The 144,179-nt window shown below is 34.4% G+C and overlaps 1 protein-coding gene across 8 annotated transcripts; it reads left to right on the forward strand.

Moving 5' to 3' along the window:
- The first annotated feature begins 1,651 nt into the window (after positions 1 to 1,651).
- LOC311432410 (cadherin-19-like) lies at positions 1,652 to 114,714 on the forward strand. 8 transcript variants are annotated; one of them, XM_084510847.1, is made up of 14 exons: positions 46,888 to 47,029; positions 55,993 to 56,160; positions 58,347 to 58,441; positions 75,060 to 75,286; positions 78,406 to 78,700; positions 85,185 to 85,304; positions 85,959 to 86,123; positions 87,062 to 87,246; positions 88,466 to 88,719; positions 91,334 to 91,470; positions 100,230 to 100,351; positions 105,724 to 105,841; positions 108,021 to 108,272; positions 113,568 to 114,714. In XM_084510847.1, exons 4-14 carry the CDS (start codon positions 75,089 to 75,091, stop codon positions 114,056 to 114,058), a joined length of 2,337 nt encoding a protein of 778 aa, XP_084366973.1. In that variant the 5' UTR covers positions 46,888 to 47,029; positions 55,993 to 56,160; positions 58,347 to 58,441; positions 75,060 to 75,088; the 3' UTR covers positions 114,059 to 114,714. The 8 variants fall into 8 exon arrangements, with proteins under 8 accessions (XP_084366976.1, XP_084366973.1, XP_084366975.1 ...); XM_084510849.1 differs by lacking the exon at positions 55,993 to 56,160 and adding an exon at positions 58,616 to 58,659; XM_084510848.1 differs by lacking the exon at positions 55,993 to 56,160 and adding an exon at positions 60,521 to 60,564.
- The last annotated feature ends 29,465 nt before the right edge of the window (positions 114,715 to 144,179 follow it).

Here is a 144,179-nt window from a genome sequence, read left to right on the forward strand (position 1 = left end):
TCTATTATCAAAGAACAAGAAGAAGTGTGGATAAACAAGTAGTTATCATGTCTCAAAAGACTTTTTCCTTGTTTTTATTAATGCTAATGTCAAAAGATTGGAATTACATAGTAAGTGCCCATCATAGTGCTGATCATGCTGATCTGAACCATGCACATTTTTTTTATTATTATTTATTTGCCACATACAGGTAATACAAAATTTCTTCAGCAGAGGTTTTCAAGGTATACACCCATTGTAATGAACCTAAAAGCCCATAAACCCATGAAAGAACTTCTGGATTTAAATGATCATTCTTCACTGAAGTGAAAAACAGAAGTTTCAACTTTATTAAAACTACCTTCTCTTTTTCCCATAGATAAGTCTTGTGGAATATCAATTGCATGTCTAAACTAAAACCAAGAAAGATGTCCTTTTTGTTTGGAAATAATGTAAAAGAATTCTGGTCACTATATTGGTAGACATTGAAACACTGAAAAGCATTTTTGTAAGAGAGCACACACACACCAAAAAGCATGTTTCTGTCTGCCATGAATAATAGAAATGCCTGAGAATGTACAAGAAACTTGATTCTCTCCTATTCTTTCTATTAATATCAAGATCCATAAAGTCAGAGAAGTTATTTTACTATGCAAAAATCAGTATATTATGGAGCAGTATTAGGTCCATGTAGTAAAGACGTTAGTGAATTACAACAAAACTAGAAATAATATATATGGGGGAAGTATATAACTATATTAAAATTGGATTTAAATTCTACTTGTTAATTGTATAAAAAGTCACCAAGTCTATTAGTGTTCTGTGGGTTTAGAATTATCATGATGGGTATCCATTCTTATTGCCTATGATGACAGTATGATTTTAAGAATCTAATTTTAGTAATAGTTCCTCACACCTCCATGACATTGTCTGCCAAAAGATGTTTCCTATCTATGGATAGCTCCAGAAACTCCCAATGTCAAGGACAGAACAGAAATTAAGGAATTACTGTGCTTTCTTAGCTTTGAATGCAAGTAACTCCCAAACACAAAACACCGAGATCCTGAGGCAGTCTCCTTTTTATAGATCTCAGCTGTTTTTCTTGCTATCACAGTAGCCACTGACAGCTTGTTTGGACAGCATGTTGAGAGATGAGTCAGACCTCTGCATGGATCAGGAAGTTTCCTCATACCCAACACTTCTTAAGATTGAATGATGTAGATAGAATAGTTTGTACCAAAGAAGTTATCATATTAGGACAGCCTCATATCATATTAGATAGCTTTTGAAGGAAAAAAAAATGTTTCTACCAAAGTACAGTGTGATAGAATTGATGTCAGTGATGTATCTAGAACAATAATATTGTGTACTTAGACACCATCTGTTAGTTAATAAAGTAGGCTTCTAGTTTAGACACTCAAAGTAAATAATATTAAGACTTCCTGGTATTACCCACAGTTTAAAATACTAATTCATGTAAAGATTATATATAGAACTATGTTTATTCTCTGCCTAATACTTATTCAAAACCCTTTCTCACTGCAGCTGGCAATGTTGTTTCTAACCACAGTCTGCAAGTGCAGAAGGCTGGGGACGTAGAACAATTGGCATTGTTAAAGGTAACAGGGAGAGCTTTCATCCAAAACATGCTATGTATCCCACAGATGCTGTTGTAGCTCTGTGCTGGCAATGATAAATGATGTACAAAATGAGTGAATACTGAGACACAGACATACATAGAAAAGGAATTTAAGAAGAATTCCTTGACAGCGGGACACATCTGATTTTACAAAGAGAACAGGTATGACATTCATTTTTAACTTGCTCATCTGATTTCCTACTCTCTAAACTTTAGGAGTTATTTTTTGCTCCCCTAGAATGCTCTGTTTCAAGAGAGAGCAGCACAACCCTAACTTCCTCATGTGTAGGACATGTGTAGGTCATACAGGTATAGATGGTGATCAAGAACGCGTTACATGTAAAGGTGTCCTGCACTTTTGAGAAAGTACTGTGCAGATTCAGAAGGTAGGGTCAATAAGTGGAAGCGAACAGTTTTTCACTGTACTTTACTGTTTCTTCATCATACTCCAAATTTTCCTCCTCTCACTTTTATTTGCTCATGTATTTTTCTCAGTTTCAAATAGTCCAGGTTATCCTAACAACTGTCTTCATTGTTTGAAAGGGTGTGTCGGTTTTCCAAACTAACCTGTCTAATATATTGAACAGTTTAAAGAACATTTACAACTAACTGAAAACACATACATGTCACAGATGAATGCTTCCATCATTATCTTTCAATTAGGAATTTTGGCTTCCTCTATTCTTCAATACCTGATTTTGAAACCTTCTCATCCTGACTGTGAGAAGTTCAAGAGCTTGTGTAAGAACTGCAAAGTTTCTTTTTCAACTCAGAGTTACATCAGAACCTAATTATGGAGAAATGTAAGTATTATAGTCCACACCGACAACAGAATGGTAGATATTAAATGAGAAAAGTCATGACTGTTTCAGAAGAGTATGAAAGTAGGAATCAAAAAAGGTTATAATATCTTCTACCAGGCTCTAATCTATCTCCTTTACCTTTATCTAGTAAAAAGTAATCTAATCTAGCTCCTAGACCTTTATCAATCCTATTCTTTGCTTCTGAACCAAAAAGTGCTGAGTAATAAAGTGTGACTCACTGAGATTGACCCAAGACTCATGGAGGACATTTTACACTAATTTCGACACAGATTGCAATTGATCCTCTTTATCAGAAGTGGCAGCCTTCAACCATAAGAATACACAGATTCCAAAGACTTATGAAAGTTTTTATTTAAACATTCTCACAGCTGGTACTATATATATAAGCTAAAAAAAAAAAAAAAAAAAAAAAAAAAAAAAAAAAAAAGTTCTTAGAAAAAGTTATTAAAAAGTTCTGAAAGTTTCTATTTATTCAATTGTTATTAATTGCTTTCAAATTCTGGTTTTGGGTCATTATATGGCAGAAAGTCTGGTCCAATTATCCTTCCTATCCTGAACTGCTGCAGAAAGGCTTGTGCTATTAAATATAAAAGATGGGAGTAAAAAATCCTGTTAGTTCTTTTCCCCAGGAGAAGATCATGAAGGCAGCTAGGAAGAATAATCAGTAACTATGTTCTTTCCTACTCCTACTGTGGAATCACATTTTTATCCACAGTTTACAGTTCTGAAGATTTTTATGGGTCTGGATTGCATTTAACTTGTTCCTCTCACAATGGCAGTGCAAAGTGCATCTCAACACAATAATTGCTTATGATGTCCTAAAGAGCATTATGACCATGGGAATTCAGCATCAATAACAGAGAAAACTTTATGGCCTCTGTAAAGTATTAAGTGTTCCTATACAAACAGCTGTGGGGTGGGGAGGACTGTTTGCATGTTTTCCTTTTGGACTCTGTTATGGAATTGCAAGTCTCACAAGATGAGCAACAAACATCGTTCAATTCACAGTCAAATAGCTGGTTTTCCATATGCTGAATCCAGTGTTATCCCTCTCATGGAAGCAAAGTGAGTTGCATTTTCCTTTACAAGTGACTTTCTTCACTTTTCTTGTGCTTATTCTTCAGTTAGATTGCTCTGTTTACTTGCTTATGAGGTGTATGCTAGCCACAACTAGGCATTCTTTGCTCTCCTTCAGGGATTTAATGAAAGTCCCACATTCCCTTTTATCAATTTGTTAAAGTACAGGATGGGTTGTTTGCACCTCTGTAAAGCTTATCTGTCTAGAAGCTTTAGTACTATATACAATACTATAGTACTGTATACAAAAATTGCACAACTGATCCTACAAGGACATTTATGAACAACGCATTCAGTAACTACACACAGCAGATATGAGATAATCCCACTCTTCTTCCAGAAGAAAAACACATCCATCAATAGAGTTCAGTCTGATGAAGTCTGAACCTTTCATCTATTTTCCTAGCAATAAATACGAGACACCAAAAGAGAAAGAAATCATTGCCTTTCCAATCTGTCAGGTCCATGATCCACAAATGAAGAGGCATTCATGCCAAGAATAGGAATAGATAGAAGGTCTGTGTCTTTCCTATTCGGTGTACTTTCAAAATAGAGCTCCTTATGGAAATTTGTGTATGGATTGGGATTATTGTTTTGGTTTGTTTTGCTTCTTCCTGGTAATAAAACCATCTTTTCAAAAATGCAAGCACATGGTTAACATACTAATACGTGTATAAAGGAGATATTGAAATATGTCAAATGCATGCAGTATTTTAAAATATTAAATGCATTTTTCCAACTTTATACTTGGGTACTTACGCTAAATTGTTTGAACGATTTACTACAAATCAAATCTTGTACAATGTATTCTACTTTAAAACCAAATATAACTGAACTAGATTAAACACATGGAAAACACTCAGTTAAGATCAGACTGAATTTAATCTCATTAAATTCAACTAATAACATGACGTAACGCAATAAATTTCAGGTTGGACCCTGACAGTTAGTTCCTAATAGGAGAAGTTAGTAAAGTGAAGCCTGGTATTTTATTAATATAATTTACTACATTTACAGAAGTGCACAAGTACATCTACTTCTGAGGTAGATAACAAGGAATACAATATATGTTCTTGCTGGCAATTTGATTAAAGTTTTAATTATAACTCCCCCAGAAGTAGAATTATATCCAAATTTACTCAGACAGACAACTTCAAATCTTTACTACAAGTCCACCCAAATATTAGAATATCCTGAGTTGGAAGGAACCCACAAAGATCAGTGAATATAACTCCTGGCTCCACATTGGACCACCCAAAAATAAGACCATGTGTCTTCAGTGTTGTCCAAACATTTATTGAACTCTGGCAGCTTGGTGAGCCTGTCCCAGTGCCCACCACCCTCTGGGTGCAGACCCTTTCCCTAACCCCCAGCCTGACCCTCCCCTGTCCCAGCTCCATGTCGTTCCCTCAGGTTCTGTCGCTGTCCCAAGAGAGCAGAGCTCAGCGCCTGCCCCCTCTGCTCCCCTCGTGAGGGAGCTGCAGGCCGCCATGAGGCCTCCCCTCAGCCTGCTCTGCTCTGGGCTGAACAAACCCAGGGACCTCAGCCACTCTGCATGCCCTCCAGATCTTTCACCATCTTCGTAGTCCTCCTGTGGACACTATCTAATAGTTTTATAACTTTCTTTTATTGTGGCACCCCAAACTGCACATAGTACTAAAGGTGAGGTTGCACCAGAGCAGAGCTGAGCTGTAACAATCCAGTATCTTCCTTCTTCCATTCATCCACAGCTATATTTGTATGCTGCAAAAAATAAATGACAAAATTGTTTATACAGTCTATAGACCTTGTGTGATATCTTCCCATATTTAAACAACATTGAAATAAAGTGATGTGATCATTGACCTTTCATATTACAAATAAATAAATAAATAAATAAATAAATAAATAATCCTAACTGATGCCTGATATCTTTTAGAACTCAATTTCAGTTGACCATAAAATCACATTTCTGTATTAGAAATGCTTTTCTTAGTGAAAGGAAAGTTTCCATATTCCGCTTTCCTGCTCTGTATCATAATCAAACTTTACCAATTCATTCTTTAATCACATAGATTCTGTGGAAGTAATATGACAGACTGCAAGAAGCACAGAAGACTTAAAAAATTTAGATTTAATAGAACTGAGTAACTTTTCCAAGGAAACTAGCAGGCCTAGCAACATACCAGATTGCTTTAAGCTAAAAGCTAAACAACTGTAATCAACATGGACGTTTTATTTTATTTTATTTTATTTTATTTTATTTTATTTTATTTTATTTTATTTATCATAAAACTCATGATGTTTCTGTCCAAAACTAGAAAAACAGTCACTACATCGGACTGACAAGTACGATGTCATGCTTTTGAATACCTAGGAAAGGTATAGACAAGATTATAATGAATAAAGTGTTTTGCAATGGGGACTATACAGGAAGAAATCTTTTAAGAAGTAATCTTTTAAGGAAGTTAAAGTTTAGTTTTCTGAAAACTATTAGAAATATTTTCTTCAGAGCTTAGTAGGCAAAAAATTGTATTATTCCACAGTATTATCAGGCTGAAGAGTACTTCTATTCTCTGAAAAGAGTGTAAATTCTATAGTTAAAATATTGGTCTTATCACTTCACGCATTGTTCCAATGCAATAATCAAAATGGATCTATACAAAACTGTTCTATGTAAGAACAATGAGAGAAGGCTCTGGGATGACCTCATTGCAACCTTTCAATGAGGGGCTTATCCTTTGAAGGGGGCTTATCAAAAAGATGGAGAGCAACTCTTTGCTCAATCAGATATGGACGGAAGGAGGGGGAGTGATTTTAAACTAAAGGAGGGGAGATTTACATTAGAGGATAGGAGGAAATTCTTCACTCAGAGGGTGGTGAGGCACTGGAACAGGTTGCCCAGAGAGGTTGTGGATGCCCCATCTCTGGAGATGTCAAGACCAGGTTTGATGAGGCCCTGAGCAACCTGATCACATCCATGCCTATGGCAGGGGGTTGGAAATAGATGACCAAGTCCATTCTATGATTCTATGATTAACAAGAAGGAATAAAATTCTAAAGCCATAAATGCTTGTATGTTTGGTGTTTAAGCTTATCCAGATTTACGAGACTGCTAACTGGAACTCTGCTAAGATTCTGGTTTTCTAAGATGTGTTGGATGATCTCTGCTACATTGGATAGATAAATGGTGTAATCATCATTTAATTTGGTATATACCACTTATTTGCCAAAAAATATGAAATAGAATAGTGTCTAAAATGAAATGAATAATCAAAAGATGTGACAGGCGGTGTCTCAACATTCTTGAAATTATTATTAAAGCTGTTGAAAATCGAATGATAGTTTCTTTTCTGTGTTTAAGGATTTATTTGAAATTATTATTATTATTATTATTTTTAATTTGGATATACTCATGTAACCTATATCACAATATGTGAAAAAAAAATAATATAGTCATTTTTACCAATACTATATTAACAACAGAATCATGGAATGGTTGATGTTGGAAAGGACCTCTGAAGACCATCTAGTCCAAACCCCTTGTCAAGCAGGATCACCTAGAGCACATTGTGCAGGATGGCCTCCAGGCAGGTTTTGAGTATCTCCAGAGAAGGAGACTCCACAACCTCTTTGGGCAACCTCTTCCAATGCTCTAATTCATAGCTTTTTGACACAGGTTTTTATTAAAGGTATAAAGATAAATAGGAAAAAACAGAACAACTATGAGCAGCTGTTGAATAAAGAAAAAAAAAAAAAAGATAAATAAAAGATATTGGCTTCATTTAAGTTTGCCTAAACTTTTAATAAAGGTATAGAAATCAGAACAAAATCACTGTGCTTTGGTTTTAAATACATGTATTTTTATTTACTCACTACACCTTTTTTTATTCTTTCTACTTAGAATACAAAATACTGAAATGTCAGTGTATAAAATGAGTGTGGATTTGTACACCTATGAAATTTAAGTGAAAGTTTCCATAGCCGATATTCTTAAACTTCCTCTACTTTCAGTTATGTAAAAGAAAGATTTTGTTTACTAAGTTTGCCTTGACATTTGAGTTCAGTTATTGCCATGGCAGAAGACAAGCCAATTATGTCATTTGCATCATCTAAATGGAATTCTGAGTAATGTCACCATTCAGTGAGTAATTGAGAACAGAAAAGTGATTGTATCCCATCAAACCAGGCTTTGTAATCAAGTAAATAATACTTGGAATGTATCATTAGTCTGTGCAGATAAAAAGTCTGATTGGCTGATATTTAGATAAAGAATATGGACTTTAAATTTGACAAGGATACTTAAGGGATATAAACACAGAAGAAGGAGGAGAAAAACATCTCTCAAATGAATCCACATTTACAAGTGAAGTTGCTCACAGTAGACTGATTTGAAATTATCTTTAAATACTCTGATAAAGCCAATTAAATATATATATATATATGCAGTAATAATTTCATTTCATTAACAGACGTTAGAGTTGTTTCTGTCTCATAGAGACAGTTCACTGGGTACTTTTGACATACATTTGAAAAATAGTAGGATAACACATTTTGTGCAAGCTTGTAACAGTTTTCTCCTTATCAATTAAATTCATAAATCTTACAGATATGAATGTTCCAGATGGTAAATAAATTACGAAGTCAATAACACAACAAACCGTAACCATTGTTTCTAAAGTATTTTCTGATGTGAAAATATTCAAGACATATCCATATTTCAAGAGGACTCACTATCCAAACCAGTTTTAAACAAACTTGTTCAGGTACAGAAGTATTTAATTTTGCTGCCTGAAGCACATGACATTCAGTCAGATTGAAATGGCTCGAGGTAGTCCAAACTGTAAAATGCATTTTCATTTAAAATGTACACTGGCTCTGGAGATGTGTTGAATGTGTTGCGTATTAAGGTAGACTTTGTCAGCAGAATATGGCAGGGATTTAAATGCGTGTTAACAAATTACCTTCATTCAGAACACCAGCTTGACCTGAATCTCTTGAGTTATAAAATTCATCATGATCAGAAAAAGAAAGAAGAGTGACAGGCTTAGTGAGATTCTTTTGGAATTGTAATGTCCTCACTTTCAGTACAACTGGCAAGAGTTTTAAGAAACAGGAGAATGTATTATTGAATGGAATATGAAGTAATCTTGAGAATAATACCGTATTTAACCTTCTCAATATAAGGAACATACATATATATCTTGCCTTAGGCCAGTGTCAAAGACAAGAGGGAGTTCAGTCCTATAAGGTATTGAGCTTGAGGTCACTGGCTGCAATCCAGCAAAGCACTCAAGTGTAAGTTTAAATTTAAGTATGTGGAACATGCCACTTACTCCGATGGGATTATGCTTAAAGATAAAACTAACCTTAAATGCTTTGCTGGATCACAGCCACAGTGCTCAATACTGGGTGAATGCAAGTCCAACATGAGAAGATCATTTTCCTCTCTGTTTTCAGATGGAGCTTGGAAATCATATATAAATTTCTTTCAGGAAACAGAGTTCATAGGATAGCCAGACTGAATAGGTTCAGAAGGCTGGGATGATTTACAAACCTTGACACACTTATGTTAAAACATAACAAACAAACAAAACAATAACAACAAAACAAAAATGCTCTTTGACTTTCCAAGGTTCAGATACTAATTTATGCATATAATACGAAGAATGAATCTGGGCATGGATATACAGTTAAAGCAGAAGAAATCAAGTGAAAAAGCAGACACAGTCAAACTATTTTTCTTTGCCAAGTTTCGGTCTTGATTTTAGCCGTGACCTCTATTACTTCTGTAATTGAAAAGTGTAAGAAGTCAACAAGCTTAGAAGTATATGTATATTCTTACAGAATACATGCCAATTGAAACCAGATAATGTAGTTTATAGAATCAGACATAAGTGGTGTTCTTATGGGTCTGCTGCTTCTCTAGTTGAAAACTACGGGAAAGTAACCTTAGGAAACAAATTATATTTCAAAAAGCAAAAGCAAAACTGTGCTTTTTAGCATTATATATTAAGATTACTAACTTCATAGCTTGATATAGAAATTCTGAACTCTCTTTGCTCCCACCAGAGTAGAAAACACTTACTTAGAGTGGACCCTATTGAATGAAGATGGAGGATCTACCTGTGCTTGTTGCCTTTCAGGAAGGGAAGGAAGTGAGAAGAAAAAGAGCAAATTGTGTACACTTGCACCATTCACCTATTCTCAGTGGGCAGCAAGAAGTGTTTTGCATCATTTTTTCTTATTTTGTTTAGTATTTTTAGGCCAAGTTGCCAACTCATTGAACTAATTGAAGAACAGATGTCACATCTACAAACAGATAGAGAATATTAGCTGAGAAACAGTTTTATCAGGGTGATGATATGACTTGAACAAACAGGTTGCAACATCATAGACAATTTGACTGCCCAAATGACAAGCCACATGAAGTGTCCTGTAAAAAGTAAAAGAGAAAATATCCCCTGAAATGGCATACAAAAACCTAGGACTGCCTCAGCTAAATTTGGTCACATGTGGCTTTCTCTAAGGCTCAAGAGTGTTATATAAAAATAATATACAATTCACACAATAGGTATCGTATTTAAAGGGAAATAATTAAAGACAGCATTGCACTTTCTAGCCAACAGCTCTCAGTGAAGCAATGGGCAGATCTGGCAAAAGTCTGTCACAGTGTACCCTGCAGTAAGATCAAATCAAACTGATATTCTATCAGAGGTTAGTGAACATGAGACACTTTTGAAATATAAAGTGCTCAAGCAGCTCAGCATGTGTATTTTTTTTCTAGGTTTATCTTATTCCCACATTTCAACTTCTCCCCTTTTCATCATATCCATCAATCTTTCCCTTGTTGAGAAACAATTGTATCCTAGCAATCTCTTGAACTCATTTATACTTTCCTTTATTCTCATTTCCTTGTATCTCATTCTATGGTTTTATTATCTTTTATATGAGTCATGCTCCAACTTTCAATTTACTCCTAGATCCTTAATGGTAGAAAATGTTCAGATTCAAAATCTGTCACCAACGTGTCTCAGTTCCTTTCAAAAGCCAGAAAGCTAGATTTTGATTCACCTCTTGAAATTGGAAGAACGGTCTGTAGACATGCAGGCACATTTTATATTTTTAACAAATATTCAAAACAATATTTCACAGCAGGAATGTGTTTTCTCAGCTAAGTAGTAGATCCCATAGACCTACTTTTCTAACTGCATAACTAAATCAGTTAAAACCATAAACAATGAACTGCCTGGTATCCACTTTCCATTGTATACAGATTTTATCCTTCAATTTATGCAACAGAAGGAAGTAATAGGAAAGAGATTACCGTCTGTATTAGTATTATGTCTGTATTATATATTAGTTTTTGAAAGGACTTTGCAGAATAAAACATGCTTTAAATATACTAGCAATTTAGTAAAAACTTAATTTTGTTTGACTAAAAATTCCACTTGTCTCCAACATTTTGAAACATTTTAATTTGCAGTTTATCGACCCATGTCTAACTTAGATCACAAGATACTTATAAAGTCTAGTATCTCATCCACAATACATGTAAAACTGCTGCAGTGGTTGTAACAGCTCATTTCAAAGGAAGCATTAGAAAAACTATAATTAGAACTAACATTGTTTAGGAACTTCATCAAAGTGACTTTGCATTTGCAAAGACAAGTTTCTTCTGGAATTAGACTTTGTTCAGGATTAAGGAACATTGTTGAAGGTATGTAGTGATTACTGGCTATTGCAATGTCCTGCTGATGCCCACAGCAGCTCTCACAATTGAGGACAGTTTCAACATTAGTCCTCTACCTACCTTAACTTTTGATTTCTTTTCACTGTGATGTTAACTAAAGCTTTCCATGCTTAAGCCAACTCCTTTCCAAAGTCACTGAATGATTGCAATAGCAGCACACAACTGAGTTCTTAATTTTGAACCCAGAACATTGCATGGTACAGCTAGCTCCACCTGAAGGATCTAATTGATGCTAATGGCTGTGATATCTCTGGCTGTAAATATGCTGAGATCAAAGCTTGGGTTTACAGTTTGGGGAAGGGGGAAGAAAAGCCCTCAATTTCTTTCCGGTTAGCTTTTAGAGTCACAGGGGAAATGAACAAAGCAAATATCATACAGGGAAGGGAAGTGTGTTTAGGAAGAAAAAAAAATATATATTTTTTTCCTTTTTTATTACTATTTTATTTAAATATGTTTGCAATAGGCTACCTGTGCTGGTCTCATAGGGTTAGGAGTGTATTTTAATTACACTCTGAGGTCTCTAACCCTGGTAACACAAATAAATTAAATCTTTTTTTTTTTTTTTTTTTTTTTTCAAGAAAACTAGCAAAGACAATTAATTTGTGGAGGCTTTGAAAATATTTAAGTGTTGCTATTTGGAGTTAGTAATTAAACATAAGCATCATTCAGACTTCCTTCTGTTGTTAAATAAGTGTTTTAAAAACTGGGAAATAGAACTTAAATATCAAATCTGATGTGGTAACTGTATTTAACCAAAATTACCTCACAAAAAAAAAAAAAAAGAAAAAAAAAAGAAAAAAAAAGAAAATGAGAGAAAACAGTCATTGGCTTTGACATCTAAAAAGAGTTAATCCCTTCTAGGGATGCAGCTTTATGAGACAACAGATACATTTTAACTGCTCTCTGCTGCTGCAAGGGTGCAGCGAGTCCAGAGAAGTGCGATGAAGCTGGTGAGGGGCCTGGAGAACAAGTCCTACGAGGAGCATCTGAGGGAGCTGGGTTTGTTCAGCCTGGAGAAAAGGAGGCTCAGGGATGACCTTATTGCTCTTTATAAGTACATTAAAGGAGGCTGTAGTGAGGTGGGGGTTGGTCTATTTTCCCATGTGCCTGGTGACAGGATGAGGGGGAATGGGCTAAAGTTGTGCCAGGGGAGTTTTAGGTTGGGAATTAGGAAGAACTTCTTTACCGAAAAGGTTGTTAGACATTGGAACATGTCTAACAACCGATGCCCAGGGAAGTGGTGGAGTCACCATCCCTGGAGGTCTTTAAAAGATGTTTAGATGTTGAACTTAGTGATCTGGTTTAGTGGAGGACTTGTTAGTGTTAGGTGAGAGGTTGAACTCGATGATCTTGAGGTCTCTTCCAACCTAGAAATTCTGTGATTCTGTGATTCTGTGATTCTGTGATGTGAGGCATATCCCTCTTATTCTTCCCTTGCTCTCCCCTTCAACTCCGTCATCCACAATTCATACTACTTTTCCTCTCTCTGCAGTCCCACCTCTTCTCCCATGTCCCCTCTGACATGTCTGTTCTTGCAGTTAAATGCCTGTCAGTCTGTGAAAGAAAGGGTAAGATAAACACATTCATTTTGCTGTAACAACAGAAAATGATTTGCTTTTCATAGAATCGTAGAACCACATAGAATCATTCAGGTTCTAAGCTCATCTAGTCCAACCTTTTTTTTTTTTTTTTTTTTTTTTTTTAATTAATTGAATTGGTCTATTGCACAGACAAGAATGGATTGTTCAAGGTTTGGATGAGCTGCACAGCTCATCCAAAATGTGGAAGCAGCTGAAGCTGGGGAGTAAGATATTGCCTTCTCCCTTTTGGAGGTAGCAAGCTATTAACTCATCTCAGTTTCTTGCATAGCTGCACAACAAGGAGTTGTGCTGCTGTAGCTATGATAGTCTGGGAAAGTAAACAGGGAAATTCGATGTGGCACTACCACATACAGACCTAACTCAAGGTCTAACTTATACGTCTTGCTTAAGCACCTGAAACAGGGCCTTGTCTCTAGGTATGTTCACCTGTCAGAAGATAATTCAACACTCAACAAGGAACCTAAGAGCCTGCCAACTCCTAAATCAGATGTTCAAAGTTAAATGGAATTAATACATGAATATTAATTCTACTACAGCCTTGAGGGCCCAATAGAGAATCTGGGATCTTGAAATTTCCCACAGAGTCCATATTTTGTAGTGTATGAAGAAGCAAAATAGATTATTCTTGACCTTGCAGAATAGAGAATTGCAGAGGTAAGAGTCTGGGAATGCTATGCCAGCAACCAACATGCTTTTGCTGAGAGAGGAACTCTTTTGCTGCAAACAAAACGTAATGCAGTAGGTTGGCTATCTGTACACTGTGATAGTACAGGATTTCAGTGGAGCATTGCTGACACAAACCTGGGATAATGCTGTGCAAATCAGCTCTGTACCGAAAATAAGGGTCAATTTATGCTAACACATTTCCTTATATCATTTTATACTCCCTTGTAATGTTGTAGAAAACACATTAGCTTTTTTTGACCACTTTGCTTTGAGAAGCCAAGTTCAACATGCTGCTTGTGCTGATACATGGATCTTTTTTCCTGCTGGGTGAAAACTAATTCTAAATGTATTATTTTGTATGGATTTTATATATATATGTATATATATATATATATATTTCCCCCGTGGTGGGTACATTACATTGCTCTAGACTACAGAATATCCTTTCCTGATGTGTTTATTATTTTTTGTTTTTAGGTAATCCCCTTCCCTTTCATTAACATCCACATGTGCTAAACATGTGATTTACTTTTTGATTTTAACTCACCTTCCCCAAAATTCCTAACTGCCTTTCTTTTCTAATTTAGTCATGAAGTTCCTTAAAAACACTTCTCTTTTCTTTCCCCTGCAGCCAAAACAGGTCCTAACCATTCTCTTCAGCCTTTTTGGTGCAATTGATGGGTAGAACTACTTGAGTTGCCTCTCAGTAAGACCCTTTGAATTTTGTTTTGTTCACACCTGGGTTGCCTTTGTTAGAGGTTTCCCACTGTGCATTATGTGTCAGAATACAGTCTTCATAATCTTACCACTTCCTTGCACTTGCTGTCTAAGGCCCTGTAGCATGGCTGTCATAAATGTTACATCTTGCAATTATAAAGACAAGCACAGATTCTGGTGTATATTTTGACACTGTATAATCTGCAGGTATGGATGTATTATCTAATTAGGAAACAGACTGGTGTTCAGACTATGTCTTAAAAAGTAAATTGCTGTATTTCTTTGTAAGTAAAAGCTCAGATATTTATGGTTTAAGGGTACACAGGAGTTGATCTCTAGCATGATCTAAAGCTTACTGAATCAATGAAAAGACTTCCACTGGCAGCAACTAGCTTTGTATCTGTTCCCTTATGCAGTATCTGTCCTCCACTAATAATAGATTCCTTGGCTTATGACTTTCTCAGCAATGAAAAAGAAAGATCATCTTTCTTAAAAGCTGGTATAGGATGCATTTCTGCTAATTCAAAGTTAAAAAATAACATTTCAGCACTAGATGTAAATGTATTTATAAAAGCAAAAGTAAAATTACAAACCTTTATAATTAATTTATCAGTTTCCCATCCATAGCAAAAGAAATAAAAATAAATACTGAACAAAAGAAAATAAATCTGCATTGAGAGCATTTTTATAAATATTTGAAAGAAAATCAACACAGATCTCTTGGCTCTGGTTAGCACTTCTGTATCTTCTATCCGTCTGTCTTTGATGAATGTTGTTCATGCTCTTCAGTTTACAGTAAAAAGCAGGTTTTTAATTTTTCTATCTTCCACCTCTCTAGTGACAGTCTGTGATGGATGATGTGACAAAAATACTTATCCATAAATTCTAAATCATGAATACAAAATAAATTAGTAATATAAGAAGCAGATTTGCATTCTCCTTCAACAGCACTGCATCTACTGCTCTCTGATTTTTCCCTTTTACTTGTTTAATCTTGATAATAATACTAACTCAGCATAGGTATATCTTGCAGTTTTAAAACTCATGAGAGTACGGTATTGTCCTAATATACTTTGTGTTATTACTAGAGTTCAGGGTTCGGAATTTCTGTTGAAGCACGAGCATCTGAGCAACAGGCAACAACCTCAGAATAAAGAATTAGACTTCAAACCATCTACATTCCACTTTCTAAATGGAATTTCTCCAAAATTTTGATACTGATTTGCCAGTTGCCATGTTGTTCCTAAGGATTAACCATTTGTATCATATAGATTAGGAACATCCCATCATTTCTTATTTGACTCACCTGAAGAGAAACATTCATTTTAACAATTGTTTTCCTTGTGTTTAGGGAGATTTGTGTTCCCAATATATTTTCTGAAGTTAAATGATTGTTTGGAGTCCTTCTCATGGGATCCTCTATCCCTTGTATAGAGAAAAGTCAGTTTACAAGTTCCCTCAACTTTGCCAAAATGACCAGGAAAACCAGTGATGGAGGACTTGAGTACATCTGAGTACAGTGATCTTTTCTTCTAATGTATTTTCTCTAGCATAAAATTTTTATTTTATAAAGGACAAGGAAAAAGCCCTTTGTAGTATTATCTGGAATTTCATTGCTAGTTTCTCTTGCATGAGACTTCTGTTAGGCACAAGCAGACACACACATACACACATCGGAGACTGTTATGTCTTCCTGAAGGAAGAAATAGCTATTCAGGAACTTAAAAAGTCAGTCAGGACTAAAATAGATTTATATAACTAAAAAAAAGGAACAAGCTTAAAATCAATAGTGGAAAGAAAGCTGGATGAATTTTAAAATGAATTTAAAATCCTTCTTACATATACCATATTTTCAGTAATGATATCTCAGCATTGAAGTTATTACTCTTGCTTCAATGCTACTTTAAGGTCAATCTCAGTAGCAGCTTGGATTCTATCCAAATAAAGCTTTTTTTTTTTTTTTTTTTTTTTTTTTTTTTTTTTTTTTAATATTGTGCATGGCCTTTTTTGCAGTCCCTTTTACAGTTTTCATCAAAGGTAGAACTGATCAGGTTAAAAAGAGATGGCAAGGCTTGTATTCTGTCATCAATTTCCAGCATTTGGAGAGCTATTTTGGTCACTTAATATAATCTTTTGAATTGCAGAGGTGACACATTTTATCCCATACTTTTTATATTTATCTTAAAGCTTTACATTGTCACCTACTATGGTTATATGTGAGCACAGATAGCATCTAGTGGATTTATAGGGTTTCTTGTAGAAAGTTTCTTAGACTTAATTTAGACTTGCAGAGACAGAGTTCAACAGAGCATTGATTATAGGATTTCTGTGTTTAATTATTGTCAGTGTAAAAAATTAGTCTGATTTCTAGCATAAAGTTTTCTCTTCCAGATGGTGGATTTTATGATACATCATTGAATGTTTCAGCAAATGTGGAAGCCCCTGTTGGCACAGAGGAGCTGAAACAAATCATTCTTGGACAAAGAACAAAAAGGTCAACATGCCTATGTTTTCCACAGGCAATGGTAATGCCCTTGGGGATCAGTTTGCTCTCAAAGAGATTATTCCAATATCTGTCTTAGAGGAAATATACTTTTTATAGGGCTACAACTTGAGAACTGAACATTTATAAGACACAGAATGGCAAAAATGCATATTACTGTAGGAACAAGATAAAAAGTGGAAAACTCACAAAAACACAAAGCAAGCTTTATGAAGGAAAGGAACATGATTGATTTTGTGCATTTGGGAAATTCTGGTATTGAGGCAGAGAGGAGGTAGAATGTTACTCTTCTTTAACTACTGGACCAGTCATAACAAGAGAGAGGGTACAAGTAAAACAAATATTTGATTTTAAAGAACCCTTGAAATGCAGAGGATACATCGGAATATGCTACCAGAAGTATCCCAGAGTACCTCAGAGCAATGAGATCACTAAGGCAGGAAAGTGTGTTTTGTTACTTATTGTTTTTGTCAGCTACTTCTCAAGTAGTCTGACAGCGATTTGCTTTTAAGTATGAGCAAAATGTCCGTATGTATAATATGTATAGTATCTGCCACATGCTCCTGAAGTAATGAAATATAAATCTGAAAAAAAATCATCTTCAGCCAGAGCTGCTGGATATGCCTGGGGAAGGTACTTTATTTCCAAGACATGGTGGACCTGGACACTTTGCTGTGACAGGACTATAAAAATTGCTGGTGGAAGCTCACATCTTATGCACCTGAGGCAGGTAAAGAACATATTCATATGCTGCACCAGAAAACTCTCATTTTATGGGGTTGAAAGTCTATAAAACCTCTCACGGCAGTTCTGCGGTGTTGAAGAAAGGGTGCCTAATTAGATCTATGGCATATTTTTCATTCTTTTGCCTAGTTTATCACATCTATAACTGAGAATCTAATCTATTTTAAACAAGACTTTCAGATAAAGTATATTCAAATCAAGTTTATATTATCTTTGTAAATAGAAATAAAACATAAGCATTCTCTATTTTTTTTCAACATATTTATGATACAGGTGTAAAAAGGAACATCCACATATCTCTCTTATTCTTTTCCTTTTCTTTCTCACCTTCCTTGGAATTTAATATTTTTCTCCAAATTATACCACAGGTCTGATTACACATCTTTCAGTGATGTCTCTCAGTCCATAAAGCTAGTTATCACAGCTGGAACCTTCCACTCTATATGTTCATCACAGATCCTTTCTGATTGTGTTCAATATGAGTGAGGATACTGGGACAGCGTATCTTAAGCTGCATTTAGGTGTTCCAAATTCAGTGGAAAATAGCCAGCAGACCAAGTAATTTCTGAAAAACAGAAACTTTTTGTTTCACAGTCATTCTTAACATGAACTGTTGCTATAAATAACATCTGAGGAGTATCTTATAAATGCTTATAAATTAGCTGTGTAAAAAGAAACGTGAATATGCAAAAACAATGATGGATAATTTAAAAAAGAAGAAAGCTTGTGGGATGAAAAGCAAGTTATATTCACCAGACCACCTATCCATTTCTTCTCCTTAAAATTAAGATCTCAGTGAGGTGAAGCTAAAGAGATACTATAAAAAAGAAGAGAGGAAAAAAAAAAAAAAAAAAAAAAAAAAAAAAAAAAGAGGAGAAGAGAGGAAAAACAAGAACACAAACAGATTTCATGAAAATGTTTATTAGGTTCCTCTTGGATTTTATAGCTAATCTTGAAAAACTATTTCATTGCCTGCTTTTTTTTGTTTGTTTGTTTGTTTGTTTGATGGGAAAAGGTTCTCCTTATACTTGAGAGATCTGAACACATCAGGCATAGTGAGTAGCTGGCTGTATCACAAAGAAATCAATGAGAATTTTCCCTTGAGGCCATGACTTTAGCTGGGCAGTACACAGTTCCCACAGTATTAGGGAGAGGTGAAAGAAGGTTCATGTGACACATGGAGACAGTTTCTATCAGGTATTGAATATACATTCAATACATACTCATTTGAACATAAAGTGCTGGTTTCCTTGACTAGTGCTTTAACAGCTGGGAAATTTTAATTTTCATATTATTTTTCTTGGAGGAAGGAAAGAAAGCCTCTTTCAGTAACACCCCACAGGTCAGGTCTGAGAAATAAATACTATCTGATCACTGCTTTCATCTTTTTGTGTTGTCAGGTGAGAACTAAAACTTTAGGGGAGTTCGTTATAGCACCAAGCACTTCCACTGTATTCACCTGAAATGCAAAGTCTAAATCTCATTAACATTTAGTATGCCTTTGAGCACATAAAATTAATTTGTCCGTTTTGAGGAAGTTAACATTTCTTTTTGGAAAATTTAGAAAATGCACAGTGTGTTGATTACATCAGGTCTCAAAATGCCAATTTTGATTGTGAGGTTCTGGATAAGTACTTAAAGACACTCAAAATCTGTCAGCTGCAGGCAAGTCATAGCTTCATATAAGCATCAGATTTTGTCTAGAAGATTTGTGTTCTGGATGTCAGTGAAGGGCACAAGGGGGAAAGGACCAAGTGGAAGAGAGAGCTTGCGTGAATGACTTCAAGCCTCTGGGTGAGCTCAGGGCAGACCCTGTGCCTGTGAAATCATTTTCTATTGTTAGCCTGCTCAAAATGTTTGGCTGTAAGCCTACTGCAAAACTAGGCTGTTTTTGTGCCAGACTACTGTTGTGAGGACAGTCTATGACTGCTACTTTACACATGCAGAACAAAGAACTACAGTTTAATATATTTTTTTCTTCTCTGTGAAAGTCAGCTTAGTAACCCTTATTGTAATTGTCTACATCAAATCTGTAGAAAAAAATATCCCATTCAGGCAGGTTCTAGAGACTTTGCTCTCCTAGTCCTGAGGATGAGAGTAGAGTTATTTCTAATCTGTAGAGCAGTGACCTGCCCCTGAGCAGACGAGCTGAGACTTTTCCACCTTGCCTTTCTGCAAGCCTTTGCCTTTACCTCTACATTAACCCTAGCTATCCACTCTAGTGAATAAGAAAAACATTTCCATATGTGAAGGCACATAGCTTTGGTTTTCAATGAGAGAACAAATGCACTCTGAGTAAGTAATGGCAACAAGAACTTGGAAAACACTTTTAGAAGTATATCTAGCTTATATCTAGCTATTATATCTAATAATGAAAGCACTTATATGTCTAAAAATGTATTTTGATCCAATGTCTCAGTAAAATCTACATTATACTATTGCAGTAAGAATGAGTAGAAGATTAATATAAAAGTTCATTCAAAATCATTTTATTTTATTAAATTAAATCATTCATTTCAATTCTTGCATTTGAATATCATCATTTCAGTGTGTTTCAGTTACTGAACTGCATGTCAGATTCACTGGTCGTAATAACTACTCAGGTTGCCAGTCTTGCATATGGTCAGGACATTTTGTTTTAGGTCCACATTATAGTTTCTGCTCACTGTCTTCATATCTGAAGGTGGAAAAAAAAAGAGAGAGTAGAAAGTACTCTTCATAGGTAATTTGATTCAGCTCCGTAGAAAAGAGGGTGATGATATCAATCATGTTACAATCTCTTTCTCTGCCGTAACCAGACCAGTTTCACATTAATTACAGAGCATTTAAAAGGCATCTGTTTAAAGGGGAATAGCTAGGAGGAGAGCTAAATAAAAATGCTATCTTGGTTGACATGCGTCTTTAACAGATAAGTGTGTTATCAACCTTGAATATGATTCACATTCTGTCAGCATGTTCAGGAAGTGGTAAGGTTCTTTGTAAAATCACTGTCTTTTGTAATGTGAAATAAATATGCAAAACAAGTATCCTAAAACATCTTTTCTCCAAATAAGTTGTTACTGTCAAAAGTCATGTAATGATTTATCGTGAAGAAAACCCTAGGTAGTTTTTCTCCTCTCTTCAGGACCCTCTGACATTAGTTATTTCCAGGAATCAAGTAGATGCCCCTAGGTAAAAATATGCTCTGTGAAACGCAACTCTCTTAAAACCCTGCTTATATTTCTGTTGACATTTATCCTAAACTGAGTTTACAAGTACTTTCAGTGAGGTAAGATATGTGTTAATAAATGCACTGTGTTAAGATGGCTTTTCTTAGACTGAGTTGACCATTAGAAGTCATAGCATTTACTTTTAAGTATCATATGAAATTAAGCCTTTTGGTTATTATAGACGTGTTATGGTAAATCTTGTACTAACTATAATGTAATCTCCTCAACATGGTAAAAGTTTTACCAAGCTGAAGCCATAGTGTCCTTTTAAAATACATTAAAAGGACACTTTTAATGTGCCTGCCAAATTCTGAAAATAAATAAATAAATAAATAAATAAATAAGTAAATAAATAAATATGATGATGACAATTGAGATGGGTCATCATACTAAACCCTTGTGTTGGCAATGGCTGAATGCAGCCGTATTTGGGCTTGTAAATTACTTCTGATGGTATGACTGTTTTCATTGGATGAATGGGTAAAAAGATCATACCTGGGTAAATTCAGATTTGACCTCTGGATTTGCAAGTGCATGCTTTGTGTGACTTATTCTGGCAAGATACTATCCTGACATGAATCCTGAAGCAGTGTTTAACTTTGCTCCTTTTTGCTTATTTGTTTGTTGTATTATTCTTTTTAAACAAATAACAAAACAGAAGCAATCTCTGTTAATTAGGTCTCAAATATCAGCTCTTGAAGTCTTATGGATCAGAACCTAGAATTCTGCTATAAAGTGAGTGAATTTACAATTAAATTCCACCAGGACAGGATTGCATTTATCTTTCTAGAAATTATGCCAGCCTCCATAAAAATAAATAAACAAAACAGAACAACAACAATTAGTTACAAATTATGGGTTATAGAAGCAATAATCTCTCCATAGTGAGGCCTCCATCGTAAAGGAGCATTTATGTCTTCTGGATAACCAATGCTGAAAGATTTTTTATTATTACAGAATCACAGAATCACAGAATTTTCTAGGTTGGAAGAGACCTCAAGATCATCGAGTCCAACCTCTGACCTAACGCTAACAGTCCCCACTAAACCATATCCCTAAGCTCTACATCTAAACGTCTTTTGAAGACTTCCAGGGATGGTGACTCCACCACTTCCCTGGGCAGCCTGTTCCAGTGCCTCACAACCCTTTCAGTGAAGAAGTTCTTCCTAACATCTAACCTAAAACTCCCCTGGCTCAACTTAAGCCCATTCCCCCTCATCCTGTCACCAGGCACGTGGGAGAACAGGCCAACCCCCACCTCGCTACAGCCTCCCTTGAGGTACCCATAGAGAGCGATAAGGTCGCCCCTGAGCCTCCTCTTCTCCAGGCTGAACAAGCCCAGTTCCCTCAGCCGCTCCTCGTAGGACTTGTTCTCCAGGCCCCTCACCAGCTTCGTCGCCCTTCTCTGCACCCGCTCGAGCACCTCCATGTCCTTCTTGTAGCGAGGGGCCCAAAACTGAACACAGTACTCAAGGTGCGGCCTCACCAGAGCTGAGTACAGGGGGAAAATTTTATATTATTAAAATATTATTATTATTATTTTATTTTTTGAACAATCTAGGTGATGGGGACACATTTACTAGTAACCCAAAAGATTTTGAAAATGCTATTGATCTCTTTGAAGATAGATGTCCTTGAGTATCAAGGGTCGTGTCGGCAAAACAATATCATGTCTGACTGTGGATGATGTAATTGAGTAAACACTAGCAGATAAGAGCTAGTACACAGAGGGTGGAAACTTTGCACCATGCCCCTATGAACTATGTTAGTAACATGTTATTTTCATGAGATCACAGTTCTGGAAAACTATAAATTGCAATGAGGATATAAAAAAAAATGCAAAAATTACAGAAGTTGCTATTTATTGGCAGAGTCAAGACAGTTACTCTTTTATTAGTTATGGATTAATTTTACAGTGTCACTGGAATTCAATGCTTAAATACTTCAATCCTTAGTACGTACTGAGTGCAGTTCTTCCATATAAAACCATGAATAAATGTCTTATCTCTGTCTAAAGGGTATTCTTAGGATCTATTGGTATTCTTGGTATTCTTAAAGATCATGGTATTCTTAAAGATCTATTTTCAATGACATATTTTTCTATCATAAATATATGCAAGTGTACATAAATCTATGCATATGTAAGTGTACAGCAGTGATACAGTCGGTTAAATGATCTGCGGTTTGAGGGAAAATGTGCAATGGATTCAAAGTCCATATAACAGTAGTACAAGTGAAAGTGGCCATCAGTACAAAAGCAAGGGGTCAGAGCCATGCCTCAGCATAAGGTCTCATGCTGAACATGAGTTTTATTCCTGATCAGGATATTTGTATAAGTGCTGAGTTAATAGTTAATTATGCATAATGTCTGAGATACTAAGACATTGATATTCCTTATTAATGGAGCAGAGATCCTGGTATTGCACATACACATTTTCTCAACCTCATCAAGACCCATTTTCCTGCTTGAATGATAGATCACAGCAAGGTATGTTTTGTAAAGCAAGCCTATATAATCAAAATGAAAATTGAATTCTTATAGAGGAAAGATTTTAACCATAAAAGCTGCAGAAGTCCCCTGAAAGTGAGATTCAGTCCAATTTGAAAAAATAAATTGTTTTGCTGTTGAACAGAGTCCCACTAACAAGTAGAGATTACACATTTAAGGCCCATTTTTGCCCACAGCTAATGTACCTAGAAGATGTGTTAACTGCGGAACTCTCCTGTCTGTAGGCAGTAGAAAGAATTTGGTATTAAAGTATAAGAGGAGATGAAGAAGAATATGAGCAATATAGATCAAAATGAACAGATATTCAAAAATATTTAATATCAGTAACAATTAATGTAGCAGATAGACTAAAGAGGCTACACATCTGTAAGCAACATAAGCATTATTATTTCTTGGAATACAGAATAAAAGATAATTCCATTAGACACAGATTTTAAAATGCCAGATGGGGGAAGGGGAGCCATGCTATGCATTCTGAAGGACACTCCTCTGAGATGGTAATGCTTTGTGCTTTAACAGTCTGAAAATGAAATGCAAGCTCATCAGTGTAATTATTTCTTTTTTCCTTTTGTGGAGGCTGTACTGAAGGATGGATGTCTTTAATTTAATCACTGATTACATTCGTTGCAGTCAGAATCTGTAAAAAAATTGTCCAAATCTCTTGCTATGCTGAGTCGGTGGGAGCCCCAGAGCCTGCCCTCAAATCTGTAGCTCTGCCACATGAAAAACAGAAAGCCTTCTTTCCCCTGCTGGTGGTTTGAATTGCTCTAATTTGTTCTGGTAATGGCACCAGATGTCATGGTATAAAAGGAAGCCTGACCCGGCAAAAGAGATTGCCGTTCTGACCTTCTATTGAATTCTGGAGCTCTTGCCCTTTTTTGTTTTCTGAACAAATCAAGCACTCACAAACATGCTGAATGGAGTGGAAAAAGCAGCTTGACTCTTGTGAAAGAAGTTACAAACAGCTGAGATGGCCACTTGCCACTTTCCCTGTCAGGGTGACATCTGCCGCTGTTTGCTGGGTATTTCTTGGGGGGTGGAGGAAAACAATGATAGTTAGGTGTGTGTGTGGAATGAACCTTCACCCTAGTATGCTGGCCTTATCCTCCTTCCTTGCACCATTTTTAGCCAAAAAGTCAAAAAGCGTTTTTTTTTTTGTTTTTTTTTTTTTTTTTGGTCTTTCAAGTCTAACTTTTAGGGGAGGTGAAAGCTGTGTCTTATGGGGTTTTTACTTCTTCAGCAAAATACTGAAACCATTTCATTTTTTCCTAAAATAAGTGCTTAGGTTTATTACATTTGTCACTTTGTTTGTCTTTTGTCTTGGAAAAATAGGTTTACATCTTTAAAAATGTCAATGAATCAAAGTGGATACAGCCATATGCCTGCTTGCACAACAGTTCACATTCATGATAAAAGCAGTCAAATTCCACATGATTCATGTGTCTTAGACTTTAAATCATGCTTTTGGCTAATAGATGTTTGGTCAAAATCTGAAATCTGCATGAAATTCATGTTTCCTGTTTTCTGGAAGGAGTAATAGGTTGGGAATAGGGTTGAATTATAGATGGGAATAGGTGTGCATATGTGTATGTACATGAGAATCTACATGTGTATGTATCCACATACATTTCCAAGGTCTCGACAGCTACTTTATTTCCATAACTCTTATTTATGTAAGTCTAAATATTGCTGTGCTACAACACTGAATGCAGTGGATACTGTTGTAAGTACTAGTACTCACAAGCAGAGTCATTTAAAGAAAAATAGGAAAAGCATTCAAAGTCCTTGTCTATTTGGTGTGAATTTGAGTACCCTTGGCAACCCAGTGAGAACATAGATTATGATCTTTACCCCCAGCTGCCCCAGATGCACTATTCAGCATCCTACAGGGGAGATGCAGCTCAGCAGAGGGCATAATCTCCCAGTGCTACATGGGGCTTCCTGTATCCACTGAGAACAGAAAAAGAAGGAATAACCTCTAGAGAGAAGAGCCAGTGACAGTCATAGATATAATGTACAAATCATCAATAAGAACATTTTAGAACTGAATTATAGTCCTTGTTCACACTGACTTGTATTTGCTTGTTTCATAGAAGCACAAGATCCTAGTATGGTTTGGGTTGGAAGAGACCTTAAAGACCATCTAATTCAAACTTCCCTGCCATGGGCACGGACACCTCTCACATGTATTGGAAAGCCACTATAAGATCTCTCCAGATCCTTCTCTGCTCGAGGCTAAACAACACCAACTCCTATGCCTGTCTGTATAGGAGAGGTGCTCCAGATCTCTGATCATCTTCATGGCTCTTCTCTGGACTTGTTCTAACACTTTCACATCCTTCTTGTGCTGGGGGCACCAGACCTGAAAGCATCATTCCAGATCTCTCCGGCATGATCTACCCTTAGTGAAACCGTGTTGGCTGTCCCAATCACCTCGTTATTTTCCATGTGCATTAGCAAAGTTTTCAGGAGGATCCACTCCATGATCTTGCCAGGCACATAGGTGAGACTGACAGGCAGTGAGACTGAGACGCCTGTAGTTTCCTGGGGTCTTCCTTTATTTCCCTTTTTAAAAATGGGCGTGATGTTTCCCCCAGTGTGAACTTCACAACACTGCCTCAGCTTCTCATATTATGATGGATAGTGACTTAGCAATCCCAAACAACAACAACAAAAAGAAACCCAACAAGGATATACAGTGTCTTATGATTATATCCAGTAAGCAGAAATACATATATAAGCATTATTTTCAATGTAAGGTGTTCAAGTAGGAATTTTTTCTTTATTTTCAAATAATATATACCATTCATCATTTTCAAGATACTGAAAAACAAGACAGACATTTGAAATTAAAGTTTAAGAGGACTGAAAATAAAGAGGAATTTGGAATCTTAACTTTAGAACCCATCTCTGTATAAACAGTTTTACAGAATCTGTTTTTTCAGTGACTATTCTACAGATTTGCACCATGAGACTTCATATAGGTAAACACAGGAGAAGTAAATTTTCCATTACAGAAAAAATGTGGAGTCTGTTTTTCACCTTTATGGCTTATCTTTTTATTTATCTTTATATTTTTATAACTAAATTTACATCTTTATATCTATATCTTTGTAACACTTTATCATCACAAAATGTTTCATTAAGTGAAATCACCCATTTTGTGTTTCCTTTCGATTTGCACAGAAGATGCAATAAAATATTCATGTCTTGAGATGTTTTTGGTTGCCATTTTGGCTTTAAAATGGGAAGAAGATAAATGTATGTCAATTACAAGGTTTCTGGTTTGGATCAAAACCTCAGCTGATAGATTGAACAATGAAGGAACTCAGGACAAAGTTAATAATTCACTCCTCTCCCTGAAATTTGGAGCTCAAAAGAAACATAACATCTCAACCACATAATACAATAGGTTGGCTTTTTCATCTTGTATATGATATGATATTTAGTCAATTAGCAAAGCAAGATTCCTTTTCTTTGCATATCATTGCTGTGCATTGCTCAGCTATTATTATTTTTTCTTTTTAATTTTATTTTTTTGCTTGACTTATGTGTTAGACACATAAGTGCTGAATTCAGCCATTCTTTCATCATAGTCATTCTTTTTATTACAATTCAGAAAACATGGGAATCCATACATAAGTGTAAAATACAGTTTTCAGCATGAGACCGTCATGAAATTACATATAAACACAAAGTAAACTCAGCAAATATACTGTTAACAAATAATAAATATACTCTTTGGAAACTTGTATCGAACTGTCCTCTGTTTTTTTCTCTCTTCCATTCCCTTCTATTTATTATCAGTCCAGCTCTTCTTTACAGCACTAACTGATACCCACCAGCAACTGCAAGTTGGGGTCACTCAGGCAATTGCCTGTGTCCTGCTAGAACTGATCATTGATCTGGGACTATGCCATACATATGACAGAGAAAGGTCACTCAACTTCTTTCCCCCCATTTTTTGTTTCTTACCACTTCAAGGTTCTTTCTCCTTGCCCGTCACATTTCTTATCGTACTACCACATGAAAAACAGAGTACTCCAACATCTGTAAAACATTCTTAAGTATTGCTCTGCTAAGAATTCAAAAACCCATCCTCCACTTCAAAATGTCACTGAGGTGCATTACTTCTTAAAATATGATTTTACGTAATATCAAGAGATAGTATGGGGTAAAATGGAAAGAAAGAAAGAAAGAAAGAAAGAAAGAAAGAAAGAAAGAAAGAAAGAAAGAAAGAAAGAAAGAAAGAAAGAAAGAAAGAAAGAAAGAAAGAGAAAGAAAGAAAAAGAAAGAAAGAAAGAAAGAAAGAAAGAAAGAAAGAAAGAAAGAAAGAAAGAAAGAAAGAAAGAAAAAGAAAGAAGAAAGAGAGAAAGAAAGAAAGAAAGAAAGAAAGAAAGAAAGAAAGAAAGAAAAAGAAAGAAAGAAAAAGAAAGAAAGAAAGAAAGAAAGAAAGAAAGAAAGAAAGAAAGAAAGAAAGAAAGAAAGAAAGAAAAAGAAAGAAGAAAGAAAGAAAGAAAGAAAGAAAAAGAAAGAAGAAAGAAAGAAAGAAAGAAAGAAAAAGAAAGAAAGAAAGAAAGAAAGAAAGAAAGAAAGAAAGAAAGAAAGAAAGAAAGAAAGAAAGAAAGAAAGAAGTTAGTGTAAATCAGTCTTCAAATGTCTAAGTGGTGGACAATAAGATAACAGGTAGATATATTGGCTGGAGACAAATATTATGTTTTTGAAAACTGATTTTTGAAATAAATGGTTAGGCAACCTTCTGATATTAAAAGATATGATGTTAAGATGACCTCATATCCCAGCGTCCTGTAATTATAGGAAATGAGACTGGGATGGACCTTAACATGTTATTAGATCACTGTTTTGCCCAAAGACAGAGTCAAATGAATTTAAAACATCACTGACAGATGTTTGAATAATCTGTTCTAAAAGCCATATGGTATAACACAGCTTCCATTTTACATCTAGACCTCTATCACTCTCAGACTTTTTCTTGTTGCATCAAATTGCAACCTACCTAAAACACTTATACTCCAATGCCTATTGTTTTAAAGAAATAGCACTTAACTATTCTCCATGATGGTAAAAAAACAAATGTATATTTTGTCTGATATCTAATCTCATATTTTCTTCCTTAGAGTGAGGCTAATTATTTTTTAGTACTACCCACAATGATCACTGTGAATAATTTTCCCTGTTATTTCTTGTGTATCTTTTATTTTCACCTTCATTATATATAGATTTTAAAACTATATGTGTATATAGTTTTGTCATATATTTTAATATACTGCCCTATCATGATTAACTGCTTCTTTATTAAATACCATAATAACTATGGAGGTCTGTCAAAATGTTTTGTATGATAAACTCTTCATCATTTCTTTTGAAAGATTGCCCTATTATAACACGTTCTTATTCCCTGGACAGTTTAACAACGTTCAGAAGTAAAGTTTGTTATCTATCTCTATTCATTTGCATGAAGTGTTTCCTTTATTGTAATATTTTAATTTCATTTAAAACAGATCACTTCTGCATTCTAAACCCTCAATTCAATGTTTGCTCTCAATCATACTTTACCACTCTGCCAACTCATATCTAAATCTTTGCACTGTTTATCCCTGAGATTGTGTGAATGACCAAACCTATTTTTTTTTATATGATTTAGGTGCATATAGCATCCAGAACAAACAGAGAAAGGTATCTTTGCTTTATATATGTAATTATTAAACTGTGACCAAAACAAGATAACACAATTAAACAGGTTATGATAGACTACAGCTGGAAAGTTTCAAGCCTGTGAATGTGTATAGATGGAAGAAAACAAATATACCTAAATGTCCTTTAGTATTCCCTCTGCAGAAAAAGGTACAGGGGAAAAAAATACAGGTATAAGTACAGATAGATGATATACCTATTGCTATAGCTATAGATATAGATACTACAACACATAGAAAGACTATGGGCAAATAAGTATGTTTCTGAAAGCTAATTTAATTTCTGCTTGTTCTTTTTCAATATAATACTATATCCAGGAGTACCAGCAGAGACTTATGTCTCTGAAGTTATAAACCTATTGTTGTGGAAGGATTGCACGATCATTTAAAAACAACAGCAATGCACATCGTAGCTAAATGATAGTGCTTACAAAGTGAAGGGAGATATCAGTGGTTGTTTTCATTGGAAGTTTATTGAAGGCTAGAGCCCACAGTTCTTCTCCATAGAGACTTCCTCTATCATTTGCTAAATAGTAAACTAAGGACCCTTTGGATCATAATTTTCAGTCTGAAGTTAGGGTATTTTACCTCATCTGATGTATTATTTTCTTTTACTGTCTCTCTTTAAAATATCAGTGCCTGACCATTTCAAAATTTAAAAAAGAATTCATGTGGGAAAAAAAGGTTGGAAACATCTGAAGACACAGAGAAACTACTCTGTAGGGCATTTTAGCAACCTTGAAAACAGTATTATAGTACATGACATATGAAATAATGATCAGAAAGTACCATGTATATGACAGTGGTCAAGAATGAAAGCATAAAAAACAAACAAGTAGAACTGTAGTACAGCAGAAAACAGATAAAATAAATAATAATACTTAAAAGGTTTGTTAAGTCTAAGGTGGTGCTAAAAGTCATAGGGCCTTGGATGAAGGTTTGGTTAGATTGCCTTAGAATAAATTAAAAATGTTGCAGCAAGAAAAAGTCTTTCTACTATTAGGTCAAAACCAACAAAGAGTTAAGTAAGTTATTATTTTGCTTTTACATACTTGTCTACACCAGAAACCATCTGCTTTTATGTGAGAAAATAAAAAGGTGGTTCGCTAATAAAGGATGAGATGGCAACTATAAAGTATAGTTTTCACACCATGTATAGAAGAAATATACTTTAGTTTGGGATGTTTCTGAGAAAGACAACATTCACACATAATATAAATAATCACAACACCTCATCAGTTTTTCCTCCGTGAGCATGAAATAAAATTATTGAAGGCAGAAGTGGACTATTTCACAAGACAGTAACATGCAGTTGCATTAATGGTTATAGAAAGGGAAATAAAGCCCTCAGCTAAACACACAGTTTTGTATATTGCTGCCTTTTGTCCATCCTTCTAGGCCCTAGGGAAGAAAACCAGTACTGGTGAATCATGAGAGAGACTTGCTCCTTTCCTTCCTGTTTCCCTCTCCCATGGCTGGGCTGTCTGCTTTGACTTCACTCATCCATTTGCAGAATCCATCCCTTCACCTTGAGGGTTCAAGAGTTTTTTGATAGATGCCTTGTTGTTGAAGAATAAACCATTTTATTATTTTATTTTATTTTATTTTATTTTATTTTATTTTATTTTATTTTATTTTATTTACTTATCTGCTGGCAATTTAAAAAGACAATTATCCTCATCAGAGTGTTCACCCATGCAACTTAAATAACTAAAATAAGTGGGAGTAAGCAAGTTTTTTGTTTGTTTGTTTGTTTTTCTGATTGATGTTGTGGTTAAGAGGACATGACAGTGAGCTACAAGAGTCATTATCTATTAATTTTGCTGGTTTATTTTAGTAAGCAATTTAAAGCTTTTCCGGTATGTCTTTTACATTTTCCGCTCATTAAGTGAGTCCCATTTATACTCTTTCTTTTGCATTAAAAGATGTATTACACTATTTAAAGTCTTAATTTAGCCCATATGTCAAAACTATATCTAAATGAGCCACTTACAGCACTTTTGTATGAATTACATTATGTAATCTTTCTCCTCCTGTCTTTTTTTATCCTTGAAAATTCAATTTTGTTATCAGAAAGTAAGAAAGGAACACATAAAATATAATAAGCAGTAATATTAAAAAACAAAGCTGGGACTGTCAAGACAAGTACAGGCTGCAGAAAATACTTTAAAACCCTGAGAAAAATGGGCTAAAACACAATGGTGCTATCAGGTGAAGTTGTTCATGTAAACTGGGAAAAGTTCAACTTTAGGTTTTATTCTGGTTTTGTTCTAAAGAGAAGCTTGTAGTTTTGCAATTTGTAATCCCAGGCCTTTTATCTGTCTTCCTAATCTGTGTATTTAAGTTATTGATATTAGCATCAACAAAAAGCATATACTACCTGAAGATATCATTAAAAAAAAAAAGTTAAAAAAACAACAACAACAAACAAACAAAAACAAAATTAAAAACCAGCAGCATGGTAAGAAAGAATCTATGCAGATCATTCTCCATTCTCAGAAGTTCTTTAGATGTTCTTTCTCAATGGTCATGGAGTATGACAACTTCTGATAGCTCTTAACTCTAGGAAAACCAAAACCAAAACTAACCAACCAACCAATCAAAAAACAAAACAAAACAAAACAAAACAACAACAACAAAAAAACACTTTGGACAAAAACCACCTTGGACTTACCCCAGTGTATTTGAGGGTGGTGTCTTTCAGCTTCTCCCCCTACCACCACAGACCCCACCCCACTTATTTATTTATTTATTTATTTATTTATTTATTTATTTATTTATTTATTTTTGAGGCTTCCTTTGTGTATTTGTTTTCTTGCACATAATTTCTTCCCGTTTCATTTAGTTAACTGTACTGTGAGCTGGACAGTCAGCTGGTTTACGTTTTCATATTGTTCCTTTGACATCTCAGTTGAATGGCCCATTGATTCTGAAACAATATGCTTAAAGTAGGGTATAGGAAATGAGGAAATGTAGTTCTTTTCCTTGGTTGGCTAGCAGCAGTCTGTGACATCTCCCTTTGGGGAGTAGTACCTTTGCATTGTTCAAATATGCGTATAACTTACATAGTAATAGTGATTTTCACAATAATGACGTTTGTTATTTGCTCCACTGCAGATATGAGAAGTTCATTTCCACCTAGCACTCAATAAGGCTTCACTCTCATTGGTCTTTTACGTTTCAGACTTAATTCAGGGTTTGGTGAACTTTCTTACTGATAGGAGCACATAGGCTCCTTTTCTGATGAAAGGGTGCAGATTTCTATTTTCTCAGTTAATGAGAAAACATACCTTTATTTGTAAGATGATTTAAGGTATATACTATATTTTAATTTCTCAGTTAACATTAATCAAGATAGCTTTTTTTGCTTTGAAAACTGAGTATTATCACCATAGGTTTCTTTTTCTCCCACACTATTTTGTGTTAATATATTGCTTATTATAAGATACAATATTGCCAGTGGTTACAATAATGATTTTTAACATCTGTTCTTTGCAAATACCAACTGTTCCTTAATTTGGTGCCATATTTAAAACTAATTACCTTCTTTCAGCTCTCCACTTTAATACCTAGTTATATTTCATATCATTCTGTTTTACTAGGTAGCTGATTTTGTTTTAGAGTGTACTTGACTTTTAGCTTATAACAAATTACTCTTTTTCTCATCCTGGATAAATCTGATGAAGTAAATTGTTCTTAAAATTAATGGCTTGTACAGTCAACTTTCTGTCAAGGCTTGCAAAAAGACAGAAACAAACATTAACAGGTCTCTGGATGGGACATAATTGGGAATATATCCCAATTGGGACATATCCATACTGTGTATGTAATATTGTTGCTCTTCCTAGTAACTACTCTTCTACTCAGAGCAAAATATCTCTGAGTGCTTCTTACAAGATCACCTTAAAGTATCTGACAGAGCAACGCTTCTGCTTAAGTTATTAGACTAAGCAAGTCTTACTTTTTTACTTGTATTTTGTGTGTGTGACAGGCCTATGTAAGTTCTATTTTTTTCTTTACAGACAAGTAAAGATGTTTGAATTTATAAAGAACTGAACACCATGTAAACACAGAAGCATAATTCTTGTCTTCAAAATACACAGGGAACTCTAAACATCTGGTTTTCTTTGCACTTATAGCTACAGTTCATGAATGGGAAGACACTAAAGCTGAGACTTCAGCACTGTTTTTATTTTTTGTTCTTTTGTTTTGTTTTGTTTTGTTTTGTTTTCCTGTTTCTAATCTAATTGTCACTGAGAAGAATATGCAAATCTTATACAAACATATTCTCTTTGAAAATCTCCAGCTTTTCAAACCCATTCAAACCCACAGATACAGGACAATTAACATGTGAAATCATTGCACTGGAAGTGTTCTAGTATGGACATACAAGCTTTCACAAGCTTTCTTATTACTGTTGATAGAAGAATACATTTTCTGGTATTTTCCTTATTATACTTAAAATAATCAGATCAAATAGAATAATGAATCTTTATACATATATACATGTATATATATATATTGAATATCAGACTCAACCAAAGGACAAAAAAAAAAATAAATCTAAATTTTCACTGAAATATTTAAGTTATATATTTTGTGGGATGAAAGAGCTTACTACTCTGTATGTTCAATTAATACAATGAAACTGCTATTAGAGTTTCCTAGTAATTACTGCACATAATATAAAAAAAATAATAATATTAACTTACTGGGTAACAGATTATAATTAATTTATTTCTTGAGCTATGCCCCTAATTTTAAGAGAATTACATCAGGACTTAATATGTTTTTCTAGTAGTTTGAAGGATTTATGAAATCAAACCAAGTGGTAAAGAAGCATCATTAAAGAGCGAGATAGTTTCTGTCAATGCATTGGCCTTAGAAGCACGAAGGGTAGAAAGTCAAATATGACTGAAAATGAAATGTCATATCATTGACCTGTAGAGAATAAATAATAGTCTTTGTAATTTAAAATGTTAATTTTAATATTCATAAATTACATTTTGAACAATTTTACATTCCCTTATACATGTATATTGCTTATCTTAAGGGCGGTTGTAAAGTTTTATGTTAAAAAGTGTATTAAGCTATAATACGCAAATTTTGTGTTATATAACATTCAATACAGAAATGGGGAAGCCTTATTACCTTGTTTGATGTATATTAGGATATTATTTTGTACATTTTTTTTCCAATTTCGCTGAAGATGACCTTTTTGAAATAGTCTGACCAATGTATACTTTGCATACCCACTGTAGATGTTTAATCAGATAAACCAATAGAGAAATGCTTAATGTTTAAATGATTTTTATTTTTTTTTAATATATATATAATAGAATCTTTGAGCAGTTAGGGATAAAGTCATCTAACTTCCACTGGAAATATCATTACCAGACTTAAAGCTGTATTTCTTTACTGAATTTATTTATTAAGAATGAATATTTGAATGTCGTTAATATTCCTACTGTGTAGGTACAGGAAAGTTTTATGGACCAAGGGAAAATAATTTTCATTTAAATCAGTTGACATATGCATTTTTTGAATTACATACTTTGGAAAACTTAGGGTTTTGTTCATAATCATCAGTTTAAGCTTTACTAAATTAATAAAGTTTATTTATTCTTCTGTATTGTGCTGTGTGGGGGGGGGGGGAGGAGGAGGAGGGAGGAGGGCTGAACTGTACGAAGCTTGCAGTTGACAATGACATGGTTGAGAGACTCTGGGTAAGGTTTAAAGGAGAAGCAAATAAAGCAGATGTCATTGTGAGAGTCTACTATAGGCCACCAAGTCAGGATGTTAACACTGATTAATTACTCTTTAAGAAATTAAGATATACCTCTAAATCAGCCACCTTTGTCCTTATGGGTGACTTCAACTTGCCAGATGTTAACTGGGAATGTCACACATTTGGTACAAACAGCTCCAGGAGATTCCTAAACCACTGTGACAATAACTCCTTGATACAGGTACTAAGGGAGCTGACTAGAAAAGATGCCCTGATAGATTTGTTGCTTGAAAACACAGAGGGTATCATGGGTAAAGTGATGATTGGTGGCAGTCTTTGTCATAGTGATCACGAAGTAGTCAAGTTTAAAATCTTTAGTGACAGGAAGAAAACTGCCAGCAAAACTTTGACCCTGGATATGGAGAGAACAAACTTGAAGTTTCACAGGAAACTAGTTAGACAGGTCACCTGGGAAACTGCTTTTGAATGTGTAGAGATCCACCATTGCTGGTCCCTTTCAAGTGACACCTTTTAAAAGCACCTGAACAGACAATCCTAAAATGTCAGAAGTCAAACAGGTGGGACAGAAGGTTGGCCTGGCCGAGCAAGGATCTTCTTCTAGAGGTTAGGTGGAAAAAAAAGTGTATGGCCACAGTAAGTAAGGTCAGGTGACAGGTGGGACAGAGTAGATGTTCACCTTCGTAAGGAGAAAATTTGTGCATCTAATGGTCATTTAGAGTTGAAGCTGGACTGTACTGTGGGAGACAATAAAAAGGACTTTCAAAAATATACAAACAGCAAAAGGAGGAGCACAGAAAATATTGGTCCATTACTTGAGGAGAATGATCACCTCACAAAGAGGGATGGACATAAAGCAGAAATATTTAATGTCTCCACCTCTGTGAAGCATTTAAAATAAGCATTTAAACTTTATCACTTGAAAATATCAAAAACTTCATGCCTGAAGGCAAAAATTAACTCATCTGATGAGCAAATAATTTTGAATTCTGAAACACTGTGGTACACGCATACATGTGCTACCAATTTGGTGTCTCCAATTTGCAGAGTAGGTTGCTTAGATTCTCAGGTCTTTGAGATCTAGTGGAAGGTGTTCCTGTGCATGGCAGGGGGGTGGAATTTGATGATCTTTATGGTCCCTTCCAATCCAAACCATTCTATGATTCAGTGATTCTATGAATTGGGGTCTCACAAAGGTGGACTAGAGGGGGAGAACAGCCTCCCTTGACCTATTGACCACACTTCTTTTTATGCAGAACAGAATATGATAGCTTTCTGGTCTGGAAGCAAGTACTACTGGCTCATGTCCAACTTTTCATCCACCAGTATCTCCAAGTCCTTCTCCATATGGCTTCTCTCAAACCATTCATATCCCATACCCTAGTCTATACTAATGCCTGGGATTGCCCTGACCTAGGGCATGTTGAATTTGGGGGGCCAAAGACAGACCCCTGAGACACACCTCTTGTTACTGATCTCCACGTGAATGTTGAACCATATCCTGGTTTCGGCTAGGATAGAGTTAATTTTCCTCCTAGTAGCTGGTAGGGTGCTATGTTTTGGATTAGGATGAGAAGAGTGTTGATAACACATTGATGTTTTAAGTGTTTCAGGGCAGTGCTTACATTAATCCAAGGACTTTTCAGCTTCTCACACTGTCCTACGAGAGGGCAGGCTGGGGGTGCAGCAGGAGCTGGGAGTGGACAGACCCAGGATGGCTGACCCAAACTGACCAAGAAGGTGTTCCATACCATATGGTATCATGCTGAACAATTAACATGGGGGGGCTGGCCTGGGTAGGGGGACCAGCTGCTTGGGGTTAGGCTGGGCATTGGTCAGTGGGTGGTGAGCAGTTACATCGTGCATCACATGTTTTATTTTCTCTGTGCTATTATTAGCAGTACTATTATCATTATTATTGTTTTCTTTTATTTTCTGTCCTAATAAACTGTCTTTATAACCCACAGCCTTTTTTTTTTTTTTTTTTTTTTTTTTTTTACTGATTCTTTTCCCTATCCCACGGAGGGAGGGGAGAGGGTGAATGAATGGCTGTGTGGTGCTTAGCTGCCGGCCAGGTTAAACTACAAGCCATTGACCACAACACTCAGTATGTGGCCAGATTGCAGATTGGCAATCCACTGAAAATCAATCCTTCAAATCCATCCTTCAAATCAATCTATCTCCAGTTTAGAGACAAGGATGCTGTGTGTGACTGTGTCAAAAGTGTTACATAAGTCCAAGTAGATGACATCAGTTCTTTTTCCCTTGTCCACTGACATAGTCACTCCATCATAGAAGGCCACCAGATTGGTCAGGCATGATTTTCCCTCAGTGAAACCATGTTGGCTGTCTTGAATCACCTCCCTGTCTTCCATATAACTTAACATAGCTTCAAGGAAGATCTGTTCCATGATCTTCCCAGGGACAGAGGTTATGTGATGTTCACCGGTCAGTAGTTCCCTGGATCCCTCTTTCAAAATTTTTTTTTTTTTTTTTAAATGGGAGTGACGTTTTCCTTTTTTCAGCCCCTGGGGACAGGACTCTTCAGATATGATGGAGAGAGGCTTGGAACCCACATCAGCCACATCCTTTAGGATCCTGGGATGCCTGTCATCGAGCCACATAGACTTGTAACTGTTCAATTTCATCATGTATTCTCAAAACTGCTCTTTTCTTGTAGTGAGAGGAACTATGTTCCCCCAGCACCTTCCTTGAGGTTCAGAGATTTGACAGACTTGAGAGTTGTGGGAAGAGTGACTGAAAGTGAAGACTGAGACAAAAATTTTTTGAGTATCTCAGCCTTCTCCACATCTGTTGTCCCCAGTTCTTCCATCTTGTTTATCAGAGTGGGTACACTCTGTTTAGTCTTCCTTTTCTTGCTTATGCACATGTAGAAACCTTTATTTTTATTCTTTTCATCCCTTGCCAAGTTCACCTCTGACTGTGCCTTGGCTTTCTTGATCTCATCCCTGCACATCCAGTTGACACCCTTATATTCTTCACAGGCCACTGGGAAAATCATCTAGTGTCATTTGATAAGTCCCAAGGAATGTGTGGCTATCTCAACACAAACCTTACAGCTTGTTACAAGCAATGACGTCACTCTACTGTGCTTGTTTGCTTTCAAAAGATGGTCCTAAAAGATGCTTTAATTTAATTTATGGGATCACAGACTGAGTCATTAATTTTTCCAAAGTCAAGCCAGTAGGTCATTGACAATAAACCACTGATTAATTGATTGTCTTGATAGACTCCAGCACAGGATTTATATACATATATATATATTTTTTTCAATGAATATAGAGCCATGCAGAGGACTATACTGAGATTACTGTCTTCAGATCCTGCCTGGAGCATATTTTTAAGGCAGAATTTAGAATATCATATGCCATCACATTTTGTTTTCTGTAATATAAACTAATGAGCTGTAAATCTTTAAATTGCTACTTTCTCCACAACAAATACAATCAATACAGATGGTATAAAAGATCCAAATCAATATTCGTCTTCATACTAGTTTCAGCGATCGTTTATACTGCAGCCATGTAAACTTTATCACTAGAGCAGCCTCCACAACATACAGGGGACCCTGCATACGAGGGAACATTTACGTTGTTACTACATACCGTGTTCATCACTAAAGATGACAGATAAGATAAAGAGATATAATTACCAGTATTCAAAAGCCTATTATTTTATTGCAAAGTGGATCAACCCTTCCAGAATGCATCTAATCACACAAAGTTAGTGTGACTATGTGTACCTAAAAATGTGTACATAAGCTTATAAGCCCTGCCTTTTTGTTACTTTTGATGCATTGGTACCAGTGAATGAAGCTACATATATACCACTTCTGCATCTCACTTTATAGACTTAATAACTCATGTTTCCACTAGCTCACTAAATAGTGCACTGATTTATGGTGTAAACATTCACATTGGTTTCAAATCTGCATTTGGACAAGCATGGCATTCCTATTGAAGAGAAAGGTTTAACCTTCACAACTTGTAAAATATTCATATATAAGCAAACAAAACACAGTGAGAAATTTTGTCTAATATTATTTCCCTTTATATATATTTATATATTTAATATTCATAATATTATATATATATTATATTTGTGAGCCACAATTTAAGCATTATTTCTGTTATACTGGTATTAAAAGAACAATAACACCAGTAAATTACAGCACTGTGCTAACAAAAGCTATGCTGGACTCTTTATCTTAAGTGAAAAATATTTCTTTTTGTGAAATAAAATAAATATTTAATTAGTCTGATAACAATAATAATATGAATACTACTTTGAAGTTCTCTAAACAACAGTCAGATTTGAGACTGGGCCTATGATAAATGCTACTGGTGATCCTGAAAATATTGGGCAACTGGAATAAATAACGTTATATTTCCTTTTCATTTTGGGAAGCAAGGTATGTAGTTCAGGTCAAAAAGATGAAAAGCTTCAGCATTTTGTACTGAAGAGAATTCACAGAATCACAGAATCACAGAATTTCTAGGTTAGAAGAGACCTCAAGATCATCGAGTCCAACCTCTGACCTAACGCTAGCAGTCCCCACTAAACCATATCCCTAAGCTCTACATCTAAATTCAAGAGCTTGTTTTGCATCCTTGCTGGATTTAGCTTCCTGAAATCCTAAACTCTTTCCAAAGAGCATAATCATCAAATGGCAACGATCTTTCTTTCTCTTATCAGTCTCCTGCTCTGTGCAAAACTTCACAGCCCTGCAGTTTGTATGGGAGGTGTAGTTGCTCCTGCAGACAGTGGCCTCACTGCTGTATGTGCTGTTCATCTGGCTGCGGGTGAGCTGGCCAGCACCCATGTCAGGACTGACCTTGCTCCTGGGCTTCCCATGTCTTTATCTGACTGGGACTCTGCCATGCTGCTCCAGCATTGCTCTCCTCTTCTCCTGATTGCCAGAAAAGCTGGTCTTCTGTTTGGCCAGTTTCCAAGATGAGCCAGTCACAGTTTCTCCATCTGGTTTATTCTTGGAAAGACAAATTAGCTGTTCTTAATTTATCACAGAAAATTTTTCCCTACCCTCTATGTCCAGCCTACTTATTGCATCTACAACATATTTAATTTTGGCTAGATTTCTGCATAATGTAGAGTCTGTCTGTTTCCTTCTATTGTTGTTGTTATTCCTTTCTTTCTTTTCTCTTCTCCTGTAGCTGGCAGAAAGTTTCCAAAATACTCAGTAATTTTTGCTTACAAGATCACTTTTCCATCTTTAGGCAGCTTTTCTGTGTACTTTACACACCCTTCTAAAAACAACCTTCCCCACAAAAAGAAAGGAACAGCTTAACTTTTATTTTTTACTGGAGTTTCATTATTATTTTGATAAACTATTACCAACTACACAAACATATTCTCTCTCTGCTGCAAAAAAAAAAAAAAACAAAAAAACAAAAAACACAACCCTCTAACAAAACATATTCATAAAAATTAATTTCAGATGAACATCTTATATCCTTGGTGCCCAATGGTAAAACACATAAGTAGCTGATGATTTCACGAGACTCTGTGGATACTTTTATATTATTATAATATACTTCAATGTAAGTAGGGTGATTTTTCTCCTTAGATTTTATCATGTAGGGATTTGTTTGTTGGTGAACTGTGCCTCTGCCTCTTAGAGGTCAACATATTTCTATGCTGTCACTCATGTAACATTCATGTCAGGGTCTTCAGCTGGTCTAATTGGTGTAGACTACACAGCAGTCAACAAAGCTCACATCTGCCCATACTGCTCACGGATCAAGCAGGAGCATTTTACAAACAGCAGTTAGTCAGTACTATCTGATCTGTCTGCCTTTTAAAGGTATGTTGAACTTATGTTATACTAGCTATAAATCTGTAGATAATGCCATGTTAACTTTTTAACAGTTATGATAGCATTTTTATTTAAATAAACAAACCAAAAAACAAACAACAACAACCACCACCACATAGAATTTGAAATTGTTTATAAACATATTCCACAATTCAGGGTTCTGAAGTTTACCCATATAAACTGATCTGCTGTTTGCTTTAGGGTTTTCATTGATTTTAGTGCAATGTCAAGCCGGCTTTTAGACAGAACATGCTGTTAATATTTACATATGTACACAGATGTTAAATAGGAGGCTGTCAGTGTGGATATTATAGTGAGAAATACAGCAAAATACATCACACTGTAAATCTGAGTTCAGATACATCACAGAAAGCATAGTGAATTGTTTCAGCTAACAAATTCATTTAACCCCTTTTCTTTTGACTTTTGGAGATGGGAATGTGAAATGGTCTAAACTTTTTTTTTTTTTTTCTTTTATTCAGCAAAACCAGAAATTGTTTCAATTTGTGATAGGTATGAATAAGTTGTAAACAATCTAGGTGAAAAACAAAAGAAACAATCTAAGATTATGTCATTATTAAAACAGATGAGGTTAGATTATTATGATTATTGTCCCCAGAATACAACTGTAAAGCCTGATTTAACTCCTGTTATGTTAAAGGCTTACCTCTGAATCTCAGTGCAAAACAGAAGTTGCAAAAAATAAAGCTGCTTTTTTTTTTTTTTTTTTTAATCTTTTTCCAACTCCCCACCTTCTGCACCCCAAATTAGAATAAAAAATAAAAACAGAGGGGAATGTCTAACCTCCCCTACCTACCCCCCTAAAAGACATATCAAACAAAGCAAGGTTATTTTAATTTCCTTTTTGCTGAGTGAAAGACCTTTTCTCAGAACAGTCTTTTCTTCCTATTCATTCTAGAAAAACAGAGAGCTGAAAAAAAAAAGCCTTATGTTTTTCCCCTGTCCCATACCTAGACACTCAAAAAAAAAAAAAAAGTAGAGTTGAAGGGTGGTCCACAGAGCTTAGAGAAGACACCTCTTGTGTAATCTTAGTGCACATGGACAGAAAGAAAGAATTTTGTCCTTTTTCTTTCTTCATCAGCAGTTCTGCTAGGCAGCAAGGACGAGAGTTGGATTTTTTCCTCATGAAACAGATCATCTCAAAGGCTTTACTCTTTTCACAATTGTCTTTCAATCTATTGGCTTTGAACCTATGATTTATGCTTAGCTGGTCAGACATAGGATGAAGCACTGACATTTTCAAATTCTTCAGACAGGAGTTCTTCATTTTATTTTATGTCATTTTGTTTAATTTCATTCATTTTTTGAATGAAAATGTCAAAGGGATTAATTAAAAAACACTTTGACATTTCTGAAATTGGAATATGTAATATAGTTTTGTTGAACTAATCCAACAGGGTTATTTTTTGGCCATGGAAATGTGTGTATAAATGTCTTTTCCAAATTAGGTTGACCTGGTTAGTTCTTATACTAATCTCTATACCCATTCTTATCCTGAGAGATTATAATGGAGCAGAACACTAGGCTGATCAGTCATAGCTATAGATTTGGTCTTCATATTAATTTGCTTAATGAATTTGTGGTTAACATTTCTAATATATCTTCTCCCTTCATGTTTTATATTTTTCTACATGTGAAGGGCTACAAAAATATTTACCTACCTACCTGCCACAGAGATAGAATAACCTTTTAACATTTATAGTTAGTTGTTTGTATGTTATTTCCATACAACAAGCATTTTATCACAACAAGGGAAGGGAAGGGAAGGGAAGGGAAGGGAAGGGAAGGGAAGGGAAGGGAAGGGAAGGGAAGGGAAGGGAAGGGAAGGGAAGGGAAGGGAAGGGAAGGGAAGGGAAGGGAAGGGAAGGGAAGGGAAGGGAAGGGAAGGGAAGGGAAGGGAAGGGAAGGGAAGGGAAGGGAAGGGAAGGGAAGGGAAGGGAAGGGAAGGGAAGGGAAGGGAAGGGAAGGGAAGGGAAGCTTTATGCTAACTAGCTTCATTGAATTTTTTCCAAAATTTGAAGCTTTCTAAATTGCTTTTTTTTTTTTTTTTTTAACCAACAAACAAACAAACAAACTTTATTTGTAGATAAAATCATGGGTTCTTATTCTTTACAAACTAACATACATGTAATTTATTCATTAGTTTTTCACTTTCTAAAGACAAATATCTTCAAATAAAAAAAACAATTTTTTTTTTCTTTAGGTGTAAAGACTATTTTTTCATCTCTGTGTTTTATAAGAGAAATTCCCTCTCAGCTGGATAGAACTGAAATCCCATCACAGACTTGCCTTTAAAGTCCTGCCTTGGGTAAATTTCTCACACGGATATAGCAGAGGATTAATTAAACAACAAAAAATGAATACTAAGAAAAAATATATATATATATTTTTCTCCCCAGATTTTGTTTGTCCTCCCTTTTGTATTTCCAAGATTTTTCAGGAAAACATTTTGCCCTTTCCAGAGTATATGCCTGTATTTTAAATTTTCCTCATAATGGAAAATGAGGAAGGAAATAACTGTTTACCTATAGTATTGAATGAAATCAAGATGGTGAAATCTTTGAGATGAGTTCAGTTAGGCAGGTTTCAAAAGGCAGGTTTCTACAATCTCATTCATCTTCTTGAATGAAAATTGACCCCTTTTTAATCCTTTCATTTTTATTACTTTATTTTTCTTTTATTTCCTTTTTTTTTTCAACATTTTTTCTTATTATTTTAAAAATAAGCAATGTTCCTAGAATTCCTCTTCTCTAATTTTAATTTTGTTTCAGTGAAAACATAATGCATTTTCCTTAAACATTTCATTTTAATGACAATTTTATTTTAATATCTTTGCTCTCAATCACCTAATTTAAACTACAGTTTTTGGATAGATAAAAATCCTCTTTTTAATGACATTAGAAAGAATGAAAAATAAAAAATAATAATAAAAAATATAGCAATCCAAATAAATTAACTGGAATTTGGAATTTTCTCTCCAGTATGATGATGATTTATTTATTTGTTTTCATAAATTAAAGTACACTCATCTTTCCCAAACCTCCACCAAAGTTTTGCTCAGGTGATATGTAAAGCTCATCACATATTCCACCACAACTGGGTTGCCCGTTCATGTTGATTGTACTGCTAATTCTGCTGTCAGCAAGCAATGGATGTCCCCTGTGGAGCGAGATGTTGTTAAGCTTTTAACACACCTTGGAGGTAAGCTGTGACAACAGCTAAGGTGACAGTGGCTGCTAAAAGCTACCATATTGCTGAGATCCCTCTCTGCAGGAAATACCATTGTCTGTGAGACAAGGAAAGAGCTAACATGGTAATTGTTTATGTCAATATGTGACAGTCAAAATTATTTCCTTTCAATGTTAATATCAAAACAGCCAGCTTGTCATAAACAAGTGCCTAGACAAAGAGAAGTGAAGACTATTTATCACATGAGATTGCTACACTGTGTGTGTGAGTATGTGTTTTCTTCTCAGATGAGAAGTATTTTCTCATAGTTTGGGGAGTTTGATTTCTTATGTGACTTCCTTTTCAAGGTTCAGGCTACACAACCTATTTCTTTTTCCCTTACTGTTGTGCTCTGTGGATCAAAGTCCACCATATGCTGGACAATTTGCCTCATCATCTATCTCTTGAGCAAATGCTTCCAAGAAGCTTCTGTTTTGCTTTCCTTCATACTGCTCATTTCTATTCCTTTCAGATGGCACATCTTGCTTATGTTACATCCTGTGAGAGGAGTCAGCATTCTCAGTAAAGCAGCACACCTCGTTTACCATTAACAATGCTTTTATTAATTTCTTTCATCTATTTCTAGTTATTTCTGTCCTGGAGAATGAAACCTCTTCCGCATTCTTATGATTCAAAGTCATAAATGGCAATATATTAATGAATTCCAATTATGCTTCTTCAGTTCCCACAAATCTAAATATAGAATTCTCCTTCACATTTTCCATCCTCTGCCTCAGAAATTATACCTTACCCTGTACAGAGCTGATGTCAGACTGTGAACTGAAAGTAAAATTCAACAATTCAACCATTTTTACTAAAATGCATCTGTCCTCAAATATTCCTATTAAAAAAGAAAAAAAGTGCAGACATGAAAAAATGATTTTAGATCGTCAGTTTTCTTTTCACTCAAATCCAACATTAAATTTTAGAAACAGATATCAAGATGTTGTCTAGAATAGGTAAAAACATTCCCGAGTTAAGAGCACAAGAAAGAAATATGAAAATTTTGTTAGATTGTTTAGATATTTATTTTTGGATATTTAATTTCATAAATAATTAAATAACTATTACTAAGAACAGGGTTTTCAAAGAACCTAGTGCTGTGTAATATTATTTATCATGTTTGATCTAATTTGAGAAAAATAAAAGTAGCTATCTTCAAATTTGTTAAAGCCAGAATTTTTTGCAGATTAGTATGCAAGTTCATAAATTGCAGACTAATTTCTGGTCAGATAAAGGAGCTATATTAATTTGATGGAAGTAGTTAGCAGAAGGTCATCCTCAAAATACTGAGAAATAACTGGCAAATCTCATAAAAAGTCCAGCTACTCAATTGTGTATACACAGTTGTACACAGTACTTTTGTATAGGTTGTAGCTCTTTCCAATTGTGTCAGGATGGACATAACAGAAGGACAGTTTTCCTGTGTTCCTTCAAGCCCATTCATTTCAAGTTTTAAGGCCTGCGATATAACAGTGAAGTTTTGTTTGTTTATGTTGTTGTTTATTTCTAACCCAATTGTTTTCTCCTGACATTTAGACATAAATACAGCAAGCAGTGATTCTGTGCTAGTTGAGGTGCTCCAGCTTACATATCCATCATCCGGCATTGTTCCCTTTGAGGACTATGTTCTGCTTCACTGCTCTTCTATCTCCTGGCAACATCGCCTAGTGGTGTTTTCTCATAATATTACAGATGTTGAAGAATCACATCTCCTCTTCAACAGTATTTTGTGTTCTGGAGAGGAGATTCCTGAATGTCAGAGCAAGACCTGCAGAGATAGTCTGAACTTATTTTCCTTCCTTTTCAGAAAAATTATGTTAAAAAACATGATAAAAATATGTATGAGAGTTTCTCAATTTCCACATAGGAACAGATGCTAAAACTTTGTAGTCTGGGTGAAGAAGCACAAAAAAGGAGAGAACAGTTTTCTGAGGAAATCAACATTTTCTAATTCAAGCAGAAAACTTCAAGATAAATAAAATTGCCAACTGAAGGAGCATTTATTCCTGAAGCTACTAATGGAAAAATCTAAAAATGTTTTAAAGGATTTTCTTGTGTATTTGTTTTTGTTGTTGGTGGTGGTTTTTATTTATTTATTTTTATTATTATTATTATTTTTTACTTTTAACATTAGTAGTATATAATAAGTCTGGAAAAATGTCATGGTTGTTGTTTTTTTTTTTTTTTGTTGTTTTTTTTGTTTTTAACTTTTCAGACTTCTCAGGAAGTTTTGTCTTCCATAGTCACTACAGAAGTGCTACCGTAATCTAGAGTTCTGGTTTATTCCCAAAATATCCTCAATTTCTTTTTGAGAACACAATAAATTTATAAATTGTATATAAATAAATAAACTGTATATAAATAATTGTTCAAATTTTCATAAAATGACTGAAAATAAAACTTAATTATTATGAAATAATTATAATCCAGATACATGAATTTGAAGGTTTTTTTTTCATTTTTTTAATGATGAATATATTATTTTTATTATAATTTTCAGCTGGTCAAAAAATACTGTAGTTATTAGAAAAAAAATAATTAAAAAATAATTAAAAAATAAAATTTAAAAACTAATTAAAAAAACAACTGTGAGAAAAATGAAAGGATTTATTTAATAACTCTTTCAAAATAAATAAGAAAGGACATAAAATTATATTGTTGGCATTTTTTTCCTTTAGTATTAAGATTTTATGATTCTTGACATTAAATTATTTAAGGGGAAAAAAACGGCTGAAGGGCAAAAAATGGACTTCAGAAACTCTCTTTTACTAACTTTTTTGACTACTCTAAATTGATTACTTGTTCTCCTGACTAATCTCTAAACAGAAGGCATACCCCTTTCATTTGCAAAATACTCTCACACAAAATGAATTACCTTCCCACCACCTTGGTTACTTGCCAGGGAGTACTTTATTTTTCCACTAGGAAAAAGAAAATCAGCTTGTATTTTGCTTGCTAAAGCCTTCTGCATTTTAATTCTGAACTCTGAATGAACATCAGAGAGGCCTTATGATGTTTTGCACAAAAGTGCCTGTGTTCATAGTTTTACTCAGGGCACCCAAAATAGCATGCAGTAAGCAGTGTCATACTGTGAGTTTTCAAAACTAAAAGCAGGAGTGACTTAAGAGTTAGAGCAGGAAGCTCTAACTCTTAAAGCTTTCCAAGGATCTGTGAAGTAAAAAAGAACTTCTCCTCATTGGATGTTTAATTTGACTTTAACAATACTCATTTCTTCAAACCTAGAAGACCCTGAAGTTACACGGGTAAGGTCTTTATCTTTTTATTCTTTGCCGTCTTCAAAAATCAAATTCAAAACATTTATCTGGGTGTCTTGAGTGCAAAATCCATGAAAGTTAAAGACAAAACAGAAGCCACCCAAAACTCCCTCTGGACAGGGAAATCAACTTTTGTTGTTTCCTCAGTGTCTGTTGACTAGCTGCTGAAATCTAACTTTCTACATTGGATTTACCAGATGAAAACATTGTTACGCTTGTCTTGTAACTTGCACATTAAAATTTTCATGCTGATTATCAAGCTGTTTCTTCAAGATTCCCACCTCTGACAGATTGTTTGTGAATGCTTCATCTACAGTCATTCCAGTGATTGTCATTAAAATGTGCTTAACATTTCTGAAACTAAATCAAGAGGAGTGAAAAGTTTCTTGTCTTACAGGAATACTGTAATACAGAAAGAAGTGTTTTCTGCCTTGCTTTCCTCTATTCTAGTATAGCAATAAGATTCTCTTAAAAAAGTATTATTTGGCCTTAGCTTTACATTGAATTTGCTGTTCCTGCTTCTCTTTATAATCTCAGATCTAAGACATATAAAGCCTTTCAGACCACACACACACACACACACACACACAAAGGAATGACTCTACTTTTATTGGATCTCAAATGAAAAATGACAATTTTTCAATAAAAAAAACACTTTCATTTTCAAAGAGTAATTCAATATATATACTATGAAAATATTTGTATTTAGTGTTTTTTCTGTAAGCCTGCTGTTATGAAGTAAAGCTATAATTTATTATTCCTGTTTAAACTCTTTGATTAGTCTGTATTCAAGACACGTGTATTAAAATATAGCTCAGATATATTTAATAGCTGCTGATTGATTATTAAAATACTAAGTATCTGTAAGTTCATTCATTTTACAGATTATTTTGGTATGAAACTGGTAGGAATTAAATAGCTTTTGAATTATATCATTATTTTTTAATAGATTGTAATTTAAAATCATTTGTGGTTGTAAAAGCATTCTAGATAAACTATTTCTAATTTATAGTAGGATACATTTGCACTAAGGTGTAAAAATTAATCTGTGGATTCAATTTTAAGAGTTATAATGGACATTTCAACTTTTAGCACTTTTCTGTTACAAGTGCTGAACCAAACACATAAAATGGATACTGAGCTGTATCCGGAGTTCAGATTTAATGATTTTCTAGAGACTAAAAAACACATCAGCCTAAGAACTAGAAAATGATGAAAACCTATTCTCACATTCATTTTTAAGTAAATGGGAGGAAGGAAGAAAGAGGGACTTGCCCAAAAAGTACTATGAGCAAAGTAGATTAATATTGAAGAACAAAATTTCAGCTTTACTATGGAAATCCACATATTTTTAAAGCCCAAATGTTATGATTTTAACATTAATTTAACCTTAATTTAATATGTTGTAATGTACATTTTACATGCAGTACTGCTATAATGTAGAATATTTAGAAATTAACTCAATACATGGCCTCCAGGTTTCAGAATACTTTACAGTTACTAACCTGAACCTAATATCAGACAATACTAGTACATTTTGGTATTGAAATTATATAGTAGTATGTAGTTTACTATACAGGCAAATTTTTCATGATGCCCATGTTTTAGGTTACATATTGTTACCACTACATTTCATTTTAGTTGCTTTCATACTTTATAACTTTTTGGGATGAAACTTTTATTGTGTAGCTGTTGCTTCATATTGACTTTAAATACTCTCGGAAATTTCTTGTTCAGCTTTAATCAGAAAGATTTGGCTACATCTTAGAATCAGTGTAATTACAAACTGCTAGTTTTCCCAATAGAGTTGACAATACAAGAAGTAATATTGAACTTAAGTATTAGTTCTGTTGTAGGTAGAAAATGTTGTTCTTGTTATACTGCAAGTCATAGAAAGTCTTGATTTCTACCACAGCCAGAAGAAAAAAAAAGAAGTTCAACCACTGTCACTTAAATTTCAGTCTATTTCAACTATATTCTTAAGCCCTTCTGAGTGCACATGATGCTAAGCAGAAGGTATAATAAAATATTTTCCTTATCTATCCCTTCACGCTACTTACCCCAGCAAAATACTTGTTTCTGAAGATAAATGAATGGAGAGGCCAAAGAACACATACCATGGCCAGCTATCCAGGCCAGAATGACCCTGGTTATTATGGAGTTTTCATTTTGGGCCCTGCTAAGCAGAAAAGGTAGATATCCATTACAGAGGAAGTTAATGAGGATGGAGCAGTGTCAACAAGACCACGTGGGACAGAGCTGGGAACATAATTGTGCTTTGGATACACAGATCCCAGCATCTTCTCTGCAGTGGCTTTGCCTGTAGCATAAAAGGATTTGCAATTGCTGGTGCTACCAAGCTATCAAGCAAAAACTGCTAATGATATTTAGCACATTATTCCCAGGCTTACCAACAGGGACACAGACATGGTGAAGACCTTGTAAATGGAAGGTGATATTAAGTTAGAATCCCTCACTCTCAGGCCACTGATCTAGCTGTTCTGTCAAATTCCTTTTGAGATGATGAAATTAGAGACATTCAAATACATAACAATACTTCTTTTTTTTTTTTTTTTTTGTTTTTGGGGGATGGGGGGGAAGAAAAAATATCAAATTTTCCATACAAGGCTGTTTTTGTGTCTGCAAATATAATACTGCAACTTAAAAACAAACAAACAAACAAAAAATAAAAACAATGATGCCTGAATTAAGATTTCAAAGACTATCTTAATCAAAGACTCTGAAGTTTATATATTCTGATGTAATTTAAAATTTATTTATTTATTTGTTTATCATTATTGACATTTTTTCAACTGTGGCAAAAGTGGCAAAACTGATAACTAAACATCAGGGAAAGTGTAAGCTGTCACTTAACATTTTCCTGTTTTACTTTTACATGGAATTTTGACAGATTGGAAACCCAATCCTACTATAGTAAATTATAAAATGTAATTAGCAAAAGAATAACTATATTCAATATGATTGATCACTGCCTTGATGTATTTATTCTGATTTAAATCCAGCCAAGATAAAATCTCTCTGCAAAATAGACAGTTTTTCAGTATTTTACAGATCTTTAAGAAACTTATATATTATATAGGTAAATAAGATAGCAATTTAAAGTTCTTGAAGTTTTATTTTGCTTGGCAATGTTATGCTTAAAAGAACTTTACTACTATATTAAACAATATCATATTAAATGCTTGTATGAATAAGTATTAAAATGTCCTGCTCTCATTCTCATGCAGCATAGTATAAGAGTACACATGGCTATTCATTGCTGGTGTTCTCATAGTATAGCCAAGTTAATGACTTCCTCTAAAATACAAAGACTGAAAAATATAAAAGGGATTTAAAGAGACAATGCTTGGCAAATGGAAAAGAAACTGTGGTTACTTACTGTTTTCTTCACAGGGAACATTTTCAGAACGATGAATAGGATTTGTAGAACGTGATAGAACAGTTTACACAGCAATATGAATTATGATGCCTTTCAGAAGTGGTCAGAAAAACAAACAAACAAACAAAAAATAATATAAAATAATATAAAAACACAGGAGATATTAATTCTTTGTTGTCTTTTAAGAATTTTACAATTGCTATATGAGTTCTAGATCTCAGAAACAAAGTATATCAGGAAATGGGACAAAGAGCAGACAGGTTTCACTGGATGTGGTCACCCCAAGTGAACAGTGTTCACTTAGGAGTTTTAGCTATGGTGATTAAACATGGGAGTCAAAAAAAGAAAAAGAAGTGAATCTCTGCTAAATCATTATTTTGTGTTTTCTAAATGACTGGGAGCACTCTAAAAATGTCAAGAAAACTGCCAACAAACTTCATAAACAGAGCAGAGAAAGTCATAGTGCAGAAACATGTAAGGTTTTATATAATCCACAATACTCTAAATATTCTCTGCATATTTTATGGAAATGAAAACAGTCATACAAGCATTCATACAAGTGCTATGTGTTATGTGTTGCCATGAGGAGTATGAATATGCAATTTGCTACAGAAGCTCCCTTGCATCCTTACTCATTAACATTACAGACAAGGAGGAGTCCTGTTATCTTCGGACTGTTATTCATGATATTTGGTAGGATCTGAAATGGTATTTTTTCTCCAAATGGTGCACGTTGCTTCTCTCTTTCATCCATACAAGAAGAATATTAAAAGAGACTATTTTCTCCCAGAGTCCATCATTATTGCAAAAATTATTTTTATTCAAGCCTTGGTGGTAAAATTGCCTTTTTCTAACACACAGAATTACAACAGAGTAACTCCAAATTAAAGCAGAATTAAATTAGTTGAGGAAGACTAGCAAAAAGGAAATGGAAAGGATTACAATTACATTTAATGGAGTTTGGCTTATTATTATTATTTTTTAAACAGTCACATACTTGTTTATTTAAAATTAACTTGGGTCTCCTTCTCACTTAAACGGGTAGCACAACAATCTCCGTGGCAACAAAGTTACTTTTAAAAAGCATCACAAGAAATTAATGTTTTAATCCATATAACTAGAAAATGAGAGATTTCCCTGTTGAATGTTGAAAGACAAGTTGTTTTCCACAGTTGTTTTGACAGTCTTAGGTAGCTTTAGCCAATAGGATGTCTTTTAAGCCTGTGAAAATTGGTATCTTTTCCCTGCAGTATTATAAGCAACAGAAGTACATAAGTGCCTGCAGTTCTCCTTTGGTCAATGGAGATAATGGAGAGAGCAACTTATGCTTTTACCGTTGTTGTTACTATTATTATAATTATTCACATGTAGGTGTTTTTTTTTGTTTTGTTTTGTTTTGTTTTGTTTTGTTTTGTTTTTTAAAGCAGAGAGGATCTTCCAAAGCCATTAGCTGCCCTACTCACTGCTCAGTGTCCGTGGCATTTGGGGCAGAGCCACAGCCCTGGTATAAGGCAGCTGGTAGCATTGTTGCTGAAAGAGGCATACTGCAGTTACCAACTGTGCTCGCAACACCCTACCCAGCTTCCTGCAGAAAATTGGAGGGAGGGGGTGAAGGATGTGTGCCAGCATGGTGCTGAATAAAACTCCCGTCTTTGCCAGTGAATTGGAAGGCAGTGCTAGTTTCAGTTACTGTCCTGCTCATCTTCCAGTGACTGATCTCTCACTCTGTCTTTCTCCACGAGATGCAGATAGCTGCCAGGGAAGATTAAGGGCATTGCTAGTGCTCTTTTTTATGTATCTCTGTGATATATACTGGCTGGGCCAAAATTTACCCTTAGCAGTAATTCCCAGTGGTAGATGAGCCAGAATGATTTATGTTACTTTATATCCCTTGATGTACCTCTGGAAAATAAAAAGATGTTTCCAGACAAATTAATATGACAACCAGACTTACATAACAAAAAAGTAGTAAGTGTATTGTTTTTTTCCTAACATCAAATTTAACATATAAATTGAATTGGTTTCAAATGCCAGATCATTAGATAGCTAGCGTACAAAGCTATTTTCGTAAAAGACTGACCCATGAAAAATATAAATAGTGTTTGGAAATGTCACATAGAGATAAACTGTGCTGATTGCTCAGCTTTTCATATGCGTGTTTTCAGGACTGTGCAAATGTTATAAAATTAGACTCATTTTCTGGTGCCTTACATGTAATATTATTCTACTCAGCTCTTTAACTTGGCTATTTTTTTAAGTCTTATGAAAAGATATCTTCCCATTTAATGATTACAGGAAAACAGAACCTAGACTCAAAGACTGCCATGGTTTAAGATCAATTTCAGCTTCAGTGTGGAGATTGAATGGTCTCAGATATCCAAACATTTTAATCACAGCTACGTGTATATGTAATTTTTATGAGCCACACAACTCCTCTGTCCCATGATCTGAGAGATGACACCATCATTGTAGATCAGCACAGATATCTCCGCCATGTTGTGCACAGCCCAGGATGGGGCCATGGGGGTCTCTGGTGTCTTCTTGGTTCCCTCCTGGGGTCTTCCCACAGGTACCCAGGTAGTTCTCCCTACACATACCCCTGTGGTCCCCCCATATATCTGGGTTTCCTCCTACATGTACCCATGAGTTTTCTCCCTAAGTGACCACATCAATTACTGGTTTCACAGACATTATCCAACTGTGATTGTCCATTTGAATCCTCTCAGCACACCACACCACACCAGCCTGTAGCTGTACCTCTCTGGATGATTGCACCCAATGTTTCACTGTTGTAGTAACTAGTTTTCACTCCAGCATGGTGGGTCCAACTGGGGCTTACATTCTCGCACAGCTGTCACGTATAGGTTAGGTTATAGCTGTCACATATAGCTGTCACATATAGGATAGGTTACAAATATCTTAACGTATATGTCATTAGGAGAGGCTAACATAGGATGGTACTGCAAATTATCTGAAATGGGAGCAAGAGCCCCCTCAGGTTCGAGGCCAGATCCTGAGCTATTCTCTCTTTATGAGCAGAGCTAGATAGTTCTTCTACATCCAAACAGCCCGGATGAATAACTGTCTGATTGTGGCAATGCATCATTAACAAAACATAACAGCAACAAAATAATTCTTATTATACTAAGTCTTTAAAACCACACCCAATAGATAACAGATAATAGATGCCATTTCTTGAAAATGAGAAAATGTCTCTGAAAAAAAAGAGAAATTCAAAAGCAATAATTTACCCTGAAATATAAGAATGGGTTTGTTGAATATATGAAGCATTCAGGAAAACTCTGAAATTCATAGTCACACTTTCAGATATATCATAAAAATTGGAAACAAATAATTCAAAGCTGTGAATAACTGGTAAGTTGTCATAAACATACAATTTTACTTTTCTGTACTTTTTTTTTTCCTGTGGTCTTAATTAATTATTATTATTATTAATAATAATTTTTAAATATAGCTTTTCCAAAACGATAGCAGATTTTGAAGTGGAGGAATACTGCTTAAGTCTGAGCTACTATAATGTGATTTTATTTCAAATGTAAACAAGGCAGCACAGCACAAAACATTACATCATAAAAAATAACAGTATTTTGGAACACTACTAATCATAAAAGTGAGACTAAGAGATATACAATTTCAATAGGCTATCTAGCTCTGCTAGAACAATTTATTTTATTTATATATTTATTTATTTATTTATTTATTTATTTTCAGACAGCAACATTAGATTTGTAGTAATTTGTAATTTTTGTGTGTGGGACTATTTTTTAACTGTTTTTCTGCTGCAGGAATGGTTGCTATAGCTAAACCAGGCAAGTGAGATGAGCCTAGATGTTCATGTATTGGAACCTATGGAAGAATGATTTGATTGTCAGTAAGACTGAAATTGTATCAAACTGAAAGGCATGAAAAGATGTGAGAGTTTTAAAATACATGTGGCAAAATCATATAGAATCATAAGTGAGGAAATACAGAAAACTAAGCTTTGCTTTTTTTGCTTTGATTTTTTTTTTTAAAAATATCCAAAAGTAACATATTTATTTCATTTCTACACTATGAAATTTATTAGAATTCATGACGTACTTATTATATGATATGATAACTTAGTATTCTGACATGATAATCTTATTTATCATAAATCATACTATTACATCAGAAAAACATTCTACATTCTGATATTTTGATAATTAGCTGTGATAAGGTAAAGTTTCAAAATACATAGTTTTCCTGAATATATATATATATAATATATATAATATATAATATAATGGAAAACATTAAGAAATGTTCACTCCTTTGGGTAATATCATTCCTCTTGTCCAGTCCAGAGACAATTTTTTTCTAAACAGTGCTTATTTTATATTACAAGGTAATTTGTTTCAAGATAATAAATAGTGTGTTTTATAAGAATTTCATACATTCTTTTAAACAATATAATCTATAAAACATCTTTGTTGTAGTCTAATTTCCTTTACTATAATCATCCATCTCTACCTAAAATGCAAAATACATCTGATAGAGAAATTGAGCTCTAAATGTAAGGAGTACCAGATTTAACTAGATTTAACCACCAGATTTAACAACCAGATTTAACTACCAGATTTAACAAGATGCACCTTGAATGTTAATATAAATTCAGAAATGAAAGAACTTGCCCCAAAGTAAATTTCTGTGAAGATGGTAGTAAGAATGTAGTTCATGTGACCTGTTTGTACATATTTAATAGATATTTTATTATCTTAGGTTAATTATCATGCTCCATTCCAGACAGAAATAAGTTGATTTAGACTTCGTACTTAGTTGTCTTTCTTACAGTGCAATAAAACACCACTGCCTTTCTCTTTCCATTGACTACTGAGGGAGCATATTAAGCTAGATCTTTCAGGTGCCTAAATTAATAAATCATATCCTTAGAAAACATGGGAGCCTCAGGCCTTGTACATGTATTGTTAAAAATAAAAACACTATCTGTGCCTTAAACAATAATTCACAGGCATATAAATAAAATAAGTAAATATTTAGGTTATTAAATAGCCTGTAATGTCCATGTCCACAATAAACACTGTCGTCTTTCATCTTCTAGTCACAATTTTTCAATAAAAATGGGCTTTATTCCATATTATGTTTTGTTCTTTTGGTAATAGCATTAATTTTTCCACCTTATTTAGCAGTCGTATTTAGTAAGCACTGATTTTAAGAGTAGAATTAGTTCACACAAATATTATTAATGAAAACAATGTCATGAAGTAGTAAAACAGTTACAAATAAAGCTAAAAAAATATAAAAGTAAAATGAAACATTTTGGACATCATAGCTTTGGTCAGGGCTCTGATATGCTTTGTCAAAGTGACAGCAAATACCTGTGGGGAAGCACTGGATGTTTTTTACTCAGCAGAAAGTGTGAATAAGTTTGATTTAACTGAGGCAGAGAGGCTGCAAATTGATTTCTTGATTCATTTAGGACACAGTCAGAGGTAGCATATAGAAAACCCTAGAGAGAAGAGGACAGCATTATTGTTTCCTTCCTTAATAGGTGTAAAAGGTTGGAACACTGTCAAGTGCTGGCAAGTTCATCTCTATAAAAGACAATGTAAGGTATTTGCCTGTCAGACACATTGATTTCTTGATGCAAGGGAGAACCACTGGTGACAACCTCAACAGCTTCTGATGGCTTGTTGCCTCCTGCAGCTGGACAAAGGAGGTAAGTGGGGGATGCTGAGCCAACCCAGCCCTGCTGCCATTCACACCACCAAGCTCAGGCATGAAGGCTGCTGCTACATTGATAGCAAATTGCAGCACGTTTATTCATCACAGTCTGCTCTGTCTTGCCTTGTATTGTTTCATTAAGTTAACAGTTAAATATTGATTAAAAATTAGTTCATAATTATTTAAAAAACAATTAAAAAAATAAAATGTAAAGTTGTATGTCCTCCCATTAAAGAAAACAAATAAGCTTCTTCAAGTTTTGAAAAACTAAGAAGCTAGACTATTTAGTTCTACATGCAGAAAATCCCCAACATTTTTATTTTCAAATTAATTAATAAAAACAATAATCATCAAAACAATGATATAATAAAATTAATAACATAATAATAATTATTAATGAAATACTGCAATAATATATAATAATGATAAAATGTAATAATATAATAAAATAATAATTATTAAAAAAACACAAGTCAGTAAAGGATTCAGCACTGAAGTCATGATGAAGACCTTTTGAGAGCATACCATAACAGTAGCTGCTTTGGATTTTCAGGACTTTACTATTAGGCAGCTAGCTATTTATATATAGCTGTATTTATCTGTATATATCTTTAGCGAGGTGGGGATTGGTCTATTCTCCCACGTGCCTAGTGATAGGATGAGGAGGAATGGGCTAAAGTTGTGCCAAGTGAGATTTAGGTTGGATATTAGGAAAAACTTCTTTACCAAAAGGTTTGTTAGGCATTGGAATGGGCTGCCCAGAGAAGTGGTTGAGTCACCATCCCTGGAGGTCTTTAAAAGACGTTTAGATGTGATATGGTTTAGTGGCGGACTTGTTAATGTTAGGTCAGAGGTTGGATCTTGGAGGTCTCTTCCAACCTAGATGATTCTGTGATTCTGTAATTTTTTTCATAAAGATATGTATAAATAGTATATATTGCTATTTTATTTAAAGACTGTATTTTGTACGGATTATAAACTGTATATATATAAAGCTTACATAATTTGAGGCCATTGTTCATTAACACCACATCTAAACTCCTTAATTTGCAAACATAACTTGGGGTGGTTTTTATCAGAAGGCATTATCTTGAAATACAATTTTTTCTTCTGTTCCTTTCCTCCCTCAGCTGTATAGTCAGAAACCAAACCTTGTTCCATTGGCTATTCTCTGAGTGATCTAAAGAAGGATGAGCATTTGGGTTTAGGTGTAGTGAGGTTAGAAGTAGTTCATAAGAACTACTTATATTGTATTAAGATGCTCAATAAACTGAACACTGTACATGAACAAGTCCTGTGACCTGAAAAGATTTAAGCTTAGCCTTGAAAAGAAACAATAACATCTTTACTAAAGAGATAAAGCTATAAACATGTTGAAAGCATCCCAGTCACTCTCCTATCTTATCAGGCACTTCCTCCCTTCTTACTTTCTCCTGTATTGTATTGGCACAAGCACTAAATAATCTGGGAATTTAATAGTATTATTATTATTGTTATTATTGTTATTTAAGTTTGTTTAATTTATAGCATATAAATTCTTAGTTCATAGGTACAAACAAAATGAGAGGTAACCAGTTAAAAATGGCAGATAATACAAGAGAAGGAAAAAGCAGCTTAAAGTTGTGGTACTATTTAAAAAACATGCTAAATTAGTTTTAGAAGAATTACAAAAGAACAAGGTGGGTGTAAAAGGAGACTGCTTAGAATTTATTTACCATTTAGTACAAAAAAAAGATTTTATTTTATTTTTTTTAATCTAAAACAATATTAGAGTAATAGCTGGTGGAGAAAGTGCTCTTCAATGTGAAGTACTTTAATTGCAGATGAATTATGTGCCCTGTATACTGATTTGGTTGTTGTTTCCATAGAGATGACATTGTAAATCCAAATAGATTGAATTGCAAAAATCCTAATAATAGGTCATATTTTGTTTTAAGATTGCCTTTGCACAGAGTCTGCTTGGACTCTATTTGGTTCTTGCTGCATATAGTTCAGCATCCAGTTTGATATTGATATTTGGGAAAAAAAAAAATAAAAGTGGTATGATATGTAGTTTAATATCCCCTATTCTGTTGATATAAACTAATATGAACTAACTGTTTTTATTTTTTTTTCTATATTTTTCTATATTTTTTTCTATTTCTATTTTATTTTACTATTGTATTTTTTTTTCTTCAACAGAGAAAGATATTTCTTTGTGGCATTTCAGATAATTCAATCAGTTTGGAATAACTTAACTTTGAAACAGTTCAGAGTTCTTCAACCATTTTCTCAAGGTAAAATATTTTTCCCAAGCTAATTACAATTTTAAGTAACAGTACTGTTCTATTTATTTTAAATATTCTGTGTGCATTTTGGAAAACTTGGTTGATATCATGTACAGAAAATGGCAAATATCTTGAAAGGCAAGTTTAGAAGATATAAAATCTTTCATTTGCTCTCTCTTCTAGCTGGCATGTTACCTCTTTGGAGAGTATCATTTCCTTTGGAGAATGTGGGTGAATGTTTTACTGTTGTTTTATCTGTCTTGGTATTGTTTTTTTTTTTTTTTTTTTCTTAATCAATGAGTAAAGTTAACGCATTAGATATATTAGTTTCTCTACAAACACTAAGAAATCTTAAAACTTTTATTTACCTCTTAGGAAAATTATACATTCTATCTCCTTCTCCTTCTCCTTCTCCTTCTCCTTCTCCTTCTCCTTCTCCTTCTCCTTCTCCTTCTCCTTCTCCTTCTCCTTCTCCTTCTCCTTCTCCTTCTCCTTCTCCTTCTCCTTCTCCTTCTCCTTCTCCTTCTCCTTCTCCTTCTCCTTCTCCTTCTCCTTCTCCTCCTTCTCCTTCTCCTTCTCCTTCTCCTTCTCCTTCTCCTTCTCCTTCTCCTTCTCCTTCTCCTTCTCCTTCTCCTTCTCCTTCTCCTTCTCCTTCTCTTTCTCCTTCTCCTTCTCCTTCTTCTATCACTATAGTAGCGCTCTTTCATGGAGAACAGCTCTGGCCCCCTCCAAGAGAGCAGAATTTTTTTGACATGCTAACGATTTCATAACACTGTGCTAATATGTTGCCCTTATTTTTACTCCTTAGTTACCACACAGCTACCAGGATGAAATAGTACAAAAATATAATCTGCATTAGCTCCAAGGTTTTGGTCATATTTCAGTTAAGAGTGAGAAGGCCATGAAAGTAAATTTAAGCAAAATGAGAAAGAAAATGCACAGAATTTACCTTTCTGGCTGAGAGTTGTTGGTAATAACAAGAAAAAACAAGGGAAAAAAAAAAAAAAAAGAGGATTAAAATAATTTTAATGCCTTTTATGAAAGCAGTTAAATATGTTCCTGGGATTTGGGCATTGATTTTCAGAGTTGTCTTTTAAATGTAAGCCTCCAGATGCTAGACACTTTTATTAAAATCAGCTCTTACTGTTGAAAGCTTAATAGGCTTAATACAAAGTTCATATGCACTTTAACAACCTTTGAGAAAAAACAAAACAAAACATATAAACTAGGTTCATATCAGAAGTCCTCAATTACAGGACATCATCTAATAAATGCACTTTCCAGATGAGATATCTAAGGAGTCAAAATGTGCTGTACAATAGAGTAGGATGGAGAAGGGACATGAGAGGGAATCTGTTATTAAGTTAGTAGCCTATGCAGCTTACAGCTCCTGAGAACTTCATGGAAAAATTAAAAATTGTCCCCCAAAAAAGCACTCTCATACAAAAAAGCACTCACACGCACACAAAGAAACAAACAAACAAAAACCAAAACAAACCAAAACAAAACAAAAAAAGAACAATATAAAACAAATAAAGTCTAATAGGGTGATAAGCAGTAGAATTCCATTGGGGGAGAAATATAGGTGACGGTCTGTTCTTTGAATTAAATGCACAGAGAAAACTTTCAGGTTCAACATCCTGCTGAAAGCTGGCACTAGAATTAAAGTGTAAGAAAAGAATGAAATAAAGCAACATAACGTAAAATAAGGCTGTAGTGGCAATTCCCATCTGGGTTGTACTTTTCACAGTTACAGGATTAAAATGAATAACTAATATCCCCAGGAATCTTATGAAAAAGAGCTACAGAATTCACAGAGACAATAAAATAACCCTGCAAATGCTCTCAGAGTTGGTGTGTGATTTCAGTTTAGTTCAAAGTAACAGTTTTTCCTTCTTGAAATCCATCTTGACACCACCAAGTACCACTGGTGACCATGTTACCTTCTTGTTTTTAATACAACAGAACACAGTGCACCTAAATAAACCACATTGCCCATGACATAATTATGTGATTCAGAAAACATTTTTCAAGAGAAATTTCAAGAGAAATTTCAGTCTTGCTCTTTCACTTTTGTTACCTGAGCAGTGTCCCCGAATCTGTGGATTAGGAACAATGAAAATTGACTCCAGGTAAGTCATTCTCATCAGGCTGCAAAATTCAAAATGAACTGTTACTGTAAATCTACACTGTTTTACAGCTCCGTTTTGGAGACTTCTTCAAAATAAACAGCTAATAAATTAATAATAATATAATTAATAGCCTCTCTTAACATAGAAAGCACTACTGTTATCATACCCCAGTTTCTTGTTCTTTTTCATTCTCCTTGACTTTTTGATTGACTAACTATCTAACATAAAACTATTTTTGAGAGAGCATTGGGCAGTCAAAGCCCATTTTTCACTATTAAGGAACTGACACCTATTTATTAAATATATATATAATCCATTAACATTGGGCTTTATAGACATACATAATTTATAACCATTACTGTCTGCAGGATATGAGTTCTGGCTTATATAAACTAATGAATTAAGTCTTTGTCCACTCAGTTACTATGGCAATGTTATGGACTTTCCAGCTTCAGCTGGCTTGTAATGAATTAAACAGTTAGCAACTCTGACAGAACCCTGAAATACAGGAAATTATGTGGATGAAACCAGATTTAAAGGAGGCCGGTATCCATATAAACATATTTTAGTGAGAACTTAATTTGGGGCAATTTTAAATAATCTGATATAGTGAATTATGGCATCTTTCAGGGCTCATGCATATGCATGTGTTTATATGCATTGAAGTTTTTTACTCATCTACATAGGAGTAAGAGAATGCTCTCATACCTGAGAAAAGCTACATGAGGACAGGAAATATCCAGAAAGAAGGCATGCTAGTCTCCAGGTCTAAGGCTGTCTTGAAAAATATTTTTTCAGTTCAATGGACTTGAAGTGCTTCTTTGCTACCAATTGGTAGCAAATTGCTACCCCCCCTACCACGAGGGGATGAACCTTGAAAGAAGTCTTATGCATCATTTTCACAAAACAAACAATACAAAAAAAAAAAAAAAAAAAAAAAAAAAAGAAAGAAAAAAAAGACTATCTCCATGAAGCAGAAATCATGGATATTCAACTGCTTCTTACAACTTGGCCTCAGCATGTTAACCTCATGGGCATCACAGAAAGTCCACACAGATCATTATGTGCTAAATAGAAATGCACAGAAAGTTATGTAATCAAAACCAAACAACAGACAGAACCTTACAAATTTAAAGTAGAATTAAGATGTTTCAGAGAATTTTTAACTTGGTTTTAAATATTTTTAAAATATTTTCAGCCAATTAATTTGTGTAACTCCCACATTTGAAAATTTCATTTTACCCCACGTGAAAGTTTTTGCCTGTCTCCAAAAAAAAAAAAAGATATTTGATTCGTAATGTTACTCATATTTATTCTCCCATCCTGAGATTTTCTTAAAATATTACTTCTAAGAAAACACACCCATTTCTCTCACAGCATACTAATTAAGAGATGGGAAATAGGATCCATGTTTATTTTTCCTGATTTTTTCCATGAGTTGCTAGCTGAAGTTGCCACGAAATATAAAAGTTACCAATATAAATAGTCATAAAACTGACAGAAATTCTTATGACAGAAATTCTTATGATCGTATTTTGCCTGCTGAACACTAGAAGTTTCTAATTTTGACAGGCATATCTCCCATGTCAAACAGTGATTATTACATAGTTGATTCTATTTAAGAAAAATTATACATATCAGAAAGAAAAAAGTTACAGAATAAATTAAAAATCTGTTATAAAATGTCAGCCTTAGCCATAATATATTTTCACTTTTTATTTAATTATTTACTTATTTTAGCTTTACCTTGTTACTTTGATTCTTTAATCAGAAAATTTACTCATGAAAGTAATATTTCACCTTTACCCATTCTTTGGAATTTTTTAAAAGAAACACAGAAATTCGGAAGCTGTTATCTGTAACATCTGTGGATAAAATTGTTATTTGCAAAGGCCTCATGTTTCTACCTTAGACTAACTCCCAAGCCTTTTGTCTCCTGTTTTTCCACAATGTTTTTTATGGTTCTTTGAAAATTTCTCAGAATTCTTCTTCCTTCCCTAAACTCTATTTCTTTCTTGACATCAAAACTTACTTTGCTTTTATGTGCTGTGCCACTTCATCAGCAAAGTCTGATCATAGTAACTTCTAAGTGAATTTTTTTCATTCATTTTCTTTTTACCTCCTTTGGTCTGGAGAAATTATTTTGACTGCAATGAACAGCACTCCTGTCACAGCACCAACACTGGCTTTCAGTGGTTATAATATTATTTTGAAAGAACTAGGAAAGCACTTTATTATTATTATTATTTATTATTTTTTTTCTAGACATGAAGCTTTTGCATTGTATTTCTGCAGTTCCTTCAGTCTGCAGCTAAAAGGATACAAAAACATTTCAGAAGTACTATCTTGGAATAATATCTGTTGAGATAAACTGTATATACCTTTAGATTTTAGTTAATTCTGGCTCTTGAAGCTGAAGAGAGAATAAAAAAATGCAACAGAACAGCTTGCTGGTTTCCACAGCCCTGATCTGTGGCAGTGTGCACAGGCTGGATGGAAATTCACACACCCTGTGAATGTCTCCCATGAAATAAATGCCCCATGACATACCATACTGAGTGTTTCATTCCAGTCTAGGCCTGACTCCATATCAAGCTTCTTACTGTCCTGTAAGGACATTTCACTATGTGAAAACAAAGTCATACTATTACCTCAATCTGGAATTTTAAGAGCACCAGATTCTCCTAGTCCCTCACTTCTCCATGTTGATTCCTACCCTATTTATCTCAGGCTAGCCAGGATTTACTTCCAGTGTGAATGCCTCCTGTTTCTACCCATGCTTTACTTCTTGGTTTAAGAAGCCTTTCTGAGTGAAAGAAAAAGTAGGTGATGAAGTTAAAAAATGTTGAGTTTCTGTATTTTAACATTCTTGCAATATATCATGTACTAAGGACACCTGCTTAGTTTGTGTAATAAATGGCTCAGTCTTCAAAATAGGACTATAATCAAAGTTTACAATTTATTAAAGGAATAGAGGTAAGCAAACAGCGCTGGGTATGCCGGGAGTCTCTGCTCCACCAAGACGCACACCAGTTACATCAAGAAGCTGATTTTTATGCTCCTAGGCTGATACATATTCATTACTATTTCTAAAAAAAACAGGGTTATTATAATTAGTTTCCAGAATCCAAACCCTCCTACTGGAGCATGCGTATCAGTCTCTGGTGGTCCCTCTGGGGGTCTCTGGGGGTCTTTTGTGCTGAAGGCTCATAGTCTTCCTCCCTCTTTTCCTTCTCCTTTGTCCAACTTGGCTGTATGGGAGAGACTTGTGCAACATTCCCTGCAAGCTTTGTCTTTTAGTTGTTCTTCAGCTCTCCCCATTTCCTTAATCTCCTGACCAGATATCAGAGACTTCCATAGTGTCCCATGCAGTAGTCATAATACTTAGCAGTTATTCTGAAACCCCCCAGATATCAGAGAGTTCAAGGAAAAACCTACAAATACATTTCCCTTCAAGCTCTCTATTGATATGAATTGCTAAAACATTCCTTTGCAAGATACAAGTATTATATACACTAACCACTCTGTTTTTCTTAGACTTATGGTTATACAAGGGTATGTAAGACAGAAGGTCACATTCATCATACCATGCGGCCCTAGCACTGTTCCATACTGACACAAATCAGATGAACATATCTCACAGTTTGCAGTACAAAAACTAAGGCTACAGAATAAATGGGTATTCTTGAAATAAACAAAATTACTTTGTGAATGACCCATAGGGACTCTGGCTAAACAACAAAATACAGTGTATTTTAATTTTTGTACTAGATTTTACTATGAAGTAAATACATAAAGTAAATATATGAAGTAAAATATATTTAAAGAAAAATAAAGATATATGATTGAGAGAGGACACTGAACAGAGAAGCAACAGGGCCTCACACAGTAATGAGAGGATAAAGATATATAAAGATTCAAGAGAGGTTAAAAAACAAACAAACAAACAAACAAACTTTCATAAAGATGCAAGAAACTTAGATACGTCAGTGGTGGGTACAGCAGTGATGAGTGAGCAAGTAGTTCATCAATCCAAGATCCAAACAGAAGAACAGGTTTTAAGTGAAGAATGAGAAAACAGTGGAGGGGGAGCCTCAATTGCATTCTAATTGAGAAAGGATAATTCAACATGGGATGAGAAGAGGAAGGATCATGTTGTGATAAGGTGAATACTGGTTGGAAAAGGAAAAAAAGGAATGAAGATTTAAAGATGCAGAACAGAAAACAAGGTGAAACAACACGACAAAATATTTTACTATCCTCATCTGTGTGTCTTGAACTTTTTTCTTTTTTTTCTTTTTTTTTTTTTTTTTTTTTTTGACTAAGAGTATTAGTCCAGAAGATAAATAATCTTATGAACTAATAACAATTAGCCATTCTCCATTACTCTTACTGTTTTTCTTCTTCTAAGTTCATGTAATATACTTGAAGAAAGACCAAAATTTAAGGGCATCAAATAAAACTTTGTTAAAAAAGCATCATTTTACCTGAAGTAAGTATGGGTTTTCAAGGCAAATAATTGCTAAGAACTCTTCAAAGTCTACTTCCTACAATTTAAAAAATATATGTCAACACAGTACAATCAGAACAATGACTTTAAGAATAGTAAGTTTCAACATCAACAACAAAAAAGCTGTGTTCCTGACATTCTAATTAATGGCTTTTTAGGTAAAAATGAATTTGTAATTAATAAGAAAGTCAAGGTATTTTAATTTGATTCCAAGTAAGGACTGAACTGTGTTGAATCATCATAGAAGTATAAATGGTAATTTTCCCCCTCGTTTGACAGGAAATGTTATATTACATGTACTAAGTAGCTAGCAAGAGGATTGGACAAAGTGGGGTTTTATTTTCTGGAAAAGCAAGCACTCCTTTCACAAAAGTAATCAACAAAATTAAATCTTTGAGATATCACATGAATAAAAGACATCTTGGCTATTAAGAATATCAAGGACTAGGTTGAGAATACTATGCAACTGAAAAGACAGGAACTAAAATATTTTATTTATTTATTTATTTATTTTAGACTTAGCCTGGATGATTATCCTCTGATGTTCTGTTAGGATACTGGAATATCATGGGAGTTTAAATTAACTCATATCCTTTAAAGACTTTTTAGAGTGTGAAATATCAATAGTTAGAAAAAGCATTGTATTATTAGGAATTGTGCATGTGTGCTTTTGAATTTCATAAAATGTCATTCCATTAAAAACTGCTTAAACTCTGCACAATTTGCAAATCTAATGGGGTATATTGTGTTATACCTGGAATATCTTATTCCAAAACTTGAAACAGAACAGCAAAGAAAAGAAAACCTGTTTGAAGATCTTTGACATGAAATGTATCATGCAACAGCATTTTTCTGGCCTAATGATGACCTAATGCTTGGTTCCTGTCCCCCTCTCAATATCTCATTGCCTAAAAAGTGCTTACAAGGTTGAATGAAATCAAATAAGAACCACATTGAATTAATATAACTATGTCATAAGAAACACATAAGAAAAGGATACTAGCCTTTAACAAAATTGATAGTATGTATGAAGAAAGAGTATGAAATGTGTTCCTGGTTGATGAGCAGAACAGTGAATATGTATCTTTAAAGAAAAAAAAAAGTAAAACAAATAAAGCATGGAGACCTAAATAACAGACAAGCCTTTGCTCACTGGGAGCTAAATAGAACTGAAATTGTCATTACTACTGTCATTGCAGGAGATAATGGAAGATTTATCAACTGAAATATAGCCTAAGAGAATAAAATCTAAGAAACAATATTATCCTTTTATAAGTTTGTCAATTAAGTCTTTTCCATCTCAATTTATCATGATTGTGAAAATTATACATATTCTTCAGTTTGTTTTCTCTATCTCAAAGGAGGTAAATTCTGTTTTTCTTGTCTCATATTACTGCAAGTTTTCTGAGGGATGCTAGAATCTTTCAGCATTCTTTCACCATTTTTCCAAATGACATCCATTGTGGTGGTACATAGGGTGGGATCACTGCATGCTGACCAGGGTTTTTTGTTCTGTTTTGTTTGTTTTGTTTAGTTCTATTTTTATGTTAAGCATTAGAGGAAATATTATAGCTTATAAAGGAAAGTCTTGTTAAAAGACTTCACTGATTTATTTACTTCATTGTCAAAGTCAGATATTGAAAATAAAATATTTTATTTTTTTTCTTTCCTTAATTTTTATGTGAAGGCATGTGTTATTTAACTCTTTGTAATTAAGTAACACATGTTATGTAATAACTACATAACATAGCTATTATATAACATAACATGTTATATAATAACATATTTATATTATTATATAACATTATATAACATTATATAACATGTTATGTTATATAATAACTTAACATAACATATAATATATATAACATATAATATAATATATATATAATATAATATATAACTTGTAGTTATTATATAACATGTTATGTTATATAATATGTTATGTTATATAATAACTACAAGTTATATCAATAACTACATTTAACGTGTAGTTAAATTTAGTTAGTTTTTTTTTTTTTTTCAGTTTTTAGGATTATTTATTTCATTTAAAATTTATCCAGGAATGACTCCTTAAATATAAGATTTTGAATATGATTTAATTCTAGTTTCCCATTGGCATAGCCTGGATGATTTCATTTAAGGGTTCTTCTGATTTAGCTCATTTTACGTGTAGAATTGTCTCAGAAGCCAAAACCAAAAGCTTAGCAATACACCAGAATATGTCTAAAAGCATCAGCTTAAGTGAAATGTTTAAAATTCTTTTTATCCTTGGGTGTTTCATGTTTGGGGGAGTTAAATCTCCTCAGAAACCATGGGGAAGGTGAATGCATTTTGTTATTAATGTCTGCAAGGAATTATGAATGAAAGCAAAAAGGAACATGAATCCTGAAAAGAGTTTTGGAGCATTTCATGAAGTGTTTTCCTGAAAATCATCTGGCAAACAGATTCAAGTGTGAATCACAGAATGTGGTCCTTTACATCATTATGCTGACAAGTGGTTCTTCAGTACTGAGTGGTATCCTGTGGATCTGAAAATGTTCCAGTAGGATTTGCCCAGTGAATCAAACATGTTGTAATTCGATTTGCAAATTCTTGCAAATCTTTACAATAAAAAGCAAATGCCAGAAGGCAAGTGTTTTTGTTTTTACTGTGTATGTATTTTGGTCTTTTTAATTAGCAAAATATTTACAAAAAAATACATGATTTTAGTCATAATTTTCAATATTTCAAATTGTCTTAAAAATAAATAATTGTCGTAGTTAAAGAAAGCTAAAATTAAAAATAAACATTTATTTATTTCAATGTGTATAGTGCAGTATACCACCACAGATCTAACAATCTCTTAGCATCTCAGCATCTGTTTACTAAATCGAATTTATTTATTTATTTATTTATTTTAGTCTAAATATAATTGCTGAAGCAGTTGAAGGACTGCAGAAAATGAACATATTTTCTTCTAATGTCAAGTTCTCAGACAGAATATTTCAACTTTTCTTTAGCTCAGAAATGTCTGGACATTTCAACATCTACATTACAACATGTAGATGTATGGCAGAATAGTTTGCGAGAAAGAACATAATATAATCCTTAATTTACCAGTATTTAGATAAAACCATGTAGATATGCTTACTTCATTTTCTCATGGGGAAGAAAAATAAAGTAGGAGTATCTGTCTATGAAACTGTACACCAACTTTTATTCTTCAGTTAATAACATGTGGAGAAGCTATACTTCCACTAGAAGAGGAGATGCCACACTGACTTGGGAAAATTTTTTAAGGATAAATCACTTTTGGAGAATCTGCTGGAGCTCCTGTGTGTGTGTGTGTGTGAGTGCAATATTATCCATTACACCTTTGGGGAATTTGAGTAGATTCCAAAAGTCTTCTTTAAGTTTTGTTTATTTCTTTTTGATGTCCTTGATTTAATTTTAATATTCTCCTGGTTCCAGATGAAATCCAGTAACAAAAGAACTTATATGGGCTGCACCCATATCTTAACCAGCACTTCCAAAGGTCACTGCCACAGAATGAAAGCAATCTGTCCAAGTCCTGTCCAACTCCAAAAAGAAGTCTATCCATCCCCACAGAGCTATGCTCTGTTGATAGAAATGGTGTAGGTGATGCTTTCTTTGCCCCAGAGACTTTTTGGATGGGATGTGTTGCCTTCTGCAGGCTGTTTCTAAAGGGGCTCCAAGGAATTGCAATTGGAAGACTTAGGCTTCCTTCTCCCATGGGCGTCTGAAGCTTCACTTTCAACTCTGCATCATGTGATAGACAGAAGAGTGAAATAATGATTTAATGTTTTTCAAATCATGAGAATCTTTGTCCACAGCAGAGGTAGCAGTCACCTAAGGGAAGACAGGTATAGACCCAGAAATAATGAGCTGGTTTCAGCTGCCTGTATGTCTAGGAAACTGCAGATCAATAACCTATTGCTAAGTTCTAAAAATACTGGTGAACCAGGCCTGAAAAGGGCAATAGACTGGCTATCTCCTCTTGTATACTCACAGTCAAATAAGTATTTTGCAGCTAGGTATATCAGACAAAATTCAGAAAGAGTATGAACACCAATAGTCACTGGCTTTAATTCTGGCTCCCTGTTGGTCTACTCATAATCATCTTTTGGTGATTAAAATAGTTCCACTGAAGGAATGAGAACAAACAAGACATACTGTGGTTTAAGGTTGTAAAGCAGGGAATATGTCTGTCTGTACTGTCTATATTATCTTTGTCTGAAGAGGGAATGAATCTCCCATCTCTTTTCTTCAGCCACAGTAGGAAATCTCATCATTCAGCTTTGACCTTTCCCCTCATTTAAAACAAATGTCCTACCTTTCCTTAAATTCCTACATACTTTGATACTAGAGATAGGATTTGAGAAATAAATATCACAATTTGGTATTTTAAAAGATGTTTCTTTTCTCTAGTAAGTACCTCCAACTGCTTGTTGGGCATTGAAAGCTCAGTTTTTTGTCATCTGAAATGTCAATTGGGCTTTTTCTGTATTTCTACAAATACTCTAGTAAAATGCTGGGGTGTTAATATACTGCCTAAAAAGATAATCAACACACCATTATAAAGCGATAGGAATGACTGTGTTTCTAGTCAGTCAGCTCTACATTGATTAAAATCCACAGATTTAAAGGCACTAATATACTGACAAATTAATTTCTCTAATGCTATTTTGTTCATGTATAACTGACAGATAATTACTCTGGCAATTCTATATAATAGTTTGAAGTCCTTCCCTAATGCTATCATTTCACATTTACAAAATGAAAAAAATAATGTCCCAATTAGAATAAAATGAAATTTATGTCATATTCATAACATACAAGTAATTGCTCTCCAAGTAAGTGAAGTGCTGGGTGACTAGTGAAGCCATGTAGCTGTTAATGTGTTAATATGCAATACCAGTCAATATGGTTTGGTCAAATGTTACATCAAGATGTGCGTTAAAGGAGACACTTCTCAAGGTTAAGTAATAGCTTTTAAAATAACTAGTCATGCACAGATTAGCAAGGCTGTTGTTGATATAGCTCTAATTAATTGACTGAAGATATTACATTTTAGATGTTAGCTCTTCTAGGCAGAGTATAATTAAATTTGGCATACTTGTTAGATGTAATAGTCCAAATTATCAAAAACACAATGTGTGAAAGACATAAAGTCAAAAAAGACTCAATTAAAATATTTAGATTCAGCACAAATAAAGCTAAAACAATACTAAATGTTAAACTAATTAAAAAAAAAAATCAGGCAAACAAAAAAGAAAAAACAAACAAAACATAAGCTCAGAGGTATTATTGAAAATGTGACCTGAGCAGGACAGGTATCAACTCACATAAATAAATAAAAAATGCAAGGTGGCATATGAAAACAGTGATATTCAGTAAAATACAAAGTTTAAATAACACCTTTTTTTTTTTTTTTTTTTTTTAATAAATGTTTATTTTTTAGTTCCCACTAATGTTTTTCACCAGTTCAGCTAATTGTTACTGTTATAGAAGTGACTTATCCTGTGCTAACCTGCAATCAAGAATCCTACATAGCTGGAGCTAAATATACCATATTTATTCTTAAAAGTTTAATATGCCTTTTTCTGGTGTCACCACAGAAAATTCTTAAAACATGTGAAGAATGGAAAACTTACAAAAAAAAAAAAAAAAAAAAAAAACAACTTGGCACTGACTAGAAATAATTAAATCACAGATAAAAAACTATGAAAATGGTAAAGAGTTTCTAACATAACAAATCTGTGTAAAATATTGTTTTCTATGTGAAATTCATGAAGTGCAAGAAGCAGCAAGTATAAGATTAAGTCCATCATTTTGCACAAAATGAAAGATTGTATCAATCTTTCTATTACCTAAATTATCTAAATTATCTATTTATGATACAAAAATAAACAAACAAACAAATAAATAATAATATTTCAGTTTCAAAACAAAACGATTGCTACATATAAGTATCGGAAAAAAAAAAAAAAAAACATATACATTAAATAACGTAGTGTATATATGTGTGTGTGTTGAGGGAGGTCTGCTAATTGCCTGAGGGTTATATGAGTATTATAGCTTAAGTGTCTGCTACATTGGGTGGAGCCTAAAGTGTCCAATGAAAATGAGTTGCTATCATAACAACACTGATGCACGAAAGAAAACACATGATGTGAGGCCTCTGCTTGAGACAAGAATCATGTTTCAGAAGCTGAATAATAATTAATTTGATTATCTCGTGAATTTTATATTTTTCTATTCTTGTTGTTTATTTGATATAAAAACAAGCAAAGACAACACCAAATTTCAGAAAAGGAAATACCTTTGAAATGACCATCCATTTTCAAGATTTTTTTTTTTTTTCATTCTTTCATTTTTGGTTCTGCACAATACTTTTAAGGACAGAAAGAACTGTTTTCCTCAGGAGTCACTGTTTCAAAAGCCCGCAGTAAAACAAGATAATAGAATATTTCTAATACTATCTAGTCAACATCTACCTTGTTACTGTGTTTTGGTATGTTTTTACTCCCTAATTGTAAGACTTTTCTTATATAAAGTTGTTGTTATTATTATTGATAATGATTTATTGATATTGATTTATTTATTGATTATATTGATAATGATTTAACTTAAAAAGTTAAGCTGCTTTCTCCTTATTCTTCAGCTAACAGTAGTTATCCTCATTATCTCTCATTCTATATATATTAATACTTTGGAAGGCTGTTATTTCACTCTTATTTTTTTCCATCAGCACACAAATTACTTCATGATATCCCAGAGGTTGGATATTTAGAACCTTTTCCTCTTCCTATTATTATTCTTGAAATGTTAGGCAGTAAAAGTATTATTTTGTAATGCAATGACCAGGTCATAATTCATAATAAATTACTGTTACTATGACAACGGGAATACAAAACCAAGTCAGAATACTAGAACACCTAAAGCTAATATCCAGTTTCAAATGATGTTAGGATTTCATCTGGGGACAATACTAGAACAAACCAAAGTACTCCACCACTTTGTACCAAGAGGTAAATCTGTCCCTAGTCTACAGGAAAATCATGGATTTCACCACATATAAAAGGAAAATACTACTTTAAAAACTGTAGCCTACTTATTACAACCACAATTGATATTGTCATCACTCTATTCTCAATATCAGTCTTTATTAAACCAGTGTAATCCAACAAAAGTGAGAGAGATGTACTACTTACTGAAGAATAGGACATGGTCCCGATTTCTCTTATTCCCTTGAGAAATTATTAGTGAGAGCTCATTTTTTCGTATATGAAAATATATTTGTCTTCTTCTTAATGAGGGATTATTTTATTAAGAATTTTTTTGTATTATTATTATTATATTATATAATAATAATATATATATAATATATATAATATATATAATATATATTATATTATATATAATATATTATATTATAATTTATATAATAATATATATAATATATAATATATAATTATATAATATATATAATATAATATATATATATTATAATTATATTATTATATTACCTAAAAGCTCCGTACTTTTACTAATCCTCCATTCTGCTACATATTATAGCTATAACATGGACTACAAGGTCATTTCACTTACAATAACCTTACAATTAGGGGAATAAAAGAAACAACTGACAGGGGAAGATAGAAAACACTGTGATAGGCAGCAGACTCAGCACAGAACTGCCTTAAAACTGTGAAATCTTTTTTCCTTTAAGTAAGTAATACTGTGTGTTGTTGTTGCTGTTGTTTTAAAGAAAGATGAGAAATAAGAAATTAGTTCCTGGTTATTTTGTAAGAGTTACTTCGGAGAGTGAGTTGAAGTTTAGAAAGAAGGCAATTGTTTGCAGCTATTTGGTTTTTATTGTTTACTTGGTATTTATGGCTTATAAAGAATGGTAACTTATGCTGGCCGACAGCTGAAGGCTTTTGCCAGATGAGTAGGAAGATGCTGGAAATAAATGTGCTCTGAAATGTCTTGAAAGTAATGGCAAATTGAATATGTTTGATGTAGCAGAGAAGGGAAAAACAGAGACATACAACTCTGAATTTCCTTACATAGCTTTATTTTTTTTTTTATATATATATATATTTTTTTTTTACAATTTGTTCAGCATCTGTATTTTCAATTAAAAGTCACATTATACACATAACAAATAGTGTGCAACATCTCAAGATTTGAAAATATTTATTTTTCCACAATATGTCAGAGTACTGAGTAGAGGAGAAAGATTGCCTCTCTTGACCTGCTGAGATACTTTGCCTGATGTAGCCAAGAACATCATTAGCCTTCTTAGCTGCCAGGGCACGTTGATGACTCGTTTTCAACTTGGTGTCCACCAGGACCTCTGGGTTCATTTCTGCAAAGCTGCTTTCCAGATGGGTGGCCCCCAGCTTTTTCTTATATCGGGGTTTGTTCCTCCCCAGGTGCAGGAATGTATTGAAATGAAACGACCATTTTCAAGATTTTATACCGAGCAAATTAGTTCTTAGCACTAAATGCACCCATTGTAAAAAGACACTCAAGGCATAACACTTGCTCAAGCTTTATTTGAGAAACAAGCTGAGCTTTTGTTGACATCGTCTTCCATGTGGCAAACACTATTCTTACAGACTTAGGATAATTAGTAATTTTCCATAGCAAACTGCAATGAGAGTACACAAGTCACACCCTTTCCATTCAAATCTCATCTTGCAATGTTATAGCTTTTGAATTTGAAAAACAAAATGTATACAGAACTGGAACCAACATTCTAACTTCTACAATTATATATGTCTTTCTGTTAAAACTCCTTTATCTTTTTCTCAGTAAACATATAAACACAGATTACATTTTAACAGAATCTAGTTTAACATCATATCAACTCTGGAAGGAAATGAATAAATGTCTACGTGATATCTCTGTTTTTTTAAGCAATTACAATATTTTCCTTTGCAAAAGACAGGTGTTGATAGCTCTGTTATTAAACCGTGGCTTTAAAAGACATATACATTTGTATTTCATCCTGAATAGATAAATGGTTTATGGATTTTTCAGGCCTAAATTAAAAGCAGCCATATATATATATATATTTATATATATTTCCAAGTGTGTTGTACAAACTGACCGCCATGAGATAAATTCATAAACCACAATTTGTTCTTGCATAGAAAATGCTATTTTTCCTGGCTAAAGACCTGAAGAAAATTTCTAGATCTATTGTCAAATAAGGTTTTAAGAAATGAGCGTGGGGCAAAGGTTTTCAGAATTCTCCTCTTTGCCTCTTAGAAGACAGTGATTATCAACTGAGAATTGCACTTTATTTAAAATTCAGTTTTATTTATTGTGCCAAAAATCACAGGAAAGAACATAATATCATATAGCTTGTGCAAAGACATGCTTTTCTACATGGTACCCTTGTTCCTTTGGCATTTTTGTTGGTGTTCTGCTGACTTGGGAAAGAGGGAAAGAAGAGGTTAAAAACAAACAAACAAACAAAAACCTGCACCGCTCTGTTTCAGTTATCAGTCATCATGGCCACTGAGGGTAGTCATGCACCCTTCAGGCAGTTCTGTAACTGCTGCTCAAAATGAGTCCTCTCTAAGTAGAAACATACAATTATCCCAATCAAATTATTCCTAGGTTACACAACACAATTACCCAGCTTAATTTGAAGATGAATTAATTGGAGGATGATTTTTCTTTTTTTGCATAAAAAGTCCCTGTGTAGGATATTCATAAAGGAAAGTTAAACACTTGACTTTCATGCCAGAGTCTCTAAAAGTATCTCAATTTTAATCAGAAACAGACTTTGTTCCAGCTCTTTCCTTTTAGGAAGAGGAAGAGGTTTTAATATTGCAAATCAGCTCTTACATTAGCACAGAATATATAAGTAAAAGTAAGAAGACAAAAGAAGACAAAAGTGATGCCTTTGTGAAACTTTGTCTAAGGTCTATTATTTTTTTTTTCTCCTTCTCGTCTTCGACAGATGAAAATTGATTGAAGACAGGCTTCAGCATGAATTGTTCCACTTTGCTATGTCTCATGCTGACAGTGGTTCAGCTTTGGCTTTGCTCTCCAACCACACAGAAATACAGTGCCCAAAACACAGATCAGTCTTTCACAACAGTTCGAAGAGTAAAACGTGGCTGGATATGGGAGCCGCTTTTTGTAACTGAGGAACAGACCTCAAGGATGCCTGTGTATGTTGGACAGGTATGGTAAGTCATGATGTAAGGATAGTTCAAGGTTAGATTTAATGGGCTTATTATTATCGTACTGCCTTGACTTGGAAGATCAACCATCCTCATTGACTTGGAAATATCAAGAAAGATACAAAAAGGGCTGAGATAGCTGTAATCAGGCAGCACAACATCTCAACTTTACTGCAACCTGATTTAGGGTCAGAGAACTCCCTGGGCTAAAGGTCATGGTTCTGCAGTCAAGGAAACACCACTCACATCCTGTTACTAAAACTAAATCTGTGCAGAGTAGCTGAAGGTACCAAGCTGAAATTTTCCTGTCTTCTGAATGAAAGTTAAGGACTCATTTATCAACATTTGGCAACTTGCTTGTGCTATTTTTGGCACTTCATCAAAGAAGCCATAGTGAGTGAAATTTACAAACAGTATTTAGCATGATTTTCTATTACACTAAGTAGCAGCTGATTTACCCCTCATTAATTTTTAATGAAGCAGATTAATACTAAATCCTTTTACCACTGAGAAACTACAGGAATCTGCATGGTTCATTAGATTAACGTAGCTTTAGCACAATGAACAATTATTTTTCACCCTCCTTTAAAAATGTGCTTTAAGATAATTGTCTTAATGATACTTTATCTATTCCTTATTTTTCCTTTCTACTTACAATTATTATTATTATTTATTATTATTATTTATTTTTGTAAGCTAGAAGTAATTGTAGTCTTGAGATCTAGTTTTCTTTTCTTTAAGGCACTTTCTAGGTGAATGAACCAAAATAAGTTTAACTGCTAATTAACTAGCACTAAAATTTAATTGGGCCCAAAGGGTGAGGTGCTCAAAATTCATTAATTGCTTTTTTTCAACCCCTTCAAAATAACTACTATGGAATTGTGATTTGTGATGTCTTACTTCTAAAAGAACAAGTATAGACATAGTCATTAAAAAATAAAAATAAAAAAAAAAATCATTATTACTTTTCCCATATCTGAAAAGCATTGTTTCCCATAAAAGAAATGTCATAAATGCCAAACATTTTCACGCTGCTGTAGATAATTTTCAAAATCTTGTGTTTCTATTTCTCACAGGTAAACTATGGATAATTTTAATTTAAGATTATTGTTCATTTAGTGCAGTCTAACCATTGTCTAAATCAGACACATTTACTTGTGGCTTTCTGTGAAGTACAGTATGCTCTGTTATCAACAAGTAAATTGGCATTCTATGATCAACTTTATAGTAAATAAGGCCCAGGAGGAAACTCCATCAACAATGACAAAGGTAGACAGTCTCTGTTAGCCTTATCACAACTTCTTTCTGCAGTTAGATTCAGAGCTTAATCTTCAAGTTTCATCTAACATAGAATTATCTTCCATTACCATGTTTGAGAAAAAGTGTTCATCAGTACTGCAGTGTAAGATAGATAATGACAACACATAACTTCTTGTCCCAGATCTCATTTACAATGAAAAGACCACTTAGTATATTATCTATTATAAAACAAACAAACAAACAAAATACAAAAATAAGCTGAGAACCTTCTGTCTACTTTCCCAGCATATGTCATTTATTAGAGACCTCTCATTTATTATCGTTAAGGTCATGAAAATATGTTGGACATAATTATACTAAGCGAAATGGTTCATCATAGGTTTTGTCTAAACACCCAGTCCCAGTCAGGCTTCCAGGCTTCCAGTCTCTAAGGGTTTGATACACTCTGTGATCATATCTCAACCATATCTTAAGGTAAAGATCTAGATGTTCATTATCTTTCCCATGTCCTGGTGTTCATGACAAGGAAACTATGATTTATGGTTTCTAGGAAAGAACCTGTGGTGCCCCTTAGCCAGATGTCATTCTTGGATGATGTTTAAACGAATGGGACCAAACCAATCATAAAGGAGTCCTGCCCTTAGGTTCACCCTATAAAGGTGAACTTGCCCCATGTTTTAAACAAAAGTACATATGTTGAAAGCTTTTGGCTTTAAGTTGTTTAAATTTTAGAGACTTTAACCACCATAACACTGAAAATTATTTATCTTGTGTTTGAAAGGGAAATTAACTCTGCATAATTTGAATACTTTGTTAGGATTCAGTGCAAGAACTCAAAACTGTGTTCCTCATATCTCTGAGCAGTGTCCCAACCTCATTTTTAATAAACTATCCAGTTGATGCATACAAAAAAAATTAAACAATTCAAAATAACCAGTCATTGTTCCAAGGAAAAGCTAAAATGATTTGTTTTTCAACTTCAGCATCTGTCACAAAATATTTTGAGTGAATATAATAGAGAAATGTGCCATAATTAATTCTTTCTCAGTATGTGACCTCATATTCTACACTGATCTGTAAGGTCAATAAGAATGAAACAAAACAGAAAAGTTATTGAAATAATCACATAGACATATCTCTTACGTTTAAAGCATTCCACTTAGTAGAATGAGCAAGTTGGATACATATTTATTTATTTTTTAAATTGGGTTTTTAAATTTTTATCCAGGCCCTTAAATATTTTGTCTAAGCATGAAATAAATAAATGTCAGAGAAATAATATGATGGAAGTTGATGTTCACAAACAAACTCAACTGTAGATGACTGGCACATTGAAAGGTTCAGTTACTGCTGTCGCAAAAGTGATGTTGCATATCATTAGCATTAACAGAACAATTATGTTGACATGAACAAATGCAGCTGAACCACAGTGGTCTCCAGGGCTCAGCTTCATCAGAGGAATCATCCTCATAAAGCTGATCTTAGCAAAATAACAGAGGACGCAGGTCTTCCAGGAAGGAATTACAAAATATGTCAATTTATTTCAGAATAAATAATACAGATTTATACCACAGAATGGCTTTTCATCTCTTTAATATTTCAACAGAATTGGAACACCACTCTCGTATTCACACCTAGTATTGCTGAGTATAAAAACAATATATGTATATATAAAACTTTTAAAGTACACTTATAATTTATAATAATAAAAATTTAGATAATGTTTTAAGGTCCTTTGCCTTGTTTTCAGCAGAAGTTTGTGGGAGCTGATAAACCAATGATCTAAATTATGTATTTAACATTAATTTCTTTCACTTCTGTGTTTGTTTGTTTTTTTGTTTTTTTTTTTTTCACTTACAGCTGAAATCAGATTTAGACAAACAGGATGGCAACTTACAATACATTTTGACTGGGGAAGGAGCTGGAAGTATATTTATCATTGATGAATATAATGGCAAAATTTATGTGATACAAAAGGTGGATCGAGAAGAGAAACCCTTCTATATTCTAAGAGCCCAGGCACTTAACAGGAACACTCATCTTCCCGTTGAACCTGAATCAGAATTTATTATCAAGGTTCGAGACATCAATGATCATGAACCACAGTTCTTGGATGGACCTTATGTGGCTACTGTTCCAGAGATGTCACCTGAAGGTATGACATGCCATAAACCAAAGTCTTACATGTATCAGAGTCCTTTTACATATTCTGGATTCATGCTTGTATTGAATATAGAAACCTGTCTTTTCCGTCACTGGCATAGCTATGAAATAGGTACTTGTTTAAAAATACAGCATCACACTTCAGAATAGATAGACTACTGTAACCAGTTGGTACTGCAAAGGAGATTTTAGGCAGACAGAATTCACTGCTTTTTCAATCAGTATAGCACCCTAGTATCTAGAAAATTGTTCAATGTATTATTATTATTATAACCTGTCAGCTCTTCAGACTATTGTGAAACAAAAGTAGCATTCACTTAAATTTTAAAAGCCTCTAACCTAAGTTGACTCTTTAAGCACACAAATAAGCTTGGCTGAACAGCACTCAACAGCCTCCTTCAGTTTCCTCTGATTCTGCTTAATAATTAAACAATAGGCTTTTATTATGCCCTATCTAGTATAAATCATACTATAGTGTAACTGGAGAAGAGTCAAAATCACATGACAAGCACTCATGATTTCCCCACAAATACAGGGATATTTTCCTTTCTGTAAGTAATGGGTTCAGAACAGGAATGAAGTGGGCTGATATGATGACCATCCTCATATCTTGTATGATGCCTACCTATTTACACAGCCAAGCCTCTTTCCACATTGGAAAGCTTCCCTTTGTTTGGATTAGATGGTGGGCAATAAAGCAGTCTTTCAATTTCATAAGCACAAAAATTGCAAAAGGATTTTCCTATCAAAAGTGATGACTTAACCTCTGGACCACTTCTTCCACATATCTATACATAAAAAGAAGATCTGGACCATGTACCTGGAAACTTAGTACAACAAATATGAAGCAAATTTTGCTTTGTGACTACAATAATATAGACACAGTAATATAGTATAAGATAAGATAAGATAAGATAAGATAGATTTATAGAAGATTATTTTATTATATATTATATGTTATATATTATATAATACATATTATATATATTATATAAAATATAATTATATATTATATTATATTATATTATATTATATTATATTATAATGTATAATTATATTATATATAAAATATTATATATTTTATTATATATATTATATATATAATATAACATAGATATAATAATACAATAAGTGACCACAATAATATAGAACAGTTTATTGTTTAGAATTATCTGGATATTTTTATCTTGGATTACACAGACCTGGGTCTTTGATACAGCTTTTTTTTTTTTTTTTTTTTTTTTCCATGTGATTCACTATTATTGATAAGACACTAGATCTCTTATAAAAAATCAATTTTAAATAGCTGATAATATAATATGGCTCCATTTACACTCACCCTAACCTATAACCTTTCACAGAACTATATCAAGAATTCAATTCTGAAACCCTTCTATTTTATCGTCCTGTCTTTATGACAAGTTCCTGTCTTAGTGATGAGAGGATGATTAAGAAAAAAAAAAAAAAAAAAAAAAAAAAGGAAAAGATAATAAAAAAGAAGTCAGTTAGGGTAGTAATTATGGATCAAAGCAACAGTAGCATTCTCTTTCCATTTATCTGTTTCTCACCTCAGTTCACCAATAAGCAGTTGACAGATGAGAAGCTTCAATCTGTGTTCACTTGAGTTGCCTATAACTGACAATCTGAAAATAGAAGGTACAGCAGTCTTTATCAAATCTGTCATCTACGGTATCTTTAAATTCCTAAAATACTACATCGCTTCAACATAAGATTTATTAATTATTTATTTTTTTAAATAAAATATCCCACTAAAATATGAAAAATAAATCAGAAGTAACAGCATTCTCTCAATTTGTCAGAATGTGTAAAAAATAAAACAACATATCTGTGTGCCTCCCCTCTTAGACACAGACTTCTTGAGATAGTGAATTCATAGACTTGCAATTAACCATTATATAACATGAATTTAGGATGGCCCTATTGATCTTCAAATATTTTCTACACTCCTATGTTTGGCCTCTCTAGCACTTTTGTTATTGTTATTCTAGCACTTTTGCTATTGTTATTTTAGAGATTACTTTTCATCAGCTTCTTCTGTGTAGATACTAGTACACAACAGGCTACATTGGGTTTATGAGGCAAGGTTTTAGTAGCAGGGAGGCTACAGAGGTGGCCTCTGTGGGAAGGTTCCAGAAACTGCCCTGGGTTAAATTAGAACCAGCTACATCCAGCTCCAAGTTGGATGCCAGCACCTGTTGCTGGCAAAGCTGAGCCAGTAAGCAATTCTAGTTGCGCCTCTGTGAGATCAGATTTAAGAAAGGAAAAATCTGCTGTGCAAGAGCATATGGGAGAGAGTGAAAAAATGTAGAGGAACAACCCTACAGACCACAAGGTCAGTGCAGGAGGTGCTCCAGGCCCCAGAGCTGAAGTTCCGCTGTGGCCTGTGGAGAGGCCCCTGCTGGAACAGGCTGTTTCCCTTCAGCCCAGGGAGCAGATGTCCACGCTGCAGCCTGTAGAGGAGCACTCAGTGGAGCAGGTGGATATGGCGTGGAGGAGCCTGTGGCCCATGGACAGCCCCCACTGGAGAGCAGGCGAAAGGACTGAATCCTGTGGGACAGATCCCATACTGGAGCAGAGAAAGCGAGTGAAGAAGCAGAGAAAAGGCATTATGGACTGACCACAACCCCCATTCCCCGTTCCCCTGTGCATTTTGGAGAGAGGACATAGAAGAGAGTGGATATCATGGAGGGTGTTTTTAGTTTGCTTTTAGTTCTCACTTCTTTAGACTGCTATATGTGCTCTGTATTTAGGTAATAAATTTCATTAATTTCCCTTATGCCAAGTTTGTTTTGTCTGTGGTGGTAGGTGAGTGATCTCCTTGTCCTTATTATCAGCCTTTTCTTTCATCATATTTTCTCCCGCTGTTCTATTGGGGATGGGGCATAAGAGAGCATCTGTATGATGCTCAGCTACCTACCCACGTTAAACTAAGATACTGGCATACTAAAGTGTATTTTGAGACATACAGAGTATAAATGGAATGGTATATACTGGTATACACCCTAATAGCTCCAATACATGAAACAGCTGAGCCACACCATGCTGTCCTCTCTGGGCTCACTTACCTTGCCTCTCCAAGTATTGCACTTCTGAGGTGAAAGCTCATTTGATGTATATCTTAAAGCATTAATCCTTAGAAGGGAATTTTGAACTTCCCAAATGGACAGAAACAGTAACCAATCAAAATCACAGTGCTTTTCTCCCAGTAAAACAGAATCTCCTTCTGCATAGTAAGAACACAGACCGGAATTACTTTAAATGGCACAGTGCAATAGAGAGTCTTAGTCTTTGCTCCATTTCAGAGCTCTCTAATGATGTTTCAGCTCAATTATATTGGACCTGGGATCTTTTTATGAAAAAACTTGCTTAGGAAGCATGGTCCATACTCAGAAAAGTAGTTCACAATTGCTGAGCTTTTTGTCTGGAACTAAGAAAGTGAAGAGAATAATTCACAGCTGGTCATGTATTACTTGCTTCAGAAAACCACAGAAAAACAGAAAACAGGCATAGATAATTTGTACCTAAAGTTAGGTACAAATATCTAAATGTATACTAATGTGACAACAAATTAGAATATATTTTACTTCTTTCTTAGCTCTCTTTTATCTTCAGTACTAAACTTTATTAGGATTTTAAATGCAAGTGTCAATGTGAATGAAAAGTGTGTCAGCAAATGAACTCTTCTAAGAGTACAGGACTGCAGTTTTCCCTTGGGCATTCCGTGCAGTTTTACATTAAGTGCTTCCCATATAGCTGTTAAAAGTGTACAAATGCGGTATATGTGATGGAATGGTTAGGTCAGATGCAATAATATATCAGTAATTACTGTTTTAGTAGATTTCAGACTCTAGTTAGAAAAATGAGTAACTATTTTTTATACAAGGGCCTTCTAGTTTACCTAACGGGTTGCAATATATAAGTGGCACAATAAATATTTTGTCCAAAAGAAGTAAAACCAATGGCAAAGGAATGTAAAGTAAATCTTATATAACAATCAGAAAAAAAAAAAAAAAAAAAAAAAAAGTAATTTGCTTTAAATAGAACCTAATGAAAAGCACAGAATGTGTAAACATGTTTACTATGCCGCTTAAGACATTTATGTAGACACAACACATATTTGGAGCTAAACTTTATATCGATGTCACACAGACTCACATATTCAGAAAATGCATGTTCAAAAGCTCACAGATAGATTTAGTTGATTTGTCTCTGGCATTATAGCAGTTTTCACATAAATTATGTTAAACTATGTTGGAGTTTTATTATATCAATTATATGATTGCTGTCATTATATAATGGCTGGAATGTCAAGAGGTGGTCTTGTTTATTTGTTTGTTCAGAAAAATAAATAAATAAATGAATAAATAAATTTTATCTGGTCAATTTTTCTCTTCCAACCAAGGAATTAAAAAAATGGCCGAACTTTCTTTTCAAAATTTATTGGGAACATTAATATTACTGCTCTAATTTCTATCATTCAAACACGAATGTCTAGGTAAAAGCATACTTCCTTTTGGCAAATGGTTTGCTTTTTTTTGATATGGGTTAAATGTACAAAGAAATAGAGGTTTCATAGCAGTGAAAGACTAAAAAATGAAAAAAAAAAAAAAGTTTTCCAAATCTGGGCAACATTTTTCTTCTGCTCCCTTCATAGTCCATATTTAATTTAGAAGCTCATGTACTGATCATGAAATATTTGTCCCTTGCCTGCTTCATGTTTCCATTACGCTGCTTCTCCCTGAGCCCACCTGGGCAAATTCCATCCTTCTCCCTTCTGTGATACTATGGAAGAGTTAACAAGCAAGCAAAAAAAAAAAAAAAAAAAAAAAAAAAAAAAAATTATTCTGGGGCTTAGAGAAGCAGCAAATGCTATTTTAGTTTCAACATTTCTTTCTAATGGACAGAAACTGTAGAAAATGAATCTGTCTTTAAATGTTTGAGACTCAAGGAGCTGTAACAATAACCTTGCAGTTCTTCATTCTGTTGTTGTTCTATCTTGTTAAATATGGTGCTGTAAACAAGTCCATTTCTGAATATGGTTGTTGGTACCTTGCTTGGGTTTCTTTAGTAGAAAACTGAATTTATAACAGGCTTGATATTGTATTATCCACAGTGATCAGTTTCTTTTTAGCATTCACTCAATTTCTTTTTAAACAAGTGCATTATAGTCATGCTAAAATTCCTTAAAGATTAAATTTTCAGTATTAGTTAATACAGAACAGTTTTCCATAGATTGCAGCTGATGTGAACTTAGCTGCAGTATAACCAGATGTTTTCATTTAATTTATCTTTTAGCCTTGATAAAGAATATTGTTATTTATGAAGCGCATATATGCCTCAACAAATAACGTATTTGTTTTTCTGGTAATAATTATTGACTTGTAGTTTGACCATAAAAAGATTCAGATCTAATTCCTTGAGCTCCATCATTACTTTTCTCTTCCAGTATAACTATACATAGATTTTTAATATATATATTAGTATATGTTACAGCTCTAAGTAGGTGCAAACATGAACATACACCAGATAAAAAAAAAAAAAAAAAAAAAAGTATTTCCTGCTTTTTCTCACAAGAAGTGATATTTATGTTGTGCAGAACTAGGTAAGGAAAAAAAAAAAAAAAAGGAGACAAAAATAAAGTTTACCTTATGAAATTATGCTACAGTGAATAATACATTTCAAAGAATAATCATCATTAATGGCACCCTGAATTTTCTGCCAATCTTGTTTATAGGATATAGCCAGCTTTCAGTTAGAGATGAAATCAAGCTCTGCAGATTGATTCTGTTGTGCATTCTGCCATGGAAAAGGCTCATTAAAGACTCAAAAATATGAAATGTTATCAGAGCCTTGTCATACTTCTTGGCTGCTTTCCTTGCTAACAAGTAATTTCTTTCAGTCAGGTAGTGGGCCTACTAGTGACAAAGTCACTTTTTTTCTTATTCTTAAAGAAAAGTTCCATAAAATACTTAGCAGAATATTCAAGGGGAGGTTAAACAATTTATTCTACTTCATTTACATGCCAAAAATTAGGGGAAAAGGCATAAGATGTACAATTTTAAGCAATATATAGACAGTGCTGAAAAGTTGTATGTTATTTCATTTTATTTTAATTGAAAATCTGAATGCATCAAAATAGTTGCCTATGGAATATTTTCCATTTCTGATGATGGATTTTAGAAGGTGAATTTGCTCCTGCAAATTTTCAGGAGGGTTTGATAATATAACTGACTTATTAAAATGTCTTTAAAGAGCTTGTGCTGTGTAATTATGAAATAATTTATACAAGATGAAAAACACTGAAGAGAAACAATAATGAAAAAAATGAGAGGACAAGAGGCATAAGCAACAGTTTAAAATAGCCCTGTAGATAATTCCAGAGAAATGCAATAAGTAACTTCAATATGTGTTTGTAGACAATGAATAAATATAATCCACTTTATTTTTTTTTTGAGGTACTTCGGTTGCACAGGTAACAGCCACTGATGGTGATGATCCTTCTTATGGGAATAGTGCCCGTCTGATTTACAGTCTCATTCAGGGTCAGCCTTATTTCTCTGTGGAGCCAAAGACAGGTACTACAGAATGATCTTGTCACCTGATAAATAAATAAACAAACAAACAAACAAACAAACAAACATAAAGTAGATACAAGCAAATATTTCTTTCTTAATTTCTGCAAGAATATCAATTGATATCACCATATATTTTTGCATTTTTGCATAACTCCTAGATTTAAACAAACAAATAAGTAAGTCATTACTTTCTTTCCCAAGGGAAGCTGAGATTACATCTCTTTTTAGAGAATGAAGAATTTAGTTAGATTCTGAGTACCCTATTCAACAAGTGGACCCAGAGAGACACACTTTTGACTTAGCAGCTCTAAGACTCACTATGTGACCATTTCTATCTCTATGTAGTTGGAGAAACCACAGATATGTGATATCTCTCCAAAATCTTGATTTCTGGGGAAGATGGTTACATATGGTAGAGAAGATATATGGTGTGTTCTGCTCCCTGTAACTCTAAGAATGAATCTGTAACACAGTGTAGATGTTCCCATGAGTACTAATTTCCAGCATTAGGACAGGTGTGCCGTGCATGGTGTAGACCATAAATCCACAACTGTGACCAATGTTTCATTTTATACCCATATTATATAGTCAGATATTGGGAAAAAGCATGACTATTATATGTCAGGGATATAAAAAATGGCTTTATATTTTCAGGGGTCATCAGAATGGCTTCCCAAATGGACAGAGAAACAAAAGATCAGTATTTGGTCATCATCCAAGCCAAAGATATGGTGGGACAAGCTGGGGCATTTTCAGCAACAGCTACAGTTACCATCAATCTCTCTGACATGAATGACAATCCACCTAAATTCATAGAGAGTGAGTATAAGCTTCTTACAGTAGCTGAAGACTTTAGGAAATTTAGATTTACTGTAGCTCTGTTAAGTTCAATGATAGGGTGTTTATTTATATATTTTTTTTTTTATTTATTTCTGAACAAGTCTATGCTTTGTTTACAGCAAACAAAAAATAAAGACAAAAAAAATGAATGGAACAGAAAACCAACCACTATCAAAGGACCTCAGGCCTTCTGTTTTTATCATGAGGCTTTAGAAATAAATATCTTATATATTAATCTTTATCTTAGAGATAAATATCTTACATATTTGGAGATAAATATCTTGCTTTATATATATTTTGTGCTCAACAATAGGATACAACTCCCTCTCCTCTCCTCTCCTCTCCTCTCCTCTCCTCTCCTCTCCTCTCCTCTCCTCTCCTCTCCTCTCCTCTCCTCTCCTCTCCTCTCCTCTCCTCTCCTCTCCTCTCCTCTCCTCTCCTCTCCTCTCCTCTCCTCTCCTCTCCTCTCCTCTCCTCTCCTCTCCTCTCCTCTCCTCTCCTCTCCTCTCCTCTCCTCTCCTCTCCTCTCCTCTCCTCTTTGTTTATTTGTAATGTTATGTTTTGTTTTGATTTTAATATTTGATTATTTATTTATTTTGGGAGGTACTGTGAGCTTTTGACAAATGATGTGACAGTCTGTCCAGGGAGTTTGTTGCAGACGTGGGAGATACGCTGGCGGGAAGAACTAATAAAATGTTTTTTGGAAAGTGCTGCAATCCACTGCTTTTTTTTTTTTTTTTTTTTTTTTTTTTTCACCCTGCTGTAGTTGATTATCCTGTCTGTCCATTACTGGATTAGATACATAGGTCTATTAAAAGCTGGGGACTTTTTCCTGATTTCTGAGAACCTCAGGCCATCATACTCTCAATAACTATAAACCATGGATCACTGAACTGTGATAGTATTTGTTTCCTCAGGACTATACTATTTGAATGTCTCTGAAGATGCTCCTGTGGGCACTACGGTAGGCAAAATCATGGCAGAAGACAGCGACATTGGGGAGAATGCAGCCATGAACTATTTCATTGAAGGAGATAGTTCAGATGTTTTTGACATCATTACTGACAATGAGACTCAAGAAGGAATTATCTTATTAAAAAAGGTGAGACATCAGAAGCTTTCTGAAAAATCCCTAAATAGAGAAAAGAACCTCCTCAAATAAAAAGGATGTTTTATAAAATACCATTTATTTTTTATTATTTTTATTTATTTATTTATTTATTTATTTATTTATTCCTCAGGCTTTGTGATTTGACTGGAATATTTGGGGGATAAAAAGAAACATTTTTCTTTCTGTTTACTTTTTTTCCACATTCCTGTAACTGTTAAATACAATACTGATAGTCAAAGTATCTTAATATTATTCCTAGCCGTGTAACAAAGTGTACCCCATTATGAGTATATCTTCTGTGCATCATCCGTAAAATCTTTATCAATAAAATGTACACATAATACCTCCTGCACTTCAACACCTCCTGTTAAACTCAACTGAAACCAGAATGTATTACAATGTTGGGTAGGCAGTCAAGTTTTTTGCAATGGCATAGCTTTATAAAGGCACTAAATATACTAACTTATTAATTACAATATTTCAGAGGATTTGGGAATGTATTACTTATTTTGACATCACATAGGAAGAGGAAGCATTTTGGGCCATCTGGGTCTTCTGCTGAGATAAAGTTCAATAGTCTCTAGTGAAATCCAGGAGCCTGAAGAACTGAATGTTATAACATTTTTTGTTGTTGCTGCTGGTGGTTTTATTTCTTTTTCTAATTTCAGTTTATTACAGGTCAGGAAGGTTTCTAATTTGTTTTTGTTTCAGGTGATAATGACTGCCAAATATAATAATATAATGGTGTTTATTAAGCTCTCTGATGCTTTTTTTTTTTTTTTTTTTTTTTTTTTCTTTTCTTCTTTTAGAGGGTAAATGCTAACAATCTGGAAGACTAAATTAAAGCAGAATTTAATTGATTCCCATTCTTTATGTTAAAGTCAAGAATAATGTTTGCTAAAGTTACACTTATGGTGGCAATGCAAGTACTAATAAAAGAAGGTATTTTCTTAGGGGTGACTTTCTGTGGGAAGTGTTGTTTAATGGTAACAAGAAAACCAGTCTACATGTAAAAGCAAATAAAACATTGCATCATTTAATTGTTAAAGTGTTTTTAAAGATATTTGTTTAATGTTAGTAGTATCTATTAAAAAATCCGAAAGAAAGGTAACATTATTTTGCCTTTAATTTCACACCACTTAAAGATCTGTTTTTAATTCAAATGCATAAAAAAAGGAAATATTCCACATCTCATTTTCTTTCTTAACAGAGAGTGGATTATGAAAGCAAGAGGAGACACAGTGTTAGTGTTAAAGTTGTAAACAGATACATTGATGACAATTTTCTGAAAGAAGGACCATTTGAGGACACAACTACTGTCAAAATCAGTGTGCAAGATGCTGATGAACCTCCAGTTTTCAACTTGGAGAACTATGTGATGGAGATAGCTGAAGGGGTTACAAATGGCTCATTGGTAGGCGTTGTTTCTGCAAGAGATCCGGACAATGTTAACAGCCCAGTCAGGTACCTAACTTAAAAATCTGAATAGTCCTCAAATATAATCAGAGATGGGATTTTCAAAGTCTCCAAAGACTATTTGTATTCCTTACTTTGGCTCATGATTGTAGTTAATCGATCATGCTTTCATTGTGATAACCTGTGTTATTCTAGGTTAAATCCTGATCCCTAGCCCAAAATCTAAATAAATGAACTTTGTACAGCTTTAAGATCATTTTGAGATGGGAAAATTTATTATACAGTGGCCTGGAAGAAGTTCTGCATAACAGCAGAGCCAGGGTACCATAGTCAAAGCTGTAAGTGCCTAGAGGTGTTCCAGTCTGTTTCCCATATCTGCTGTAGAAATGGAGAGATGGACTGTTTGCTAGGAGGGAGAAACAGAAAAGTTCCTCTGATATCTGTTCAACTTAGCAAGACCAAAATTTACCAATTCCCTACATCTGCCACAATAACCACACAGAAATATTATGTAAATATATAAACAAATACCCCAGGATTATAATTTTGAAAATTAATTTTGCTGTTTCTTAAGGGAGAAAACAGGCAATTATTTTTTAACACAGGGTTTAGAATTCTCATGTTACTTGATTTCACTGTACTCAGCAGTTTAAAGAAGCTAAGATACAGGGACAAATGAATGATGTATAAAATAATTTATGGTGTGTAGATTAATTTGTCAGATTCCTGACAGCAAAATCAAACACACACATACACACACACACACAAATATAGCATAATTAGGGTTTCAGTAGTATGCAGTGCCATTTACTATATTTTCTGATTAATTTAATGTTATTTAGTAAGATAGTTATAGGTTAGATTAAATAAGAATAAAAAAGACTGTATAAAAATTTAGGTTTGGTTTCTTGGTTATATACTTAACTTTTTGTTTAAATGACATGTTTTGCTGTTTAATTAGATGATTTTCTAGCATCTCCAATAAAACATGCAAACATAGTGCTTATCTATGACTTCTGAATCTGAAATACTTTCATGGAACTTGCTAGGAAGTCAGTATGTCTGAACAATGAAACATATATTGCATCACTGAATTGCTTTAAAATAGAGCATGTCACTTCCATATACAAATATTTGGCTAACTTCCACATATGAATCTAATTTTGAAACCATTGATATTATAAATGACAGCAGGTACACATAATCTAGATATCTGGCTGTGCTGAATCAGAACTCCAGTTTCTAAATTAACCAAAAAAAAAGAAACAAAAAACATAAAAGCATATTGTGGTCTGCAAAATCACAATAAATAAATAAACAAACAAACAAATTATCCAGCATTGATTTTCTAAAAATTATTCATCAGTAATCAGATTAAAAAAAAAAAAAAAAATACAAAAATCCAAGAAAAAAAGTGTCAGAAACCTCCAACAAGCTTTGGATGCAAAGGATGAGAAATATTCACATAATTTGTATATAAAAAAATAAACTAATTAAAAAAGATTGAATTATAAATCCCTAAATATATTTTTCCAAGTGATGTTTGTCTCAAACAAAAAGAAATACCTTGTCTGTGTTATGAAGGTTCCTTCATTTACTCTCTTACTGATTTTCCAAACAGACAAAAAGCTAACTCTAAATCAAAAGTTAGAGAATCATCCAAATGCTGACACGTCTTAAATACCTAGTCTTAAATACCAACAATATTAAATACCAACAAGAGATAGAAAGTCTTTTTGAAACAAAATTAGACGTACAATAAAAGAGGGAATAATTAATTGTGGGAATTCCAAAGTGGAATGGTAAGAACGTTTTAAACCCTGAACACAGATTTTACTTCTGTGACATGGACTCTGCTAGGAACTGTGGCACAGTTTTTTTTTTTGTTTGTTTTTGTTTTGTTTTGTTTTTTTGTTTGTTTGGTTGTTTGTTTGATTGATTGATTTTTTTCATGTCATGAAAGAATATTGGTAAATATCCTTTCCATTTGAACCAATATCTCTGGTGTCTTTTTTCAGTACATCTCTGGCCTGTGACTTTAACAATTTGAATGGTATGTATGTACATATGTGTGCACGTGCATGTCTGCATATGGACATAGCATCCAGTGTTTTAAATGAAGACTCAGGAGCAGTGGACTCATTTGCAATCATCTTCTACTTTAGGATTTTGTAGCCTGCCTATGTGATGCTTCATTATACGTAGTTGTCTTTCTTTCTTTATAATGCCCATTCCCTCAGCATCAGAGCATGTCAGCAATGATAAAATAGATTTACCATTATACCTCCACTTAGCTGTTAGTGTTATTCATTTCACAAGTGGCACTTTTGCTGTTTCTTTTCAGCGAAGTCATTCACCTGCTGTGAGCCTGACTTAGATGTAAGAATGAATAATGCATTTCAGATTCAGTTCACATTAATATAGATCTCAGACATATTTAGTTTTATAAAAAGAAGAGCTTTGATCTTGGCAGTAGTGAATTTTAAATGTTTATAAGTGTACATTTTTCATGACTTCTGAGTTGTTGCAGCACACATTTATATGGATATATGCACAGCTTTGTTTTCTCAGCTGACAATAACTTTCTATGTCCTTCTCAAGGAACATTTCTGTATTAGGGAATCTCTTGCTTCACTTTTTTTTTTTTTTTTTTTTGGTGCAGGTATTCTATTGTTCAAGGCATACATTTAAAGAGATTGTTCAGCATCAATGAACACAATGGAACAATCATTACAACTGAACCTCTGGACCGAGAGATTGCTTCTTGGCACAACATAACTGTTACAGCCACAGAAACCAGTGAGTAAGAAATTTAAGGAACACTGTGCTTTATATACTGCAAACTGTAATCATCCTCTGAATATGCCTTATTTTAAATGAAGAATGCATGCTTCCTTCTCATTATACTACTATTGCTTGCTACACGAAGGAACATTATTAAAATGATTAGTTAAATAGAGGCAGAATGCATTTGAGCTCCAAGGTCCTGTGCTCTTTCATAAAAGATGACCTTATAAAAAATAAATAAATAAATAAATAAATAAGAAATTGTAATGGAATTGTGCATGTAACACTTTCAAGTTACACTGAAGCATATGAATTGCTCCTGCAGTGCAAGATCTTATGTTAAATTAAACCCTGGTTAATTTCACACCAGATTTTTGACTAGTGTGAAATTAGCCAGGGTCTAATTTAACACCAGTCAGAAACCTGTGGCTCAAATTAATTGTGAATGTAAGGCCTAAATCAGTTAGACTTCTCTTCAGTGACAATTAAATCTCTGAAATCTCCTTTATATAGTTTTCATCTCTCATTTTTGTTTGAAAGTCAAATACAATTGCCTCCATTTGTACTTTTGGTTACCTGCTTGCCTTAACTCTAGGATAATGCTCTAGAAAATTAACAGCTACTAATTTATAAAGTGGTTTAACAAGATTATTAAGATACTTTTTAAAAACTCTTCATATCAATCCCTACAAAGGAGAAGAAAAAGCCAAAATATACAAATATACAAAACTGGCTAATCAATAAACCAAACAGATTTGCTAAATACTTTTAGCATGTTAGTTTAATTCTGAATCTCATTGAAATGTTATTTATTGTTAAATCTACTTTAAACATATATTCATTAGTTCCTCAAAGGAAGCATTCCCTGTATATATGTCAGAATTTTACTGCTAGAAGTTCAATGCAACATATCCAGTAACCTTTTTCAGTGAAGTCTTTATTTTGTGTTTGAAAATTGATAGTATTACCTTCCTTTTCGGCTTCTCTGGGTGTTTTTAAATATAAATATATCTCACTTTTCTTGTTGTTGGACAGCTGGCAGGTGATGGTAAAGTTGATCTCTGGCATATTTTTGTCATGTCTTGAATAACACTATGGAAACACAGCAGGATGATTTTGGTCTGGACTTTTCTGTTTAGCTAAACAATAAAAAAGGAAAGAACCAAATGTTACAAATGAATAAGTATCTCCTGAGCAGAAAAAAAGCAGGTCTTTCATAGTAATGAAAGTTATTGCAGACAGAATCATTATCTCCACATTCTTATTTTTATTCTTTATTTCTTTAGTGATGATAAGGTCACTGTCTATAAAAATATATTCCAAAGCATTGGAATTAGGTCACCTTGCTATGGACATACCTGAAATTATTTATATTTTGAACTAGTAACATTTTATTCCTTGAAATATAGTCCTACCATACACTATGTACATGAGACATTTTGTGGATGACATGTGGATGACATTGTAGCTCCACTGAGGCCAAATCAAAATGACATTAGACCTCATCCACACTAGCTATTCATTGAAGTTGAGATAGAACTTGAAACTGCATTACAGCAGCAACCTCTCTGGGGGCTTATTCAATGTCCTGGCATTTATACAGGACCCAAGCCTTTTGCCTTTACTGTGATGACAGAGATCAGAAATTATTGAGAGTAATTTGCCTGTTATTTCATGACTTGTGATGTGGATCATTCAGTTGAGATACTGTGTTTAAAGGAGCCCAGAATAAGATCTAATTCACGTGAGTTTAAACTCAAGTAGTGGGAACCTGCAACCTGTTGAACCTTATTCCACTTTATACATAGGATTTTTTCCAGCTCAAGAGAAATCAAGATTTATTTGATCAGTTTTTACTTGGTTTTAATAAGCTTCCACCAAGTGCAAGTCTAAAGCATAAATAGAAGCATTCTAACAGTCATAACAGAAGCAAACATGACAGCAAAAGATCCTTAAGCCATTATATTTACATGACAGTGATTTATTGAGTCAGAAGATGATTTTCAGACAATTAATTAATTTTTTAATTAGAATGACTGGCTCAGCTTTCCCTCAATTGAACTAAACATGAATGAAAAAAATCCCCATGATAGCAACTGGCTTGAGCTCAATTTGATTCTCATTTCTCTATATTTCTGGTGGAAAAGTTAGTCTTACTTAAACTTGCCCTAAAGAGACAACAGTCATTTGTCCATAGGGTTTTTCAGATGTCCATTTTTATTGTGTTATAGAGCTACTTCATGACTGCAGAATTTATAGCTCTTTGAAGGTTTCAGTCATGGATCATATCATTAATTCAGTGTGTAATTGTCACCCTTCTTTGGCCATATATACTTTTGTTGATAGACTTCTTTTCAGATTAGTTCCAATGTCCCTACTAGTACCTAGGTGCTGTTTGTGTGTGCATTTATTTGATGGTAGGATGTAAGTCAACACAGCATCCGTGAATCTGATGAACAAGCAAGTTAAGAATAAGCCAAGATAGATGGCAGGGCTCTACCCATGCCTCTTTGTGTATGGCTGAAGGCACTAAAATCTTCCCCTCACTCCTTATAGAATTACAGTCTATTACACACCCATCTCTGACCTAACTAAAAAGGTTAAGTCATGCGCTCTGTGTATGATTTCTAAAAGGGATGTGTGCTACTTTTTGTAAATAAAATAAAATAAATAAACAAAGCATTATTTCATTGTCTATTATATTATTGTGAATATTGGGATTAAACACAAGAAATGTCATTCCCCAAAGAACTATCTCTGAGATGACACTGACAGATCATAAGCTTTGGTAAATTAACACAGCTCTAATGATTTCACAGGAGGAATAGTTATGTGAAACTGCTGACTATCTAGCCATTTATCTCAGTGGTACTTGCTTTTGCTGTCATTTCTTTGGCAAAAGACTCAAAGCTATCAACACAGATTCCATAAGTCCCAAGAAATCAAATGTCTGCTCCAAGGAACTAGTGGATTATAAATTTAAAAAGAAATGTAGGAACCACCCAAAGCCATATAATTTGAAGTGACGCAGAAAGGTTTCTCTTAAAAGTCCATTAGATTATTTTAAGAAAATGTCTTAAGGACTTCTGAATGGGTGATAAGCAGTGACACTTATACACATCGTGAAGCATATTTTAACTGTAATGAATGTTCTGTGAGTAACATACTTGTGTTTTAGACAGAGCAGACTGAGATATTGACATGTGTAATCTAATAGATATTTAGTGCTCCTAGAATATCTTAATATGATTTTATTTATTGGAAAATGTCTCCGTTGTGTCTCTTATCCAACAATACATTCAAGTAAGTATGAATAGTATTGTTGCTACAAAACTTCTTGCCTACTGGTGTAGATATATTACACTGTGGTGAAAGCAGACCTTTCTAAGAGCTAAGTGATGATTAGTGCCATCTAAACGTGGATTGAATTTGCTGATAGGTGAAGGACTTCCAAGAGGTATTCAGTACCCTGAGATCTTCCTTCTGCTGTTTTCAGGTGTGTCCTCGTTCTAGCTGTGATAGGGTTAACTTTCTTCATAGTAGCTTGTAAGATGCTGTCTTTTGGATTTAGGATAAAGAAAATGTCAATAACACAATGATGTTTTAGTTGTTGCTGATCAGTACTTACACTAAGTCAAAGACTTTCTAGCTTCTCAAAGCTCAGTCTTGGCATCAGATCCAGAGACATTTTCTTCTCCTTGAGGGTGCTGAATAGTGTTGAACATAGCTCAGTAGAAATGGGCCAGGCCGCAGAATGTTGCAGTGATTTACATCTCTCTGGAATTGCCAGTGACAGCATATTTTTCCAAACACTACCAGTTTTCAGGATTCTGCACTTGTTCAGAGGTAAAGTTCCCAAACAGTGGAAGTGCCCACTGTTCTGCGTACCTGTCCATACTATCTCCCACACCCTGACATTCATAACTAGCTTGTTTCCCAGCAGATCTCTGGGTGATATTCTTAAATAGATGTTTAACCTTTCACCAAACTAGAAACACATTCAGGAGACATCAGTACAGGTTTAAACATCCAAAGAAATTCAAAATTCTTAAGAGCTATTGTATCTGGCCTGGAGTAGGAAGGGAAGGTGAAGAAGAAGGGGAAGGTGTCATTCCTTGTCCTTCCTCCACAGATCGGATCTCTGAGGAGAAAAGGTAGTAAGTATAATTGTTGATAGTTCTCAAGAGATGGTTCCCAAAGTTAACAGTAATGCTGAGACCAGGTATCAGATTAGGCTTATGATCACTGCTTTTATCATTCATGAGGGAGTGTTACACAGTACAGCCAAGTGATAAAATGAAAAGTGACCTTAAAACAGCCCACAGAGCAAAAAAAAAAAAAAAAAAAAAAGCAGTAAAAAAGAAGCATATACAGCAAATAAGAGGTTACATAGTACAACTTGGAGAGCAAGTACAACAACTTCAAAAGCAAAAAATTCAACATTGTGACCAGTAACTATTCATTATTACTGTTATTTATAACAGATTATAAACAATTTGTTCTTTCTAACACATTCTTTTCAGATCTGTCATTAGTGAGATAGGGGAGAAAACTGGAAAGAAAATTGCATAACTTGTGTGTTGAGAACAGGGCAGTTTAATAAGAGAGCAAAGAAAAAAAAAAAGAGAGAGAGAGAGAAGGAAACAGAACAAACAAGCAAACAAAAAAAAAACAAACAAGTAATTCACAATGCAATTGCTCACCACCAGCCATGTGATACCCAGCCAATCCATGAGTAAAGGCAATCTTCCTCCCCGCCCCCCCCGGCTAACTCATCCCAGTTTTATGGTTTACAATATCACAGAATGGTTGACGTGGGAAGGAACCCCTGCAGGTCATCTGGTTCAACCCCCTTGCTAAAGCAGAGGTTTCATTACCTAAACATTTTTAATGTTCTGAATAAGTAAGTATTCTGTTTCTTTCCAGAGAGGGCACATATTTTCCCTAGCCTTCTTTTGTCATTGAGGTACTTGTAGAAGACCTCTTGTTTGCTTTGATGTCCTTGTACAGATTCAATTCTATCTGGACTTAAACTTCTTAAGTTGATCCCTCGCTGCTTGGACATCTCTGTATTCCTCCCAGACTGGGTAGAAAATGGATTGAAAGCAGCTCTGATGAGAAGGACCTGGGTGTGTTGATTGCCTAGAAGTTAAACATGAGCTGGCATTGTGCACTTGCAGTCGAGAGAGCCAACTCTATCCTGGGCTGCATCAAAAGAAGCATGGCCAGCTCATTGAGAGTGGTGATTTTCACCCTCTACTCTGTTCTTGTGAGATCCCACCTGGAGTACTGCATTCAGGTCTGGGGCCCCCAGCACAAAAAAGACATGGATGTGTTAGAACAAGTCCAGAGTAGGGCCACAGGGGGCTCAAGGAACTGGAGCACCTCTCCTATGAAGACAGGCTGAGAGGGTGGGGGTTGTTCAGTCAGGAGAAGAGATGGCTCCAGGGAGACCTTATAATAACTTTCCAATACCGAAACGGGGGCTATGGGAAAGCTGGGAGGGACTTTTTGTTCAGGGAGTAGAGTAATGGCTTTAACTAAAAGAGAGAATTAGATTAGGATAAGGGAGACATTCTTTACTTAGAATGTAGTGAGGCACAGGTTGCCTAGAGAAGTTGTGGATTCCCAGAATCACAGAATCACAGAATTTCTAGGTTGGAAGAGACCTCAAGATCATCGAGTCCAACCTCTGACCTAACACTAACAGTCCCCACTAAAACATATCCCTAAGCTCTACATCTAAACATCTTTTAAAGACTTCCAGGGATGGTGACTCCACCACTTCCCTGGGCAGCCTGTTCCAATGTCTAACAACCCTTTCAGTAAAGAAGTTCTTCCTAACATCTAACCTAAAACTCCCCTGGTACAACTTAAGCCCATTCCCCCTCATCCTGTCACCAGGCACGTGAGAGAACAGGCCAACCCCCACCTCACTACAGCCTCCTTTAAGGTATCTGTAAAGAGCAATAAGGTCGCCCCTGAGCCTCCTCTTCTCCAGGCTGAACAAGCCCAGCTCCCTCAGCCGCTCTTCACAGGACTTGTTCTCCAGGCCCCTCACCAGCTTCCTCACCCTCCTCTGGACCCGCTCAAGCACCTCGATGTCCTTCTTGTAGCGAGGGGCCCAAAACTGAACACAGTTCCCCATCCCTTCAAGTGTTTAAGGCCGGGTTGGATGGGGTTTAGTGAGTTTACTGTGCGACCTCCTAGCTGCCCTAAGGAACTTGAACTCCACATTTTCATGGTGACTGAAACAAAGACTACCTTTGACCTATACATTCCCCACAAGTCCCTCTTTGTTGGTGAGAACAAGGTCCCGTACAACACCTTTCCTCTTTGCCTTCTGTATCACATGGAGAAGGAATTTATCACCGATGCATTCCATGAACTTCCTGGATTGCTTAATACACTTTTGTGTTGTCCCTCCAGCAGATGTCAGGGTGGTTAAAAAGTCTCCAAGTAGGACCAGGACTTTTCCTAACAGTTTTTAGAAATTTTAATCTTTATTTTTTTTCCTGGACAGGTGGCTTGTAGTAGACCCCCACTATAATATCACCTGTCCCTGCCCTCCCTTTAATCCTAACCCATAAATTCTCTTTTAGCTCCTCAAACATCCCAAGGCAGAGCCACATACATTCCAATTGGACATTGACATATAGGGTGAAACTCCATACTCATCTCCCTAGCCTGTCCTTCCTAAAGGTTGGGTATGTCCAATGTAAATGTTGAGCAAGGTGTCATGTGATTTGAAATATTCCTTTGGTTAGTTTGGGTCAGCTGTCCTGGCTGTGTTACCTCTCAAATTCTGGTGTACCCCACCCTCCTTGCTCTCAGGGCACTTCGAGAAGTAGGAAAATCCTTGGCTTAGTGCAAGAATTACTAAGCAACAAATAAAACATCAGCATGGTATTGTCCTGGTTTTGACTAGGATAGAGTTAATTTTCCTCCTAGTAGCTGGTAGGGTGCTGTGTTTGGGATTTAGGATGAGAATAATGTTGATAACACACTGATGTTTTAAGTGTTGCAGAGCAGTACTTACACTAAGCCAAGGACATCTCAGCTTCTCGCTCTGTTCTGCCAGTGGGCAGGCTGGGGGTTCAGCAGGAGCTGGGAGGGGATAGACCCAGGAGAGCTGACCTGAACTGGCCAAAGGGGTATTCCATACTATATGGCGTCATGCTGAACAATTAATATGGGGTGACTGGCTGGGGTGGGGGCACTGGCTGCTCTGGGATAGGCTGGGCATCAGTCAGTGGATGGTGAGCAACTGCATTGTACATCACTTGTTTTGTACAAGTTATTATTATTATTATTATTATTATTATTGTTAATTTTCCTTTATTTTCTGTCCTAATAAACTGTCTTTATCTCAACCCAACAGGCTTCTTTTTTTTTTTTTTTTCTGATTCTCTCTCCCATCCCAGAGAGGGAGGGGAGAGGGTGAATGAATGGCTGTATGGTGCTTAGCTGCCAGCTGGGTTAAACCACAACTGGTATCAACATTATTTTCATTGTAAATCCAAAGCACAGCACCGTATCAGCTACTATGAAGAAAATTAACTCTATCACACCTGAAACCAGGACAAGGTGACATTTATGAACATTTTTATTGCATAAGGTTTTGTTTCTTTGATTGATTGATTGATTTTAGGGCCTATTCCACACACAATTTTCTATCATTAAATTATTATAATTAGGTTTGGATTTTCCTTGTCTGAGACAGTTACAGCAATATAACCTAATGTAAATGCAGTAAATGCAGGAATTGAAGTGTCTTATATTGGCAACTTTATTTTCCTGTTCATTTGGAAACACGCCATATTAACATAGCTTTTACATAGCCACAGTAGTAAAGTATATTCATCTAAGAGAAGCTCTAAAGCTTTCATGAGTATCAAATGCCTATGTATTAAATCTGCTGTGTGAATAGTACTTGGAAAATAACTGTAATCCCATCTAACAATTCCATCAAGAGTAAAGCTGTACACATGTCTGGGTAAACACAGACTTCTTTACAAATATATGTTTGGGACCAGTGGGTAGAATAGCTCTGTTTTTCCAAATTCCAGCTCTGTTCTTTATAGAATTCTCAACTTTCTGTTTCGGCTAGGACCAACTATCAGTGTCTATTACAATTATTCATGGTTAGCAGTGGCACAAGTATCTTGAAATTATGTAAATTTTGGTGAGATTTTCACTAAAAACTTCAAAATTTCAAAATATGAAAGGAGTACAGTGTAGTAAAGAAGTATAAGTATATCAAGGGATTGTAATAGAATTTCTTAAAAGTTGTGACCAATCATTGTGGTATGCATGATAATAAGATGCTCTTCATGAACAAAACCTCATTTAATTTCTGCAGATCAAATTTTATTTTTTACATTTAAATCAGTTTCCAACTTAGTAAATGAAAAAGTGAACATATCTAAACTTTTGTAAGAAGTACTATGACATTCTATTGTAATTTAACATAATGTTGGAGAAGAAAAACAAAGTCATTTCAAGACAGAACCCCAGCAAAGCAAAAAAGCACCCTTATTTCTATGTTAGCAATTAAGACTAGAAGTTTAACTTCAAAAGCACATGCTAAATCATATTGCAGGTTATATATTAACAGAATTATTTTAAAAGATTTAGTATTTAATGTGTCTGTAAGTGTCAGTAACTATTTTTCACTGTGAAATATAAATAATATTCTCTCTTGTCTATATTACTTTAAAATATATAGCAGATAACATAAATTTTTATTTCCATCTTCTTTTAACCATTAGGAAATCCTGAAAAAATTTCAGAAGCATATGTATATATCCAAGTTCTTGATGTTAATGATCATGCACCAGAATTCGCTAAATTTTATGAAACATTTGTTTGTGAAAATGCGGTTTCTAACCAGGTAAGTGTTAAGGAGTTAGCTACCATTTTTCTCATTGCCATGAAGATCTGATCTGAGATGACACTATTTCCTCTGAGATTGACTATTTTAGTACTACAAGCATAGGATATATTTTGTCTAATTCCAAAAATAATTCTGTTGATATGTGTACAGTTTGAAATACAAATTTCAGAAGACTGATAGGTATTTTCCCTTACTGAATAAAGCACCACAGAACATGTAAAAGAAAGATACATCTCCTTGTTTGACTGTTAACATTCTAAACAAACAAATAAATAACAGATTTGATTCACGTTAATGTCACAGGTATAAGACCTAGGCCTGAGATTTTCAGTCACAGCATAACATCATCTGGGAGAACCAGATTTAGACAACATTTAGATTTATTTTTTTTTTTCATGTGTGTGGTTTAGAATATTTTGGTTAGAAACCATGTGTTTTGAACTAAATTCAAACCTTAGTGAATTCAGTTGAAGCCTGCAAGTCTTTAAGTCAAATCCTTATATCTTCAATAGCTGGAAAATGTAGGGTTTGTTGTATCAAATATCCTTCCCAGGATTTTTTTTTTTTTTTCTATTTCCTCCCCATGTGCATATTATCACATCCAATAGCTCTCTAATCTCCTAATACCCATAATGTACATTGCTCACTCTTCATTCTTCATTGTTTTACATTTTTTCTAAGTTATTCAGATCTATGACAAACTCTTCAAAAAGAGTGCAGCCAGACTCCAGACAAGAAAACTAAAAGAAAAAAAAAGGGGGATGTTCAAAGTGGTTTTTTGTTTTGTTTTGTTTTGTTTTGTTTTTTAGGTTCAAACTGACCAACAAATACCTAAAAACAGAGAAAAAAATATGTATGTTTTTTAATCCTGTAATGAATTCTTTTGACTTAAAAATTAGACCTTTGGGATATCTGTGATGGTTCTGTTCAAATATTTTGCTCTGTTTTGATTTCTAAGTCACAGATTTTCTCTTTTTACATCAGATTGATTTACTCAGACCTTGATTAGTTTGCAGTTAAATAAAGATTTCCTCTTGAAAAAAGGAATTTTATAGAGCTCTTTGCATCCATTTATATGTTTCTACATCAGCAATTGGTTTGTTTGTTATGCACGTGGTAGTTTTCCATCTGCAAAGGCTACCTGTGCTTCAGAAGTAGCTGGAGAAAGGCATATCCCTTGGTCTTCAGCTAATATATTGTCGGGTCAAATGGCAAGCATTAAAGTAAATGTCTCCCTCCCCTCCCCTCCCCTCCCCTCCCCTCCCCTCCCCTCCCCTCCCCTCCCCTCCCCTCCCCTCCCCTCCCCTCCCCTCCCCTCCCCTCCCCTCCCCTCCCCTCCCCTCCCCTCCCCTCCCCTCCCCTCCCCTCCCCTCCCCTCCCCTCCCCTCCCCTCCCCTCCCCTCCCCTCCCCTCCCCTCCCCTCCCCTCCCCTCCCCTCCCCTCCCCTCCCCTCCCCTCCCTCTCCTCTCCTCTCCTCTCCTCTCCTCTCCTCTCCTCTCCTCTCCTCTCCTCTCCTCTCCTCTCCTCTCCTCTCCTCTCCTCTCCTCTCCTCTCCTCTCCTCTCCTCTCCTCTCCTCTCCTCTCCTCTCCTCTCCTCTCCTCTCCTCTCCTCTCCTCTCCTCTCCTCTCCTCTCCTCTCCTCTCCTCTCCTCTCCTCTCCTCTCCTCTCCTCTCCTCTCCTCTCCTCTCCTCTCCTCTCCTCTCCTCTCCAACAAACATTTTCAGGTGGGCTGCTGGATTATAAAAGGTTCTATACTAAAATAAGACCTGAAGTAAGAAATTTTTCAGCAATTCAAGTCAATACAACAATCAGAAGCAAAATATTCACTTTTTGTTTGTTTGTTTGTTTATTTGTTTGTACACACACAAAAATATCAAGCTTTTCCTAAATTTTGACTCACAAGTAAAAAGTGCAGTGTTTCTGTCTGTGGTGATGATGTCCCCAGTAAAAGGCTAGAATCTCTGAGGTTAGATGTACAGAAGTCTAAGAAATGTGTTTTATATCTATATCTATTTACATAGATATAGATATACAGCTTTTCTCCTGGTGAATTTTATTGTATGCTCAGCAAAATCAGAGCCGCCTATTGGTTTCTGAATATTTTATAGACTCATCTCAGTTTTGCTGAGTCTTAATGGAAGTGGTATAGTAAGAAATAAACATTAAGGGTTTGCACTGTCCTCCACTTCTAGGGTGAATCCTTAAAAACATGTGAATATGCTGAACATAACCATAGAAATCTTAGCTTTGTGTAAGAACAGCACAGTGCAAACCAAAACAAGGGATTTTTTTTTTTTTTTTTTTCAGATAGACATGTACTCCTCAGTATTGTATTTATTGGAACAGATACAGATGAAATTTATGGGAATTAATGCATTCTGTATATAAAATTACAGAACTTAATAATGAAATAGCAAAGCAGTATTTAAAGCTGCAGTAATTTTGTGATTTTTCAAATTATACATTTCTAAAAATATACATTTCAAAGATATTTTTAATATGTGGTTAAATAATTATTAGTCAGAACAAAAACTGGATGTGTAAAAAGCAAATCATCTATTCTTGGACTTTTTTTTTTTTTTTTTTTTTTTAATAGATTGCCAATGGTAGGTAGTTCTATATTTTAGTAGCCAAATTAGAAATGAAGTGTAGTAGAAGCTGTCTTTATGTCTTACTGCTATATGCAAGCTGAATCTGCATATTCAGTGTAACTTGATAGACCTTGAATATTATGGTCAAATATACAACCTTTAAAAGCTTTTTCTTACCTCTGGACATGGAAATAGTACCAGCAAAACCTCATAAAATACCAACAGAGTTTTGTTGTTGTTGTTGTTGGTGGTGGTGGTGTTTGTTTTTTTTTTTTTTGTAGCATATGGCAGAACAATATCATAAAAATATGTTACTCATTTATGTTTTAGACCATATGTATAGTTTTGCTCTCTGTTCTTGTTCATATTAGGAATATTCTGGGAATATTATCCCCTTACCAAAATAAAGACTATTATTTATTCCCAGTGTAACACTAGGGATCAGCTATTGTTCTTCACTGATATCTTGAACTTCCTGCCAATACCCAAATTTGTATCACCTTAGATATTTTGTTTGCTCTGAGAAAAGAAAAACCTGTTCCTAAGGAATTTCCATCCTTTGTACACTGTCACTAAGTATATCACTCAACAATCTCTTCTCAATAGTAATAATAAAAATTTATCAAGGTTATAGAATCATAGAATCATAGAATATCCTGAGTTGGAAGAGACCCTTAAGGATCATCAAGTCCAACTCTTGACACCGCACAGGTCTACCCAAAAGTTCAGACCATGTGCCTAAGTGCACAGTCCAATCTCTTCTTAAATTCAGACAGGCTTGGTGCAGTGACCACTTCCCTGGGGAGCCTGTTCCAGTGTGCAACCACCCTCTCTGTGAAGAACCCCCAGCCTAAATTTCCCCTGCCTCAGCTTAACCCTGTTCCCGCGGGTCCTGTCACTAGTGTTAATGGAGAAAAGGTCTCCTGCCTCTCGACACCCCCTTACGAGGAAGTTGTAGACTGTGATGAGGTCTCCCCTCAGCCTCCTCTTCTCCAGGCTGAACAGGCCCAGTGACCTCAGCTGTTCTTCGTACGTCTTCCCCTCAAGGCCTTTCACCATCTTCGTAGCCCTCCTCTGGACACTTTCCAACAGTTTCATGTCCTTTTTATACTGTGGTGCCCAGAACTGCACACAGTACTTGAGGTGAGGCCGCACCAGCGCAGAGTAGAGCGGGACAATCACCTCCCTTGACCTACTAGTGATGCCGTGCTTGATGCACCCCAGGACACGATTGGCCCTCCTGGCTGCCAGGGCACACTGCTGTCTCATATTCAACTTGCTGTCTACCACGACCCCCAGATCCCTCTCTTCTAGGCTGCTCTCCAGCGTCTCATCGCCCAGTCTGTACATGCAGCCAGGGTTTCCCCGTCCCAGGTGCAGGACCCGGCACTTGCTCTTATTGAACTTCATGCGGTTGGTGATCGCCCAGCTCTCCAACCTGTCCAGATCCCTCTGTAAGGCCTTTACACCCTCATTTGAGGCGTAAAGGTTCCTATTGAGGTTCCTCATATGGAGTGAAAATATAGATTTGAAATATATATATATATAATGTATAAAAAAGACAGAGTAATAGGAATAAAAAGCTTCTAGGGTAGAAGCCACAATTTGCACACTGCTGTGTTGATTTCATCAAACTTAGCTTTTTTGAAAAAAAAAATGTTGAATTTTTAGATCTTTCACTGAAAAAAAAAAAAAAAAATATTTAATCAGGAAAGAGTTTTCAAAAGCACAGATGGAAGGCTGTAGTCACTTGTATTGACTTACTGCTGGTTTTGCTTTTAAAGTACTTCTTGTAGCATATATGTGCTTTCTCTTTTGGGGTAAGTTGAGTATGTAGGTCTCTTGGGTACAAATAAGGCATGAGGTGACTGATAAAATAGAACCCAAGTTAAAATTGGACACTATCTTTTCTTAAAGTTGGTAGACTTGAAGCAGCATGATCAATGATCCTCACTTACTATTATATCCTGATGGCCAGGTCACTAAATGTTTTCTGGTAAAAGTAAAAAATTTAAGCACTTTGTTAGCAGAAACATATCTAATTTATTAAGTATTTATTTAGTTGTTTCTTTACAGACATAAAATAGAATCTTTCAAATGTTAAATGTTACTTTTGATGTTATATTACAAATGACAATCTGTTTTGACATATTTTTAAATGAACGATATTTTATTTTCTTGAGAAAAAATTCCATAGAAAATTCCAAGAAATTCCATAATCTGTCTATTATAATATTCAAAATCAATACTTCAGCACAGGAACTTGTCAGCATATCTCTCTTACTGCAGCTACAAAATATCAGTTGAATGATATCAATATGTGTGTGGGCTGGAAGGAAAAGTATTTTGTATAGAATAATTTGTTTAAATGTAGAATCACCTTTCACCTTGGCACCTTGGAGGTAGGGTAGGAGAAAGAGAGAAAAAGAAGAAAAAAGGACTAAATACTATATATATGATTGTTTTTTTCTTTTATGAAAACTTTATAAAACTTGCACCTTGTCTTTTGATCCAGGAAATCATATATTTTCTCAAGATTTTAATGCCTAGCACTCAAACAGATGAAAAATAAAAGCAGAATATTTTCAGATTACCAGTCTCAATGAGACTTTTTAGATATAGGAGCTGTATCTTTGTGAGTATATAACATACACTCAATATGTATTTACAAACTTCATTTCTAGCATCAGTGGCTTAACATGATATGTCCTTTTATCATTTTAAAGGAACATTGAACGCTTTTGTAGTTTAACAATTGTACTTATATGTGTTTCCAGCTAATTCAGAGCATCAGTGCAGTGGATAAAGATGATTCAGAAGAAAGTCATCATTTTTACTTCTCATTGGCTCAGGAAAGTACAAACAACTCACGTTTTACTGTCAAAGATAATCAAGGTACTGTCATTCATGTGGGTCTTTAAGGCTTTTCTAATGAAAGATGGATGTTTCGAATGGTCTTCACATCACCAATTTTATAAAAATTTCCACTTATATAGAGAATGTTGTTATAAGAACACAACATGAAGCATATTTCAAAACAATAATTTGATAATATCAGTTTATTTTCCTTTTTCAGTCAAGTAAACTAAATGGCAAAAGATGATTTTATATCAATGAAAAGAAAAAAATAAATAAATCTGAGATTAAAAAAAAAAAAAAAAAAAAAACAAAAAAACAAAAAAAAAAACCTGCTATTCCTTATAATTTATCTTCTTAATATAGGATGTAGTGGAAAGTACCAACTTTATTGTTAAAGCTATGCATTTATTTAAGAAATAAGATTTCCAGAAAGAGAAGATTGTTGTTAGTACAAGTCTGTTACTTCATCACTTCAGTAAGACCAAAATTATAAACACAAATTAATAGGAAAGTAATCTTATTTCCTAAAACAATTTAAACTACATTAATTGGTTACTGATGACACCATATAAATGTCTCCTATATGAATTTTAATGTTATTCAGAACTGCAATTGATTGAAACTCTTAAAAAGAGTAACATAGATATCAAGCAAAACCAGTCCAAGGCAAAAAATGTAAATACAGTAACTGCAGGAAATGCAACCACTTAGAGTCAGCCTTCTGAGAGTATGAAGAGCTTCTTCAGACTCAGCTAAAGTACACATTGCTCTTATTGACGTTGCTAATTATTTGAATTTTCTGGCTAGGTGAATAAATCAATGGAAGTAAGTTTTGGAAAGTTCAGACTATATTAAATGGCAAACAACTTTTCTTAATATCTTCAAAATTAAAGTCAATGTTTTAATATGTTTCAGTTCCCAGCTTCATTAACCTCTCACTCAGTGCCAAGAAGAGATAACTTGTTACATTAAGATCAAATTGTGTACAAGGAGCCTTTCCCACATTTGCTCATTCAGCACAAAGTCCAAGCAAAGATATGCAGTATATTCAGTTCCTTTTGGAGGCTATTGATAAGAAAAAAAGAAAAATCTTTTCCAGCATCATATGCTCAGCCTTCAGTCTCTACCCTTCTGCTGCATTTCACACAAATGGCTGGGTGATTTGGGATAGTAGTAGGCAAGAGGAAAAGTGAGTCTAAAGATCTGGAGTCTTTTATCTCACAGTTGTCCTCTGAACTATGACTAAGAAACATGGAAAGTCTTAAATATGGGGAGTTAACTTCAGTAGACTTTGGATAAATATGCTATAAATGTAATGGATGTATGTTCATAAAAATGTATGAACTCATGTGGTTATTCATCCTGCCATGATCAAAAACCTGACATACATGTATAAATATTTTTTTTTCTTTGTGCGCAGATTTCAATAGTCTTAATTTGTTTTCCAGTGAGCTAAATTTCAGATTAGAATTAGTTCATAAGGAGTTCAGTTCAGAAGGGGCTGTACTTAAACTGTTTATTGGGTTTTATACAGTACTTATTAAACACTAGTAGTTAAAGCAAGGTGAGAGACTAACAACTTTTCCTTCCTTTAGATAATAGGTGCTAAGCTAGCTCCAGTTTTCTCTCAGGGAAAGAAATAAAAGACTATTTCAGTCTTTTATTTTATTTTATTTTATTTTATTTTATTTTATTTTATTTTATTTTATTTTATTTTATTTTATTTTATTTTATTTTATTTTATTTTATTTCTTTCTTTGTCTTCTTTCACTTTTTACCTGCTTTCTCTGTGTGATGTCAGGCACATTTTTGGACCTTTTGGATTGGTAAACTGTCTATATTTCATCTGTGAGCTGCTGGATTGTTAACAGCTGGTTGCAGGAACCATTATAAGAACCAATTTATTGGCCTGAGCAGGTATCAGATACTATAAACTGGAATTTTTTAGCTTCAAACATTAAAACAGCTTTAAGGTCAATTTTTATTATTGAACCTGGAACACATATGACAAAACAAATGTAATTATTCACAGTTGACACAAGGACAGTTCATATATCCATGGCTGGCTTTACTTTCTTAACGTTGCTAATGTTGAACAGTAGCATTGTTTTTAAATAGGTCATATTCCACTGGATTTTTATTGTTATTGTTTTTATTGTTTATTGTTATTGTTTATTATGATAAATGCCTATCATGTACAAAAATTATCTTCTAGATAACACAGCTGGGATTTTCACAGCAAAAAGTGGTTTCAATAGACAAGAACAGTTTTATTTCTATTTGCCAATATTAATTCTGGATAATGGATCCCCACCACTTACAAGCACAAATACTCTCACTGTCACTGTCTGTGACTGTGACACTAAAGTGAACACTTTCTACTGTCGATATGGAGCTTTCATGTATTCCATGGGTCTCAGTACAGAAGCTTTAGTTGCTGTTTTGGCTTGCATACTAATACTCCTGGGTAAGTAGAAGTAAGATAAATGACTTTTTTTTTTTTTTTTTTTTTTTTTTTTTTTTTTTTTTACAGTAATCATGACTATGTAAAATAAATAAATAAATAAATAAAGATAATCCCAGACAGGAAATATGGAAGTGCAGTTTTATTGAGAAAAAAAAAAAAATCAATAAGTCAAATCTTTAATTTCTTTTCTGTTTTCTTAACTCTAAATATTTTTTCAAGTTTTCAGTAAAATTTGAATCCTAACACCATGCCTTAAAAGTTTGCTTTGATTATTTAGCATTAATTATAATAAAAATCTGAGAATTCAAAGTCAATATTGAGCCTAGGTAAAGCTGAAGACAGCATTAGCAAAGGAAATTGGTTAGTATAAGAATAAATTAGATACATAATAATACGTTCTGCCTTAGGTATGTACAGCTAAGATCAACACAAAATAATAAAAGATAAAGAGAATCTGATACACTCAGAAACTGAGCAACTGTATCTGTCCAGGCTGATCAACCTGAAGCAGAGGAGGTTTAGCAGGATTTCATCAATATGTATAAATCCCTGAACGAAAGGTACAAAGAAGATGGAGCCAGGCCCTTTTTTTTTTTTTTTTTTTTTTATTTCAATCGCAGATGGCACCAAGTTAGGTGTGTGTGTTGATCTGCTTGAGGGTAGGAAGGCTCTGCAGGAGGATAGGGATAGGCTGGACCAATGGGCTGAGGCCAACTGTATGAAGTTCAACAAGGACAAGTGCCGGGTCCTGCACCTGGGGCACAACAACCCCAAGCAGAGCTACAGGCTGGGAGATGAGTGGTTGGAAAGCTGCATGGCGGAGAAGGACCTGGGAATATTGGTTCGATAGCCAGCTGAATATGAGCCAGCAGTGTGCTTGGGTGGCCAAGAAGGCCAACAGCCTCCTGGCTTGTATCAGAAGCAGTGTGGCCAGCAGGTCTAGGGAAGTGATTGTACCCCTGTACTCAGCTCTGGTGAGGCCGCACCTTGAGCATTGTGTGCAGTTTTGGGCTCCTCGCTACCAGAAGGACATCGAGGTGCTCGAGTGAGTCCAGAGAAGGGTGATGAAGCTGGTGAGGGGTCTGGAGAACAAGGGAAAGGGCTAAAGTTGTGCCAGGGGTGTTTTAGGTTGGACGTTAGGAAGAACTTCTTTACCGAGAGAGTTGTTAGGCATTGGAATGGGTGGCCAGGGAAGTGGTGGAGTCACCATCCCTGGAGGTCTTTAAAAGATGTTTAGATGTTGAACTTAGTGATCTGGCTTAGTGGAGGACTTGTTAGTGTTAGGTCAGAGGTTGGACTCGATGATCTTAAGGTCTCTTCCAACCTAGACAATTCTGTGATTCTGTGATTTTCAGTGGTGTCCAGTGACAGAACAAGAATAAGCAGGCAAAATATGAAGCATAAGAGGTTCCATCTGAACAGCAGAAAGCAGTTCTTTGCTATGTGGTTGAATAAGCAGTGGCACAGACTGTTCAGAGAGGTTGTGGAGTCTTCTTCATTGGAGATCTTCTAAAGCTGCCTGGACATCGTACTGGGCAACCTGCTTATGATGGTCATGCTTGAGCAGGGGTTTGGACCAGGTGACCTCTGTTATTCTCTATGTAAAATCTCCAGAAAGACATTTCTCCAATGTTGGGCATTTTTCCCTGTCAGGAGACACCAAGTTTATTTCCATTACAAAGTATATTATGGATGTGAAAAGTGAACACTGTAAATGCATAGGAGATATCTTTGTACCTCTGCAATGTAAAGCCCTAGTCATGCATAGCTGGTGAATGGCACTTACAAATCCAGACCTACCCAGCTAAGGCTGGCTGTTCCTGCCCTGCTCAGGGCTACGGCTGTTGCAAACTATACCTGGCAGCAATCACTGCTACAATGCATTTGATCTTTTTCAGAAAAAGGAAATAGACCCCATTATTAGTGGGCTACACATTATTAGTGTAGTGTTTGATGAGTGATTTGATGACACTGACATACCATAACAGCAGGTGTACAGTAGCAACCATTCATAGAATCACAGAATGGTTTGGGTTGAAATGGACCTTAATCATCTAATTCTAATATCCCTGTCATGGGCAGGGACACCATCCACTAGACTAGCTTGCCCAGGGCCCCATCCAACCTAGATTTAAACACTTCCAGGGATGGGGCATCCACAGTTTCTCTGGGCAATATGTTCCAGTGATTCATCCATCCTGTAAGTCTGTGACAGACTAAAGGTTAAGGTATGGTAGCTTAGAAAGAAAGAGAAGTGATAAAGATGGGTAGGTTTGTTTTACAAGACAAAACGACTGATCTTAAAGCTTGGTTGTTGATGGTGGTCGTGAACCTGAAGACCTCATTCAAGCTGATGAGAACAAAGCAACATGGAAAGACTTCCAACTCCATCTCTGGCTGTTACCTATGTAAGAATATGATATATATATATATTATGCCTTGTAATTACATAAAATATCATATCCAGAAATATCACAAAACAATTGACTGATCATGTTAGGGAAACAGTTTTTCAACCAAGAGTGAAACTCTACAAACAAAAAAAAATAAATTCAAAGTCAGAAAAAATGAAGGTAAAATAAGGTTTTACTGAGTAATGTGATATCAAATCATTTTAAATTGTGAAAACCTAGTACAACCTGTTTTTCAACAAAATTATTAAAAAATGTGAAAAAATATTATCCAAAATGAACAGGTAAACTTTAACAAACAGTGTCACAACACAAATGTAATGTCAGGAGAGAAAGAAACAATAATAGCAGAAATCATATTATTTTTAAAACTACATCTTTCAAGGATAATGATTCTCTCAATGTATTTATTAATGAGAAAAAATACAATACTAACATTTTTAAACTTCTATATCAGTGAAAAAAAATAAAAAACAATCTTAAGTAACCCCTATTTATTTATTTATTTTCCAAACATATCTAGATGAAGAACATTCTTTTATCTACCTTCATTACACAGTATGATCTCATCTAATCTATGCATAACATCACATAAAGTATATCATTGGTAACCACAGGAAAACTAAGGCTTGAAAATGGTGGCTGGTAGCTCTATACTGATTTTGTATTTTGATCTGCTGTAGTAGCAACACAAGAAAAGAAAGAGAAGTCCAATAAAGCTAATGGAATTATTGGACTTTACACCAGGGAAAAAAAAAGATATTGAATAAGTCAAAAATCACCCTTACTCTGCATTCTGCCTACAAATTTATGGGTTGATTTTTCTCAGCATTAGGAATCTGGATCTAATTATTTCCCATTGTTTTACCTTTGATTGTCCAACTGAATCTCTGGGTGATAATTCATTGAAATGAGTTATTGAATCTTCCTAAAACGTACCCCATAATGTAGTCCCACAGTTATATGAGTTTTGCAGAAGCAAAATGTTTATGAATTATGAATCAGCAAATTTATTTGGCTTTGGGGTCTCAGGATTATGTGACATGCAGGAAACTGAAGCAAAACAATGGCCTCTGAAAAAATAAATCCAATTCTATTTATTCCTTAGAACAATTTGAGTAGATAGAATGAGGATTGAAACAATGAAAGTGTACTTCATAATTGTTGTATCTAGATGGGTGTGCTCTTGGCCAGACACTAGCCATTTTTGACTTCATAACAAAGTCCAGGAATAAACTAATTCCCCCACTTCCATCTCCCTGTTTCCAACAAAGAAATCAGGAATATATGATTGGGATTTGTGGTTTCTAGACTTTACTGTACTTCCAGAGTCACCTTACTTTCAGTAGTGGCACTGAAAAGCAACTCCCTTGACTGAAGCCCCTGAAGACCTTTTTGTCAGTGCAAGCTTACTGGCAGGCATGAATGCATTTAAAAGCTTCTTTGCTTGTTGCAGGATATTTGAACCTGGTCACTTAGTGTTATGCACTTACAGGGTCAAGTATCAGGCAAACTTTGACACTGCATTATCCAGGCCATCAATGACATTATTTATTAAATATTCTAGGCTGCTTGTGGAGAGGTACTCTCTTCAGGTGGAATAAGTACTCACTGTCTGGGGTTATGTACATCATAAATGTCAAAGCAAGAATATAGACACAAAAATAAATTTAAAAGGGACAGAAACTAATCTTCCATACTCTTTACAGATACACATATTTTAAATGCATTAAATCCTCTAATGCATTTTTATGAATATTCAAAATGGGATATACAAATTCCTATACATAATCTGAACATTATTATTATTATTATTTGGAACTTTATCCTTGTATTTATCATTAAAATATAATGAGTTACTTCACCATGCAATAGCTTGAAATAGCTTGAAACTATTTGGGTTTTGTAAATGTATGATAATATTGTAGAAATTATTATTTCCAGGGCTTTCAGGTTTTATGTTACTATTTCACAATGATAGGAAAGAGTATATAGGGAAATAAAGAACTACTTCAGGTGTGTCATATCCCTAACTGAGGTAAAATCCTGTCATGGTTAGTAGTTGTGTCATATTATGTCCCGAGTAAAAAATTACAGTTCACAAACTACTTACTTACTGAATAGTTGAATAAAGCTGCAGTAAGATTTAGATGAAGAAAATGAAATCATTAATCTCTGTGAAAGTCATAGAATATTTAAAATGGATCATTCAGCTAAAAATGAAATGATACAGGATTTGAAAAGAATGATTTAAAATATTTATTTAAAAAAAAAAAAAAAAAAAAAAAGCTTTAATGTATGTTAAAAAAAAAAAACAAGCTGTTCTCATTCAAAAACCCCAACAGTAATTACTGCTACAACATCACAAAAAAATTCTTCAGATTCTTCAAATCTCCAAATCAATGTAGTATAAACAAGTGAACCACACCCTGCATGGTCTATGGACCTGAATTATTTTCAATCCATGGAGTAGGATAGCTCACACATTGTCTCATTTTTCATCTGCTTTTCCTAGGGCTTTAATGTAAGAGAGGGAGAGATTAAAAATAAATAAATAAATAAATTTTGAATGTTGAATTAATATATTATGTGATAAAACAAAGCAGTTTCAAAAAAAATAATTATCTGTTTCCATCACTGCTTCAAACCCTCATCTACCCAAAGAATTGCTCCATTTCATTCACCCATTTTATAAGTCCCTCTGTAGCCATTTTTCTACCACCTTCTGTGATAATCTCAAAACCATAAAAACTATAAAAATCACAGCTCTATAAATTTGTTAAGATAGCCTCACTTTGTAATTGTAGCAATGTTAAGAAACATTACTATTTTTTAAGTATTTCCAAGCACATTCAAAATTTGTTATTTTGTTTCTATTTGTCAGTGTTTTTTTTGGCAATTGTAGCCATAAGACAGCAGAGGAAGAAGTCCCTCTTCTCAGAGAAAGTGGAAGAATTTAGAGAGAACATTGTCAGGTATGATGATGAAGGAGGTGGTGAGGAGGACACAGAAGCTTTTGATATTTCAGCACTGAGGACCCGCACAGTCATGAGAACATGCAAACCTCGAAAGAACATCACCACAGAAATCCACAGCCTCTACAGACAGTCTCTGCAGGTTGGCCCTGACAGTGCCATCTTCAGGCAATTTATTTCAGAAAAGCTTGAAGAAGCCAATACAGATCCTAGTGCTCCTCCATATGACTCACTTCAGAGATATGCGTTTGAGGGGACTGGCTCTTTGGCAGGATCTCTCAGCTCCTTAGGCTCAGACATGTCAGATGTGGATCAGAATTATGACTACCTTTCAGACTGGGGACCTCACTTCAAACAGCTTGCAGGAATGTATGCTTCTCATATGAGTGTAAGGGATTAGTTACTGTTTGCTTGTTTGTTTGTTTGTTTGTTTTTGGTTTTGTTCTTTCCTAAATGCTCAGCAACCAAAACCAACTCTTTTTTTTTTTTTTTTAAAAAAAAAAAGATCATCCCACATTTATGCGCAAAAATAAAGTCCAAAGTCTTGGATGTGAAGATCTTGTGAAAAATCATACAAATAATCTCATGATTTGAGGGAACAGGACCTCTCCATTTGAAAATCTAGTGTCTATTTGAATTTTTTTGAATGCAAATTGTGCTGCTTTGGATATCAAAGTCCCATTCTGGGTACATAACACCTGGGTCCTGCAGGTGCAGAAGGTCACAGAAGCCAAATAGAAATGATAAATAGAATTGCAAATATTCTGCCATTCATAAGCTTTATACAGTTTCCAAAGTTAAGACAGACTTCCACTGTGGCAGTTGAATATATTCTTTAACCAAAGTTAAACCTACATATTTGTATAATGCTTCATAATATAAATAGACTTATGTGAAAAAAGTAAACCCTAGATATTCTAATACAATTGTCAGAAGCATTTAAATGAATCATCTATTTATTGTTCAAAGGATGATAAATAAAGCAAGTCTCTTTTCATATAAGCGTAAAAAAAATAATGATGTATTGCAATAAAACAATGATATATTGCAACAACAGCAAGTATTTGATACTAATTTCTTTAATGGTATTATTGGGAAATGCATAAACACAATAATTAATTTAGCAAATAAGATGGAAGGAAGGAAGGAAGGAAGGAAGGAAGGAAGGAAGGAAGGAAGGAAGGAAGGAAGGAAGGAAGGAAGGAAGGAAGGAAGGAAGGAAGGAAGGAAAGAAGGAAGGAAGGGAGGGAGGGAGGGAGGGAGGGAGGAACCAGTTAAAGGGGTGTTTTTTTGTGTGTGTGGGGGTTTTTTTTTTTTTTTTTTTTTTTTTTTTTAATAATGGAACATAAAATTATCTGCAGTAGTCAGTTATATTATAACTGTATTAAGGATCTTTAAATTGCTAAGCTGATGGTTATAAAACTTTATGTATAACATTAGATGATAAGATAGTAAAATGCTTTAATGTTAATCCACTTCTGAAAATGATCCTTTATCATTCTGTTAAACTTGAATCAGATTTCAAGATTAATTTCCCATTGTATCTTTTAAAAGTAGTTTATAATGAATATAAGGGTGTCTTAGAATATTTTTTACTCATATATATGCAGCTACCCAGCAGCAATTTTAGATCTGAGAGTCATCAAAATCATCAAAATCATCTGCTGCTAATACTACAGAGATCGCATCTTGTAATTAAGTAAAACAACATTTCCACAACTAAAAGCTGTCATCTGGATAAAGAAAATTATGTGATATTTTCCTTCTTTTCATTTTTTTAATAAATAAATACATAAAAACTATTAGGTATGAATTACTGAATTACAAAGAGCCAGACAGACAAAGCTTGTGGAAAGAAAAAGAAAAAAAAAAAGGCTTGTAACATGTAATATGTGCTGCAATGCTAGCTACAATTGCTGTTAACCAACAAAAAGGAAGGCATATAGGCTAAGTGGAAAAACGCCAGTGCTGAGTTCAAATGTCAGCTAAAAATAAAACACATGGAGGAGTCTGAAAATCAGGAGAGATTTCCAATGTGAGGTCCAGTAAGGGCAGAAACATTATTCATGATATTAATTGCTGTAAAACATGGGGGGAAGGGGGGGGTCATCCAACTAGGTGCAGATGAAACAGCATCATAAGGAAAAATTGGCTCTCTCCAGTCTCATGCAAGGCCTTGAGTATGACCGAGTGAGTACAAAACACCTTTAAACAGTGAATAATTAAAACATTGACCATTGACATGGTTAAAAAAATGACTCTTTTTTTTGTTGTTGTTGTTGTTCAGTGGCTCTTAAGCAAATGTAATAAAATAATTCGTTTTGAGATAATATTGTATACATTTATAATTTCGTCCATGGCAAGGAATAGACAGAGTGCAACTATATGTGCCTTTATTTTTTGGAGATGGTGAGAAGTACAGTTTTAGTAATAAATTGATATATTTATGCAGTTTTTACACTAGATAAATCCTTATTCCACAGATGGTCTTGGTGTCTTTAATAGAATTCCTCATAATTTCAGACTGTATTTAGTACAAATAGGATGAAAATATCCCATCCTTTCCCAATCCAGATATTTGTCTGTTTAGATGGGGAAATATCTAGCCATGTTTTCTCTGACATTACAGTTTTCTCCGTTTACTATAATGAACTTTAATGATAACTAATTTTTGTAACCAATGCATACTACTCTCATATCAAGTGACTTCTAAGTGAAAGAAAGCAGTGGTCTGCAATGGCTACTACATGATCTTTAGTCAAAAAGGCATAAAACCATTTTTTTTGCTCCAAAGTAAGAAGCCATTCTTAGCTGTTACTGGGCCACTGGGCTTGCTATTCTAAGTCAAACCTATTGTTTGACTTACTACATGTTTTTTGAAGACCTCTATGAATGGTGACTTAACCTCTTCCCTGAGCAGCCTGTTCCGGTGCCTCACAACCCTTCCAGTGTTAGGACATTTTTCCTAGTATCCAACTTAAACATCCCCTGGCCTTTTCATCTTGTCTTATTACTTGGTGCTTAGGAGAAGAAACCGAACCCCACCTCACTATAGTCCCCTTTAAGGTAATTGTAAAGTACAGTAAAGTCTCTCCCAAGCCTTCTTCAAGCTAAACAACCCAAGCTCTCTCAGCTACTCCTCATAAGACTTGTGCTCCAGACCCTTTGCCAGCTTCATTGTCCATTTTTTGTACATGCTCTAGCACCTCGATGTCCTTCTTGTAGTGAGGGGCCCAAATCTGAACACAGTACTCAGGTGCAGCCTCACTGGAGCCAAGTACAGATGGACAATCACTTCCCTAGTCCTGGCCACACCATTTCTGATACAAGCCAGGAGGCTGTTGGCCTTCTTGGCCACCTGAGCACACTCCTGGCTCGTATTCAGCTGGCTATCAAACCAATACTCCCAGTCCCTTTCTGCCAGGCAGCTTTCCAGGCACTCTTCCCCCAGCCTGTAACATTGCATGGGGGTGTTATGCCCCAAGTGCAGGAGCCAGCAATTAGCCTTGTTGAATCTCAACATATGATGGATCTCTTCTGACACTGTTTGAGTAAATTCATCTGTGTCACTACAAATTCCATAGAAAAAAAATGACTTCACAAATGACATCTTGAACAACTGTTTCAGTAAGTTATGAGCCGGAACAATAATTTTTTGTATGCTGATTCTGTATGTTGACCTTATAAAAGTCAAAAAATATCCTCCATTATTAATACTGAGGACACTAGAGACTAGCCTTGAAGACTACAGAATAGAAAATGTATAAAATGAAATGACACAAAATACAACATCATCCAGTCTAGAAATAATTCTTAAAAAAATCTGCAATTATATTGGTCATTTACCCATTAGGGTAATTAAGACAGGCTCCTAAATTTACTATGAACTGCCAACAAGATGCAACCCAGAAAATCATATGTGAACCAAAGCTGTAAAAAATAATAAAACAGGCAAAAGAAAGTGTTGACCATGAAATTAGATTGAGATTGATTACCTAAAAGCTTAATTACTTGGCAGTTCATTTTTTCTTGTCAGACTGACCAATCACACTAACATCACATGTTCACTTAAACACTAACTCAAAGGCAATTCTAATATTACTTGTTAAAGCGTTTTCATAGGACGATTTATTTAATTTTTTTATACTTGCAAACTCTGGCAAAATAAATGAGGTGACCAACAGATGTAAAAGAGGAGATAGAAGATGTTATCCTTAAAATTTTCTATTTATAGTGTAATTCAATATACACTTTTTGCATATGGTGAACCTAATTTCATTTGTTATAAATGCCAGTTTATTTGCATTACTTATGAATTCAAAATATCATTACAATGACTTGAGAAATATTTTATTTGAATCATTAAGCATTACAGCAACTTTAGTAATACTTCATTGAAGTTCTTGTCAAAAAAGCTTATCCTCACAGAAGTCTTACCCCATTGCCACCATGACTGAACATAAAACCACTCTAGTTAGCCTATAAAAATGTTTACACCCACTGTAGTTCATCTCACCCAACTTTCACCGTATCAAAATTAGTGTAAGTTATTCAATTACCCAAAAAAGAATGCTCAAAGTCTCTGTCTGGAAGTGCTAGTCTCATTATGTTTACTATAGCAGAAGTCTAGCAGGTTAGTTATAGTCAAAGCCTAAACTTTAGATGATTCAAGTTAAGATGAATCTCTTCCTTCCCATCCCATGTTCCCCTTTTGCTGTGAGTCCAGCATGCCACTCCCTCCAATGTCTCAGAAATTCGGGGTAGTCTGGACACTCTCCAGTACTGCAAAATGAACATGGAATCCCTCCTTATGGGAACAGCTTACACACAGCAGCCTTTCCACACTGAAGAACTCTTGCAAACACATCTCCATCATGTCACTGACAACTCTAACCCATTATGAATCACCCCAAAACTTCATCTGCTTTCCCCAGCCTTATGGGGATATAAGGACTCTGCTTTGCCTTCTTGCTTTCCCTTATGGGATTATTTTTAACAACCTCAAAAACATTTTCCTTTGAAAATAGTGCCTGTTAATCTTGAATGATTGGTATTGTTTCATAGTATCCTACTAACAGCTAAAAGTTTCGAAGTCTGCTATTTGTGAAGGTAACTATTTTGCAAAAGGCATGAGCTCAAGGCAAAACCAGGTCAAATGATTCATGTAACAGGTCAGCTCCTGAGCTGGAAACAACACGTAAATCCTGAAATATTTAGTCCACTGCCCAGCTCGCTGGACTACATGTTGTTGTTTTTTTGCTTTTTTGTTTGTTTTTGTGTTGTTTTTATGTGTTTGTTTTTTTTTTTTTTAATTATTATTATTATTTTTATTTATTTTATTTTCAACTCTACTTGTGCTTTCTTGATATATCTGTATAATAAAGCAATTAAAAATATAAATGCTCTGAACACCTGAGTTTGGTCGCTTTGAATAACTTTTTGCATGTGATCAAATGCTAGTTTCTGGTTTATAATGCTTTTTCCCAAGAGTAAATGTAAGTGCATGAAAGTCAAAAAAAAAAAAAAAAAAAAAAAAAAAAAGTAAAGGGCACCACAGCATTCAAGGTAACATATCCTGCACATACTAAAGTCTCTTGTCCTCTCCCTTATGTATAACTTATGCCTTGTTATGCTTTAAAGGAAATAGAAAGCATTAGCAAACAGAGGTCTCTAACAGAATTCTTTCTTACAGAAACTTCATAAATAGCAGTCCATGACTAAGATTCAACAGTTAATTTTGGAGAAGCAAAAAGATACTAGATAAAAGAAAGAGAGCTCAATGATTGCAAAATTCTCCAGTGACGATTGTCAGCCAAACCACTCCCCCACTCCTACCTAAAAAATCAGCCAACCAAACAACCAAAAAACAAACAACAACAACAAAACACTAATAGTCTGCAATACTTAGTACATCTGGTTTGTGTTATTTATCTTAGATTGATATCGAAGAGAGTCAGTGAGGACCTAGGGGTTAGAGAGCAAATATTCAAAAAAAAAAAAAAATTAAAAAAATCCATAAAGTGAATATTTCTGCTATAAATTGGTGATTTGTTTTGTATCAGCAGAAATCCTCCAGAAAAGATTCTTCTGGGTTACTTTTTTTTTTTTTTTTTTTTTTTTTTTTTCTGTCCAGGAATACGTTGCAATACAAATAATTGCGAGAGTAATACCAATAGCTGTTGTAGTAGCTAGAACCTCATGTCCATCTTTGGGATTGAAGCAGATTTTTGCTTGCTTATAGCAATGTTGATTTCATGGATGAAGCACAAATAGCATGAGTAAATGGAATGGAATAATACTTTTGGACACTGAGAAGTGTATACAGTTTGTATCATTTTTCTAATTGTCCCTCACCGTGTTCAGGGCATGAATTAACTCTTCCTCAAGCGCCTTGTGATATTCACAGTTTTAGGTTTATTCCAGAGACCATGCAGATCAATTTTAGATTTCCAGGTTTCTCCATGTTGTTGAAGTACCAGACTGTAAGATTCTGAAAGGCATTCACTCTTTGGTCCGAGCATGTTCAAGCAGGTAAAAATGCCACTGTATAATGCAGTTTGAAAAACAATCAGAAATGAATCTTACCAGGAGTTCCACAACTTAATTTCTAACAAAAGAAGAATTTGGAACTTTATTCCCCCTTTGCAGGCCACAAAATACTGTCACAGACACCTACAAATTTTCCTGCTATTACGGAGATCTTTTACATTTTCTTGCTCTCTTACTGTGGCATATTATAGATATTTTAATACAGAAGTTAAACTTAGAACAGTGTGTTTAGGAGTGAAACATTTTTCCACCCTTATCAGGGAGCTGACAATGATAAAGATATTTCTAAGGTAGACAGTACCAGGATTTTAATTTACAGATGATCAGATCTCATATTCCTGTTGATTGTTTAATTTTAATAATTTGAAATAATTTTATAGTTGAAATCTGAAGGTTTTTTTGTTTTGTTGTTTTTTTTTTTGTTTTTTTTTTTTTTTTTTTTAATTCTAAGAGCATATTTTAAAGAAAAGTGAAACCTATATGTCAGTTTGCACAGAAAAAAAAATAATTAAAAAAAAAAAAAAGTAAAAAAAAAAAAGACAGGAGTCCTATTGATTCTCATAGTGGGCTCTCCTTCTATCCCAACATCTGCTCAGAGAGCAGCACAGTAGGGTGCAAAAGCAATACATATTTTTGGCATGTCAGGCACCAGCTCTTTGATGTACAAGTTGGACGGGCCAGTTACAGGAGGTGCTTTGCCAGACCAGGTACTCATGAATAAGCTAGAATTGCTCAGAGACCTGATTGAAAGCCACTTGGCTGTCATGATTTGAAGACCGTAAGTTTCTGAAGCAAATGAGTCAAGCAAGTAGCAGAACTAAGCTCACAGATTGTGGGAGAGTTGATCTCAGTTTATTTTGGAACTGGTAAGCATTACACCATGGTATACTTCTCTGAAGAAGAAATGGGCACAGAAGAGCTAGCTGATCATCAAGGACAGCCTCATTATGGATATGGAAAATTATGCTTTAAACATAATTTGTGAAGAAAACATAGCAGACATAGCAGAAGGCCATGCTGGCTGAATGAAGAATTCCTGGCTGTTTAAATACAGAAGAGAAGCCTGGAGAAGGTGAAAGAACAAACAAGCTATACAGGACAAATGTAAAAACACTGTTTAGGTATATGAGAATATAATTAGGAAAATTAAGATTAAGTAGATTTTAAACTGTGGAGGTATGTGAAAGACAAGAGGGACTTGTCCCTTCACTGGTTTCAGCTGGAACAGAGTTAATTTTCTTCCTAGTAGCTGGTATGGTGCCATGTTTTGAATTTAGGATGAGAATACTATTGATAACACACCAATATTTTAGATGTTGCAGAACAGTATTTGCTCTATGTCAAGGACTCTTCAGCTTCTCACATTGCCCTGCCATCAAGGAGTCTGGGGGTGCACAAGAAGCTTGAGGGGTCACAGCCAGGACAGCTGACCCAGGCTGGCCAAAGGGATGTTCCATACCATATGGCATCAGGGTGGAATTAGCCAGTGTGGGGTGTGCTATTACTGCTCTGGGATGGGATGGGCATTGACCAGTGTGTGGTGAGTAATTGCATTGTGCATCACTTGTTTTGTATATTCTTTTATTGTCATAATAATTATTATTGTTCCTTTAATTTTCTGTCCTATTAACTGTCTTTATTAAACTGTCTTTATTTCAACTTACAAGCATTACTTTTTTTTTCTGACTCTCTTCTCCATCCCACTGGGGTGGATTTGTGCGTGTGTGTGTGTGTGGGGGGGGAAATGAACTACTGTGTGGTGCTTAGCTGCGGGCCAAGTTAAACCGCAAGAATGAGTTAAAAAAGGAAAACACAAAGAAAATTGGGTTCACTGAGAATGAAGTAGCCACATCTGTGATGAGGGACATGGAAAAGACCAACATGCACAAAGTCTTCTTCACAGGCAAGATCTACCATCAGTCTTCCTAATAAATAAAACTTAGTGGCAGAGCCTAGGGAGAGAGATACTATCCCAAGAAGAAAAGATCAGTATAATTGGACAGGTGAACTACATTGTGGGTGAAAAACTGGCTGGACCAGTGGACTCTATGGGTTGTGGCACATTCTTCAGCAGTGTCCAGACTACTGGTGTAACTTAGGGTTTGCTAATGCTTATCATCTTCAACAATGCCTTGGACAAAGGTATGAAAAGCACCTTCAGAGAGTGGACAATACCAAACTGGGAGGATCATTCAGTATGTTGAGGGGCAAGGATGCCAAAGCTGACAAAGCTAGATGCAGAGGCTGACCAACAACCTCACTTCTACAGTATGCTGAAATAGTAAGGAACTGTTACTTTATGACTGTCAGCGCAAGACACCTACAAACAAAGTTCACTTATTCATATAAATAAGAAAATGAATGAATGAAGATTTAAATAAAACAGCAGTAACAAAACACAGAAACACAGGTATCCAAATGACACTAATAAATTTAAGGATATAGAAACTATTTGAGTGTGGAGTTTCATATGTTAATATGATATTCACTGTCACTTCATTTTCTTAGCTAACTCAGAAGGGAAATCAACATGTTGGCCAATTTAACTTTAGAGATAAGATTTGCCAAATAGTTACATCCAGAATTATTCTAACTGGGAGAGAAGTACACTAGCTGAGAGAGGTACACAATAAACAGCATAACATCTGCTAATCTAGAAAGCTGTTAGCACACAGGTAAGCTCAAAGGATAGGCTTTCTGTTTTTTGTATGTTTGTTTTGTGATTCAAGAGGTATAAATTTTTTTTGGTCAATATTGTAATTTGTATATGTTTTGTGATTCAAGAGGCCATTTTTTTTTTTTTTTTGGCCAATATTGTAACGTGTATATTTAGGTTGAGAAAACATACAAACTGTTTTTGTTTGTTTGTTTGTTTGTTTTGTTTGTTTGTTTGTTTTCAGATAAAAACCATCATCCTAAAAACAGAAACTCTTGCTTACTTCTTTCTTTGATCACAGTTAGGAGCAATAAAACATATGTGAATTAACCTTAAAAAAGGGGGGAGGGGTTTTTTTGTGTTCTTACTTTCTTACAACTTATACCGCTTTCTTACTTACTTACTACTAATAGCTCTTATTAGCTGTTGAACTGGAATCCCTAAAACATGTAAGTTAGAGAGGAATGTGGGAAGAGAGGGAGTGAACACATAGAAGGCATGAAACTCAAAACTGAAGTTAGAAATCAAGTCATAATCTATGTTTGAAAACAAAAAGAACAAACAAAAAATATTTTACAAATCTTGAAAAGGCAAAGGTAAGTTTTATAGATGAATCTGAGATACAAATGTCAAATTTCTTTGCTCTGTCATTGTCTTAAAATACTATACTCTGACCCAACCTCTGAGATTTCAAAAGTACATACTTGGAAACAGTCTAAATGTAGAAAATAATCATTCTCTGACAGATGACTTTTTTTTTTTTTTCAATTCTATCTTCACTTCAATTTTTGAGCTAATTTTTGAGCAGAGACACATTCCAGGCAATGGTCCAGCTCAATCTGACATTAGAGTTTCTAAAACCTTTCTTCTTTTGGTCTCAATTGCCTTTTTTATTATTATTTTATTTTATTCTATTTTTTAACCATGTTTCCTCATTATAAAGCTTATTATCCAATTTTCAACGTGTGTTATAAAGTCCTGTCACCTGAAACAGATATGCTAAAGCCCCAAAGGATACTTATCCCTGCCCTGTGCAAAACAAGTAGAAATTATATATATATACTTATATATATATATGCATATATGCATATATGTATGCATATATATATATATATGCATATATATATATAATTAATTAAAAGCAAAAATAAATAAGTAAATAAATAAAGGTAGCTACTGATTTTCTTAGAATGTATTTTTCTTTTTAGTGTGATGGTCAGCTACGGGCAACCAATCATTCCAATCACTTACACTGTGCAGAACCATCTTAAAAAGTCCTTAAAATACTTTAATTGTAGAAATATTTATAGTGACTTTTTTTTTTTTTTAATTTTTTTTTTAGTATTCACTATTTACTAGTGGTAATGTATCACACAGTTTTGCTTAGACTAATGGATGGGGGTAAAAAGTATTAAACAGTTGCTGTGATGGAAGTTCTAAGTATCTGAGAAATGTGGGCTCATTAGTGCTACACTCATTTTTTAACACTGAGCAGTTTAATATAAACTGATACAATACTAAAATAACTTTGAAATTATTTGTCCAATGCTTTCGTATTATTGTCCTGAAAATGTGTATTTTTTTTTCTTCTAAAAATATTTGTCCAACATTTTCATACTGATGTTCTGCATTACTGTACTAGCATCAAAACTTTACTGAGAACCTTATCAGTTGGTTATTAGCTTTCTGCACCTCATTGCAAAGCATCAAAGTAAAGCAATAAGTACTTTTTTTTTTTTTTTTTTGAAATTCAGTTCTAATGTCTTCATTGCTGTCATATGCTTATTTACAGATTTGAAAGCTCTCATGCACTGAGCTTATTTTGCAAAATTATTGAAACAATCCTAATGAACTATGACTATATCTACTATAAGTTTTTTTTTTTTTTCAGCTGAATGAAAGAAAAAAAAAAAACTTTTTTTACATTTAAGTAGTGAATTTTATTGCTCTACAAGAGACATGAATAGCCAATGCTTACCAAGAATTACTGTGCAAGCAGATTCCACTAAGTAGATGATTATATCCTTTCGTGCTCTTATATTAACTTAAATGCTGATTATTGTAGCTCTGTTTCTTTTTCTTTAAAAAAAAACAATTTATTTTTATTTTTTTTTTTTTAACATTAAGATGGTTCATATGGGTTCGAGTCTTAGCATGTAAAGCATAGATCTACCGTAGGTCTACCACAGAGCTTACTGGTGGGAAAATCCTGATATCCAGGATTAGCTTCACTGTGATTAACTTTTCAGTGGCAGCAGGATGGGATTTTTAATTCTATGTTTTAATAAGTTTATGTCAGTTTTCAGTTGAGCACTTTGGTTAGAAATACACTGTTCTCACATGAAATGTCTTTATTCTACATCTACTTTTTTTTTTTTTTTTTCCCCAGCCTTCCATAAACTAATTCTGAAAACAATTCTTGTTCTTTCCTAAAGGATTCATTTCAAAATATATAAAGCTTGCAAACTTCAATATTTCATATTTGGTTTTATCTCCAAGTGAATTTTGTCTTGAATCACACATGAGTATTAATGCGTTACCCACTGTTAAATTAATCAGGCCTGTTTGTAGCTTACAGGTTTATCTCAAGGTCAAGAGGAGAAAAGAGTAAATAATGGGAACATAAAAGTTAACAATGGTCTTATCACAGTTTTTGAAACCTGCTGGCTTAAAACCTGTCATTAATTTGGGAATATTAGTGAAATAAGAAAAATCATGCTTAGAGAATGCCCACCTATATAGTTCTGAGTGTTAAGTTTTGAATCCCAAACTAAGCAGTCATCACCCAACAGCAGCCTGGAGTATTCAGTCTGTAAAAGGTTACTGCTCTCTGTTTATGAAATAATTATTTTACTTTCTATTTTTATTATTGATATGTATGTGATAAGCTAAAATTTGATGCTTTCAGGTGATACAGTTCCTAAAACGTAGTAGAACTCTTAAGATCTGTGTGTTCTAAGACAGTTCCAGCTAAACTAGTTATTCTGTCTCAGAAGTGCCCATCAATTCAGTTGAATTTTAGGCTATTCAAACTTACATCATTTTTTATCCATCTAACCTATTCTAAGTGCAATGTGTATCTGCCTCATGAGTTGATTTCACCTCCAAGTACTAAAATTGTAGCCATGGTAAAGCTAAGTGGAAGAACAAACAGTTGGCCTGTGGATATTGATCCACACTCAGTAGCTGGAGATTATTTACTTTAATGCATATGTAGAAAATAAGAGCTTCTGTGCCCAAGAAGGTGATATCTAATGCAGCACATAAAAAGTTGTAGAGTATGCTCTGGCTCAAAATCAAGCCTTTATATAAGAAACTATACTAACTGTGTCTAAACCCAGCTCCAGTAGGCAGCTTCAAAATTGTAACTTGCTTAAAGGTGGCTGCACTGAAAAACCTATACCTGCACCTCTCTGCAGACAGATGCTCTAATATTAGCCTAGCCCTGATTTATTCTGTGAGGATTCTTTTACGCTTAGAGGTCAAATTCAAAGAAGCAGCTTCTCAGGGGAACAGACATAAGTATTTTGTGAGTTAACTACTCTAACAGCATCCAATAACATTGCAAATTGCAGAAGTGAACCTTTCATTATAAATTACTTGTTTCTTCAAGTGGTTCTATGTTTTCTAATTAATTGGTCATATAAGACTTACAGAAACTAGAGGCCAGAAATTGCAGAAAATTATGGGAAAGTAGCTGAGCACTTCAAACCAGCCATGAAAGAACAAAGGTTAAATTCTGTCTTTCAGCAGTACTCATGTTGGGCAGGCTATATCCTGAAAACATACACTTTACGAAATAAACTTCAGCTATTTTTACTCTGAACAGAGAATGGAAAGCCAGATAATTTACTGCAGTTGAGCAGCTGCTTCTTTTGTTTTGTCATTATTATTGTTATAAATAAAAAGAATGTAGAGTAAGAGATCCCAGCTAATAGAGAAATGTTATTGCCATAAACGATGAGTTTTGAAAGGCTGCACAAATTGAGAAATAAAAAACAAAAGAAAAGCATTACTTAAAAACATATTTAAGGAAAAGAATTAAGAAAGATTATTATATTAAAAATGGAAAAAATAATAGGGGTTATGGACAGAACTTTCATTCCTTCTCCATTCTTTCATTCCATCTTCTGGTGTTCAGAGATTGCAGTTGTCTCTGTAGGAAAGTCACAGATTTTGAGCTGCAAATGAAATAACCAGCTCACCCTTAAAGGAGGCAGAGCTTAAGAGTGGCAAGAAATACTCACCTGATCCTCCTTGCTGGTGATAAATTCCAAACTTAAACAAAACAACCTGCTCTCAGCAGCGCTATGTGGAAAGCAGATACACATTTCTACAGCACTAGGGGGCACACATTGGCAATTTGTTACCCAACTCATCCTACTAAAGCAATAAACTTCATAAATTACCCATGCTTGTTGGGATGGAGAGAACAGGAAGGAAAAGAAACATGTTTTCTTTATGATGAGATATCTGTGCTCTGTATGAAAAACCTGGGTTGTGTTTTCTTGTATCAAATACTTGAAAATATGTGTGTGGGTTTTTTTGGTTTTGTTTTATTTTGTTTTTTACAATTTCTCAGATACAAAGGGTGAGATTTGTTATTCTTTTTGCATCAATGTTATGTCCACTACGAAAGATGAGAGAGTATAACTAGAGAGCAAAAGCAGAGATTATTTAACGTAGTGACACTTCAGGCTGTCTGAATACTGTGTGGTTTTCTGAATAAACTTCAGGGCCTACGTGATAGTTTCCCTGGCTGATAGTAAGTTAGGCTTGATGTAAAAAAAAAAATAATAAATAACCCTCTCCCACCCCCCCCCCAAAAAAAAAAGAAAAAAAAAAAAAAAAAACAACACACACACACACACACAAAAAACCACAACCAACCAACCAACCATACCAAAACAAAAACTTAAATTGTTAGCCAGAAGGAATGTTGTTCCAGACTGAACCGCTCCAAAGTGTGATGAGATTTACCCATAGTGACTACCTATGGAGAAGTAAAAAATCCAACATTTTCCTAAATTCTATATAAAGCATTTCTAATAAGTGCTTCCACACAGTTGGTATCCTTTGCCCTGAATGTGTTTTGCAGAATTGTGCATTGAGTCCACCAGGTACTTTGACTGGGATCCAGGGCACATAGTTAGCACCAGGTACTGACAAATTCTGGTCGTTCAATATGTGACAGGATTTATATCACCAACTATCACATCTGATGGCAGTTGTTCATTTAGTTTCACTGGGATGACTATTCTTTTTATTTAGGTTCTTCACAGAAGTTTCTGGTGTGAGAAGTTTTACAGCTATTAAAACAGCTGCATGTATATGTTCATTCATAATGAACATTTGAGAGGATGACATGAGATTCATTTTTCAGGTGTGGTGGGATTACAGCACAAGGCCAGAGAAGAGTAAGCCAGTTTCAGTCTGTTAACAATTGTTTCATTGTGTTTTTCTTTCGTTCATTCTAAGCTTTCAAGTACTGGTTTCAATATTAACTTCCTCCCTTATCACTATTGTTTTTATTGACATTGCTTTTAAAAGATGTTAATATTTATGTTCTATTGTATATTAACATCCATCTGTAAAAAGCAACTGTGAAAGTAGTATTTTCATTTTCTTTTTAAAAAGAGATAATATACTTAGACTTTAAAAATAAACTTATTTTTAAGGACAAAACATTGAAAGCCTCAGCATTTCAAATTGTAAACTAAATAACTGAATATTTTTTGTATTTCTATTGTTTTTTGTTCATTATTTTTTACTGTTTTGTTGAGGAAAATAAAACAGGAAAAAAAAAATAAATTAAATCTTCCTTGAAATTCTGTCCAAAATACTTTAAAAAAAATATTTATGTGTGAAGTCTTAATGTGTATCTGTAATTTTCTCTTTTCTGCCCACCACTATATTTTTGTTTCACTTCAGCAAAGCCTTCCATGATTTTGCAATATATGCAACATTTCACTCTACATTTCACTCATGATTTTTCTCTTTTACCTTTTCCTTTAACGAACTTCATCAGAAAAAAATGAAAATAAATTCTGAAAATGCTAAAATGGTGTATAATATAAAAGTCAGTACATTTAGAATATACTTTTCTGTAGATGTTAGATTAGAAATGTTATATTTAAAGTAACAGAATACAAGAAAATAATCTAGGATTTCAAAGAAAAAGTAATTAGCTCTAATTTGGCATTCATTTAAAGGTCTTTTAAAAGTCATTTAAAAGGGCGTTGATTTCATAGACTAACTTCCAAATTCATGTTGGCAATAAATCATTAGCACTGAATTCTAAACATGAAAAGCAAGTAGTGATATCACTAATCTGCATAGAAACTGGACAATTTCAAGCAATTTATTTCCAAATTTCAGATAATTAATTTGATGGAAAGCTTGTTGATGTTCACTTCTTATATCAAATACTGGCTTCTATTAAAATTGTCTGTTTTGGAGTGCTTCATTTTTCCACCATCATAAATAAAGAGGGTGAGAGTTTTTGCCCTTTTTGTTGGTGTTGTTTTTGTTTGTTTGTTTCCCTGGCTTACAATGGATAACATTTGATACTTGTAAGTAGAAGTAGCTGTTAGTCTAAAGATATCTCCATTGGTTCATCTAAAATTATAATGTAATTGCTAATAGTATAGAGAATAGTATATAGAATTGCTAATAGTATAGAGAAATAAACTATTGTGCATTATTTCCTTTTCTTCCCTCCTTTTTTTTTTTTCTTTTGTTAGTTTAAGCAGTTCTTAGGTTACAAAAAAAAAAAAAAACTTTTTTCTAAAACAAAGATTTTATTTCTGTATCAACATAGAAGTGTTTTAAAAGTTATTAAAAACAAAACAAAACACTTTTATTGTGTTCTGCTTGAGCATTAATTTGTACAGTTAACAGATACATGTTTATTGCATATTCTCAATAATGATATCACTGTTGTGTTGAGTGTCCTTATCACTCTTATCTTTATGAATATCTTAAACGGGTTCTGATATTAATGAGACTCTACCATCCAAATTTTGTTCTCTGTTCCCTCACTATAACTATACAAGAACTAATTATGTAAAAAGTGAAAAGGTATTTCTATCATTAGAACATTTTCAATAGTACATTTATCTCCTTGACTCCAAGATTTCTGCCTGCTGCTTCTGCTTCTTTTAGGCCAGGAAACCAATTTAGAGAGGGCACACAGCTCTGCAATAAAACTGTAGTTACTACTATTGCAAACGGTCTAGTAGAATCAAAGAGACTATTCAATATACTTCCATTTTATCTGTTTGTCTTTCCTGATTTACTACTGCTTTCCCATATTTGGTCAGATTTCTAAAACTTGATGTTAACTTGTGATGAAACTAAATCTAAACTTACAGGTTTCTGTTCAACATGTTAAGTTTTTTTTTTTTTTTTTTTTTTTTTTTGTGTGTGTTCAAACTTTAAATGTTATTGACATGTTTTATAATATGGTTCATTTGAAATTATATTTTCTCCTTTTATCTCCATCTTTTCTTTTTAATCTATTTATCTGTCTATTTGTCTATCTATCTATCTATTTATTTAATTTCCAGTCTTGGTGTTGTGATTCTCTATTTGTTCATATTTGCCTCAAGCATTTTATTTGCAAGATTAGAAGGTTAGATGAGAAAATGAGAAAATATTCCATACTTCATAGCTTAACCTGCTTCTCCCTTTTTGATACTCCTGTCCCAAATAGTCTATTTCTAACTTTCTGTTCTCTGCTTTTAAAATTATGTTCATTTTGATAATATGATATTTATAGGGAGAAAAAAAAAAAAAAAAGAAAAGAAAAGAAAATTTGTTTTTCTTTGAAGAATCAAATAATTGGCACCCATCATATTGAACTTTATCACAAACCACTTTCAATTTTTAAGGAAAGGGAAAACATTGTATATGGAGAGCTGTGAGTTTTAATTTGTGTTTGAAATTATCTTCAGAAACCTTACTCTCAATTCATGTGCAATCAAGAATGCTCTTGGAAGCAGCAGAAATCATATTATACGTCTACAAAGATGCATTTTAAAATTTTTCATAGTTTCCAGAAGACCAGTCATGGCTGAGTTCCTGTTACACTTAGCAGTATAGAAATTGTAATGAAAATGACAATGTCTACTACAAAGGATTCTTTTTGTACAAATGCCATTTTGCATTCTTCTCATTCCTTATGTTGTGATTGAAAGACCATGTAATTTTGACTCCTCAAGTCATATAAAAATGGCAAAGCATTAACCCTTGCAAGAGCACTTCATAGTTTTGTCAGCATAGGTTGTGGGATAAAAAAGTGAATTGTCATCTGTTTTTAGTTAATACAGAAATTCTGATCACAAACATCCAAAATAATATAGGAATTGGCAGGCAGCACATAAGTTAGAAGACTGATTAGGGTCCGACAAGAAGTAAGGGCAAAACTTCCACCGAGACTCACAATCTGCATGTCTGCATCAGGCTGCCTATGCATGATCTATAGTGTCTTGAGGTGTAACTGTTGGAATCTTACAGAATTTTATGGGATCCTCTTACCTGCCTGAAGCTGGCAATGTAACAACTTTGCCGGACATAATATGTGCATAATGATGGACCCATGGTGACCAGGCATGACTCATTTAGCTAGACTGAAAAATAACTCATCTTTGGTTTTATACAAAATGACATTTTGATATCCTGTACTCTGCAGCTGGAACCTATTCCCAAGTCTGTCTTTGAAGTCTTATTTCTTGTCCAGTTGGTTTAGGTGCAAACTTGGTCTCCAGCACAGTCTTGGTAATTCAGATCTGGCTTTCAGAATCAAGCTAATGATTCATATGTGAATGAGACCGTAGGGTAGATATATACAGCTGAGGATATCTCTTATGAATTGTCTTCTGATTTGTCATTACATCTAATTGCCACTGACTTTTTTTTTTTTTTTTTTCCCTCCAATTAGCATCCATAGTAAGGACGTTATTTTAAAATAATAATAATAATAACAATAATAAGACTTTTTCACTCCTCAGTATGTGTGTATATATAGAAACTAAGAAAATCAGATATGTGATTTATTGTTAGGAACACTTAAATGTAAACTAAGTGTTTTTGACTAGAAGGTGTAGTAGGTTTATGTTGCAAGGTTTTGGTAGCAGAGGGGACATAAGGGTAGCTTCTGTGAAAAGAATCTGCCACACGTTAGATAAGGGCCCCACTGCTGGCCAGAGCTGAGCCAATAAGCAATGTTGGTTGTGCCTCTGTGAGATCAGAATTAAGAAAAATAATAATAATAATAATAATAATAAATAATAAATAAAAAAATAAAAAATAAAAAGCTGGGGAACAGCAGCTGGGAGAGAAAGGAGTAAGAAACAGCCCTGCAGACACCAAGGTCAGTGAAGAAGGAGGGCAGGAGGTGCTCCAAGAATGCAGCAGAAGTTCCCCTGTAGCCTGTGGAGCAGGCTGTCCCCCTGCAGCCCATGGGTCCCACATGGAGCAGATCTCCATGCTGCAGCCCATGGAGAAGACCATGGTGGAGCAGGTGGATCTGCACTTGCTGAGGCCTGTGGAGGACCCCTGCAGGAGCAGATTCCAGGCCAGACCTGTAGGCTATGAAGAGGAGCCCACACAGGAGCACGGGATCTGGGGGGAGCTGCCGCCCATGGGGGACCCAGGTTGGAGCAGTATGCTCTTGATGGATGGACCCTGTGGTACGGACCCATATGTGGAGCAGTTCTGGAAGAGCTGCTGCCTGTGGGAAGCCCACACAGTTTGGGAAGGACAGCATCCCATTGGAGGGACTCTATGTTGGAGCAGAGTCAGAGAGTGACCAAGAAGGAGCAGTGGAGATGAAACGTTAGGGACTGACCTCCATTCCCCCAATCCTCTGAGCCACTCAGGAGGGAGGAGGTGGAAGAGGGTGGATGAAGGGGAAGGTGTTTTTGGTTTCTTTCCTTTCTCACTTCTCTAGCTTGTTACTAATAGGCAATAAATCTTAACTCTCTCCTTACTCTGTCTGTTTTGCCTGTCATGATAACTGTTGAGTGATCTCCCTGTCCTTATCTCAGACCTTGATCCCTTTACATCATATTTTCTCCTCCTTCCCCTTTGAGGTGGGGTGGGGGGGGGTGTGCAGCTGTGGTGGAGCTTGACTGCCCACCCAAGTAAAACCACCATAGAAGGCCAGAGGCACAATATTATAAAAGAAGTGGTAACTTTTTGTTGGACTAAGGAGACCAAGTCCCCAAACCATTTGAATCTGGAATTTTAAGAAGTCTCATAAATAAATAAATAGATAAATAAAAGGAGATTCAAAGATTAGAAGTACACTAATCTAATGTTTTTCAATATTTTCTACAGCTCAGCTAAGGCCTGTGGCTGAAGCATTACTTTGAATCTTACATTCCCTTTCTAGATTTTATTTTAATATTTTTATTTATTTTTTTTTTTTCTGTACCACAGTGTGAAGGAAAATAGAGCTTTTATCTTTTATTTAAATTTAATGAGAAGTATATTACTTTACTAGGGAAGGATATCAGCAGAAAATCTTTTCCTTTAGAAAAGGAAAGGCACATTTGTAAACAGATTTGATATTCAGCTCTGGGTCTTCCTGGTTTGTTAGGCAACCTTTGACAAGTTATTTAGAATGCTACTGCTGAAGTTCTTGCATTTTTATGCTATAAAGATATTTGTGAAGTAACCTCTTAGATGTACATTACATGACTTAATTAAAATCTACATTATGATATCAAAAATTCAAGATGATAACATGTAATTTTGAGCTAACTAGAGGTTCCTTCCTGGTTCCTTTCTACATATCTTTCATTCAGTTCAGAGGTGGTGAAAAGATATTGTCTATCTAAAATTTTCAGACACTGTATGTTTGGTACTTTCAAAATAATAGCTCTCCATCTGGACATGAAGCAAACAGTCTTCTCTATAAAGACTCAGTCTTGGAATATGCATAGCACTTCCTGCAACACTCGTTTCATTTCTGTGTAAAAATGTATGGCTTTTCCCACAGACTGTCCACATCAGTACCTTCCTGAAACTCTGAATAGGAAACAAACCAATTTAAATTAAAATATATTTGCAACAGTTCATTACTCCAAAAAGACGGGTAGGTTGTTCTTTCCATAGGATTTGCTTGTTAGAATTTCTACTGCTGTATACTATACTATCCTATTTGGCACATACCAAAAGGATGCCCAAGTTCTTCATTCACTCATCAAAAAATTGATAGATCATCACAAGTTCAACAGACCATTTTGTCTGTGTGGAAATATAGAATTAATAGCAAAGAAAGGTAGGAAAAGTATATGGTCCTCAGCTAATATGGAATCACGACATGTGAGTGAACTTGGTTACTTCAAAACAGGTATAATGGCATTTACAGACCAGACAAGCCTAACACAAGAGGTTCACCAGTCTCTTAAGATTTAATAGAACTCATATTCTTTTACTAAATTTCGTCGTGAGTTTCCATTTTTCCTGAAGTTAGGACCATAACCCCTAGCTATGACAAAGGTGAAAAAACGTCCATGAATAATGTCCATTAGAATCTGGAATGTCTGATTTTATTGTACTGAAAATATAAAATAAAATAAAATAAAATAAAATAAAATAAAATAAAATAAAATAAAATAAAATAAAATAAAATAAAATAAAATAAAATAAAATAAAATAAAATAAAATACTAGCATAGCTCTAGGAAAGATTTATTCTTAATGATTTCAAAGAATTTCATATAATTGTATACCTTTTTGTTAGTTGCTACATTCATAAAAAATAGGAAACTTGAACTGTATTCCACATCTGCATAGAGGTTTTTTTTGTTTTATTTTACCTTAAATATGTTCACTGAATGACCCCCAAATTAAAAAATGTAGCCATATAACTTCTCATCGTCATTCATAATGCTTTTGTTCATTTTATCAAGCAATCTAGTGTCAAATGCTTGAAAACTGTTGTTTTCTAGTTTATTGACAAAAAAAAAAAAAAGTTTTTTATTAGTCGAAAAAATGAAGGGAAGAAAGTGCTGGAAAACAATTTTCAAAATACTATAATCATCTTGGCTTTCCCTGTTCTTATTAATCCTGATGCTCTTCTTATTTATTATTATTTTTCTCTCTCTCTTTTTTTTTTTTTGTTGTTGTTGTTTTGTTTTAAGATTATACTTTTTTAAAAAAAATCAATGTATTACTCACATTTATTTATTTTCAATTTTCTTTTCATGTTTATTTCCTTTATTATTCTTTTTATTAAATACTAATCCATGTTTGGTCATCTATGACCTTCTTGATCATAGAAGGCAGCTACAATATAAGAAAGTTATCAAACTATCAGAGATCATCCAAAGGAAAGCAACAAAGGTGATAAAGGGTTTAGAAAGGAAGATTGAGACATTCCTGAGGTCACTTGGTTTGTTCAGCCTAGAGAAGAGGAAACTGTGGGGAGACCTTTTGGTAGCCTGAAGCTTCCTCAGAAGGGAAAGCAGAGCAGGAGGTGCTGATCTCTTATCTCTCGTGACCAGCATGAAACTGGGACAGGAGAGGCTGAGATTGGATATTAGAAAATGTTCTTTACTGAGAGGGTGGTAGAGCACTGGAAAATGTTCCTCAGGGAAGTGGTCAAGGCACCAATCTTTCTGGAGTTCAAGAAGCATTTAGGAACTACTCTCAGACATAAGGTTTAATTTTTAGATAGCCCTATGTGATTTTTTTTCAAATCATTGAAATGGCAGAAGAATTAGGGCTTTCAAATCAAGATCATATTTTATTTTTTTCAAAGTGCTTTTATTCTTATTGAAGATTTCATCTTCATAATCTTTCTAAAATAATTTACTTTTTTGCACTTCTCATAAACCTGAGTTCATCCATGAACAATATAAAACATTCAAGTATATTTATATGCAGTTAAGAGCTTTTGCCTTATGCTTCCAAATTAAATACTAGTTATTCATAGAACTCTATACAGGGAATCAAGGCATTCCTATACATTTAGTTACTGATTTCTACTAAAGAAATTGAGGAAGTTTAGATCTCCACTTGGAGAGATCAGTAGTTGGGCTCTCCCAGAAGAACAATAACAGCAGTATTTTTTATTATTGTGTTATATTAATATTTAAAATACGCTTGGGATTTTTTCCTCAATAGTATCATTTGAGGGAAAAGACTCAATCTTCCATTATAAAAAGTCCTGGAAAATTTAATAAGGAGTGGGGAAAAAAAAGTGGACAATTATAAAATACACTGGAAAATCACATCCATTTTATGGCACATTTGGGCCCTTCAGATCTTTAGCAGGACATAAAAGGAAGATATTGTCCATGTAATTCTACAGAATTTGCAGTAGAAGAACACAGTTTGTCTGCAGTGTTTAGAAATACCTTGGTTCAGAACCACTAGCTTTGGAGATACAGTATTGTGAGGTCAGAAAATCTTTCCCCTAAGTGCATTCCATGGCAGAGTGGTGTTTAACTTGACCAAGAGAAGCAAACAGAAGGCAGTCAAGACTGTGGCCAGGAGATGTGTGGTGCAATCTGTGGTATTATTATTATTTGATCATATATTTTTTATCTTTGTGGGTAATTTAATCTCCAGCTATTTTCTTCGTTCAGTACAAGCACAAACATTACAGACACCTGCTACAAGTAAATACAAATGAAAAGCACCATTTGCATTTTCATTACCATAGATATTTTGTTTTCATTAAATATACACCGTTGACCAATCTACACTAAGTGGTTGATGGCAATTACTTCTGAGATTAGAAAAAGATGTTATTAAACTAGTGAACTTCATTAGCTTTATCTGCATGAATTATAAAGTAAATAAAATCTTAGAGAAACTTTGAAAGGAATATATTTACTTGGGGTTGAATTAAAATCATTTCAGTGTTATGCCATAATAAATTATATCCTTTCAAGTAAGTCAGTAAAATATGGGAAGACTGCTGGATCTATTTTGTATGTGTTATATCTCCACAAGTAACCGAACAGTGTATCTTATTTACTAAATAAAGATGCGTAAGCAGCTGCTTTTGAACTGTTATTTTATGAATAACTTGCTTTAATAATGCTTTAATCAATTCATCTCAATTTATAGTGTAAATACATCACAGTAGACTATGTGTACAAAGAAAAAACATTATTCTTTTTACCAAACAGATCTAAAAAAGTACTTACGCTTAGCAGTTACAGCTACTATCTGCAGCCTTATCAGCAATTTAGGGTGTGCCCTGTGCTGACATCTTACCCGGGCTCCAAATGCTCAGTATTCATTCTTCCCTTAGTAGTGCAGAAAATACTCTAAAACCTGCACATTCTGATTGTTGTTGTTGTTTTGATAATCAGAATTTCTAGATAATTCATTATGCATTTTAATTAATAAGGTTTCCTTAAAACGAAGCTTCAAATAGAATGTACCTTTTGCTGTTTTCTTTTTTGTTTGTTTCTTTGTTTAGATTTGTTTTTAATAATAATAAGTACTCCCTCATTTTGGCCCCTTAATTTGCAGGTTAGGAAAGGAAAATTCCAGCTTCTAATCTTTATTCTAAGGACAACTTCAGCATATTTAGGTGCTTAGGTGTAAAGACTATTTTTAGATTCAGCATATGGGGGACCCTTCTCTAGGCTCAAATATTGGCTGGACTTCCCTGACTCCATGTGAAGACATGCCAGCATGAAGAGATGTGGGGAACAAGGCATGGGGCATGGCAGACTGGGGTCTGCAGAAGTACGGCTCCATAGTTCCTCAGAGAAGTCTTCGCCAATTCCTGACAAAGAGCCTGAACCTCAAGGCTGGGGTTCTTGCCTCTTCCTTAATCTGCTCCAAGGAATCTTTAATTGCTTTATGGAAACAGATAATTATAATCAGCCTAATGCTATGTAACATGACTTGAAAGCTTTAATACTTACGTGCTTGTTTGAAAGGTGTTGTACATTGAGAATATGAGTTTTTCTCTTATCCTCCCCACAATAAAGAAAGACACCAATAACAAAAAAGACTCCAATAGTTTTGGGGTCCATACAATCCAAGTGTTTACCTGCTTTTTGGCTCTCCCAGTAGTAGGAACAGGGAGCAGTCCTATCCTGCAGCCATCTGATCCAGGGAACTTCTGACACCTCTTGACTTTGTCCCAGTTACCTGTTGCAGTGTAGGACAAGGAATCAGAATAATTCACTGAAGTCTTTCCCATAATGTTTTGGCCTTGATGTGTTGTTACTCGTCTGTTTTTATAAACTTTCTGGTTACAGGCAGTTCAAAGCAGCAGGGGATAGTGAGGGCAGAACGCCTTTACAAAGACACTTCTGGCTCTTTTCTATTCATACAGTTTATATCACACTTATCACAATGGCATCTAAGTACTTTTCAGTATTAAAGATGACAATTACACTGACGGTTTTTCTAAACCTTTTGAAGCCTGCCACCAGTTGGCACAGCATCCTCTCAGCTGTTAGATATGGGCTATGAGATTGTCAATAATTTCAGAGGCAGAGAAACCAGCAGTGTTTCAGCCCAGGGACTACCCAAATGCATATCTTTTTAGCCAGTGCATCAGTCTGCAATTAAAAGATTTTATCTCAGAATGCTTCTACATGACAATTTTAATTGTTGTCAGAAATCTGGTGTGTGTGGATGCAGACAAATTACGCTGTTACACTTTACAAGACAGCAGACAACAGTAGGATGAAGTGGGTGAAAATGTCAGATACCTGTGGAAAATTTATGAGGGTATGAAGATGCTTTATGATTATATACTATTATTTGAATGCAACCAAAATATTCATGATAGGACTTTATTCTTCTCTTCATTACACTTGTCTATTGAAAATTACTAAAAAAATAGGAAGTTATTTGAAGCCTGTTAGCCATTTTATCAAATTTTGCTCCACACATGTTAAACAAATTTATCTTTGAAGAAAGTGAACCTTTTCATGAAGAAAACAAAGAGAATTTTTCCTTCATTATTTTCCTGGTGCATCCATCATCCCCATACCTCAGTGACAGTATTCCAGTGACATTTAAAAAGCGCATTTTGAAAAAAATATCTGTTAATCAAAATGCTGATTTCCAAATGCTATCCCTATGAGATTCTGAAATGTGTAGCTATAGATTGGAGAAGTTTGACTTGCTATATAAATTTATGTATGAGAGAATTCAAAAATCTGCCTTTAAAAATAATAAGGATCCAGAAAGTGACAATTTAACCTTCTCCACTCAGCAGGCTATGGACACATGAAGAAAGTAGGCGTTTAGTGGACTGTTGTCTCAGCTGATATAAATTTGCATGGCTTCATGAAGTAACACTTATTTTCAGTGTTACTTCACTGAAAGATAACCTTCAGCATGTAGTTAATATTAGATATCCCATTCCAGCCTATCAAAACTATAAGCTTACATTAATTCCCCCCAATAAATAAATAAATAAATAAATAAAGCACTCCAAATGATAACATAAGCAAGATCTCTTATATTGTTAATTATATATAAAATAGGAACATTGAACACACCAATAAAAGTGTTTCTTAGGACTTTCAAAACCCGGATAGGGTCCTTGATCCTTGATTTTTCAGACATCTCTCTCTTCATCACCACTCCCTCTCACCATGATAGGTCAAAGCTTACTGAGAGTGTCTATGAAATAACATCAGCCAGCTTCCTCAGCACTCATGGGTGTATTCTATCAGGGATCATGCACTTATGGGCAGGTAACCAATTTGCTTATGAATCTATTTGCTTAACCTCATTTACCTTTATTATTTATTTATTTATTTATTTTTCTGTGACCAAATGTTTCTGTGTTCTGTCATGGGAGAAAGACTATCTGTACAACTAAGAGAAAGTACACATCCAGAGAAAAATCCTATTTTTTTATTTTTTTATTATTATTATTATTATTATTATTTATTTTAATGAAAAAATCCTATTTTCCATTATTTTTCTGGGAAGCGATATGACACATGCTATCCCTAAAATAGGATATCCCTAAATTTCCCTAAGAAATTCAGTTTTCTTAGTACTTTACATATGCTTACATTATTGGAAATAGCATGGTTATCAAAAATGCCCACAGTCGTCCTCTTCCCCAAAAGTAATTCTGTGATCTACCATTTGTGAATCTGAAATAATGAGCAGTTGATGTCCAGCTAAGGTTTGAAAAAATATTAATGGTATATTGTTAGGGATGATCAGTGTACATTTGTACATACATTTGGCATGTTCTGATGAATAAGCCCTTTATCACTACAATTGTCTAAGCTCTTCCTGTTTCCCTAAGCATCCCTAATGTCTTTAGGAGTGCAAAGACAAAATTTTGACTAAACAGAAAATGTAGCTATCTTTTTCATCTGCTTTTTTTTTTTTTTTTTTCTAAGATAGTAGTTGTTGACACTGGAAACAACATATTTTTGATATTCTCTTTTATTTTTAAAGGAATATAAATATTTTGATTGTTATTGAATATTGTCAAAGAAAACTTTAATATACGACTATTTTAATGCTTCTATAAAGTAGATAAATGTACTGAATATATACTAGAAATATGTACTACACTTTTTTCTATTTTTTCTATTTTTCTATTCCTCCATGCTGTCCAGTGTTTGAAATTTAGTTTCCTTACTTTTGTTCTAGTAGGGCATTTTTTGCTATTTTTATATTTAAATTCTATTTTGATTTTATTTTAATTATATTTTATATTTTTTGTTTGTTTGTTTTGTTTTGTTTTGTTCTTTTTCTTAATACTGCCAAGATTTCTCTCAAAAGAAGAGGTGCAGAGCTGGTGCCCTGAGACATTTTTGTTTAAATTATAGTGTATTTTATTTTATTTTGCAAATTAGAAATTGATTAAAATATTTAAAGAATGACAAAAGGAAAACAGTACGAAAAGCCCAGATAATTCTCTCTCTACATCAATATGTACATGTAGCACTATTTTAGCAATATATTGTGAGGAGTATTAGTATAGTGATTTTCTTCAATTTAAAATAGTCATATATGAGATATACATAAACAGACTACTTCATGTATGTTTTTGCTGAAGTATGTATAGTTATAACAGGCATACACACTCAGAAATACATATTTCATATTCAGACAGTAAGGGTACCATAGCTCAGGTTAGCTACACAAATAGAAAATGTATAACCCTTCAGCAACAGGAATCCAAGAGCACTAAACAATCCCCTCCCCCCCCCCCCCCCCGCCCAAAGATCCTAGTTTTCAGAGACTAGTCTGGACTTCATATAAATGTTGGCATAGCCAAGCAGTCAAAAGAGGTGATTCTTCCGATATATTTAGTATTGGTATAGCCTCACCTTAAATATTGTCTGCAGATCTGGGCTCCATAATAGAAAAAGGATGCTTGAAAGCATCCAGAGGAGATGAACAAAGTTGGTGAAAGGTCTGGAAGTCATGAGGAGAGGTTGAGGACACTTGTTCTGTCTAGTTTAAAGAAAAGGAGACTAAGAAGTGACCTTATAGCTCTCTAGAACTTCTTGAGGAGGGGAAATGGAGAGGAAGATGCTGATTTCTTTTCTCTGGTAATCAATGAGAGGACATGCAGAAATAGCTGAAACAGCGGATGGTCAGACTGGATATTGGCAATTTATTTTTATTTATTTTTTATGGTGAGGGTGGTGGAACAGTGGAACAGGCTTTCTAACAAGCTGGCTGGTGCCTCATGCCTGTCAGTGTTAAGGAGTTATTTGGACAATGTTCTCATCGGTATTCTTTAACTTTTGATTAGCCCTCAAGTAATCAGGTGGTTGAACCCTACGATCTATGCAGGTCCCTTCCAAATGAACCATTTTAATTCTAATAATTCTATTTCTAGTTAAAATTAGTCTTCTCAATATCCTGTAATGTCTTCCTGAATTACCCATATTGACTCCTTTCTAGACCTTAGGAGTTTTCTTAAACATTTAAACATCTCTATCATAATGAAGAAACACTGAAAATGTATAGCAATGCTGAACAGAAGCTGGGGATTTGTCTTGCTAAGTCTTTTATTGCTGTAGGTCCTAGGCTGGGAAAGATCGTGTCTCACAGAGATAAGCAAAAGAAGGCATATTTATTAATAATTTGTGTATTTTAAAAGGTTTATTTGCTTTCAGCTCCTTTGAAATAGTTTCTCACATTTAGTTTATGTACCCTTGCCAGTATTTTAACCCTTATGAGGCTAGGAAAGAATGCTTATGAAAACAGATTTGCTTGCAATTGCAATGTTAGGTGCATAGGATTTTTTGACAGTTGTTCGCATAATCTATGTTGTTATTTTAACTTGAAGCTTATAGCTGGTACTCTTCTGTATCATTAAGAAATGTTGGGCAGAAGTGGTTTGACAGTTATAAAACAGATCCCAGAAAATGTGAAAGAGTGGGATTGTGCTTCATCTAGAGCTGGAATGGACAGGTTAAAAGAGAAAACAACACAAAACAAACAAACAAAAACATAGAAAACAAAAACAAAGAACCATAAATAAAGCATAATGTGGCTTTTTAGCGCAAAAATACTACAAAAACTGTTTCTTATCTTTTTATTTTCCTTTCAGAAACACTTTGAAATGTAGCTTCATGAAAATTAATAGTAAACAGTAAATTAATAGTAAATTAATAGTAAATTAAGTTTTTGAAAAAAAACTTTTAAAAGGCAATATTTCATGTAAATATTCATCTTTCAACAATAAAGAATTAATGTGTGCAGGTTTGGGCACCTCAGTATAAATAGGACATAAAGCTATTAGAGATTGTCCAAAGGAGGGTGACAAAGATGATGAAGGGCCTAGTGTGCGAGACATATGGAGGAGCAGCTGTGGTCACTTGGTTTGTTTGGCCTAGAGAAAAGATAGGGCAGGCCTCATGGCAGCCTCCAGCTTCCTCAAGAAGAGAGCAGAGAGGCAGGCTCTTATCTCTTCTCTCTGGTGACCAGCAACAGGACCTGACAGAACAGCATAAAGCTGCGACATTGGAGATTCAGGTTGACTATCAGAAAAAGGTTCTTCACTGAGAGAATTTACATACTCTGTTCTTATGTCTGTGTTTGCTGCAGTTCTGAAACCAAAACAAGAAACAGAAGGTTAATCGTTAAGTTAAGGAGCAACTATTGACCATTGGCTACTGTTCTACTGTGTCAATCAGTTTCCTAGCTTTTCTCCAGGTAATATGTTTGTATCTTCTCCACAGCATATTATTAATTACCTATTTTTGTCATATATGTTACATTTTATACATAGAGTGTACATATAAATACATTTAAACACTAAAATAACAGCCATAAATCTGTAGAATTAATTATACATGTTTTGGAAATCAGTGTTTTTGTAGCCTGTTTTCTTCGAGCATTCTATAAAATTAGGTGTTACTTTGACTGAGGCCCAACTTCATCACATTCCCCAAATGGCAGTTCAATATACGTGGGTTGCAGTACTACTGAAAACAGATGTGAAGTTTATGGTAAAATAGAATATTTTAATGTTTCACAAAAGTCTGTCATTTGAAGAAAATTGCCTCATCTAAAAAAATATAAATGTTTTTGCTATTTATTTGGGAGAAGCTTGTGAAATATCATTTGAGGAGAAAAGTAAATATTGTTGTTTAGACATATGTAGATCCTATTATTGTAGATGAAGGAAGAAAAATAATGGATCTGAGATGTCCAAGGAGCAAAACTGCTGGAATTCACTGTATTTGTTTACATGAGTTTCAATGCTGTAAGAGAATAGATGTTGAAGTCCTCTCATTCATAAATCTGCCTTTTTGAGAGTTTTTTTATATTCTTTAAGCTTAATCAATTTAATTTATCATAAGAGTTTTAAATGTATTATAAATACTTAATATGAGGTTTTCAACTTTGAAAGCTTTATTTTCACAGTATAAATAAAGCATGAAGGTGACCACACTAAACTCTCTTCCCCAAAACATTCTTTATCAGAATAAATAAATAAATGGTCAAGCTTTTATTAATTTTAAGAAATACCTACTAGCTTGTTAGGAACTTTTATGAGACTGCAGTTCAGTATAAATCAGTATAAATCAGTGCAGTTCTGGAGGAACTATGCTGATTTATGTCATATGAAGTTATAGCCTATAGATTTACCCTTCTAGCGTCACTCTTGTAAATATCATGTACCTTCAATTTGCACAGAAATCGGAACAAGGTAAGACGAAAAAAGATCGTATCAATTGCCCTAGTAGGCTTTGAAAATGAACTCCTGAGCCTATAGGCTATAATCCATGCTAACGAAAATATTATTTTAAAACATCTTGTGCACATGTCACACTATAGTTCAGAAGGTAAGACTGTGAGTCTATAAATCTGAATCCTATTTCTATCCA

The sequence above is a fragment of the Aythya ferina genome (genome assembly GCF_964211825.1).
Source record: "Aythya ferina genome assembly, chromosome: 2".
Taxonomy (NCBI): domain Eukaryota; kingdom Metazoa; phylum Chordata; class Aves; order Anseriformes; family Anatidae; genus Aythya; species Aythya ferina.

Coding starts and splice junctions, on each gene's coding strand:
- LOC311432410 (XM_084510850.1), top strand. CDS start 75,089: ATGAATTGTTCCACTTTGCTATGTCTCATGCTGACAGTGGTTCAGCTT. Junction 75,287..78,405: donor TGCCTGTGTATGTTGGACAG/GTATGGTAAGTC, acceptor TTTCACTTACAG/CTGAAATCAGATTTAGACAA. Junction 86,124..87,061: donor TCCACCTAAATTCATAGAGA/GTGAGTATAAGC, acceptor TTGTTTCCTCAG/GACTATACTATTTGAATGTC.